A 140,899-nucleotide genomic window follows, 5' to 3' on the forward strand; every position below is an offset into this window, starting at 1 on the left:
CCCTGGAGTGTCAGCCCCCAGAAGACAGTCCCCCCGTTCAATCCCTGGTGTGTCAGCCCCTAGAAGACAGTCCCCCCGTTCAATCCCTGGAGTGTCAGGCCCTAGAAGACAGTCCCCCCCGTTCAAATCCCTGGTGTGTCAGCCCCCAGAAGACAGTCCCCCCCATTCAATCCCTGGTGTGTCAGCCCCCAGAAGACAGTCCCCCCCGTTCAATCCCTGGTGTGTCAGCCCCTAGAAGACAGTCCCCCCCGTTCAATCCCTGGTGTGTCAGCCCCCAGAAGACAGTCCCCCTGTTCAATCCCTGGTGTGTCAGCCCCTAGAAGACAGTCCCCCTGTTCAATCCCTGGTGTGTCAGCCCCTAGAAGACAGTCCCCCCTGTTCAATCCCTGGTGTGTCAGCCCCTAGAAGACAGTCCCCCCTGTTCAATCCCTGGTGTGTCAGCCCCTAGAAGACAGTCCCCCCTGTTCAATCCCTGGTGTGTCAGCCCCAGAAGACAGTTCCACTCCTTCATGAAGCTGATCCTTGGAAACCAAATTCATTAGCTCTTCTCCACATAGGCAGCTGTTGATCTCTGCAGGCGTCGCTCATCAACAGCAAACACTGCTCCCTCCTCATTAGCCAGCTGTGGGGCTGTGGCGGGTGCCACCAGGCCAGCTCAGAAAGGGCCCAATGTAGCGTGCGCCGGATCAGCGATAGGTGAACTCCATCGCTATGCCTCCTCCCCTCGCAAAACCCTCTGACCGAGACGTGGTGGGGTGGATTCCCCCGCTCTGTTATCACACACTCATTTGCTTGGGCAGGCCGATCAGCTGCACGTCGCTCCAAACCTGCCCAGGAAGCAATCATGGCTGGTCGGGGTTCCCCAGCTGCTTATGTAGCCAGTACATGTAATGACTGCAGCCTGCACACCCAGGAATTGGGCCATCTCCCAGGAGACGGGCTGCGCGTCTAGTGACTGTGAACGGGAACAACGGCTGATCAGGTGAAATAGATTGCAGGGCGGGGGGAGGATAAAACCTCTTAATCAGAATGACTTTGGCTAGCTCCAGGGGGTTAACCAGGTGTGAAATCCAAACTCTGCCCTTTTAATCCTGAAGCTGCCACAGAAAAATTATGAGAAGAAAGGACGGTGGAAGGCAGCACAGACCCTGTGATTATCATTTACTGTCTGTATTGCAGTGGCACCCAGGAACTCAGAGCTGGGCCAGGCCCCGTGGCACAGACCCCAAGAGTTTCCAATCTAAGTACAGGAGTTTAAATCGCTTCCTCTAGCCAATAGTCCAATACAGGGGTAGGCAACCTATGGCAGACATGCCAAAGGCGGCACGCGAGCGGACTTTCCGTGACACTCACACGGCCCAGGTCCTGGCCACCGGGCCGGGGGGCTCTGCATTTTCATGTAATTTTAAATGAAGCTTCTTAAACATTTTAAAAACCTTATTTACTTTACGTACAACAATAGGTTAGTTCTATATTATAGACTTAAAGAAAGAGACCTTCTAAAAACGTTAAAATGTATTACCAGCACGCGAAACCTTAAAAGAGAGGGAATTAATGAAGACTCAGCACACCACTTCTGAAAGGTTGCCGACCCCTGGTCTAATAGATGAACCGTGGCTCTCACTTACTTGGTATCCAGTGAAGAACAGTCTCCTGTAAAAATAGCCTTTAACGGTTGCCACACCACAGACAGTAGTTCACCTTTATATGATGCTTTTTGTCCTGAACGTTTCACGCTTACACGTGCAAGGCTAATTCCCTGCACTCCTGAAATGCAGCCCCCTCTGGGTGGAACCCAGCAGCTGTTTAGCAATGGACTGTAAGAAGCTAAGAGGCAGTGAAGAACGCCATGGCTAGTTGAACTAGCAGGGGACTCTAGGTAGGCAGAAAGCAATTATCCACAGTGGACTGTAGTTGGGATCGCCAAGTCTTGTGCAAATCGCCTCGGGATCCTTACTGACTAAACGAGGTCAAGGCTTCTCTTTTAGAGCTCCTCTAAAATGTGGTTCTTTCTGTAGCACAGCACCCCCTACTGCCCCTTGGCTGGAACTGACTCCGGGGATAGATCACCCCCTGCTGGCTTACCACCTCTCTTCTGCAGCAATCTTGCAACACTTCAAGCAAGCGTACCTCGGTGGCGTCCCACCCAGGGACATTGGCATGGCCTACTGCTGCTTAGTTTGGGAAAGGTGGTGGAATGCCAGGGGCCTGATCCTGCCTGTTGAATGCCTACTGCTGATGACGGGCATTTGAAGTGCAGTGGGATCCCAGGCTGGGGCCCTAAGGACACTCAGTACCGGACTGTGCTGCAGGCCTGGCCTGAAGCAGTGCTGTGAGGGAGCAAACACAACCTCTGCAAGAGCAGCAAGGGACGCACAGCATCCCACTGCCCGGCCCACGCAGCTGGGTGGATCCCCTCTGCCCTGGGTGCTGGGCACAGAACAATAATAACTCAGTGAGACCAGGCAGTCGCGGCGCTGCTAAGGACAAGGCCACTGGTGCCATTTCACACACGCCTTGGCCAGTCGCCTCTCACCCTGCATGAACCTGCAGCTTCAAACAGGGGCCCTGGCGCCTGTGAACTCCAGCGGTGTGACCTGGATCTTCCTGGGGGGCAAGAGCCAGCACAATGCCCCCTTCTCCCCAAAGGGCTGCGGGAGAGACTGGCCTGGCTGAGGCAGCTCTCCCATTACACACCCAAGTGACCCCCCTACCCCACCTGGAGCATGGATTTAATGGGGAAATAGGCTCTTCCCCATAAGAAATTCCATCCCCGCTCTGGAGTCTTTCCCAGCTCTCAGATGTCTCCCCACTTTTCCAGCACACTCCCACCCCAGCCCCTTGTTGTAGCCACCAACTTCCAGGCAGGACAGACTGTGCCGGGGGAGGAAAAGGTTCTGGGCCTCACAAGGGATCTTACCCAGAGACCCTTCCAGCTGGTCCCATACGGGGACCTGGAAATGTCCCCCACAGCAACTGCTCCTCCGAAAGCAGAGTGGGGGCCCGGGCTTTTCTGAGGCTGGGTCTCAGGCCAGCTGGCTTCCTCCTTGGCGCGAGCGGTTGGTGCTCCCCCTCTACTGCAGGCTGGCTGCAGACTCAGGCAGACGCTGATGTCACGGTTACCCTCAGCAGTACGGCTAGCAGGAAGGCTAGCAACGAAACACAGTGAAAGCTGAGACACTGGCATCGCCACATGGACAGGGTGGGGAGAGGCGGCACCTTGTCCTGGGCCTCTCTGCCTTAACCCGGCCAGGGGACAAGCACTTGTCTGGCCATCAATCGCTGTTTGTGGGCACCCTTCGCTGGAGCTTCTCAGCCCCGGCTGGACACAGAAAGCCCCTGCTGCTGTTCTCCTCCCAGGGGTGGCTCTGCAGACTCCATCCCAGGGCAGGCAAAGGAATCCAGGCCACGATCTCCCCCCCTGCCCCGCCGAGCCCCATGGGCAGCCCAAGGAAGGCGTGTGCTGTCAGACAGGAGACAATCCCAGAGGGGATTTTGTTGGTGGGGGGGATCCAGAGCCCACAGCTTGTTTCTCACAGAATGTAAAGCCTCCTGCTTCATGGTTTAAGCCATTCTAACTTGTAGGGAGAGGGCCGTTTAGGCTCATCTGGAGGCCCTGGGCCTGGCCCAACTGGGCAGCGTCTATGTTCCTAACGGTGGGCATGCACTGCCCCAGTGAATGGGAGCTGCTCCCCGCCCCCCGTCCTGCCCCAGCCATGCCTGTGTGGTTCCAAAGCCCTTTCCACATGCACAGCTCCGTCGCCGCCCGGGCCATCCCGTTCACACGGCGGCACAATGCACCCGGGCCAGCTGGTGAAACGTGACCATGAGAGACCGTCGGGCTCGGAACAAAAAATAAACCAGTAACTCAGATGTTACGGAGAATCTGGAGGCAAAAACAGGAGAAAGCGCGACAGCTGGAGAGATCAAAGCGCCCTTCCCGGCGGCCTCGGGGTCTCCACTGCAGAGCCGCTGCCCTGCTCCTGACCCGTTCTCTCGCTCCAGTGCAAGAGAGAGAAGCCGAGCGAATGAGGATAAGGGGGTGTCTGCAGGGGAGTAGCCCCCTGTGGCATGTGCGTGGTGCTCAGCCACCCGCTCCCCCAGAGGTGGCTGCATTTTGCAGCTGCCAGCTGTACACAGGGTAGTTGGAAAACATTGTGTGAGCCTATGTTTATAGAGCACCCAAAGAGCTGCCGTGCGTCGAGCCAGCACCCCTGAAGGGCAGCCAAGAGGACAGCGGAGAAGGGGGATTTTTGGGTTCGGGTTTAGGGTTAGCGGACAGGAAAGGGTTAGTTCTGTTGCTGGAGTGCTGTGAATGGTGGTCACTTGCCTTGCTTTTGACCCAAGAGACGGATGCAGAAGGAGGAGAAGAGACAGGGTAGTAAAAGGGCAATACGGCTTTCCACCGCCTTCTCAGGATACAAGCCACTGGCTGACACCTGGGCAGGCAGGTCGGCCTCCCCCTGGCTGCGGTGTCATCTGGCTGCTCTGGTCCCCCTCCTTTGCTGGCAGCGCAGAGCTGCGGGGTCTGTCTCCTCCTGGCACGCTGGCGTTGGGCCGTGCCGATGGTCTCGGATCAGGTGAAGAGCCGAGAGAGAGAGAGAGGACAGGAGGAAGACGGTGGTGGGGAGAAAGGAAGGAAGGGGAAAGCCGAGCAGGCTCTCCCCTGTATTAGGTGTGGTCCTCGCTGTCCAGCGGCGACGGGAGGGCTGCCGCGGATGTCCCGACGATCGAGGCTCGCCTGCTTATCACAAGGGAGCTCCTGCCACGCCGGCTGGGGCCACGCGACAAAGCTCGAGGGCTTGTGCAGCGGAGTTTTTAATGCTCCTGCAGCGCAGACATGATCTGGCCTCATTTGAAGGATCCCTTGCCCGGAAAACTTTAGCCGGGAGTCTGTTTCTCCAGCACGTCTCCGGCAGGGGAAGCCAACCGGCGCGTGTATCGCGCGTTTCACATGGCCCCAGCCGGCGCCTCCTGCTGGGCTTGGGGTGGGTTTGATTTCTGGGCCCAGGCCCCTTACTATGACCCAATCTCTTGAGACCCCATCGGAGTGCTCTCGGGGTCTGGCTGTGTCCAGCAGCCTCAGCGGAGGGTCTCCTGTGCATCCATGACAGGCCAGTCCGGTCTCTCCCCTGCCCCGAGGGACACAGCGGGGCCAGGCGGTTGGCACCGATAGGTGAGTGTCGGCTTAGACTTGAGCTGGGCCCGAACCAAGAGCTGAGCCCAGGCACGCAGAGCGTGGGAAGCTTTTTCCTCCCCACTGACCAGCACTAGTGGGGAACGCACTAGACTAGGCTGGAGGCCAGCGACCCCCTGAGCCACCCATCGCCCACCTCCCCCACTGGATCACAGCCAGTCCCCAGGGCAGCGCCAGCCCTTTGATGTCCCTGGGCAGCGGCTGATCCCCTTGGTCACAGGAGCCCAGTGAGGAGGTGGAAGCCCTGACAAAGCCCCATTGTGGGGCAGGAAGTGGGAATGGCCTGTCGGACAGGGGGAGGGGGTTGTCTGGCTGCAGAGAGAGAGACGTTCCTGGGAGTCAGCTGGAATGAGATCAGCAGGTCGCGGGTGTACAGCAAAGCTTGTGCTATGGGGCGAGCCAAGGGGAGACTAGGCGGCTGGAAGCTGAAGCTAGAGACATTCAGACTAAACATAAGAGGCCCGATTTTCACCGGTAAAAGGCCCTTAGCCAGTGGCACCGTGCACCAGGGCGGGGTGGGTTCACCATCACTTGGAATCTTACACGGGGATCGACTGGGGCGGGCTAAGAAGCAGGTGCCAACTCTGCCAGGAGTTATGGGCTGGAGGCAGGAATCACTGGGGGACGTTCTCCAGCCGGGGCGATGCAGGAGCCCAGACTGGCTGGTCACCCTGGTCCCTTCTGGCCTGAAGCTCTAGGAACCAGTTTCCTGCCCCGTGGGACCTGCCCCTCCCCAAGTTCTGGGTTAACTCCTGAGCAAAAGGGAGGGGTAAGACTTGGAGTTGGACAACCGGCCCCCTTTAATGAGGATACGTCTGAATTACAGCCCAGATGTCCCATCCACAAACATGGGCTAGTTCACCTCACTCCCCATGGATAGGTCAGGTGGGGAAACTGAGGCACGAAGCGATTGAGGCCTCGTTAATATGTGTATTTCACCGAGGGGTACAGCTACACTGAAACCCCTCCTCCCCCCATGACAGTAAGTCTCTGAGCCTGGGACTATGGGCTCAGGCTTGTGGGGGTCACACTCTGGGGCTAACAGCAGCAGTGTGGACGTCCCCACTCAGGCTGGTGCCCTCCCCTCTCGCTGGGTCTCCGGGCCTGGCTCCCACCCGAGCGGGAACGTCTGCCCTGCTGTTAGCCCCATAGCCTGAGCCTGAGCCAGCTGACCGGGGCTCTGAGACGCATGGCGTGTGGTGTTTTCACTGCGGAGCAGCTGTGCCCTTGGGGACCCCAGCCGAGAGTGGGGCCCTGCCATGCTGGACGCACAGGTCCTGCCTGGAAGAGCTAAGAGCCCGCCTCAACGAGACCACCCTCGGTTTGGGAGCCCAGCCTGAGGCCCCTGAGGCAGGGCTTTCCCGGGGTGCTGAGCCCCTGCAATGCCCATTGAGTGCAGCTTGAGCAGCGGGCGCGTGACACTTCCTCACGATCAGGCCTCAAGTGTCTCCAACTGGGGCTCCCCAGAATGAAGGCCCTGGCAGTCAGCGGCGAGTGGCTGGTCCGAGGTCACGCAATAAGGCAGAAGTGGAACCCAGGCATCCTGGTTCAGTCCACTAGACTCCAGCTCCCCCTTCTGCCACTCGAGGGAGACCCTGGCACCACCTCATGTATCATAGAATCAGGGTTGGAAGGGACCTCAGGAGGTATCTAGTCCAACCCCCTGCTGAAAGCAGGACCAACCCCAACTAAATCATCCCAGCCAGGGCTTTGTCAAGCTCGGCCTTAAAAACCTCTAAGGATGGAGATTCCACCACCTCCCTAGGGAACCCATTCCAGTGCTTCACCACCCTCCTAGTGAAACAGTGTTTCCTAATATCCAACCTAGACCCTCCCTCAGCCACACACCTGTAAGGTCTTTGGCTGGATCATGATTAATGAAGCTTCACAACTCCCCTGCGAGGCAGATGGGTACCATTATCCCCACAATACAGAGAGGGAAACTGAGGCACAGAACAGGGCAAGTGATTTGCCCGTGGGCACACAGTGTGCCAGAGCTGGGAACAGACTCTAGGAGGCCTGGCCCACGGTCCCCGGTTCCAACCACTAGACAACGCTCAGTTCCTATAGCTTGTGGCTGATTAAACACTGCGCAGAGGGGGGCCAGCCACTCCTTAAACTCCCAGGGACGCCCCCTGACTTCTGGGGGGAGACTCCGGAGTTCCATCTGAGCACGGGCCTCGTTTCCCCTGCCAACTCCCCGGCTCTCCACCTGCAGAGAGCCTCTGACCGCCTGGCTCCTTTCCCCTCCCTCACTCCCCGGGGGGAACCCCCTGCTGTCACTCGCCAGGGCTTGGCCGCAGGTGGTCCCTGCGACAGCCACTTCCCATTTATTAAGTTAACAAATAAACACCAGGGCTGAGAGCAGACGGGCTCTATTGATTCAGCGCGTCCCGTGGGACCCATCATTTCTCTGCATTTTAATCTAGATTAGCCGGGGACTGGGCCAGCGATGGGCTTGTGCCGCTTCAAAACAGAGCGTGCAGCCCGGGGGCCAGAGGGGAGGAGAAGCATTGTCCAGCAGGGGGTGCTATGCAGCCCCACCCCCACCGCTCACCATGACAGAAGTGCCGTCCTGGCAGCACTGGCTGGTCTCTGCCTCTCCTGGGCAATGCTGTCTTGGCTGGGGTGTCTCCGGCCTTGTCCCAGATCACTCCACGTTGGCAGGACAGCACGGACCCCTGGGCGTCACGGCGGGCCAGACTCTCCCAAGAGCCCCGTCCCCGGCGTCGGGCTCCTTGGGCAATTTTGCACAGTGAGGGAGAGGACGAATTCAGCAGATCAGCCGTTCGCTACAAATCCCAGCCCCGGCACATCTGCTCCCTCCGCGACTTTCAAGCCCTATCTGGTTCCTTTCGTGGTACGCATGAATTTGGCTCTGGTTCATCGCCGTAGAAGGAACAGGGCTGGATTATCAGCGAATGACAGAGAAGCCACATCCTCAGCTGCCACAGCTCCATTGACAGCAATGGCACGATGCTGATTTACGCCAGCAGGGACCCCTGCGCTCCCCTCGTCTGAGCTCCTGTCTAACGCAAGCTGGAGAATTTCAACCTGTTGTTCCTGTGTCAAGCCCCTGCCTTGTGGTGGAGCTAGGGCACATTTTTGGAAGGAGGCATGCAAATACAGCAGAATCCAGCCCACTCAGAATGTTGTTCTAATTGTTAATTTACACACACACACACCACACACACAGAATGGGTGTTGTATCTGAGCTAGATTTGACCCAGAGCACTTATTCCTGCTTGGAACAAAGCGAGGCAGCCCCACTTTTGAACCCAGCCTGGGAAATTTAACACAAAAGGCACCAAATCTGCTCTTTATTAGGCTGATTAGAACAAAACACACGTGTGATTTTACTCATCGGCCAGAAATGCCACCTGTCCTGGCTGAAGACAATGCGAGAAGGGAGATTGACCCAGGGCTTTCGTGGTGAGCCAGCCCCTTAGGGCACGGACCTTCTTTCTGTCCTGCGTTGGCACAGGCCCGAGCATCACGACGGGGGCTCCTAGGCACTAGGGTAACAGCAATAATAAATCACTGCAGGCAAGCTGCCCCTCCAAGCTCAGGGTCCAAGCCAAGGGCAGGCTCAGCCAGTGGCTCCTGGACAGACAGAGGAAGCAGGGGCTTGTGGTTAAAGCTCGGGCTGGGACTCAGATGTGGGTTCAGTTCCCACGCTGGCCACAGACCCCCCCCGTGACCTTCGGCCAGTCACCCTGGCATTGATTTGCAAAGGCTCACATGATAATGAGAGGTGAGGCCTCTCGGTATGTCACAGGGAGCGAGATAAATAGTGAAAATCTCCCCCTTCCCCTCGCTGGCCCTCGTCCCTCACCTGTAGCACGTGCCTGGTCTAGATGGCAAGGGCCGGCTCTGGCTATTTGCATTCAGCCCCATGGTTGGAAAGCGGCCGCTCATTCGGCAGGCCTGACTGGAGACCCTTGGGGGGCCTGGCGTTCAGAGGGACGGGAATCCACTGGCGTTGGCTGGAGCTGCGGGTGCTCAGCACCGCTGGAAAGCAGACCCCCAAGGGTCTCCGCTGGACCCCCTCTGATCGAAGACCAGAGCCCAGAAGGACAGAGCGGAGCAGCGAGATCGCGGTGCCAGGGATTTAATGACCCGTCCGGTGCACACGTTTCAGCTCTTGGGAGGGCAGGGGGCACACCCAGCCCACGCAGCGCCAGACACCCCGGTAGGAAATGCCCCCGGAGATCAGGCCCTCGCAGCTCCTCCACAAACAGCCCGGCGAGTCCTTCTCTGCTCCCATCTGCCTGGCCCGGGGCAGAGAGCAACCAGTCAGGGCTGGGCGTGGGAGGGGATGGTGCTGTGTTCCCATGGTGCTGTGTTTTCCCTCTCAAAGCCCACAAATGGGTGGCACCTCCCGGCTGGCACCGTTGGCAAGGGGGATCCCCGGCGGCGTCTCACTGGTGGGGGCTGGAGATGGCCTCTGGGAGCCAGGCGTGTTGGGCCCCCGGGAGCTATGCAGGGATGTGGCCAAGGTGTGTCGGCGGGTGGAACCGGCCTCCGCTCCCACCGGGCTTTCCCTTCCCCTCAGCAACTCGGCCGCGGCCTCTTCCATCACCACCATCTCCAGCTGGCAGGTGGCCGCCCCCTCGGCTCCCACGGCCGTCACAAAGGATGGGTCGCGGGCCAGAGCGCCGAGGCCCCCCGAGAGAAGAGCCTGCCGCAGAAGAAAGGGATCAGCACGGCCCGGCTGCTCGGGCTGTGCAGAAACCACCCCTGAGCTCAGGGCGGCTGACGCCTGCGTTTCCCAGCGGGGAACAAACATGTGGAGCTGGGAGCGTTCACGCTCGGGAGAGAACTGGGCCCAGAGCCAAGTGTGAGCAGGAGCTCGGCCAATTCTCCACCTGCAGCTCCGCCGGTGCCCCTCAATCCCGACCCACAGCCCCCTCAATCCCAGCCCTGGGCTCCCCCAGCTCCGCCGGTGCCCCTCAATCCCGACCCGCAGCCCCTGCTAGCCCAGCCCTGGGCTCCTCACACACACAGCTCCGCCGGTGCCCCTCAATCCCGACCCACAGCCCCCTCAATCCCAGCCCTGGGCTCCCCCAGCTCCGCCGGTGCCCCTCAGTCCCGACCTGCAGCCCCCTCAATCCCAGCCCTGGGCTCCTCACACACACAGCTCCGCCAGTGCCCCTCAGTCCCGACCCGCAGCCCCTGCTAGCCCAGCCCTGGGCTCCCCCAGCTCCGCCGGTGCCCCTCAATCCCGACCCGCAGCCCCTGCTAGCCCAGCCCTGGGCTCCCCCAGCTCCGCCGGTGCCCCTCAATCCCGACCCGCAGCCCCCTGCTAGCCCAGCCCTGGGCTCCCCCAGCTCCGCCGGTGCCCCTCAATCCCGACCCGCAGCCCCTGCTAGCCCAGCCCTGGGCTCCCCCAGCTCCGCCGGTGCCCCTCAATCCCGACCCGCAGCCCCCTGCTAGCCCAGCCCTGGGCTCCCCCAGCTCCGCCGGTGCCCCTCAATCCCGACCCACAGCCCCCTCAATCCCAGCCCTGGGCTCCTCACACACACAGCTCCGCCAGTGCCCCTCAGTCCTGACCCGCAGCCCCTGCTAGCCCAGCCCTGGGCTCCCCCAGCTCCGCCGGTGCCCCTCAATCCCGACCCGCAGCCCCCTGCTAGCCCAGCCCTGGGCTCCCCCAGCTCCGCCGGTGCCCCTCAATCCCGACCCACAGCCCCCTCAATCCCAGCCCTGGGCTCCTCACACACACAGCTCCGCCAGTGCCCCTCAGTCCCGACCCGCAGCCCCTGCTAGCCCAGCCCTGGGCTCCCCCAGCTCCGCCGGTGCCCCTCAATCCCGACCCACAGCCCCCTGCTAGCCCAGCCCTGGGCTCCCCCAGCTCCGCCGGTGCCCCTCAATCCCGACCCGCAGCCCCCTGCTAGCCCAGCCCTGGGCTCCCCCAGCTCCGCCGGTGCCCCTCAGTCCCGACCCGCAGCCCCTGCTAGCCCAGCCCTGGGCTCCCCCAGCTCCGCCGGTGCCCCTCACTCCCGACCCGCAGCCCCCTCAATCCCAGCCCTGGGCTCCCCCAGCTCCGCCGGTGCCCCTCAATCCCGACCCGCAGCCCCTGCTAGCCCAGCCCTGGGCTCCTCACACACACAGCTCCGCCGGTGCCCCTCAGTCCCGACCCGCAGCCCCCTTCCTGCGTCTATCCCACAGCTGGCTTTCTGCCCTCCATACCCCTCTGCCAGCACCATTACTGATCTCCACTTTTACCCCATTCCGGTCCCCTCCGTGTCCCCCCATTGCCTCTACTTCACCACCCTGTCGATGACCTTCGACCCCTCTAACTGGGGCTGAGCTCCGCTCCCCATCCCATCCGGAGGCTCAGGGCTGGCAACTCCCCCGTCCCATCCTGCCTCTGCCCCCTTGCCTCACCCCGTCCCCCTCCAGCAGCTGTGGCTCCTCTCCTCCTTTCACCGCTCCCCCAGGAACAGTCTCTCCAGCCCCCGCCCAGCCAGTCCCCCCGCAGGGTCCTGCCCCAGTTCTACCTCCTGGATGAGTAAATTGGTGGGCGGGGTAGAGGCGGCAGCATCTCCCTCCCCGTTCGCCTCATGGCCACCATCCAGCTGGCGCTCGGAGCTCAGCTCTGCTCCCCGCTCCTGGGCAACCGCCTCCTCTCTGGGCAGCTGGGCGGAGAAGCAGCCAAGAGTCACATCCTGGGGGGTGAGCAATTCTCAACCTGCTGCAACAGCCTCGGCGGGTGGGCGAGGTGGGTGCTGCTCCGTGGAATCGCCCAGGGGCCACCCTCCCCGGGCTTGCTGAGCAGCCAGGGCGACACAATCGTCCGCTCGGATCCCTCTCGCCTGCCGTGGCGTCCGCTAGCCGCCCGGTGGCACCCCTTTGGAGGAAGAGCGCAGCCTCTTCCGGGGCAATGCCTCTGCACTCGGACAGCGCTACCTTCGCCTGCCCTGCTCCCCGCTGGGCTCTGGGAAGAGCCGGGCGCCCCGGTTAGTTTAAGGAGAGGCAGCGATCGTTGGCGAGGGCACAGAACCCGAGGGCCAGTCCAACAACAGCTGCCGAGCTGACCACGCTCTGAGCTGCAGGATACAGCCCAGTTACCGGGGCCCGCGGCGTCGCTCTGTGCCCAGGCAGGGGAATAGCAACGTCACCCGATCCTCGCCCCGGGGACGGGGGGCTGGGGCCATGTTCCCACAGGGCCCTGGCCTCCAGCGCAAGGCAGGGGAAGTGCTAGCAGTGGGGGTTATGTAACCGCTTGAGCTCAGCTCCTGTCAAGCCAATGGCCAACTCCCCCAGGCTAGCAACAGCCCCCTGTCCATAGCCCCAGGGGCCTTCTCCTTTCCTCTGGAGCGCAGGGCAGAAAAGGCCGGGGAATGGGCAGAGAAGGGGAAAGGCTACAGAGCCTCATCTCCTTATACAGCGGAGCCACGATTACCTGGTTATAACAAGGCATGACCCCCGCTCCAGTCCTCCATTCCCCTGTACGCCCATCCCCACTCCTGGCCACCGGTGGCCCTGGCAGAGGCTCCAGGCCTGTGGGCCGTTCCAGTGGCCATTGGGAAGAGAGCAGGGGTGCTCTTTGCGCCCGAGACATTCGGGTGGCTCGTGGCTGGTCACCGGGACATCCCCAGCCTCCCCCAGCTCTGTGGCCGCGTCTCTGCTGCGGATGGGCCAGGAGAACGGGCTCCGTCCCACTTCCCAGGGGCCAACCGGCCTGGGGCGGATGCCACGCTGGGATCTCCTGCCAGCTGGCCCCAGCGGGCCAGGTGCCTCCAGTGCACAATTGTCTTGGCCAGCCCAAAATGGGAGGGGGACTAGCCCCGCCCCAGATGAGCCACATGATACCCCAGTCCCATTTACCTGCAGCCCGCACCCCGGGCATCCGCCGACACTGGCTGCCCGCCTCCTGTCCAGCTGCCGCTGCAGCTTCTCCAGGCGGAAGGAGCGGTTGTGGCCTGAGGGGAAGGGAAGGGGGGTGTCACGTGGGGAGCCCACGGGAAGGACACTGCTGGGGCCCTGGGGCATAGGGGGTGCCAGCTGGGAAGGGATTGACTAGTGCGGGGGCAGCAGAGCTCCAGCCAGCCCTGGGCCAGCCCCCTCCCCTGGTGACCCCCCGAGAGGGGCAGAGGGAACCAGATGCTCCCCTAGCTCACAGGGAAAGAGCTTCGCTGTATTAGCAGAGCACAGGCCTGCCCTCGGCCTTACACCCAGCCCGCCTCTGCCCCCAGCGCATGGGGAGGGGAAACCGGAGATCCTGGGTGCCCCCTCCTGGAAACCACCGCGACCTCCCATCTCTGCCGGCTGAGGGGGGACTCGGCCTGCAGCACCCCAGGAAATCCAGCCTCCTGCTTCACCTCCCTTTGAGGGCCATGGCGCCCTGGGGAAAGGACCCCCCCCCCAGAACTGGCACCCCCAGGGAAGGAGGTTATCTGCATTCGCTACTGCAGGGAATTACAGTATCGGCTTCTCTTTCTATTGCTTAGCTCGTCCTTAGGGCCATGAAGAAACAGCCCCTGTTCCACCATAAAAGGGGGCTCCCCGGCTGCCTTGGTGAAAAATGGAGTCCCACCCCCACATAAAAGGGGGCCCCTCCCCCCCACGCCTTATGGGGTCCCCCCAATCAAAGGGTGACCTCCTTCCCAACCCTCTAACAAAAGAGGGTCCATCCTCCAGGCCACTTGGTGAAACATGGGATCCCACCCCATGCCCGTCTGGCAAGCCGGGAGTTTCCCCAGGCCATGTCACTGCCCACCCAGGACACCCCTCCCGGTAAGGCCAGGACGTGCCCGGTGCGACGATGCTGCGGGTACTGACCCAGGGCAGAGTGCGGCCATGGCTGGCAGGATGCCGGCAGCATCCTCTCCCCCTGCAGCTCATTCTCGTACTGCACCCTGTCAGGGACAGGAAAGAGCATCAGTCTGGCGCAGGGACCACCCCCCAGCCACCCCTCCAAGGGCTTCCATTCACAAGCATCAGTCACCATGCGAAACCCTCACCGCCTCCTGCCTTCTGTCCACCACAGCTCCCTTCTCGCCCCTCCATCCTCTTCTTCAGCACCTCTGGGCTCATCCCTTCCCCTCCGGCTTGACACCCCCCTCCCAATCATATTAATAAAAACAGCACAAACTCCACTTGTATTAGAGAGAGAAACAATGACTGGACAGATAGACACCCTAGGTACTGAATGGATGGCTGTGTAAGGAGATGGACAGATGGATGGATACACTATTATAAGGTGATAACAGTCAGCAGAACAGATTGTGTCAAACCAACCGGATAGCTTTCTTTGACCGGGCAACAAGCCTTGTGGATGGGGAAGAAGCGGTAGACATGATGTATCTCGACTTTAGTAAAGCTTTTGATACTGTCTCACTTGATCTTCTCACACACAAACTGGGGAAAAACAACCTAGATGGAGCTACTATAAGGTGGGTGCAAAACTGGTTGGAAAACCGTTCCCAGAGAGCTGTTATCAGTGGTTCACAGTCATGCTGGAAGGGCCTAACGAGTGGGGTCCTGCAGAGATCGGTTCTGGGTCCGGTTCTGTTCAAAATCTTCATCAATGATTTAGATAATGGCATAGAGAGTACACTGATAAAGTTTGTGGACGATACCAAGCTGGGGGGGTTGCAAGTGCTTTGGAGGATAGGATTAAAATTCAAAATGATCTGGACAAACTGGAGAAATGGTCTGAAGTAAACAGAATGAAATTCAATAAGGACAAATGCAAAGAACTCCACTTAGGAAGGAACAATCGGTTGCACACATACAAAATGGGCAATGACTGCCTAGGAAGGAGTGCTGCGGAAAGAGATCTGGGGGTCATAGTGGATCAGCAGCTAAATATGAGTCAACAGTGTAAGGCTGTTGCAAAAAAAGCAAACCTCATTCTGGGATGTATTAGTAGGAGTGTCGTAAGCAAGACACGAGAAGTAATTCTTCCGCTCTACTCCGCGCTGATTAGGCCTCAACTGGAGTATTGTGTCCAGTTCTGGGTGCCACATTTCAGGAAGGATGTGGACAAACTGGAGAAAGTCCAGAGAAGAGCAACAAAAATGATGGAAGGTCTAGAAAACATGACCTGTGAGGGAGATTGAAAAGATTGGGTTTGTTTAGTCTGGAGAAGAGAAGACTGAGAGGGGACATGAGAACAGTTTTCAAGTACATAAAAGGTTGTTACGAGGAGGAGGGAGAAAAATTGTTCTTCTTAACCTCTGAGGACAGAACAAGAAGCAACGGGCTTAACTTGCCGCAAGGGCGGTTTAGGTTGGACATCAGGAAAAAGCTTCCGAACGGTCAGAGTGGTTAAGCACTGGAATAAATTGCCCAGGGAGGTTGTGGAATCTCCATCATTGGGGATTTTTAAGAGCAGGTTGGACAAACACCTGTCAGGGACGGTCTAGCTAATACTTCGTCCTGCCTTGAGTGCAGGGGACTGGACTAGATGCCCCCTCGAGGTCTGTTCCAGTTCTATGATTCCATGATTCTATGATAGAAGGGTCTGTCTCGGGATAGACAGAGGAGGTGAATGGGGACAGACAGACAGGACAGCATCACTAAGTGTGAAGAGGGGGAGGTGACTTACCCTGGGTGCTTTGAGATGTTCTGGCCGATGGGTGCTTCACCACAGGATTTGCACGGGCCGGTGCACTTTTGATCGGAGACTGCAGTCGTGTGGCACTGCACAGAGTCACACCTTGGGCTCTGAAGGAGGGATACAGGGCAACGTGAGCCTGCCACCGCTCAGCGCCTTCTCAGCTGTGAAGCCAGACCTGCCGCAGCGGAGGGGAAGGAGACCGGGGGGCAGGGTGTGGAGCACCCACAGGAACGAAGCATCTCAAAGAACTCAAGTTACGTAAGGTAAGTCACCGTCCCTTCTTCGTCGAGCGTACGTGCCTGTGGCCGCAGGACACTCCAGAGCAGTAACTCAGAGAGGAAGGGGGATGCCACAGAGGTGAGTCAAGGACTGTTCGGAGAATGATATCACCAAAGGCAGTGCCCTCTCTGGAAACAGGAGAGATGGCACATGCTTGGCACAGGCTAGCACAAGACCAAGTCGCAGTCCTGCAGATTTCTGCTATGGGCACGTACTGGATGTGGACTGAGCTCCAGTGGAATGTGCTGTCACCGTGGGGGGGAACACCCCCCTTCTGTCACAACAGGTTAAAATACAACCTGCAAGACACAGACAACCCCTGGCTGGACTGGAAACAGGTCCTTCGTTCATTCTGTTCACGACACAAGTAGCCTGGGAGAGGCCCGCAAGGACCTAGTCCTGTCCACAGAGAAGGCAAGGGCCCGTTGAACATCCAGCGAATGAAGGCTTGAGACCTCTCTGGAGGCCTGAGGATGTGGGTAGAACACTGGCAGGCGAATCTCCTGGTTAATGTGATCTTCCAAGAACATTCCTACAACCTTAGGAAGAAAACAGGGACGGGGACACAGTAGAATCTTGTCCCTATGAAAGGGGGGGATATGGTGTGTCAGCCAGGAGTGCCCCCCGCTCTCCGATTCATCTTGCTGAAGTAATGGCGCCCAGGAATGAAGTTTTGAAGGAGATGTGGAGGAGAGAGCAGGTGGCCGTTGGTTCAACAGAGGCTTTCCTTGGAGCATTAAGAAGCAGGTTGAGGTCCCACTGGGTCCCAAACAGGAGGAAACCAGTTGTATAGACACTGGAGGAATCTGGCTGTGACAGGGCGGGCAAAAACCAAGAAGCCCTGGATGGGTGACTGGAAAACTGTGAGAGCAACCACCTGCACTTTAACAGAGCGCACGGAGAGACCCTGTATCTTTAATTCCAGCAGGTGGTCAAGTATTTTGGAAAGGGGAACTTCTGGGGCTTGGGAAGAAGAAAGAGAGCATCAAGAGTGAAGGCGTTTCCATTCTGGAGATAAGTGTTGCCGGTACTGGGCTTTCTGCCAGGCAAACAAATTGACTGAACTGCAGCCAAGCGAGTTAACTCCATGGTTGAGAGCCATTTGGGATCCATGCCCTGGGGTGCAGAGAGGAAGCATCTGTCATGAGGATCTTTGATGGTGTGCAATGCAAGAATGGGGTTCTCACACAGACCCTCTGTGGGTCTTTCTGTCATGTAAGGGAATCCAACACCTTCTGAAGCACTGTGACCCATTTGGACAGGTGGTGTCTGTCTGGGATATTTACTGTTCTAAATCTTGGAGACATCTGAGATGGAGTCTCACATAGGAAGTCATGAACATGCAGGAAGATGTGTGTCCCAAGAGCTGAAGACAAGCCCTCATGCTTGTTTATGGGCTGAACTGTAGCACCGAGATTAGGCCAGGTAGGGTGGAAGATGTCTCCCAGAAAACATAGGCTCTTGCTGTTGTGGGCTCCCAAGTAGCTCCTATGCAGTTTATCCTTTACATTGGAGTTAGGATCGATTTTTTGTGATTGATGCAATGTCTTAGAGATTGGAATAAAGCTAACGCCTTGGCCATGGCTGATTGGACCTCTTGGAGCGATCAACTCCTGATCAACCAGGTGTCCAAATATGGGAATACCGAGATCCCCCATTGACAGAGACCAGCTGCTGCTGCCAAGAGGAACTTCGTGAACACCCTCTGCACCGTGGAGAGTCCAGAAGGGAGAACTCGATGTCAATCGTGGTCTGTTCCGATTACAAAGCAAAGCAAACACTTGTGGTGATGGGCGTCCTGTAGGTCGAGGGCAATGAGCCAGTGTCCTGGATCCAACAATGGGAGAATGGGAGCTAGTGTCACCCTGATGAACTGCTGTGCTAGAACTTAGTTGCTCAAGTGTCTGAGGTCGAGAATCAGCCTCCCCCTCTGTCTCTTGCAGGAACTAGGAAGTAGTTGGAATAGAATCCTTTCCTGGTGAGTGCTGTTGGAACCGGCTCGACTGCCCCCAGCAGGAGGCGGGACGGGACCTCCATAATGCTGGTCTCTCTGGTCTCATGGCAGATGTTCAATGAAGTGTGTATGTTCTGAGTACGTGGTAAAGTCCCATTTCATCACCCAGGCCCGTAACTGGCAGTACAGAATTGAAGAGCAGCTGATAAGTAGCTCTTTCTGCCCCATACATCCAGTCTCTTGGATTCATTGTCTATTGGAGAGGGTCTAGATCGAGTCTGATGGCTCCTTTCATTGGCTGCTACGGAATTAGGACGAGGGTGGGAAAAGAAGCGTTCCCTCCGCTTTGGTAGGATGTAGTACTTCTTATCACTTCTCTTTCAGGTGGGTGGAATCGTGGCCAGTGCTTGACACAGAGTGCGAGCTGGGCACAGCAATGCCTCATTACTGGGCAGAGCAATCTTTCCTCGGGGATTGATATTCACCAAAGAACGTTATGACTCTTGGACTTCCTCAAGCGGGATTTGGAGAGAGTCCACTGGCCTCTTCATGAGCTCCTGGAACATTTCGAACTCATCGGCAGAGGAGGGCGGGGGTGGCATTACTGCCTTGTCCACAGATGAAGAGGACCCAGCTGAAGGAGGTGAGACCTCCTCAGGTGGAGGCGCTGACTCCTGCTGCATATCGTCTGGTACCGAAGAAGTGCATGGTACCAGGGGACGGACAGCTGCTTGCCGTGGATGGAATGGGACCAGTGGGTGCCTGTAATCTCTTCTTGGCATCCTGTAGAACTGGTCACCAAAATGGCCCCCAGGACTCCCATTGTCGGGGGGAGGGAACAGGGAGAGTGTCCCCAATGACAGTCATCATCTCTGGGTCTGCGATGCCTGGCTGGTTCTCTAGGGTCCTCCTTGGTACAGGGACCCCTGGGAGCTGGATGGTATGGCACCAGGATGGATTCCTGTACCGGGACCTCAGAGGCTACGTGACGGCTCAGCTAATGTGGCTGGTGCTGACTGCTGGAGGCTTGGGTGGGTTTTGGCCTGCAGGTGCCTAGGCTGTACCGGCGAGGGGGCTCTGACAGATCCCACCGCAACGGAGTCGGGCTCATCCGAAATGATGAGATCTTCAGACAACGGGGGCCTGGAAGGAGCCGGAGGGTGCTGACAGCCGCTGGCAGCTGGAGGTGAAAATGTGGACTCTGAGATGGAGACTGCTGCAGTACTGAGGTGGATGCAGGGTCCTGTCTCACTTCAGAGCTGGGGTCAGAAGCCGGTGCCAAGGGATGAGTGGTAGCCCCATGCATATCATGGTGCCATGGAGGGTCAGGTACGCGGTACCGATGCCTCGACACCAGGCTCAGTCGGCCCCTTTACGGTACCCCTGAAGGGACATGAGGGCTCCTGCGAGTGGGTCTTACGAGGTGAGCTACCCCTTTTCGCCACGTCTCTGGATGGGGAGGAGTGCCTTCTCCTCTTCGAAGGCTTCACCTCCGTGGTCCCAGCTGCGGCTGGGCTGATGACTGAAGGAGCCAATGCTAATGCCTGGGGGGAAGCGGCCCTCTCCGGAGCGAGAGCACATCCCATTAACAGGACTGCTAGTCTCATCTCCCTGTTGTTTTGGGGCCTACCCTTAAACTCCAGACAGACTGCACGCTCTGGGGGGGACGGGGGAGTTCCCCAAACACCGCAGGCAACTTCAACGTCCATCGCGGTTGGGAAAAGACCTGTGGCAAGTCTGGCAGGGCTTAACCCCTGGGGCGTTAGGCACAACAGATTGATCGGCACAGAAAAAGGTCCAGGAGTTGGTGGGGAACCCCCACCCCCTCCAAGAGCACAGAAACGTGCCAAATGAAATAAAAATAAACATAAAATATAGGGCAGGAAAACAAATGAGAAATGAAAATACGCAAGAAAAGTCTTTCCGGAGGTGAGAGAAAGGCGGGACGCAGAACACAGCGATCTGCGGAAAACTCGGTCCCGAGCCTCAGGCAGCTGAGAAGGAGCTGAGTGGCGGCAGGCTCTCGCCTCCCTGGGTTGGGGGCCCTGCCCCACACCCCCACATCCCTGTATCCCGTTGCTCGGAGCCGGCACAGGCCACCAGCACGACGGCACAGGCTCCAGTCCAGGGCACACGCCTCCTACGGTGGAGCCCCCACCGGGACGGATAGCAGAAGAACTAATGAGGACAGCCCCGTTATGTTTGTGGGGTAACCCTCGTCCCCCCATTTCACTGCCCTCCTGTGTTGTTTTGTCCAGGGGTCCGGACCCCAGGCTAGCACCGTGCTGCAGCCTATTGCCCCCTTCTGGCTGGACCAGGCAAAGACATTCCTGGACCTGCTGCTGCCGAGGTACCGGCCTTACTCCTTCAATTCAAGCAGTAGCAGCCGACGCGTTCAGATCCGAGGTTCCCCTGTCCGGCCAAGCCCTGTGGATGACCCTGCCAGGGGCATGTCATGCTTCAATTACAAGCGCTCTGGGCGGTCGCTGTGTCTTTTCTGCAGTCTCTGGAGCTGTCTGACTACATAACATCACCGCCAGGGCCAGAGGGAGCGAAGAAGGGCTTGGGAAACCGAGAGCCACGTACAGATGGGCACAACTGGGCTCAGGCCAAAGGAGTCACGCTGCGCACGCCAGCCCAAGGTCCTTGCAGCGTCCATATGGATAACAGTCACGGGGCAGCCTCGGAGGGTTGGCGGGGCAGTCTGCCAGCTGGCGTCATTCATTGCACCTGCAGCTGTCCAGGGCTTCACAAAAGGGACACGTCTGCATAGAGAACTAGCCCCAGTGACCAGAGCTTTAGCCTGGGTGCCTGAAATCACGCGGCCCGATTTGCAGTGGGGCCGAGCCCCCCGGCCTTGTCTGGTGTCAGAGCGGCTCTGCTCACCGCTGCTCTAAATTGGTCTCTGCCCTGTTCTAGACCCTAAAGTGCCCCACCGATAATCTGGGGCCAGATCTTCCTCTGGGGTAAAACAGCCGGGCAGCTGCCAGGTGCCTGTTGCTGGGATTAGTCTGACACCTGCTGGTGTAAACAGGATCTGCAGCCCGCTCAGCTGTGTGATAAAGGCCGCAGGGCAGGCTCTGGGTCCAAGCAACCGGCTGCCACCCACCCTGGCACACGGCGGGCTCTGGGTCCCCGCACAGTACGGTCCTGACAGCGTCCAGGGTCGGGGTCCTGGCTGCACCCCAGCCCTGTAGAGTGGGAGTTGGGTTGGGGTCCCCACACGGCGGGTGTTGGGGTTAGGGATCCCTGCACAGCAGGGTGCAGGGTCGGAGTCCCTGCCCCACGCCCCACACCCAGTTCTCTGCTTCTGCCCCCTCTCTGTGGAGGGGTGTGTGGGCAGAGAGCACTGAGCATAGGGGCTTGTGGGCCGGTTAGGTGGGCACCCCACAATGATAAATAGGTTGAGAACCGCTGGGGTAGAAAGGGGTGAAGCTGCCAGGCCATGGGGAGGCGTGTGCCATGCTCTGTAAACGAGACCTGGGCAAGGCGGGCATCTGGTTTTGCCTGAGACCTGAAGGCAGAAACTGCACCCCCCTTCCCCCCCCTCCCGGTTAACGGGGCGGGAGGCAGCCAGTGTCTGCCCCCGCACACACAAGCGTCAACATATACACGCGTACACAAGCTCACACACACACACGTGCACGCACGTGAGCCCCCGCCGCTGCACCCGTTCACACACGCTCACAGTCCCCGAGCGCCAAGCTCCCCGAGTCACAGCAGCTGTGCAGTCGAGGGATATGAATGGGTCCCTCTCTTATGGAGACTGCACCATTTACACAGACAGCATAACCCCTTGCGGTCCCCCCCCCCGGCCGCCACGCGCCCTGGGGGGCTGTCTCCGACCGTGCGGCTGCGTTGCTGTTGTTGGTGTTGGGGTTCCTGTCCGGGGGGAAGTCATCCAGGAAGACGGGGGAGTCCAAGTCTTCGCTCCCCACTTCAGTGAACTGCAGGGGTCTCTGGCTGGTCACGTGGGGCTGCAGGGGGCTGTTCCGCTCCATGAAGGAGTCCACATGGCCAAACAAGCCACCCGTCCTCTGGAACCAAGAGGGGAGAGGTCAGAGTGGGCCTTGACCGTGGCGCTTCTCGAGGCCTCCCAGCCCGTGGCGCACGCCGCCCGACGGTCCGGATGGGTTTGGGCCCACGGTGGGACGGCAAAGGCCAGTAATGGCAGCTGAATTTAAGGTCATGCACAGCAGGGCAGCAGTAATAACAGCCCCAGTTCTTACAGAGGCTCTTTATAAATAGGGGGCTCAGCTCCTCACCTCACAGCGGGGGAAACTGAGGCACAAGTGACTTGCCTTAGGTCACCCAGTAGGTCCATGGCAGAGCTGGGAATAGAACCCAGGTCTCCTGAGTTGCAGCCCAGTCCCAGCCCATCCACTAGGCAGCACTGCCTCTCCTACCAGATAAACCCTTCCACACTCACAGGCAGCTCTGAACGCGAGGGATTCTCTGAGGAGCGAGAGGGGGCAGGATGCTGTCACAGACTGCTGGTACCTTGGTTGCCATGGCTACCATTACACCACAGCCAGCTGGAAGCTCCCAGCATAGGGAGTGCAGAGGGAATCTCTGTCAGCAGTGTTGGGTCTGTGACACATAGCTGTGCACCGGGCAGAGGTGCCGATACACACTAGCCAGTCCATCCCAGGAATGAGCGCTCTTCCAGCATGTTAACTGGTTAATATCCACTTCGCGGTCCGGGGGAGTCAGTACAGTTAGCCCCATTGTACAGGGGAGGGGGAAGGGACAGCCAGGGCGATAACACCAGTGCTGGGATTAGAACCCAGAGATCTCTGAGCTCAGGTCACCAGCCCGCAGTTCCACCTAACGCAGGGGTGGGCAAACTACTGCCCACAGGCCGGATCCGGCCCACCAGGCATTTTAATCCAGCCCTCGAGTTCCTCTGGGGAGCGGGGTTTGGGGCTTGCCCCGCTCCAGCCAGGGACAGGGTCAGGGGCCACTCTGTGCGGTTCCTGGAAGCAGCGGCAGGTCCCTGCTCCGGCTCCTATGCGTAGGGGCAGCTAGAGGACTCTGCTCCGCATGCTGCCCCCGCCCCAAGCACCGCCCGACAGCTCCCATTGGTTGGGAACCACGGCCAATGGGAGCTGCAGGGGTGGCGCCTGCGGATGGGGCAGCATGCAGCATAGACGCCTGGTCGCGCCTCCGCATAGGAGCCGGAGAGGGGACATGCTGCTGCTTCTGGGAGCTGCTTGAGATAAGTGCCACCTGGAGCCTGCACCCCTGAGCCCTTCCCTCACCCCAACCCCCTGCCGCAGCCCTGATCCCCCTCCCGCCCTCCGAACCCCTCAGTCCCAGCCCGGAGCACCCTCCTGTACACCCAACCCCTCCCCTCATCCCCAGACCCACCCCAGAGCCTGCACATGCAGCCGGAGCCCCCACCCACCCCGCACCCCACCCCCCCGCCCCAGCCCAGAGCCCCCTCCAGCACTCTGAACTCCTCATTTCTGGCCCCCCCCCCGAGAGCCCGCACCCCCAGCCAGAGCCCTCACCTCATCCTGCACCCCAACCCCAATACTGAGAGCATTCAGGGCCCGCCATACAATTTCTATACCCAGATGTGGCTCTCGGGGCCAAAAAGTTTGCTCACCCCTGACCTAACGCCTGGGAACAGAGGAGACGGTGACGGCGACTTAGCCAGTCGGTGACGTGGTTTCTTGTTACTGACCCTCTCCTCTGTGATCAGACCCATTTCCACAGACTGTGGCATCTCCCATGCTTGTGGCTTCGTGCCACGCCCGCCGGCTCACGTGCTCACACAGAGCTGGGTCCTGCCCAAGTGTTTGGCACCAAGCGGCCATGACAATGTGACTGATCTCGGGCATCATCACTCACCCCTGGCACCTTCTGGGGGGCCCCTACCCTGTCTGCAGCAGTCACCGCTCAGCACACGATGCTCCGCATGGGACACCGGCGGTGGGGCTGGTACGTGCGGGGAGGGTGTGGGGAGAGCGGGTGGTACCTCTCGCTGTGCTCACCCGGTATATCCCTTCCTCTATCGCTGCCTCCATCATGGCCCTCTCCAGCTCCTCCTCGGCGGTCAGGTCCCCAGAGATCGTTCGGTGGATCTCGGGTGCGGCTTCCTCTTCGATGCTTCTCAGGCCGGCCTGGTTGGACGGACAGAGACGGGGAAGGTCACTCACGGGGCTGCTGGTGGCAGGGCGAGCGTTTCCTCCCCAGGCAAGGGGAGAGGGAGGCTCAGCAAAGCCCGGTTACCCGGCAGCTCCAGCTTCCTTCCCCGAACCCGCAGCCCTGCCCCCCAGCTGCCTCCACCGAGCCCAGGCTGCCTTGCCTACTTCCCAAAGGGGGGGCTCTGGTGCCTGCTGGTTCAGCAGCCTCTCCCCCGGCGCTAGCTCTGTGCACTAGGTGGGGAGGAAAGGGGGACACAGAGAAGTGACTTCACGCAACGGGGCTGGAAGAGGGTAAATGAGCTGAGTTATGGGGCCGGGAGGTCTGTCTAGGGCATCGGCATCTCTGCCCCTCCTGCAGGGCCATGGGGGCTGGCACATCTTACCTTGCACATGTTGGAACTGGATTTGACACCCAGGGACCGATGTTCCTACACCCCAGGGGGAGGCCAGGGGAGCCCTGAGACATGGCTGCATTCCAGGTTGGACAAGAGGAATACCCGCATCTCTCCAGGGGAGGAGTCCTCTGTTCTCGGGACATGCCCCCCAGGACCTCTGACACAGGGAGCCTGGACTCCAGTTGAAACTCTTGTGTGGGGCTGTTCGTTCCATCAGCCAGAAGGGGGGCAGGGAGTGACATGAGCCTCAGACCTTCCCCTTGTCCCTGCCTCTTTGTCCCCATTTCATGGGTGGGGAAACCAAGGCAGACAGGAGGGAAGTGACTTGCCCAAGGCTACACAATGAGTCAGTGGCAGAGTGGGGAAAGAACCCAGGCGCCCTGCTGCTCTCCACCGTGCTTACTCCTCTAGATCACGCTGCCTGTAGAGACTGACCCTGGGTCATCGTGGAAGGAGCAGGGCTGCAGGAAGGGTGGTGTGGGGGCACCAGCTCTGAGATTCCATCACGGGAAGCCCTTGAAAGCCCAGAGCTCGGTCCAGGCACCAGTCCAAGCTGTGTGCAGCGGAGACCAACTGCCAGGCCCCGAGGAGGCAGCCACCAAGTTGTCCCTTAGGCTGGGCCAGCCTCCTCCACTTCAGGACTGTTCCTCTTAACGTGGGGTCCCATCCCTTACACACTGAGATCTGTTTGGGCTCTCCTGTCTCATCCACCAGCTCTCCTGTGCAGCCCCATTTCCAGTGTTCTCAGGGGCAGAGCTTCCACCTACAGCCCATTCCCCTGTCTCCATGTCCCTTTGTTCAGCTCTGTCCCAGGACTTCCCCTCCGGCCACCCTCGAGAATTCCTCTGCCAGCCTAGTACCGACACCTTCAAATACTTAGGCCTCCTTCCCACCTTGCCCGGCACATAATAACACCACCACCTCGCTCTTGTGGAGCACTTTTCATGAGGCGATCTCAATGTGCTTTACCACTGAGGTCAGTGTCACTATCCCAATTTTACAGCTGGGGAAACTGAGGCACAGAGAGGGGAAATGACTTGCCCAGCGGTGCTGGTGGCAGAGCCCGGGTCTCTCGAGTCCCAGGCCAGTGTTCTATCCAATAGGCAACTCTGCCTCCTGAGCCCTGCCCTGCCTTTGTGCAGCAGGGACAAGCTGGCTGCTTTATCCAGGCAAGAGGAGCAGCTGGGATCCCCAGACCTGTTGGCACTGACCTGGATAGCAATGGCATTCTTTTTGGGCCGATACCCATAATATTCCTCCTGGCGCTTCATGAACTTCCGGAAGTGCTCCTGGATGAGGAAGGTGGCGTAGAACTTGCCCACGGTCACCTCGTCCTCTGGAGGGGAGAAAGCCAAGTGAGTGTAACACTGCCCAGCGACTATACCCAGCCCCCCTCCGAGCGGCGTGGGGCAGCTGGGGGGCAGGCAGAGGGTGCCAGGGAGAAATAAGCCAGGGAGGATGGCAAACACAGTCTCTGGATCACCCATGGGAAGACGCACCTCCAATCGGCGGAATGACCTGGTCCAGGAGTTTCATGCTAGTTCTCTTCCAGATCTTCTTGATAATGGCTCTCAGCTCCTCATTGGCCTGCTCAAAGTTACCTGTGGGGAGACAAACCACCAATCCATTCGTTCTTCCCCTAGGGAACACCGCTGGCTGGACGGAGAGCTCCATCATGGGGATCCTAAGTTGACTCTCCAGGAGTTTTTAGATCTGCTTTTAAAAGCTGAGCAGACCTTGGAGCTGGCTGGAATTGTAGGCGTGTCCCACACAGTGGATACGCTGGGAATGTCTGTTGCTGACAGGGGTTGATTCCCAGCGGGAAAGGCAATGCTTGCATCCCAGGAATCCCGGCACACCAGGTGGATGACAATCCGCAAGGCAAACCCCTCAGGAAGGTGGGGGTGGGGAAGGGCCTATTAAGCAGAACCTCCCCAAGTTAACGGAAGAGGGACAATTATAAAATAAAGAAGAGAGGCAAGTAAACGAAACTAAACCTTGAACTGAGAACTCGAGGCTAAGCTGAAGCGGGCAAGCTTGACGCTCTGTCTCAGGCCAGCGGGTGGTTGAGAAGGAACCGAGGGCCATTTGCCCGTGCAGCTCTACATACCCGCAGCACGGGGCCCGGGGACGAACGGACACTGCTACTAAACAGCTCCAATCGCAGGTGGGGGGCGCTACTCGAAGAAGAAGGCAGCATTCTGCAGAAGGGTGAAAGGATCCCTGCACAACCCTCCCCTACCGCACAACCGGCGTTGCGAGGCTAAAGTATAACGGGCCAAGTTCCCAGCAGGTGTAAATAGGCTTAACTCCTTTGAAGTCACGTCATGCTGATTTGCAGCAGCAAAGGATCTGGCCCTAGGTCTCCAGACGAAAGGCACCAGGGTAGCCGATATTACTCACAGCTCATGCTGGTGCTGGGGAGGGACCCCTGCATGGGTGGAGCTAGGGAAGCATTTTGGAGGCAGTGTCTATAGATGCACCAGCCAGCGCCATGCTGGCAGGGCAGGGCAGGGCACCAAAGGAGACAGAGCGCGTCCCTCACCTTCCGTCTTGATCTTGAGGGCTGTCCGCACCAGAGCGAAGAGAGTGGCGTTGAAGGTGACGGTTCCGTCGCTGTTCAGAGGCATGTTCATGCACACCAGCCGCTGCGCAACAAACGACAACCGCGTTCACCCCCAGCCCGGAGTGCACTTCCCACGCCCAGGCCCGGCAGCAGACCCCGGCAGGACTGCTCAGGCCAGGCCTCAGGGAGATGCGGTGCCTTGACAATGGCAACACAGTCTGAGAGCCAGGGAACCAGAGAGACCCTCCCGGTCCATCTGTGTCCAGCAGCCCCCTTAGAGAGAGTCCCCCTTATATTCATGACAACAGAGATCCGTCTCTATTGCACGGCACTTGTGCAAAGGACACTCTCCAGAGCACAGCTCACCAGGCAGCAAAGACTGACCACGGAGGCCTTGGCTGCATGGGAACGGTCAGGTTAAAGGTTACAACTCTACGGACGGGTTGGGTTAAGCAGCAGGCTGCGTATGGCGGGAGTGGCCTCACCAGTGAAGATGTGGAAGGTGAGAGAATTGGGAAGACATCCTTCTATCAGGGATGGGATGGGATCAATGAAATCCATCCAACCACAAAGGCAGCGGGGTGCACTAGAGGATCCACTAGAGAGCCCGTCCAACCCAAAGGATTCCGGGATCAGACCCCATGGCCTCTTGATAACATACAATTTCACCCAATGGTCCAGAAGCCACGGCTGGTTTAAAATGGCAAAGCTGCCTTAAGCTCCAACCCAGGAACTGGGTGGCTTTGTTAACGCTTTGATGGCGTGGGTCAGAAACGTCTCCCATGCTCTGTGGAGAATGAGCGGGTGCAGGAAGAAGTGCCAGATGCCTACGGAACGACAGCCGCGCCGTCCACTCTGCCTGCTCCCTCTGCAGCCTCGGCTTTTGGAGAGCTGCCCCCTGCGGGCAACAGGACACGTTCCCCACTGAGGAGTTCGGACTCCCGCCATCAGCTTTCACGCAGTCACAATGTGACCCACCAAAGCCGAAGAAGGGCCTGGACCCCAACCCCAGACCCAAACACGGGGACACTAGAGCTGAGCGGTGCAGCTTGGACCCATCTCTAGCTGAGATTTGTGTCTGACCAAGAGCTTCGGAGTGTTCTCAGTGGTGGGGTTCTCCGCCTTGTATTGGACTGACTGTACCATGGGAGATTATCATTCAGGAAACCTGAAGTGTGTCAGCCTCCGCCCGTTTAAATTGTCTCGCTCCCCCAAAAAGCCTCCTTCTCCATTAAACCCTTGATATCAGATCATGAGGATACTCAAAACCAACTCTGGATTTCTCCCCAGCTCCTTTCAGTGGGAGCTGGGGAACCCAGAGGCTGCAGGGGGTGCTGGAGGGAGGGGTTGGGACGGGGAGGTGAGCCATCCGGCATGTTAATAATGGAACCTTTCCCTTTGCAAAGGGCTTATTACCTTGCAAGCCACGCGGTGCGGACAGAACTTCCCAAAGCCCAGGGGAGGCTGGATGCGTCTCAGCAGGGTCACCACATCCAGATGTTTGATTCTTCCCCTGCAGGAGTCAAGAGACAGCTGTGGTAGAATTGCAAACGCTGGGGGTGGGGATGGGGTTAATTGGCTTGCGGGGGCAGGAGCGCTGGATCTCTGGCTCAGCCACTGACTGCCTGTGTGACCTTGGGGAAGTCACTTAGGCCCAGATTTTAACGGTATCAGACGCTGCTACGCTGAGTGATGCAACACCGAACTGATCCAGGTGTCAAAGTCTCGTTTCCAAAGGGATATAGGTGCTGGCAATGGGATTTTTGGCTCTTCAGTACCTAAATCTCTTTTGAAAATGAACCTTAGGCTCCTAAATCAGTGAGGCATTAAAAAACTCAGTGCAGCAGTGCCAAAAGCCTTGAAAAATCTGGGCTTTACGTCTGTTTGTACTTCAGTTTCTCCATCTCCAACATGGACACTTCCCTGCTGCACAGACTGTTGCGAGGGTAAATTCATTAATGTAGGTGAGGCCCCCAGGTACTACAGAGATGGGGGACACAGAAGTATGTAGGTAGGCAGACAATTTTGGAACCGATGGGATTTCATATTGCAGGCCATTGTAGAATGACACTACGGTGCTGACATATTATGTCACTGGGGACTGGATGCTTCAGGGGACAGGAAAGCTCCCAGGTCTAGAACCCAGCTGGGGGTAGTTTGGGGGCCTGCGTTAAATGAGTTGCTGTTTCTCAGGCCAGTTCTTAAAAGGTCTCAGAAAGCCACCACTATAATTAGCACCTTGGATGATCATCTCAGCCGGGCTTTAGAGCCATAAACCAAAAGAGCCCCCTGTGCTTATCCAGTCTGACCTCCTTGTAGGTTACGTAATATATAGCAGGTATATTTTTGGTGTTGGGACATTGTCTGGCAGGGAGGGAGAACAGCTGGGTGAAAAGATGAGCCAGCAACCTGATCTGCTTAACAACTGGGTCAGCAGTCCAACCAGGTGATCATCTTGGTCAGCAACCTGATCAGGTAAACAACAGAGTTAGCAAACTAATCTCCGCTAAGCAGGAAAGTGTTTATACACTATATAATGAATAACTTTGTAACAGTGTATTCAAGGCGAGCACCTGAACCTGGGGGTGCGCTTGGATTTAGCCCTGTTGGGCCCTGTTTCGGCAGACTGATTGCTCACTGAAGCAGTGAAGAAATGACATTCTTCTTCAAGCTCAAGGCTCTGCCTGTGAACAAGTGCGTTCTGGGTAGCAGGGAACAGAACCGGTCAATGCTCCTGTACAACACAGGCCAGAGAACTTGCCCCGAATAATTCCTTTTGAACTAATGCACATCTTGAAAAACATACAGGCTTGATTTAAAAGTTGCCAGCACTGGAGAGTCTGTCACAGCCCTTGGTATTGACGCTACCCATGCTATGGCTGAGCTGTGGATAAATAGGGGACTTCAGGCCCACGGGCTGCCAATCCAGCACCTTCCAGCTGTGCTAACTTCTCTTAGCCTTTTAAGGAAATAATCCGCAGGCCTCCCTGGCTGCCACTCAGACCCAGGCCAGCCACAGACCAGCGCTCACTCACTTGGCTTCCGGGTCATATTCTGCCCAGATTCTTTTGAATTCGTCCAGGTGGTGCGGACCCAGGATGGACCAGTCCCGCGTGAGGTAGTCAAAGTTGTCCATGATGACGGCGACAAAGAGGTTGATAATCTGGCAAGAGATAAGCATACGTGAAGGGGACCAGATGTGGAGCCAGATCCTCAGCTAGTGCAAAGCAGCTCCCATTGAAGTCTGCTGAGTGTCTGTCCCACAAAGCCCTGGAGAGGGCAGGACATGGGGTCTCCAAATGTGAAGGGCTTATATAAAATGACAGCAGGGCACTGGGCCGCGCGCTATCTTCCCTGTGCTCTAAACTGCCACCGGTTGGTCTCCTCTGACAAATTACACACTTAGTACAAAATTCCCCTCTCCAGCCTGCCTGCTAGATCTCAACTCCGATATCCTGGCTCAGACATTCTCTGTCTTCGCCCTGGGGGACCCATCATGCAGGGACCAGGCCTGCCCTGTGGATTCAGGAACATTTTGTCCTTACAGCAGTACGCGATGGGCAGCCAATCCAAGCTGGAGAGCGTTTCCCAGCCTGTCTAGGTCAACTACTGCATGGAGAATACACGAGAGGGTCGTTTTTATGTGCCTCGCTCTCACCAGAGCAAGACCCAACCCGGGAGCCATGTGCCCCACAGGATCCCAGGCTGAAAAAAGAGGGGGAAAAGAGGCAGTGGATGGATCCCCTCACGCAGGGGCTGAGAGAGGGCCAGGCAGAGAGGGTTTCCTGAAGCCAGCAGATACTGCTGCTATCGTCGGGCAGGGAACAGACCGTAGCGCCCTGGAAATATTTCATACCCAGCAGGTAAAACCTGTGACAACCACAGGCGAGTCCTGCCCTCGCCCCCGCAAGACGAATACTGACATTTGTCCTCAAACCGCATGGCAGCCTGTTCATTTCAACCCCTCCTGCGTGACTGTGGGTGGCTCAGTGGCTTGACAGCATTGCCATGGGTTGCCCCCTGGGAGACCAGAGTCCAGGAGCCATGAGCAGGGCTCTCTGGCTTGCTGGAGCTCAAGTTTACAATGGGGTGGGCTCTGGAGGGTGGAGGACTTCACCTCCTGGTGACTGAGTTCTGGAGCAGCACTGGGGTTTTTCTTCCCAGCCTTCCTTCTGCCACTGGCGAATGAAGCGTGCTGTGCCCTCAGCCTCGCAGAAAGGGGGACGGCAGCTGCACAATGCAGAACACGCTGAACCCTTCGGACCTGTCTGGACTGCTCTGGGGCTGCCCAGGACCCGGGGTGCCACGGGAGAGCTCATGGGAGAAAGCCTTGGCATTAGCTCTCTGGTTGGTCCCCGGCCTCCACTTTCACCCTTCTCCCATCCAGGACAATGAAGGGGCCAGGAGCTGAACACAAGGGGATCCGGAATCAGGGACCGTACCAGGAAGGCGCAGAGCATGTAGAAGCTGATGAAGTAGAAGTAGGCGAAGCCCGTGCCACAGGTGTACTCCTCCCCTGGGGCGTAGTCAGACTCGGGGTCACACAGTTTCCCATAGCTGCAGGCCAGCAGGATCTCCTGCCAGGCCTCGCCTGTCGCACACCTAGAGAGAAAGGGAGAATGCCACCTAGGCTCTGCAGGGAAGGGCTGCCCTGCCCAGGAAGTATGGGATGAGATTTGCAGGAAGGGAGCAGGATCTAGTGGTTACAGCAGGGGCCGAGAATCAATATTATTGGGTTCTAGTCCCAGCGGTGGGCGGGCAGGGGACTAGGCGTCAGGACTCCTGGGTGCTAGCCCCCACTTGGGGAGGGGAGTACAATGCAGCAGTTAAAACAGGGTACTGAGTCAGGACTCCTGGGTCCAATCCCTGGATTTGGGAAGAGAGTGAAGTCTAGCGGTTAGAACAGAAGAGTGGCAGTCAGGGCTCCTATTCCCGGCCCTGCCACTGGCTCTCCATGCAACAGTAGAAGTCACGTCCCCATCTGTGAAATGGGCACAGTGATAACTCACAAAGGGGAGGGGGCTTTACAAGCGATGTTTACCAAACACTCCTGAGATGGTTGGACTGAAAAAAACCAGAGACCATATTTGTTATTCTTATCCCTTCTTAGCACTGGTAAGAAACCAGTTTCCTTCCAATGGGGAATGCTGACACTTCCTTTTATACCAATTCCAGAGGGGAAAAAAATCCACATTTTGAAATTTACAGCGGAATGGAAATTCAAAAGTATTTCATTTCTGAAACATCAAATGTTAGCGCACCATTTAATTTCCACAATGTGGAAACATGAAGCATAGAAACATAGCCTAAGCTTAGGAGGAATTAAACATGTTTAAAGTTTTGATTTGAATCGTTTGGAAACGTTGCCATCAGGACTGGTGTTGAAATCAACGCGGTCCCACGAAGCTTTTCAATTTCAGCCCAACAGCGTCTTTGGGTGGTGGAAAACTCAAGCTTGGCCTTGCATTCAGCACCAAGCCCAGCTGACCTGAGAGTCAGGCACCACTGATGGGCTGCGGGTCTGCGGGCACCCCCAACAGGGCTCATGCATCTTCTTGGGGAAGTTCTGGGGAGCCCAGTGTGGGTCCCAAGGCACACGCAGGCCACAACCTGACCCCACGGTGTATTTTTCCTGCAACCTGTTGCAACTGTAACCGGCTGGTCAGCGAGCCATGCTTCCCCCTCTGTGCCCGGTCCCCAGCGGCGAGGACGAGCCTGTGCCAGCTGCCAGCTGAGGGACTTACACCCAGATCCTCAAAGGTATTTCGATGCCACTGATTTCAGGGGCCTAAATATCTTTGAGGCTCTGGATCGTGGCCCTGCAGAACAAGCTAGCGCAGCTCCATGTTCAGCTCTGGAGGTGCCGGGTTCAACGCCTGGGGATGGCCAGGACGACAGTGCCATGATGGGTACACCTCACTGTTGCTTCCGTGTATGGAGACCCAGGTCCTTGTGTTGCACTTGGACTTGTGCATTGTGATCCGGTGCAACCTCTTGGCACGCACGAGGGGCCCTTTCCTGACCTGTGGGAGTGAGGGGCTAGCCTGGGGTCTTTGCTCCTCGGGGAGTCAGGCTGGCTTCCCCCAGCAGTGGCTCCCGGCTGGCTGTACCAGGCACACCGAGGGGGTGGAATGGAAAGGGATGTGGTGGGATGAGGAAGGGGCGGGGCCTGCACAGACCTGAAGAGCAGCAGCACGGCTTGTGGGAAAGTCTGGAAGTTGTTGTTCCGGTTGATTTCGGTTCCATCCACCAGGGCGATTTTCCCAAACGTCTGTGAACGACATGCTCAGATCCCAGCTGCCCTGGCAGAGGAACCCCGACTGCCACAGGCATCTGTGGCTACCCTCCACCCCACGCGCCCGCTCCTGGCCTCACCACTGCTCCCGATGGCTCCTTTCCAGCCAACAGCCCGGAACCACAGGGAAAGGGCTGGCCTGGCAGGATGACCTTGTGGACTGGGCACAGCGCGGGGAGTCAGGGGTCCGGGGTGTGTTCCCAGTTCTGCCACCGATTGGCTGTGTGAAGCAGAGGGAGTTTGACAGCTCCGTGCCTCAGTTTCCCCATCAGATAACAGTGACCTCCCCCTGGCAGGGAGGCTGCTGGGGCTTGATTCACTAGTGACTGCAGAGCACTCTGAGACCCCCGCCCCCGACGGAGAGGCAGCAGGGTTGTATCCGTTGTGCGGCAGGAGCTCCTGAGGGGTGACCCCTGCTCCCTGGATCTTGACTCTCCCACACCCCGCCAGCCGGGGCCCCAGCACTGTCCCTACCTCCTTACCTGCATCCCGATCACAGCGTAGATGAAGAACAGCATCACGATCAGCAACGCCACGTAGGGCAGGGCCTGTGAGACAAAGGGTCCAGGGCTTATGTGGGAGTGGAGCTGAGAGGGAGCGGCCTATCCCCGCTGTGGATCCCACCTGCTTTAGGGGTAGGAATTCTCCGGGCCGGAGCTACCAAGCTCTGGTGCCAGCCAGGGGTCCAGCAGGGCAGCTGGCAAGAGAGTGAGGCTGTCTGCTGCTGGAAGCTGCCATTAAAAACACCCGGTCTCCAGCGTTCCTGCAGCTGTCACTTACTCCACAGCCTGCTGCACAGGGAGCTCCCTGCCCCAGCAGCTGGGACAAGCACTGGGGGGGACCAGGGAGAAAGGGACATGCACAGTCTCCGCACAAACAGGTGCCCACGACTGAGGTGCTGGAGAGCACCCCCAGGGTCCCTCCAGTCCTGAAGCTCCTGCCCAAGGGAGCTGGCAATCTTACTGGTCTGGGGAATATGGGGTCAACTGAGGCTCTGAGACATGCTGACACCAGTATGAATGAGCATCTGGGAAGCCCTTCTTGGCTCCTCCTGAACTCCCGGATGCTTGGGTAACCTACATGTCAAGTGTGTGCCAGCTAGTGACCGGTCCATATCGAGGTTAACAGCCTGCTGCGTCTACGGGCTAATGGAGCTCTTGCTGGGGATTGGTCCACACGCACCTGGAAGGACTTGATGAAGGTCCAGAGCAGGGTCCTGACTCCTTCCCCCCGGCTCAACAGCTTCACCAACCTCATCACCCGGAAAAGTCGGAAGAAGGTGATGGAGACGCGGGAATTGTCTGTAGAATCCTGCAGGCAAAGCAGGCCCCTTAGTCGCTCAGTAGGAACAGAAGCCCCAGGGAGGGGAAGGCGGGAACAGGCCCAGGAGACCTGCTGGGCTCTTCGGGGCTGCTTGGCCACGGGGAGGAGCCACCGCTGTGCAGGACTGGTGGCGTTTCCCCCACTGTTCACCGCTGCAGCCCAGGTATATCTCGGATCTGCAGCCCTGCTCAGGGCTCTCCTGCAGCTTGGGTGTTCTGTGTGGTGGAGTAAGCCCACGCGCTGGGCCGGCTGCATGCTCTAGTGAGGGTCGAGGGGTGCTACCAAATCAGTACATGCCAGCGAGGAGGATCCAGAAGAGAGGTTCCCTCCCCCATGCTCAGCTCCACCAGCAAGGGTTACATGATGGGCTCCGGTCCCCTCTGCTTCACCTGGGGCTCTGGTTCCCACCACTCTGGGCCCGAGAGCCACCTGGCTGCAGCAGGTCTATGGCAGGGGGCAAAGGGTTGGAGCTCGCTGTGCACATTCGGTTTGGGGCCATGGAGCGGGGTTGACCGGGGTGGGGTGGGAGGAAGGGAGGGAAGGAATAGGGTGGGTTAGGGTAGGGGAGACCTTCAAAAGACGATATTGCAGCCCCAAGTCCCTGTGAGTCCCTCCCTGTCTGGAGGGAAGCGGGGATCGGAGCCCTCCCAAGGGGGACGTGCAGCAAAGGAGACTGTCCGGAGAGAAAAGCTCTTGGCAAGGGTGGGAACTCTCCGCTCCGCAACAGCGGCCACAGACACACAAGTGACAGTGCGACACCTGCTCGAGTAGCCAAACGCTGCTTGGCGGGTGCATCCCTGAGCCTGGGACCTGCAGTAATAACACCTCCTAGCTCTTCTCGTCAGCAGGTCTCAAAGCAGTTCACAGATCACAGTCTTCACACCCGCCGCGTGGTAGGGCAGGGCTAGGTTCCGACGGGCATCTGAGGCCCAGCATGACTTGCCCCAGGGAGCCTGGGGCAGGGAATTGAAGCTGGACCGTCTGTCTCCTAAGCTGGAACCCTAACCCCTTCCCTCACACGCTGCCTTCCCCACCAGGAGCCCCAGGTGTCTGCAGGTGTCTGCATCTTATCAAAGGCTCCCAATAACTTTTGGAACAAGCTGAGCAAACGCTCCATAGTGCTGATCAGCCAGGATCACAGCTTGTGGGGCAAATCCCTCCCCCTCTTTGTCTTGTCTCACTGCACCATGTCTTGTTCGGTAGCGTTCGCTGGGGAGGAGCCAGGAGCCGCGGTGGCTGGCACACTGACTCACAGGGCGGCGTGGGGCAGAGGGGGGATCAGAGACCTGACCTGCCTGTATGTACAGCTCCTTGGATTCAGCTGAGAGGATGTGCCAGGCACAAGATCGGATGATCATAACACAAGGTTCCACTCCCCACAAGGCAGCTGTGGCCTAATGCTTGATGGGAGGAGTCAGGAGTCCTGGATTCTAATCCTGACTCCACCAGCAACTTGCTGGATGACCTTGGGCCAGTCACTGACCCTCTCCCTGCCTCAGTTTCCCCAGCTGCCCAATGGGGATAGCAACATTTGGTTACCAGGCCTTAACACCTCAGTGGTTCTGGTGCCAGAGGCAGCTGTCCAGCAAAAACAGCAGGGTCATCTCCAGCTGCCCCTCTTGATAGCCCAGGGGCTGGCTTGCTATGGGGGGACCTCTGCAAAGGAGAGAGTGGGTTCATCCAGGGGGCTCAGTGAAGTGTCCCTAATTCTGCTCTCCAAAGCGTTCCTAGTCTGAAAAATCAGCCTGTCGTTGTCCCTGCCCCAGCTCCATCTCGGCCCCAAATCATGTCCCAGCCTCCATCGTCCCACGGCTAGTGCAACTGCCCTCTCTGGCCTCCTGAGGCTGCCTCTCCTCACACTCCCGCATGCTGCTGCCCACCCCAGCAGTATCAGCACCAGCAGCAAAAGCTCTGCCAGGTCTCTGGGCACCACCCTCTGCTTTAAAACGCCCCCACTTGCTCCAGCCGAACTGATGGCGTTTGTTTCGCTCTGTTGGCTCAGACAACCCGCCTGGGGACCTGCGGTGGGAGGAGTGCCCCGCCGGCCCCAACCTAGCCCAGCCCCCAACCTGCCGCAGGGCCGGGGCGCCCCTACCCCAGCCCCGACCCAGCCGCGGCCCAGACCTGCCATGGCTGTGGCATCGCCCCCACCCGAATCCTCTGCCCCAGCCCTAAATCCCTCATCCCCAGCCCCACCCCAGAGCCCGCACTCCCAGCCGGAGCCCTCACACCCCTGCACCCCAGCCCTCTGCCCCAGCCCTGATCCCCTTCCCACGCTCCGAACCCCTCAACCCCACCCCCACCACATGGATTTTGTTACGTGCACCAATGTGAAGGTGATGTGTCACCTCCCTTCCATATTGGTGCACATCACAAAATTCATTGTTATGTGCTTCTGGGACTCGTGACTTTTGTCCATCACCAGGAGATCAGTTACCATCGAAACCAGCACAGGCTCTGTACCATACACAGCTGAACAGGGATTGAGGGAACCCAGAGCCCAAGGCCACGTCAGGCCAGGAGGGAAACTAACCTTCCGCAGAGAATGGAAGTGTCGAGAAACGTATCCCTGCAATTGCACCAAATCACATTGTAAGAAGCTGTGTGCACACAGCTGGGGGGAGAGACCTTAGAATCAGAGAATATCAGGGTTGGAAGGGACCTCAGGAGGACATCTAGTCCAATCCCCTGCTCAAAGCAGGACCGATCCCCAACCTTTACAAAATAACGTTGCATTAGATGATACAATGAGCAGGTAGAGCACCTGTCCTGTCTGTACAACAGCCGGATGCAACCTTAGTTAGATGGCTCTGTCTCTAGCTGAGTTTTGCTGTATTTCATGGATGAAGGACGGACGGATAGAAGAAAAGTGCAATATGGATGGATGGGTCAGTGGGGGGATAGGGAGGCGTGGATGGATAGAAGAAAAGTGCAATATGGATGGATGGGTCAGTGGGGGGATAGGGAGGCGTGGATGGATAGAAGAAAAGTGCAATATGGATGGATGGGTCAGTGGGGGGATAGGGAGGGGTGGATGGATAGAACAACAGTGCAATATGGATGGATGGGTCAGTGGGGGGATAGGGAGGGGTGGATGGATAAATAGATGGATGGAGATCACATTTCAGCGTGAGGTGAGGAGATCTCCTAGAGGTTGGGTGTGTTTCGCTCCCAAACCATTGGTGTTTTTAGCTCCTACCCCCACTCCGAACAGGAGAGTCACCCTGTGCATTTGCAGAGCAGCCCCCTGGATTCACACCATGCAATCCAGGCAAACACAGCAGCTGAGTGCAGCAGAGAAACAACTAGGGGAAGAAAAATAAAGAGACCCACTGCAAGCACATGCAGCTGATATTTACAATGCCATTACAGCCTCCGCTTAGGCAGTACAGTCCGCCACTGGAAGCAAGAAACGTCTGTCGAGAGAACAAGAGTGTCAGCAAGAGAAACTGTCAGAGAGGCAGGAAACAAAAGAGAGACAGAGGGAGAAAGACAGAAAGGCGGCTGGAGGGAAGAGCAAGCTGAGAAACAGAGAGAGGAAGAGACACAGAAAGAAGACAGGGTAGAATGGCCCAAAAACTAACGCACAGAATAAGGCAGATCTGAATCCAGGCTCATTCCCAGGGCAGGTTGAAGGAAATATCAAGCTGGGTAAGACTGGAAGAGAAATGTTCGGACTTGGGAACCTAAAGATAGGCACTAGGGGAAACATCTGCAAAAGTACCAGAGCAACTTAAAGGCCGAAGCCCCTAGCGACGTTCAATGAGACACCAGCCCTGTCTACACTAGAAAGTTGTTCCACTTGAACTATTCCGGGGTAGTTAGAGCAATACAACCTGCCCCAGTGTGGACGCAGTTATACTGGTGTAGAAGGTGCTTTATACAGGGATAGCTACTCCCATATGGGAACGGGAATACCAGTATATTGCAGCTTTATATGGGCACTGGTATACCTACATATTGGTAAAAAATTCATGCCTCTAGCCAACATACACAACAGTTACATTTTCAAGTGTAGAGCAGGTCTTATGCTACAAGGTGTCTAAGCCACTTTTGAAAATGAGACTTAAGCTCCTAAGTCACTTAGGGTTCGTCTTCCCTACCAAGTTAATGCAGGGTCTTTCTCAGGTGTTGCCCTGAGCCCGGCTCGCGTCCACACACAAAACCTTCTCGCCCAAGTGTACTGAATTTGTTAATTCCTAGAGTGTAGCTATTCCTAGAGCCCAGCACGGATACAAAATTTGTATCCACATCCGATCCACAAAAATGGTGCATGGATAGAAAGCAGATATCCGCAGATCTAACTATTCCATTCCCTGGCTAGGGTGCTCCATTTGGGTGCAATTCTCCCCTATGCTGGGAATACAGCTACAAGGCATATGCACCACTTACATCGTCACACCAGGCCTAAGTGGTGTCTAGCCCTTGTGCTGGCCCTGTGTGCAGGAGTGAATTTCACTCGTAAGGCCTTACCCCCAGTGCAGTGATGTCAACGAGTGAATTTCGATTGACTTAGTGGGCTTGGGATCACGGTCACAGGGCATGATCCAGCAACGGTGCTTTATTTTTAGTCCCATTGAAGTCAATGGGACTGCTTGCATGTGCTTAAATGTTTTGCTGGATTAGGGCCTGAGTGACTCAGGAAAGGGCTTCAAATAGCAAGGCCTTCTCCGCCCCATCTTGCATGAGTCAATGACCAGCAGACACAGGAGAGAGAAAGGAAGGAGAGAGAAAGCAAGAGAGGACAGACTTTGCAAACCAGCGTTAAAATTTTTCTGGGAGAAAACAACCCCCAGGAATGGCTTTGTTATTGGCGAACTTTCCCCTTGCCCCAGAACACGAGGGCGGCCCATCCCAGTGGCACCGCTGGGACGCACTTGGCACAGTTTTGTGAGAGTGCGGTCTCCCCAAAACACAGCGCTCCCAGGCTCTGTGCGCTTGGGCAGGAAGCAGCATTCCAGAGCCAGAGGCAGTGCTAGACCATTGGACTAAGCAGGAACATTTTGAGGAGCCCCCACACGGCACATATGAAAAAAGCCAATAGGGAGCCCTGTCATAAATATAAAGGGAAGGGTAAACACTTTTAAAATCCCTCCTGGCCAGAGGAAAAACCCTTTCACCTGTAAAGAGTTAAGAAGCTAGGATAACCTCGTTGGCACCTGACCAAAATGACCAATGAGGAGACAAGATACTTTCAAAGCTGGAGTGGGGGAGAAACAAAGGTTCTTTCTGTCTGTGTGTTGTTGTTTTTTTTTTTGCTGGGAACAGGAAAGGAATGGAGTCTTAGAATTTAGTAAGTAATCTAGCTAGATATGCGTTAGATTCTGTTTTGTTTAAATGGCTGATAAAATAATCTGTGCTGAATGGAATGGATATTCCTGTTTTTGTGTATTTTTGTAACTTAAGGTTTTGCCTAGAGGGATTCTCTATGTTTTGAACCTGATTACCCTGTAAGGTATTTACCCTCCTGATTTTACAGAGGTGATTCTTTTACTTTTTCTTCAATTAAAATTCTTCTTTTAAGAACCTGATTGCTTTTTCATTGTTCTTAAGATCCAAGGGTTTGGGTCTGTGTTCACCTGTGCAAATTGGTGAGGATTTTTATCAAGCCTTCCTCAGGAAAAGGGGTGTAGGGTTTGGGGAGGATTTTGGGGGGAAAGACGTTTCCAAGCGGGCTCTTTCCCTGTTATATATTTGTTAGATGCTTGGTGGTGGCAGCAATAAAATCCAAGGGCAAAAGGTAAAATAGTTTGTATCTTTGGGAAGTTTTAACCTAATCTGGTAAAAATAATCTTAGGGGGTTTTCATGCAGGTCCCCACATCTGTACCCTAGAGTTCAGAGAGGGGAAGGAACCTTGACATGGTGGCAGAGCGGTGGGATTAACTTGAAATCATTTTGAGATCAATTTGAGATTTTTTGAACAAGAAGCACAGATTTTAAAAAGGACATTTTTTTCCCCTTTGGGCTCCTGGAAAGCAGGTTTTCAGCTGAAAGCAGTTAGAGCTTTTTTTGTCTCTGCATGGGGGCCAGAGCAGAGACAAAAGGGAATTGTCTTTTGTGAGCTAGAGTTTTCTCTACCTAAAGGCAGGGTAGTTAACCTCCTGCAGGGAAATTCACAAGTCTTCACAGACCTGAAGAAGTTTGGTCTTTTTACCTAGCAACTAGAGGGGTTTTCTGTCTATTTGCCTGGAGACAAAGGTGTTAGGTTTCTTTTTAAGGATTTTTCTGTAGGCTGACAATCACTATCAGAGAACATAGGTATGCGGTTACAGCACAGCAAAATTTTACAAGCCAAGTTTTTTGTTTGTTTTATTTCTAACTCTCGGGTGTAAAGTTAGTTAAAAACAGAGAGGCAAACATGACAGAAACCAAGGCACAAAACAAATTGGAGTTAACCAGACTGGAGGCAGTGAAAGAGGCAGAAAAAGCCCTAGAGGCTGCCCACAGGAGAGCTATGGAGGCAAAGGACAAAGAAATGGAGGCAGCGAAAGAGGCAGAAAAAAAACACACACACAGACAGAGAGAAACTTTGTTTCTCGCCCCCTCCAGCTTTGAAAGTATCTTGTCTCCTCATTGGTCATTTTGGTAAGGTGCCAGCGAGGTTATCATAGCTTCTTAACCCTTTACAGGTGAAAGAGTTTTCCCTCTGGCCAAGAGGGATTTTAAATGTGTTTACCCTTCCCTTTATATTTATGACAAGCCCCCATCAGCTGCTTGGAGCCCTAAGCAATCGCTCAATCTCCTTATGCTTCATGCCAGCACTGTCCAGAGCAGACAAGGCTACAGACTCCAGGTGAGACAGGTGCAAACACATACCCTGATGGGCAATGACTCAGAAACTCCAGCTGCCAATGGCGGGCAGAGAGGAATACTTACCAAGTGGGGTTGATGTTCTCCAGCTACATGCCCAGCTTCACTGAGTCTAGTTCCCCCCAACCAAAATCTCCAGCACGGTCCCTAGAACTCAGTTCTCCTCTTGGTCCCTTAGCTCCTGGTGGCCAGAGAGAAGATCTCCCCTCACCCCTGGATCTTCAATTGTGGCCATGAGGGGGGCTGTCAAGGTGCGCGCGTGGGAGCGATGTCAAGGGGAAAACAAGGAGGGGGGATCTTGGGGTGGCCAAGTGAACCCTCTGGAAAGAGACCAAAAAACAGCCCTGATGTCTCTTGTTGGAGGAGGGGACATGGGGTGATTTGGGCAACATGCCCAACCCGTTAGTGTTTCTCAATACCCACTGAATGCAAAGCTCTTTCCAGGGGGAGCCCAGAGCTCCAGTAACTCCCTTCCCAAGCAACAATGGGATCTGAAGCCCAGGTGCCCTCGCAGCTGAGTACTGCTGGGAAGGACACAGCAGCCCAGGAAGTGTTTCAAGGCCCCACTCAATGGCAGCTCAGTGACTGGGGAAAGGGGCTGGCAGCTGCTGCTCTGCCTGGAACTCCTGACAGGAGCTGACAACTGCCCAAATTAGCAGGCATTTGGGGACCTCTGCCAGCTCCCTAATGGGTTTCTCCTTCGTGCTGGCTAGGAATGGTGAAAAAGCAGAGGGGCCGCCATGGTGCTGGTCACTAAAGCCATCTCTGTCCGGGTCGGCAGTCCTGCTCAGGGGGGCTTTTGGCTTCCGTTAGCTGGTGGTGACATGGGAATGGAGCCAATGACCCAATACCCGGTCAGGGGCAGCTCCGAGGAGTCCTGTTCCCTGGAGTTTGGCACCTCGCTCACTGAGGAGACAGCCAGTGCGGTCGCCCCAGGAGAATGGAGCCAGCCAGAGGGCTCCTCTGGGCTGCAGAGATGGCAATCCACCTTGCGGGACCGGTGTGCACTGGGGCTGGGAAGCTGTGCCCGAGAACAGGAGAGGATGACACTTCATCTCCTCCGGGCCGGACCTCCTTGCCGATGGTTCACTCTCAGATGCGGGGCAATGGCTAAGTGCTACTCTGGGACACAGCACAGAGAGCGGGGACACGCTGCAGTGACTCCTGGATGGGCCTTTTTATTAGTGAGGACGTGTCAACCCCACTGGAGTGCTCCCTTCTCAAGCTACTTCTACAACTACAGCTGGGTTCACGGTACGCACCGCACACCCGATGTGTTTCCATGCCACGTGCTAGCAACCGGGCCCACAGCTCCCAGCAATGCTTCGTGCAGTTCCAGCACGCCGCTTGGACAATGCTCCTGTATGCAGGCTGCCCGGTACACGCACACTGCAGCGTACACGTGTGGCATCATGTAGGCGGTATATCCCGAATATACTCCGGTGTATATTGGATATACAGGTACACATATACAGAGTAGGCACCGGGTATATGTGGCAATCATCATACACGATGACACACTCCAAGCACGCCCAGCAAGTCACTGAAATGGTGCCTGACCCGCACAAAGCGCAGGGCAGAAACTTCTTATAGGGACCATGAGGCAAGGGGAACTCTTTCAGCCATCGCTATGGTGATCTCAGGCCGAGTGAGCTGATTGCTAGCCATCTGGGCATGTGGTTAAAGAACATGGGCAGGGCACGGCGGGGGTGCAGCCTCTGGGGAGCACTGGCATATGTCACTATGGAGTCAGCTTGAGGTTCTGGTTCTGTCCCAGGACAAGGGCCGTTTCCACAGGGTACCTCTGCAGGCAGATTCAGGAGGAGGGGTGGGGGCCACTGAGGCTGAGGCGGGGGTGTCCACCAGGGCTATGTAATGGCTGAGGAGAGAGCCTGTCAGCACCGGCTCTTAAACAGAGAGAAGAAGGTTAACCCACGTGCCCAAGCCCCTGCCCCAGTCTCCTCCTGCCCAGCCCAGGTCGCTCTGCCAGGTGCCCCGCGCAGTCCTGCAGGAACCCAGGCCTCCCACGTGACAGTGGGATGCTGGCAGCCTGCCAAGGTCGTCACTGCCGTGACATCACCATCCTGCCCATGCTCTCGGACACGTTCCCGCCCCCCCACCGCGGCACTTACATCGATCTCGCTCAGGATGACGTCAATGATGCTCCCGATGACAATGAGGAAATCAAAGACGTTCCAGGGGTCACCGAAATAGCCCTGAGATTGGAGAGAGCAATCACGGGGGGACGACAGGGGGGCGGAACAGGGGGAAAGAAAAGGAAGGAGCTGAGGGTCAGGCAGGGGAGATTCCTCTTGGGGGGTTATCAACTCCCTGCGGCGGAGACTTGCCATTCCTGAGCGAGGCGCGCTTTGTCCCTTGCAAACAGCTGACCCACTCACCGCGCCAGAGGGAGGGTCTCCATTTGCCCACATAAAATACAGCCAGCGGGGGGAGACTGCCCCCCATGCCCCGAGATGGAGAGAGCACTGCGGAGCTTGGATTCAGATTGCCCTCCCTATGGATACTGTGCCGAGCACGGTGCTATGTAGGGGTTTGACCCTGAGCTAATTCCATGTCCACTCTTATCCGCTGGCATGGCAGAACCCAGCACCCACTTAGCTCCTGGGGTCAGACCTTCCCAGCTGATTGGTGCCGATGCTTATTCTGGGCACATCGACGGGGACCACGGAGGTGAGCGGCCGTCTCTCAGTGGGCATCGGGGACACACCTGCAGGGCAGGGCAGAGGGGGGCTCTGCCTCGCCTCTCACCTGGCTCAGTGGCTGCGGTGGCGGGAGGCTCAGGGGCTCTCACAGGGCCGCTCACACTTAAGCCTGGTTTGATGGGGGGTCAGAAGAGCTCCAGGGAGGGCCACTAGCCTCCCACCCCCATTGGAGAGACACCCAGGACAGGGAGAGCAGCGGGGTTTGGGCGGGGGTGTTGGGCGAGCAGGTAGCTGGAGGAAGGGCTCCCTCTTGTGGCCTGCATTGGCCCTGCTCCTCCCCTCAGGAGCTGCCAGGTCCTCAGCCCCAGGCTCCGAGGGGATTGTGTTCCCGGGACGCTACGTGGGGAGCAAATGCCATGCCCACCGCTTGGGGTAAGCCCCTGCCCTCCTCCAGATTCACACCCCCGGGACCCTATCCAGACTCGCACCCCCACCCAAGTCAGGAATCGGGGCCTGCAGCAGAGCCAGCCTCCAAGCAACCCAACGAACAGCAGGCTGCCGACGGATACCGCGCCCGGGGGGTGGGAAGAGCCAGCGGACAGGCCTAAGCCCAGCGGACAGGCTCCTAAGCCCAGTGGCAGTAGCCCAGTGGCTACTCAAAGCATTTGCCCACGGCTGTGACAGTTCCTGCCTTGTCTCACCCCAGGTAACTCGGTTCTGACCCTTGGGATCTGACTCCAGGCTACCAACTCCTGCTCCAACCACTGGGCACGGCTGCCCACATCCCGGTCACGTTATGCACCCCACCCCTCTCCAGACTCATGCCCCCCAGACTTTCACCTCACACTCACCTTGGCTTTAAAGGCCAGGAGCTTGAGAAACATCTCCACGGTGAAGAGGATGGTGAAGACCACGTTCAAGTTGTCCGAAATGTAGTTCATCTCAGCTGACTGATTGTAGTGCTGGGGAGACAGGAAGAGGCACAGGTTAGCTCACTGGGCTATGGGGAGCAGGTATGGGGCTGGGGTCTCAGATTCTGGACCAGATGCGAGAGCCTGGGACCGACATACAAACCTAGAGCTCTGTCAGGGTAGGAATGTGAGCAGAAGTTGTGATGCTTTCCCCCATTCCACAAAACAGCTCTGCCAATGCGTCTAAGTCCTGCCCCATAGCCCCCTCCCTGTTCCAGCCCTGGGTCCTGACCCACAGCTCCCTAGATGTTCCTGATTCCTGATCCGCAGCCCCGGGCGTCCCCACACCCATGCACAGCTGTGCCACGGTCCCTCCCGCCTCACCTACAGCACCCCCGGCTTTTCCATAGGAGGGGCCTCCCTGGAGCAGTGTTGCTGAACTGCATGACGTATCCCAAGCCAAGATCCAAACCCAGATATCCAAGGGCACCAGACCAGTGGCAAAGCCTAAGTCTCACTTTGATGGCTTGCTAGCCTGCTGCCAAGAGCCGGGTGGTCTCGGACACCCCCCCGCCCCATGGACAGCGGATCAAAGGTTCCCACCCTACAGCGAGGGTGTTCGCTTTGCTCCATCCTCACCTGCATGCCCAGGCAGATGGTGTTCAGCATGATCAGGAAGAACATGAGGTACTCGAAGTAGGAGGAGGTCACCACATACCAGATCTGGTACTGATAGGGGTTCTTAGGGATGTAGCGTCTCAGCGGGCGGGCTTTCAGCGCATACTGGACACACTGTCGCTGCGGGCGAGAGGAGGGAAACGGTCGAGCGTTGACGCCCGTGAAGCAGAGGTGGTACTGTGGGCAATCACGAAACACTCCCAGCTGTAAAACCTCCAACCCCGCTCCCAGCCCCTCCTCGCTGCCAAGCCAGGCCAGACCAGATTTCGCTCATTGCGCAGGAAATCCTGTGATTTTGAGCATTCCCCCCCGAGTTCTGAAAACAAAAAAAATTTGAAAGTTCCCGTGAAACGCAAGTTTCATTTTGGGGCCCATCGAAACGTTTTGCTCTGAGAAAACAGGAACGTTTCCCGCCGCCGTCGAGCTTCGTGGGCTTCAATCGATAGTTTGTTTCAAAATGAAAAATCAAACCCCCAAAGATTCCATTCAGAAAATGGCTGAACGGCTGACGTGAGCACAACCCTGCATCGCGGGAGTGGGGTTCTAAATGATATTTCATCAAAATGGACACGTTTTCAACATCAGCATTTTCCATAGGACAGTTGTTGTGCTGAAACATTTCTGCCCCTCTCTGACTCCAGGCTGCCCTGGTGCATGGTTACCAGCAATCGCTTCGGTGTTCTGCTCTTGGCCCCTTCTGGCCCAGGTCACCTGTTCTTGTACATTGGGCCATGAGACCCATAACAACCCCGGGTGCTCAGGACCTGGGACCCACGCATCTGTCTGAGAAGCTGGACCCACAAGTCCTTAGGGCCATTTGTGATCATGGAACCACTTGACCCGGTAACCTTTTGATTGCAGCTGCCAGAATCCCTCAAGTTCCACCAGTTGTTCCACATCTCCCTCCTGAAACCTTTCACGGAGAATCCCTTCCCACACCACACTACTCCTCCCCCTCTGCCAATAACTGGGCAGGGCCAAGAGGAATGCATGGGCCAGCAGATTCGAGACTCCCGTCGAGTCCAGGGACGACTCCAACAGCTGAGTGATGGGGAGGGATGTGGCCTAGAAGAACATTTGCGGGAATCCCTGGAATACGTCCATGTCCTGGACCTCCTGTGGGTTCCCCAAGAAACCCGGCCCAAGGGCTCCAGGGAGGCGACCCTAAAAGAAGCGGGGTGCTGTCAGGGATCAGACCAGCTAGGACCCGCGGCTGGCCTGCTCCCTGACTAACTTCGCTGCAAAGCAATCAGTGAGCCTAGCTGCACTAGCTTGGAACTGACAGAGAGGTCACAGCCCCTGACGGGTCTAAGCCCGGCCCCCACCGCAGGTCAGCGGCTGTTGGGCAGGTACCAGGCCCACAGCAGCACTTGCTCTTGTTCCAGTCCCTGCTCCCCTCCAGCTTCATATTTCTGGCTTCGATCCCCAGCTCTGCCCATGACTTACAATGCCAGTTTACCCTTCGACTCTGGCATTTAGCTTCTGACTCTCGGCTCCGTTCCTGGACTTTGCCCTCCCCAGACCCAGCTCTAACTGGTAGGACGAACTCTCGCTGCCACCACTAGGCCTGACTGCCCGCGGCCCCGTCGGTGGCAGTTGCTTACAGGTGGCTGTCACAAGCCAATGTCTCTGTTGAGTCCATGATTTCAATGTTTAGCAAAGCGATGAATTGAAGCTCCCAGGTTTGTCTGTGGAAGGTGCGGTGCAGATTCCTCAGGCCGAGGACAGAGAGGTCTGAGACGCAGGGTTTGCTTTGTGAGAGGGGCTCGCCTGCAGGTCTCTGGCTGTTTCGGTCTTGGCTCGGTGCAAGTTCATTCAAGAGCGAAGTGACTGTCTGGTTTCGCCCGCAGTCCATGTAGGAAGCCTGAGCCCTTGCAGGAATGGGCCATATAGGGCCATATTCTAGCTTTCCTTGGGGGGGGGGGGGCGGGGGGGAGAGGGCACAGGGGGCAGCGTGAATCCCGCATGACAGTCATGGCGGGGACTAGCACCATCAGGAAAGCCGGATGTCCCTCATGGGGTGTGGCTGGGGCCCAGCTGCTAGGCCACCGTGCAATGGTGGGAGCATTTTCTGCACCTTTTTAAAGGGAGCAGCAAGTCCCACTCCCGAGGGGGCTCCCCAGCCCGCCGCCACCCCTTGTTGGCAGGCCACCGCCAGCCACTGACTTGTAGGGTGACCAGATCGCAAGAGTAAAATATCAGGACACATGGTGGGGACACACCGGGGAGGGGGGTGCACAGCCCTAGGAAGCTGCGAGAGAGGTGCACATCCTTGGCTCCGGCCCCCTCTGCAAGCTGCAGGTCGGGGGCGCATGGCCCCCGCCACACGAGATGGTCACAGGGCTGGTGCATGGGGTAGGGTGCAGGAGGGGGATTCGGGGTGCTGACTCTGGGAGGGAGTTTGGATGTGGGAGGGGGCTCAGGGCTGGGGCAGGAGTGTGGGCTCCGGGCGGCACCTACCAGAGGCGGCTCCCCACAAGTGACAATATCTCCCTCTGGCTCCTAGGCAAAGGCGCGGCTAGGTGGCTCTCTGCACTGCCTCGCCCACAGGTGCCACCCCAGCAGCTCCTATTGGCTGCGGTTCCCAGCCAATGGGAGCTGCAGAGCCGGCGCTCATGGCCGGGGCAGTGCGAAGAGCCCCCCTGGCCGTCCCTGCACCTAGGACCCAGAGGGAGATGTTACCACTAGCCGTCTGGGTAGGGAGCCTGCCAGCTCTGCACCAACCGGAGGCCTGGCAGCCCTACAATACTGGGACAAATGGGGTCCCGATCATACATCAGTCGGGACGCGGGACAGAGAGTTAAATATCGGGACAGTCCCGGTTTTATCGGAACGTCTGGTCACCCCACTGTCTTGGGGCAGGCCCCCACTGCAGCCCAAAGGGGCGATTCTGTGCCGCTCCCACATAGCCAATACACTAGTGTGGTGGGGCAGTTGCCCCACACAGGGAGGAAGGGTTAAAGCAGGCCAGAGGGAGCCTGCCCAGAACCCGCCCATCAGAGGAGGGCTCACTAAGCGAGCCAATCAGGAGTTGGCTTGATGCAGTGGCCAATCAGGGCCAGCAAGGGCCATATATAAAGGGCTGCTCAAGACAGCAGACTCTCCCTGGCCTGCTAGGGAGAAGGACTGGCTGCCTAGGAGCACCGTGGCTAGAACAGTGCTGGGCAGCGTAGCGTAGCAGAGCAGAAGGAGCTTCTGGCTGACCGCGGCCAGACTGAGGCCCTGGAGGAATGGCAAACAAGGTGTGAGGGCTACCCCTCACTTGCCCTGAGGGAAGTGGCCCACACCGACTGCAGTTTGCCCCTGGACCAAGGGATTAAACTGGTGACTGCAGCAGGCCACTGAGGCGAGTGGCTGGGCTATAGATTGCCAGTCCCCCCGAAAGTGGGGGGAGACAGCGGACAGGGGCCCAGCCAGAGGGCTGTGCCCAGAAGAGGACGCTATGGTCCGGGGAGCGACGCAGGTCACAGAGTGCAGCAAAGCGGGAGTAACGGCGAGCGAGACACCACCGGAGGAGGCTGCCCCGTGGAAGGACTTGAGGTAATTCCAGAACGGCCAGCAGGAAGCGCCACGGTGGTGAGTCTCACTCCGTCACAGCTAGTCAGTGGCCGGTGCAGCCCAGCTTAGGGGAACCATCCTGGGCTCCTGGCCTGGTGGCCAAGCCTGGATGTGTCAATGCAGGTGTCCGAGAGCAAACGGAGAGAGGCACAGAAGAACTGGGGATCTCATCTTTCACCTCTGCAGCTTGGACGCACCCTCATGCCTGGGCTCCCGGCCTCACCTGCCTGGGGTCCCCTGCACCTCGGTCTTGCCTAGCTCACACCCAGCTTGGGCTCTTGTCCGGCTGGCACTCATCCCGCACGCTCAGCCACGTACGGGCCCTGGCACCTAGCTCTGGTACAACTGGCTCCTTGCCCCCAGAGCCTGGGCATCCCTGGAACCTGGGGATACCCAGGTCATGGGGGTTGGGGTGGGAGGAGACTGGGGCCTCAGGGGGAGGTTCCATGGGGGGGATTCCATGGGGAGTACCTGGTTCTTGTCCAGCTCGCAGTTCTTGTACTCGCTCTCGCCCTGCTCCTGGAAGGTGACGATGACGAAGCCGACGAAGATGTTCATCATGAAGAAGGCGATGAGGATGATGTAGATGATGAAGAAGATGGCGATCTCCACCCGGTAGTTGTAGATGGGGCCCATGTCCTCAGTGTGGGTGTCGATGGCCTTGTACAGCAGCCTGTGGGGAGCAGCAGAGAGCACGGGGTGGGGCCTCCGTTCAGCTGAGCTAAGGCAGAGCGGTCAGGACATCCCAGACAGCTGCAGCCCCTTCGACTGCACTGACCCCTCTCTCCACCTTCGGGAGAAGTCCCCTCATGTGGCATTCCCCAGCTGGGCAGCAGCGCCAGAGGGGCGCTGGGATCTCCCCCTTGCAGCCCCCATGCTGCGCGCTCCCCCCGTGGTGGACTCACTGCGGCCAGCCCTCGAAGGTGGAGACGGTGAAGAGCGACATCATGGCTGAGAGGACGTTGTCGAAGTGGAAATCGTTGTGTACCCACTCGCGTGGGCGCAGCTCTAGCTGTGTGGGGCTGCCGTCCACGTACAGGATGAAGTAGCCTCTGGAACGAGAGCCGACGCCACATTTACAGACAAGGGGTGAGCGAGAGGGGAACTGGGCCCAGAAACGCTCCAGTCCCCTTGCCCATGACACACACACACGCCCACCTGCTGAAGACTCCCTACTGCTCAGAGCACAGTACTATCTCACCAAATCAACCTGGGGAACTCACAGCTGCAGGAGGCCAGAGTCCAGTGCAGGTGGCCACAAGTGCCATGGCCGAGTATACGAGTTCTGACAATAACAGGAATCAGCACTCATGCAATCAGGGTGTGCTGAGGAAGGATCACCTGCAGACGCCAGGGCTACAACACCTCTACGACCCGCCCAGCATCCTCACCAAGATCCACCCTTGGTGCCTCTCTCCAGAGTACCTGGGATTAGTTGGCAAATCCCATCACATGCTCCTGCCGTTCAGGATGAGCTCTGCCCTTCCACAGCCAGGGAGACTCGTGCCCCAGGGCAGCACCGCCCCAGCCCCCTATACACCCAGACACATACTCCACCCGCCAAGGTGCCCAAAAGGGGACCAGCAAAGGTGACAAACACCTGGGGGCATGGGTGGCGTGTGACTCCACCGTTGGGGGAGGCTGCGTGCGCCCAGACTGTGGCCCCGCCCCTGCCCCACTCGTCCCCCTCCCCACCCACGCCTCTTCGCCCCCTCCCATGGGGTCCCCCTGCCTGCCTGCCGGCTTCTGGCAGCTCACCCCTCACGCGTGCACGTGTCTCTTCACCCCCTCCCGCGAGGCTCCCATGCAAGTGGACCGGGGGCAGGAAGAGGCAGAGCCTCGAGGGAAGAGGATGAGCTGGAGCTCGGGGTGGAGTGCGGGCAGGGCCATGGGTGGGGCGCCCACCCTTTCGGCAGTGATGCGTTCCAAAGGTGGTGGGCCGGCTGTTTGGGGAGGTTTAGCCCCCTCTAGCCTCTTATACCCACCACCCATGCCTGGGGGCTGCCATCTTCTGCTCCTGCTTTTGAGGATGAGTGAAGATGACCTGAAAGAGCTTTTCCAGGTCGTTCCATAAACCACAAGACAGGTCCAAGCTTAGAGCTGCCAACTTTCCACTCACACAAAACCGAACAGCCCTGCCCTGCCCTGGCCCCTGCTCACTCCCTCTGTCACTCGCTCTCACCTCTCACGCTCATTTCACCAGGCTGGAGTAGGGGTGCAAGAGGGGGTGAGGGCTCCGGCTGGGGATGCGGGTTCTGGGGTGGGGCCAGAAATGAGGGGTTTGAGATGCAGGAGGGGCTCCGGGCTGGGGGATGGAGCCGAGGGGTTCAGAGTATGGGAGAGGGTTGCGGGTTGAGGCTGGAGGGCGGGAGGGGGTGTGGGCTCTGGCTTGGGGGTGTGTGTTCTGGGGTGGGGCCAGAAATGAGAGGTTCAAGGTGTGGGAGGGGCTCTGGGCAGGGGGTTCAGGTCCAGGGGGTTTGAGGGCTCTGGCTGGGGATGCAGACTCTGGGGTGGAGCTGAGTCTGAGGGGTTGGGGGTAAAGGAGGGTGCTCTGGGCTGGAACTGAGGAGTTTGGAGGGCGCGAGGGGGATCAGGGCTGGGGTGGGGGTTAGGGCACGGGAGGGGGTCAGGGGTTCTGGCTCCGGGCAGTGCTTACCTCAAGGAACTCCCAGAAGCAGCTGCATGTCCCCACTCTGGCTCCTATGTGGAGGCGTGGCCAGAGGGCTCTGCACACTGCCCCATCCGCAGGCACCGCCCCTGCAGCTCCCATTGGCCATGGTTTCCAGCCAGTGGGAGCTGCAGAGCTGGCACTTGGGGCAGGGTCAGCATGCAGAGCTGCCTGGCTGCCCCTACACGCAGGAGCCGAAGGGAGAATATGCCACTGCTTCCAGGAGCCAAAGCAGGCAGGGAGCCTGACTTATCCCCATTGTGCCGCTGACTGGACTTTTAACGGCCTGCTCGGCCGTACTGACCGGAGCTGCCAGGGTCCCTTTTCATCCAGGCGCTCCAGTCGAAAACTGGACACCTGGCAACGCTGCTAGTGCCTAACTGTTGGCCTGGCCTTCTTCTGGCTTACGAGCCCAACCCCTCCTTCGCCCTGGCCATTCAACACTACCCTCGGCTCTCTGCCCCCTACAGCAAACTGCCCTAGACCGCAGGCTTTGCTCTGCATAGAGACCCATGCCTGGGCTCCTCTGCTTAGCAGACTCACAAGAGACAACAAACAAGGACTGTTTCCTCACCTTCCCTACCAGTTCCCCCTTCTGCAACGATACCCCCGGTCCCTGCGCTCTGGCTGCGATGTGCATGCAGTGACGACACGGGGTGCCTACCTGCATTCCTCTTCTGTCATCTTGGCCGGATCCGTACAGCTGCTAAACTTCCCCTAGGTTTAAGCAGAGAGCAGAAGAATCAGGGATTGTGCTGTGAACCCCAGGGGGCCTGACTGATAGACCTGGGGAGCAAGGACAAGGGCAGCTGCTGGCAATTGCCGTACATCCTGGCCTGACCCCACGGCTTGGCCCTGACCCAGTGGGCAGCGTCTCCAGCCTCAAAGGGGGCTGGTTAGTGCCGGTCGTGAGAGCCTGGGCCCCACCCCAGAGCCCGGCCAGATCTGCCAGCCCTCAACTCTCCCTGCGCAGTGAGCAGCACCGATGAACCCTAGGAGCCGTGCAGGGCCCGAAGGCCAGACCACTGCTGCAGCAACCCGTGGCGCTTCCAGCCGAAGAGTCACAGCGACCTCATCCGTTCGCACAATAGCACAAGCACAGACCTGCCTGCAGAGCCATGGGTGGTCAGGAGGAAACACCTGTGATCCTTGCAACACGGTGGGGAGCTGGAGCGGGCGAGGGAGAAACCGAGTCACGGGTGGGGAAGGGACTCACCCAAGGCCACCCAGCTGGTCAGTGGCAAAGCTGGGAAGAGATCCCAAATTGGCTGACTCCCGTGGGGCCATGGAGCTGCCTTGCTTGGGCATAGACTATGCATACACTGCCCTGTTCTGCCTGCAGCATGCTGGTATGCCCAAGGGTGCTGGTGGCAGGGGATGGTCCTCGGCCTCCCTCTGAATTTCTGACATGGGAAACGAAGGGGAGCCACTTCCTGGCACTTCCCTGAGCTCAGCTCCACCCCGCTCTCCCCGGGACAGGGAGGGTTGGGGGGTACCAGCACTGGGTTCTGGCCGGGAGGGGCTCTCACCTTGAAGAGCTGCACCCCGATGCAGGCGAACATGAACTGCAGTAGGGTGGTGACAATCACAATGTTGCCGATGGTCTTGATGGCCACGAACACGCACTGGACTACGTGCTAGAGAGAGAGAGAGAGAGAGGCCAATGCTGAGATGGGCCGGGCCTGCAGCGCCATGACCTGCTGTGGGTACCGGCCGTGCCTGGTGTGCAGGGGAAGTGGCCGTCCCAGACCCGGACGGGGGACCCGGCACCACACCGGCGTGCGGGGGAAGTGACAGTCCCAGACCCGGACGGGGGACCCGGCACCGCATCGGCGTGCGGGGGAAGTGGCCGTCCCAGACCCAGACGGGGGACCCGGCACCGCATCGGCGTGCGGGGGAAGTGGCTGTCCCAGACCCGGACGCGTGACCCGGCACCACACCGGCGTGCGGGGGAAGTGACAGTCCCGGACGCGGGACCCGGCACCACACCGGCGTGCGGGGGAAGTGGCTGTTCCAGATGCAGCTGGGGGACCTAGTACAATACCAATGGGCTGCCTCCCAGCTGCCTCCCAGCTGCCCACAGACACCTAACGAAACAGCCGGGTGAGAGTGAAATCAGTTCGCCTGAGCCCTGGGATCCTGCTCAGATGGCCCATGATCTGGCAGGCCCTGGATTCCTGTTGCCGATCTGAGGGGGGCCGTGGCCGCCCCCGACGGAGGGCCCTTGTCCCGTGACACGTGCCGCGAGCGCCCTCTCCCCGCCTGGCTCTCACCTTCAGCCCCTTCGCTCGGTTAATGGCCCGCAGCGGCCGCAGGACTCTCAGCACCCTCAGGATTTTCACCACGGAGATGGCGCTGGACCTGGGGTGGGCAGGGGGAGACGGGGTGACTCAGCCAGCTTGGGGTCTGGCCAGACAAATCAGCTCCCACACGCCGTCGGGAGCCAGACCTGCCGGCAGCAATGCATCGGGGGAGAGCCGACACCTGTGCCCCTGTAACATGGGCAGGGGAGCTGTACCCGCCAGGGGCAGGAGGGGGCGTCCGGGGGGGGCAGGCTGGGGGTGTGCTGCACGGGCAGGCTGGGGGGGGTGCAGAGCGGCAGGGGCAGAAGGGGGCATCGGGGGGAGGGCAGAGGGGCAGGCCAGGGGGTGCAGAGCGGCAAGGGCAGGAGAACAGGCCTGGAGCCAGGCTCTGGCAGGGACAGGCTGTCACGTGTCCTGGGCGGGCAGAGCAATCCAGCTCTGTTTGACAGAGCTCCCCAAGGAGCAGCACTTCCGGGCCCTTCCCACCGTTCCTGTAAGGGGCTGGCAGGTGCACAGCACCTCCGTAGCAGAATTGGGCCTGGACCCCAGGATCGCTGACGTCCCTGTCCTGAGCCCGCGCCCCTAGGCCACATTCCCACCCACCGTGCGGAACAGAGCCCAGGAGTCCTGAAGGAACTTGGGGGAGGAGGAAGGCAATTCCAGATTGAAGTGGGTGCCTGCCCACGAAACCCTTGCGTGTCCAATTCGTGGCATACGCCTCTCCTCCCCATTCTCACGGGTTGTTCATTTCCTTTCTCCCAACAGCGCGGCTGGATGACTTTGTGGCACCGAACAGTGTATGAATGCTGGTGCAAGGGGAATCACCCAACTCACATGCTTCTGGGCACGGGCTGATTGTCACAGGGATCAGGAAGGAATTACTCCCCGCCCTCCATCTCCAGCCCTGCGTCTGCCCAGGTGCACCCCTACCGTCTGCAGCATCAGTTACTGGTCGTTGCTGGAGGCAAGATACAATGGCCTAACCCATTCTACGTCTCTATTTCCAACGTCGATGGCAGCACTGCAGATGCCCTAGCCTCGGCTGAATGGGCAGACCTGTTGCTACAACAAGTGCTTACTCAATTCCCATGGAGATGAGGGAGACGGCAACCACCAGCAGATCCAGGATGTTGAAGTAGTTCCGGCAGAAGGACCCCTTGTGAAGGAATGCGCCGTATGCAGTCATCTGAAGGGGAGCAGAGGAGAGTTAATGGGAACGGGGCAGATCACCTCTGATCCCCTTTCTTTTTAGTGACTGCTGCTCATGAAAGAAGCCAGACTGGAGCCCTGGAGACTTAAGTCCTCTCTGGATCCTCAGAATAGGCCCAACAAAGGAAGCTTATCATGTACCACCGAGCCTCGGCCCCACCCCACAGGAGTCTCTCCAGGGAGTTCCTTCTCCACAGCCCGTTCTTGGCCCAGCTGCCGATTGTGATGGTGGTTTTCTCACACAGACACCTGTGGCCAGGGAACTGGGCTGAGAGCCGCTAAACAAATGCTTCCCTGGGGCTACCAACCAGCCACAGTATAGCATGGCCAGCAGTGCCTTCTCCGACTGCTCCATCTAGGGCGGGACTCAGGAGCAGAGCGGGTCAAAACTCGGCATTTCTGTTTCATGGGAAATTTCAACGCATCATCATTTGGTTTTGTTCCCGACTGGAACCAAAAAAAAATTTTCAAAATATACCATGAAATGGGAATTTTGAAAAATGTTGGTTTTGGAACATGTTGAAATTTTGTTTTATTTTATTTTATTTCTTTTTTCTGTTTAATATTTTTATTTTTATATTATTTCATGACATGTCTGTAGCATGCACTACGACTACTAGTGTGGTAAAATGACAATCGTTTAATTAGTCTATTGTTTTCATTTTAATTATTTAATAACGGATGCTTCAATCTAGCAGAGAAAGGCATAATATAGTCCCGTGGCTGGAAGTTGAAACTAGACAAATTCAGATTGGAAATAAGGTGTAAATTTTTTACAGTGAAGGTAATTAACCATGGAAGCAATTGACCCAAGGTCATGGTGGAGTCTTCATCACTGACAATTTTTAAATCAAGAGGGGATGTTTTTCTTAAGGCCTTCTCTATGTTCTACGGTTTGTGTCACATAGTAGGTCAAACCAGACGATCGTAATGGTCTCTTCTGGCCTTGGAATCTATTAATCTGTCCATTTTTAAAGCACTTAAGGACAGCTGCTACTTAGCACTCATTGAAACATCTTCTCTTCTCTTCTAGATCAAAACGTCTCCTGTTTGCATTGTAACTCCCGTGTCAAACTATTTCATTACAACACAAACAGGAGACACTTTGATCTAAAAGGAAAGAGAAGATGTTTCAATCCACGCTAAGTGGCAGCTACCCTTAAGGAGTTTTAAAATGAAAATATTGAAATGATATTTCTACTAGGGCTGCCAAGCGATTAAAAAAAACTAATCGTGATTAATCGCACTGTTAAACAATCATAGAAGACCATTTGTTTAAATAGTTTTGGATGTTTTCTACATTTTCAAATATATTGATTTCAAGTGCAACACAGAATACAAAGTGTACAGTGCTCACTTTATATTTATTTTTGATTACAAATATTTGCAGTGTAAAAAACAAATGAAACAGTATTTTTCAATTCACCTCATACAAGTACTGTAGTGCAATCTCTTTATCATGAAAGTTGAACTTCAAAATGTAGAATTATGTACAAAAAATAACTGCATTCAAAAATAAAACAATGTACAACTTTAGAGCCTAGAAGTCCACTCAGTCCTACTTCTTGTTCAGCCAATCGCTCACACAAACAAGCTTGTTTACATTTGCAAGAGATAATGCTGCCTGCTTCTTGTTCACCATGTCACCTGAAAGTGAGAACAAGTGTTCTCATGGCACTGTTGCAGCCGGCATCACCAAAAAAAATCTACATTTGTAAGTTGCATTTTCACAATAAAGAGATTGCACTATCGTACTTGTATGAGGTAAACTGAAAAATACTAGTTCTTTTATTTATCATTTTTACAGTGCAAATATTTGTAATCAAAAATAATATAAAGTGAGCAGTGTCCACTTTGTATTCTGTGTTGTAACTGAAATCAGTATATTTGAAACTGTAGAAAAACATCCACAAATATTTCATAAATGTCAATTGGCATTCGAGTGATTAACAGTGCGATTAAACCTGCGATTGATCACGATTCTTTTTTTTTATTTAATCGTGTGCGTTAGTGGCGATTAATCGACAGCCCTAATTTCTACTATTATATTATGACTTGTCATAGTAATAGGGCATATTATGGGCCTTCATGAGTGGTAGTTGCTGGTTTGTATTGATGGAAACATATTATGCACTATTACTCCTGCCATGGTATGAAATAATGTAAAAATGAAAAAAGAAAGGACATCAACTTCTAAACAACATTTTTAAAAACTCCAAACTTCTTTTTTTGGGGGGGGCAGGAATTGTTGTCAAAATCGACACAAGTTCATGACAGATTTCAGTTTTGGTGAAACTAACAAAAAACGTTTTGAGGAAAATGTTCCAGCTGTACTTAGGAGGCCCCCCAAGCGGTGACAGTAAGTGGCACAGGCTGGCCAGCGAACCCCCCAGTGTCTGTCTGTGTGCAGCGGCAGCCTCAATCAAAGATTCCCCATTCACTGCAGCCACTGCTGGCTCCTGCCGCTGCTCCAGCCCGATCAGCAGTTTCCCATCGCTGCACACGGTTTCCAGGCAGATGGGGTGTGACTCACCTTCAGGACTATTTCAACTGTGAACACGGAGGTGAAGCCGATGTCAAAATATCCCAGAACCTGAAGATAAAAATCAAAGAGAGGTTTTGGTAACTCAGGAGACAGGATGTTATTGGAACGTCCTACAGCCGGGGGCTCTGGCAGACAGAGGGCACGCTGCCCCGCTGAATCGAAACTGCACCCCTGGTGCTATTCATAAATACAACAATAATACATACATGCTTTGCACTGTGACTGCTCCTTTCGCGCCAGCATCTTTATGACACTAATGAATTAAGCCTCCCAGCCCCCACCGCAGTTAGGAAAGGACTATCCTTGGCAGAGCACAGCAGTCCAATGGTTAGAGCCGAGGAGCCAGGATTCCTAGCTACTGTTCCCAGCTTTGGGGGGGGAGAGTGTTCATAGAATCGTAGAATATCAGGATTACAAGAGACCTCAGGAGGTCATCTAGTCCAAGCCCCTGCTCAAAGCAGGACCAACCCCAACTAAATCATCCCAGCCAGGGCTTTGTCAACCCAGGCCTTAAAAACCTCTAAGGAAGGAGATTCCACCACCTCCCTAGGTAACGCATTCCAGTGCTTCACCACCCTCCTAGTGAAATAGGTTTTCCTAATATCCAGCCTAGACCTCCCCAATGCAACTTGAGACCATTGCTCCTTGTTCTGTCATCTTCCACCACTGAGAACAGCCGAGCTCCATCCTCTTTGGAACCCCCTTTCAGGTAGTTGAAGGCCGCTATCAAATCCCCCTCACTCTTCTCTTCTGCAGACTAAACAAGCCCAGTTCCCTTAGCATCTCCTTGTAAGTCATGTGCCCCAGCCCCCTGATCATTTTCGATGCCCTCCACTGGACTCTCTCCAATTTGTCCACATCCCTTCTGTAGTGGGGGGCCCAAAACTGGACACAATACTGCAGATGTGGCCTCACCAGTCAGTGTTCTAGTGGTTAATGCTGGCGATTTAGGGTCAGGACTCCTGGGTTCAATTCCTGGTTCTGGGAAAGGACCATGGCCTAAGGTGTCAGGATTTCTGGGTTCTTTTCCCAGCTCTGTAAGCATCTAGCTGGGTGACCTTGGGCAAGTAATTTCCCCTCTCCAGGCCTCAGTTTCCCTATGAGTAAAACAAGGTTAGTGATAGTGCTTTGGGGTCCTCAGATGAAAGGCGCTACACGTCCAAAGTATTACAATCCAAGACAATTTAAAGGTGGGGAAACTGAGGCAGCGCTAGGGGCAGAAGCCAGGAGTCCTGATTCCAGTTTTTTAGAGCAGTCCTAGTTTACCTCCATGGAAACCTGAGCTGACAGTCCAGAGGCAGGGAGTTGTTTTATTGAGACATACCCCAGCTGGTCCTTGCAAGTGAGCTGTGCCCCAGAGGAAAGCAAAACCACCCAGCCCCAAGATGCCAGCTGGTGTGAGCTGGGGGAAAACTCCTTCCTGACCTCAAGTATGGTGATCGGTTGGATCCTGATCACGTGAACAAGAACCAGCCAGCCAAGCACCTGAGAGAGCGGATCCTTGGTGGCACTTCGGCACCTTGCCCAATGGCCCACCTCCAGCCGTGGAGTTCTGATGAATAACTCCATCCACACTTGCGGGGTCTCCGAGTGCTTCACAGGGCAATGTACTGCTCTGTGGGCATCCCTACCACTCCCCGCACCACAGGGGCCGAGCAGCTCCCAGCGGGGAATGAATTTAACCTCACGGGGTAGCTTTATTATCCCTCTGCTACAGACGGGGATGGTGAGGCACAGAGAGGAAGTGACTTGCCCAAGGCCACAAAGTAAAGTTAGTGCCAGGGCTGGAATGAGAACCCAGAATCCCCTGCTGTAGCCATGGAACAGGCTTTCCTTCCAGAGCCAGGAAAAGAACCCAGGCCTCCTGATTCCTTATCCCCCGCACTAAACTCTCCTTGGACACAGGCATGCTGAACCGTTGTTCTAGAACTCCACAACTCTTCTGGCAGAGCCAAGAACAGAACCCAGGAGTCCCGAGTCAGAATTTCCTCCTCTAACCATAAGCCAGGAATAGAACCCAGGGGTTCCGTCTCCCAATCCCCTGATCTAACCACTAGACAACGCTTCCCTCTCAGAGCCAGGAAGAGAACCCAGCTGTCCTGATTCCCAGGCCGCTGTTCCAAACTCTCCCTGGGCACAAGGCAATAGCCTGGCAAGCAGCTCCCCTGAAGCTGCACGTTTCTGGTGGCTCAAACTGCTTTCCCCATCCTGGCCACCTGGTTCCTGAAGGACTCGGGCCGGATGGGATCCTCAGCCGCCAGGGAGACGCTGCTGAGCAGAATGAAGAGCAGGATGAAGTTGGTGAACCAGGTGGCGTTGACGATTCGGTGGCACAGCACTCGGATCCTGGGGAAGGGAGAGAGGGGAGGCAGGCTGAGACTCCGCTCCTGTGCTGGCAAAGCAGCAGTCAAAGCATTGTCAGCTCCAAGGGGGCTAAGTGACAGCCCAGGCTAGAGCTCGGGGAGTGGTGCACCTGGGGAGATCCCTGCACGAGTCTCGGGGGTGGCACCCCTCTCTCTGTGCGCCCGGCACGCTTGCACCCCGGGACAGCTTGTGGGCACAGATGGCTCCAGAGGCTCTAACAGCCCGCAATAGCTAAAGGAGTTGCTGTGGCTCCCTCGGGAGGTCCCAGGTTCTATGCTCGCTGATCACTGCTGGGTTTCGGACAGATGGGAGGAGAAGCAGCACCTACTTGTTGGTGGGGCTGAAGATGAAGAAGGCGCTGGCTTCGGGCATGGGCACTGCTTTCTCCTTGAGCTGCAGCTCTGCCAGGGGGCGTGGCCGAGGGCTCAGGGGGATTTCGGGCTCATCTTCCTCGTCGTCACCTGTGGAACAGCCAGAAAGTGGGAAACATAGTCAGGGGAGCTCGCATGTTGGGGTCCTTCACTTAGCAGCAGCCAAAAACAAAAAACTTAGCAGAAGCTGAAACTTAGAGGTAGAGAAGGTTCCCTTGGCCCCTCTCCGTCCTGGGCAGCCAATGAGGGATTGTTCTCGTAACCATCCAGAGTCCGGAGTTGGGGATGATGAGACCGCCGTGGTCCAGCAGCAGGGTGAGTCCGCAGAACAGCTCTGACCCTCCATGCAGGGATCAGGAACATGACATCTGGCCATGTTTCCTTTTATGCCAGGCAGAGAGAGTGTGGCCACCACAGTTAGATGAAGGGCTGTGGCTCCCCTCGCATCCCACAGCCCCTGGAGGTATTCACAATCCCACTGTGGAGCAAGATGCTGCTTGCCATTAGAGACCCAACGTCCTGACTTCAAACCCTCCTGGACAAAACCAGCTTCCGGCTCCCATTGCTCTCAGTGTGTATGTGGGGGAGGGGGGTCCCCCATCTTATGCCTCCTATTGCGCCCCCTAGCGGGCAGTGGGACTCGACCCTCAGTGAAGCAAGTAACACCCCACAAGCAATGGAAGAGGCATGTGCAGAGTCTGGTATCTCCCCCAGAGAGAGCTAGAACTCCCTGATCACACCCCCACCCACATTCACAGACCAAGCGCTGCAGAGAACTGCACCGAGTTTATTCCAGCTCGGCGTCCGCTGGAAACAAACCATGTGGCTTTCTGCATCATAATAAGCCACTAGCTGAGCTGCACTCTTAGGACCAGAGCCCTCGAATGGGATTTCTCTCTGCCAGCCACCCCAACCCTTTCCATCGCTCTCTCCACCTCTCCGGCTGGAGGCAAGGATCAAGCCAGAGCCTTACCTGGGAAGTCCGCAGAAGGGTAGGGGTCTTTGATCTCATTAACGTTTGATTCAAACTCATCCACTTTTAACTGAGAAGGAGAGAGAGCGGTGAGTAGCTGAGCATCCCGGAGAAACCACCCGTGGCACTGCCTTCCCCAGGCCAGCGGGACAATGCTGCACAGCGAGAGGCAGGGAGACCTCCCCCCATCTCCCATTGGGGCAGGCGCCATCTGTTTGTTCTGTGTCTGTACAGTGCCTGGCACAATGGGGCACCGACCTACAACGGAGGCTCCTAGGCAGAGGCGGATTAAGGTTCCCTGGGGCCTTGGGCCAGAGCAAGTAGGGGGCCCCTCCGCACCCCTTCCGCCTGTGGCCCCACCCACAGCCCCACCCCTTTCTGCCCCTTCCCCCGGGACCCGCCCCTGTTCCACCCAGAGTCCTCCCCCCACTGCAGCCCCGCAACCCCTTTTGCTCCTTTCTGCCCCTCCTCCCCACCCCCCACTGCAGCCCCAAGACCAGAGAAGCTCTGTCCCCTGCCACGGCCCTGGGGCCACAGCGGGGCGTGAGAGCTCCTTCAGTCCCAGGGCCGTAGCTGGGGTCTGGATGCTGGGACTTCCCCCGCCATGCCCTGTGCTTCTGCGTGGGACCAGGGTCTGGCCGCTGTGGGGCGGGGGGGGGACGTCCCCCACCCAGCAGGATCAGTGCATGGGGGCTTCCCCAGCCCCACCCGCCCGGCGGCCGCAGCTCCAGGCTTTCACCACCAAGAACAGATTTTTTCCGGGGACCCCCCACCCCCGTTGGCTGGGGCCCCAGGCCCAGTGGCTAATCCACCACTGCTCCTATTGCTACCACAATACAAATAATTAATAATAAACACCCGAGGCAGGGGAGCCAGGATCACTGGACAAGGGCCTCTGACGGGCCCTATGTGTGTGTGTGCGTCTGTGAACCCGGGTGTGTAGAAAGACCTTGAGTGGAAACTCCACCGAGACAGCCCCTTGGTAGAGGACCTTTGATCCTGGGCCTGTACCCCCTGAGTCTCCGTTCCCCCCGCATTCTGGGAGGGGGCAGGGAAAGCAGGCTTTCTCGTCAGAGGAATGATCCGGGCCTGCAGGGCATACAGAATGGACGTCTTGCTACCAGTCTCCGGAGATGCGTCTGCTGGAGCTCAGGACTTTGCCCCCAGCCCTTCCGTGGGCCCCGGGGAATCCCCCTCCCTCCCCACATGGCTATCCACCTTTCACGCGCGACAGGGCGAATAATGGGAAACCATTACTGCTCGGGAATGTACGCCTCAACTGACGGGGAAAGTTCCCCTAGACCTTTGGCCAGACGAGCTCAGCGGCACCAACCTTGGCTGTGGTGGGGATTCCTTCAGCCTTGGCTTTCTGCTCCAGCTTCTTGGCCAGCAGGAGCTTTTCCTCTTCAGATTTCTCTGGGTAACTTCTGGACGGGGGGAACCGAAAAGGAGAGGTGGGGAGTGAGGCCACGGCAGAGACCCAACAAATGCTGCTGAGATGATGCCCGAGGCCAGCAGCTCGCATTGATTTGTAAGCCCTGAGCCCTTGGGGGTTCCTGCTTTTGAGCAGCAGGGAGCAACACTGACCTGGACATTTTCCTCCGCTTCCTCTCCTCGGCTTTGGCTTTCTGGGCAGACGTCAGGCTCTCAGCCTCGGCCAGATTGTCCACAGCGATGGCCAGGAAGACATTGAGCAGGATATCTGAGAGGGGATGGGGCTAAGGAAGCTTTGGGAGCATACACATATGTGGGGGTTGCCTCTTGTGAGGAATGAGTCCCTTCCATGGTCGGGGCTTAGCGAGAGCCTGTGCGGTGACACTAAGCAATGTATGCAGGCAGCAGGCTCAGGAACGAGCCCTCTGTGTACCCATGACAGCTGCCTCTTGGCTGTCACCAGTGAACCTCCATTGGTGTCAGGAGTGGGATCCGAAGCCATGAGACCAAGAGAGCTACCCAACTGATTTTTTCATCCCTTTTAACCCCCACTCCTGGTACTATGATGTCTGAACATACCATACCCAGCCCCATAGCCCTTCCCCTATGTGTACTTGAACCTAGGCGTGACTGTGCTGGACAAGACAAGAAAACGCCCAGCTATTAAGCCCCTGCTGGCTAGAGAGAGGATACAGTTCCCACAGACGAAGAGGATGATGAAGTAAATGCAGACCAGCATGCCGGGGAAGGAGGGCCCTCCATAAGCCATGATCCCGTTGTACATGATTGAATTCCAGTCTTCTCCAGTCAGGATCTGGGAGACAGGGTGAGTGAGAGAACAGGTCAGGTAGAATCATTCCACTGACCACTGGACAGTCCTGACTCCTTGTTTCCTGCTCTAACCACTAAGTCACCCTGTCCCCCAGAGCCCAAAAAAGAACCTAGGTATCCTGACTCCAGCCCCTCCTCTATGCGTTAGACCAGCCGGCTTGATGCCCGCTGCACCCCATGCCCCGTACCTGGAAGACACTGATGAGCGCCTGGGGGAAGTTATCGAAAGTGCTACGCAGCACCTCCACGTCTTCAAAGTCGTATTTCCCGCCGAAGAGCTGCATCCCCAGCAGGGAGAAGATGATGATGAAGAGGAAGAGGAGGAGGAGCAGGGAGGCGATGGAGCGGACCGAGTTCAGCAGGGACGCCACCAGGTTGCTCAGAGAGGTCCAGTACCTAGTGCGAGGAGAGGCACACAGGCTGCTTACGGCGCAGGGCACCGCTGGGGCACACAAGCAGAAATGGGGGGCAGGGTGTGCCCTGCTCATTTTGAGAGGGACACGCCATCATCTCATCCCCGCTTGGCCGGGGGAGGCCCTCACCAAATGTCTCCTGTGTGGTCCTGGGGCCAGGCGTTAGACAGGAGATGAGAAGAATAATGCCTAACTCTTCTGTAGAGCTTTTCATCTGTGCTGTAGATCTCAAAGTGCTTTGGAAAGAAGGCCAGGTTCATTGTCTCCACCTCACAGGTGGGGAAACTGAGGCACTGGGCAGGGACATGACTTGCCCCAGGTCCCCCAGCAGACCAGTGGCAGAGGTGGGAATAGAAGCCAGGTCTCCTGATTCCCATTCAAGAGGGCTCTCCACTAGGAAACACATCCTAGTGCTCAGTTCCTGGCTTCGCCACAGATGTCTCGTGCGACCACGGGCCTGGCACTTAGCCCCTCCGTGCCTCCGTTCCCCATGTGTGAAACAGGGATAAGGATGCTGACCTGCCACACAGGGGGCATGAGGAGGAATCCATTGCTGGGAGGCATTCTGATGTTATGGTGGTGGGGGCAGATAAGTACCTACCTAGACAGGTCTGGGGAGCCAGGTGAACCCCATGCCCCGCTCCCCCCCATTTTCATTATTGCCACCAAATACCCCAACCTAGGGAAGTGAGGTTAATGAATCCCGTGGCATTCTCAGCTCTGTTGTGTCTCCGGGACCCCTCTGGCAGAGTGGGCTCCTGCCGCTGCTCCGGGTAGCTGTGAGGAGCCTCAGTGGGTCCCAAAGGACAGGCTGAGCTGTTGGTTTGTCTCATGGCAGGAGGGCTCAGATCCTGCACTCTCTACGCCTTCCTTCCAGCAGGGCCGCAGGTAATGACTCAGAGCGCGGTACGCCCCTCCACTCACAGGGCAGCCTGATCAGCTGGGGGCTGATGGCAGTGAGTCAGTGTCAGATTAGAGCCCCGAAGTTCTGTGTCCAAGCCCCTCACCTCCTCTTGCTTTGACCTGCTAGACCCCATTCCCCTCCCAGAGCCGGGGACAGAACCCAAGAGTCCTGGCTCCCCGCCTCCTGCTTTGACCCACTAGACCCCACTCCCCTCACAGAGCTGGGGAGAGAACCCAGGAGTCCTGGCTCCCAGCTCCCTACTCTGACCTACTTGACCCCATTCCTCTCCCAGCGCTGGGGAAAGAACCCAGGAGTCCTGGCTCCCAGGCTCCCTGCTCTAACCACTAGACCCCACTCCCCTCCCGGAGCTGTAAACAGACACTAGGTATCCTGAACCCGGCAGCTCATAATTGTGGTCATGCCTGAGGCCTCAGAAGGGGTAAGGATAGCCCAGCCTCCCCGTGCAAGCCCCCCTGCCCGTACCGCCTGACCCCAGGCCGTGGGGACAGGTGCCCCCACCTGGTTATCTTGAAGATCCTCAGCAGGCGAATGCACCGCAGGACGGAGATGCCCAGGGGCGACATGACGTCGATCTCCACCAGGATAACCTCCAGGATGCCGACGCACACCACGAAGCAGTCGAAGCGGTTGAAGAGGGACATGAAGTACTGGTGCGGGCCCAGGGCGTACATCTTCAGCAGCATCTCGGCCGCAAAGAGCGACAGAAGCACCCGGTTGGCGCTGTCTGCAGGCAGTGAACCCGGGCGGTCAGCGCTCTGGACCGAGGCGGCAGATCCCCCCGGTGGCCACTAGCGGCTGCCGGTGAGACCACCTCCGCCGCCTCCCTCTCACTCCGCCCCCCTGCTGCCTCCCTGTCCCCCAGCATACGATCCCGGGGCAGCGCAGCCGGGAGGAGGAGGAGGCTGACTCACACTTACCTGCCCAGCTCCTAGCCCTGAGCAGCGGAGGGGAAACACAAGACCGGGAGGAAACTACCCGTGCACGCCGGCACGCTTGTGCGTGTGCACGGTTGCACGGGTGTGGTGCGCAGGTGCATGCATGCGTGTGCATTGGTGTGTGTGTGTATCTATGTGGGTGTTCACGCCTGGGCAGGCGGGCACACCCCTCGTGCGTGCAGCTGCACTGACCTGGCAGTGTCCTCGGGGGCTCACCGGCACCGGGCCGCCCTGCTCACCTTGCACGCGGGTCAGCCACTCGGGCTGCCAGTGATGCTCGGAGGCGATTGACAGGGTGTTCAGCGAGATGAGCAGGATCACCAGCCAATAGAAAAACTTGGACTTCACCACTTCGCGGCACTTCCTGCGGAACAGGCGGTTCCATCGCCGCCACTGCCGGCTGGAGAGACGGGCCAGGAAGGGTGACTTTGGGGCTCCCTGCCCCCCAGCCCCAGAGGGCAGAGCCATTGCAAAGCGCCCTGCCCACTGGCTCCTAGGGACCCACGCGAACGCATAGGAGAGGGGTTCTGCAGGCGGGGTTATCGCTTCGCCCCATCTAGCATCTTTCCTCCATCCCAATCTATTACCGGCACGGGGTCAAAGTCCCCACTTAATCACCACGATGGCAAATGGGGATGCACCAGGGTAACAGAGGAGATGCTGGTGCGTTAATGAACAACTTGTCTCAAAGCCCTTGGGAAGCGTGCTTCATTTATCCCCATTTTACAGGTGGTGAAACTAAGGCACTTGCCCAGGGAATAGAACCCAGGTGTCCTAGCTGCTCGCCCAGCGCAGTATGCATGAGATGCCTTCCCTTCCGCATGGCAGCCGGTCCTGTGCATGCTCTGGAGAGGACGCTGCCCCGCCCTTACAGAGTGCACTGGCATCACCTGTTCATCAGTCGGCCTGACCTCTGATTGCCTGACACCACTCACGCAGTTCCCAGAGACCTGGGATGTGCTGGGTGGGAGGAGGGACTGGGGAAAGGAGCTTGACGCACGGTCCCCCAAAAGAAGAGGCCGGATACCACCTGCACTAGCCTTTTTCCAGAGCCAGACATAGCAAAATCCAGCTTTGCATGGGCTGCACTGATCATGGTGTATCCCCCTCCCTAACAAAAACACCAGCTCTTCTCATAGGGGATCTTACAACGGGATTGATTCCAAGGGCAGGAGAGTCGGGGTCCGGCAGATCAGAGACAAAGAGTGTGTGTGTGTGTACTCACAAGAAGAGAATCCATTTGTTCATGCCCTCAATTTCATACAGGCTTTCTGTCTCTGAGCCCCCTTCCTCTGACGGCAGCATCCCTATGAAAGAGAGAGATCTTCAGTGAGCTGGGAAACCCCTCACGAGACACATCGGCAACGGATTCCCCCTGGAGAGCCTTCCAGAAGCACATCTGGAAGGGGAACTCTAAGGCTATGTCATCACTGCAATCGGAGGTGTGATCGCAGCTCGTGTAGACACACCCGAGCTAACTTTAATCTAGCTAGCTCAGACGCTGGAGTGGTGAAATCAGTACGTAATTACTCACGGGGTTAGTGCAGCTTCACCTGCTCTGGTAACCGAGCTGGCTAGATTAAAGTGATTGCAGTGCAGATACCCCCTGAGAAGCACATCTGCAAAGGAAGGGCTCCCCTCTAATAACTCCCTAAGAGACACAAACCTCCCCAAGAGACATGTCCACACTCAACAGAACAAGTTTGGGAAGGAGGGGTCTTTTGGCATAGTAATGTGCAAAGAAACGGAGAGACACTAGACATCATGGGAGTGTAACCAGTGGCAATAGAGAGCAGGGGACCAGCGAGGGAGTTCAGAATTGTTATTACATATAGCTCCACAGCTGTGTAAAATGCCCCACAGAGTAAACAAAGAGCCAAGGGATTATATCCAAGCAGACAACAGCACCCCGGGAGGTAATGGGGAAGGGGAGTTTTCCAATAACGCTTTTCTATAGCAACTTCCACTTAAGGCTCTCAAAGCCCTTAGCAAATGTGAATAATTTCAGCCCAAAATGGGCAAGTATTAGTACATCCCACTACGCATGGGGAAACTGAGGCACATATTGGTGAAGTGACTTGCCCTAGGTCACCCAGTAAGTCAGTGGCAGAGCCAGGAACAGATTCCAGATTTCCCAAGGCCTTGGCCTGTCCTGTGCCATAAGACTGTCTTTCCTCTCCAAAAACTCTTCATCTCTGGCAGGTCTGAAGCAACTTCTAATCCTTAAACCTGGATAATGTCAAGGGAGGGCAGCCTCCCACAATGAGTAAACTAAGAGCCAGTGCACACCTCCCCCCCGCCCCCCTTTGCTCCTCCCACAGACACACCCCACCCCCACCCCGGTGGAAGATTTAACTATTCTCCAGAAGCGAGAGGGAAGCCAGGCCCGGGCGTGTCCTGCCTGGCTTTGCCCAGGTGAGGATGATACCTTCTCCCCTGGCCCGGTGGCTGTCCATGACTTCGGCATGGGTGATCCAGTCCATGTAGCCCTTCAGATCCTCCTCCAGCTGCTGCTTCTCCCGCAGCTTCTGGAACGTGCCCCGTGACTTGGCCTTCTCACGCTCCTTGGTGAACTCCCTGGAACAAACCCAGACGGCTGGCATGAGGCAAATGGAGAGGGGGCGGCTTCAAGCCAGACCTTGCTCACGGGACACGCTCATCAAGTGTGTGCCACGTCCCATTCTAGTGGCTGGTCCCCAGAGAGGATAACAGCCTACTATGCTGCCAGCTAGTGGAATTACTCCTTTAACACAACTAAAGACTGAGAATGGATCAGTCCTGCCTTTTACCTTTGTTATATAATACAAAATTGGAGGAGGAGGAAGAGGAATACAGACCAAATAACAGGAAATGCTTCCCTATTCCTCATTTTTTATTATCATCCTGTGGAACTCCTTGCCACAGGACACCACAGAACCAGCTACTACAGCTAGATTGTAAAGAGGGCAGGTTAACATTAGGAGCACTAATGGCTGTCCCCTCTGCTGCTGTTGAGGCACACAGGATGATCCAATACTGGAAAGCCTTGAGGAAATCATACAGAGGGTCAGAGCTAAAGGGGAAGCTCACACAGCTGGAGGGTGCAGAGAGATTGCCAGCTGTAGCCCACTTTCCCACGCTCTCCATAGTAAAGGTGACCTGTCAAGGGCGAATAACATCAGGCTTGGCTTTTTTTTACTTCATTCTGGGGGATAAAGCCGGCCTGGAAAGGACGGGTGGGTTTGTTTTCAGTGGCATTTTACCCGCTTGCTTTAATCAATGTCTTGTCTACGCTGGAAGACTTGAGGACTAGTAGGATTGTGACACTGCAGGGACCAAGACGTGACAGCTGATTAACTGAGAAGGGAAGGGAGTTTTACAGGGAATATTTAAAATAGCCGTTGGGGCAGGGACTGTCTTTTTATTCTGTGTTTGCACATCACCTAACACCAGGGGTCCTGGGCCAGGATGGGGCCTGCTAGGTGCTACCACAATACAAATGAATAATTACAATGTGTTCATTGTCTGGCTTTGTTAAGGCTAGGGAGAAAAGCTCTCTGTATTAAGAATTCCGCCGTCCTGTCCCTTCAATTAAGGGCTGAGAGCGTCACCGCTCCACATTCCTGAGTCCTCCAAAGAGTCCTCCAAGAGAAAAGGGAAGACAAGGCTTGATAGCCTTGGTAGCCAAGGTACCAAGGAAGAGGGGAAGAAGAAAACAGAAGAAAAAGGTAAAAACCCCTTTCAGGCTTTCTGTTCATATCCCCAAACTCAAGAAGGGCCCAGCCCCTCCCTCGGGGCAGAGATCTGCTGGGACCAAGAGATAGGAGGGCGGCACCGCTGCCCATGCGCCTTACCCACTGAGCACACCCAGAACCAGGTTGAGAACGAAGAAAGAGCCCAGCAGAATGAGGCTGACGAAATAGATCCAGGGCCACTCGTTCCCGATGGCGTCGTTCACCTGAGCAGGACAGAGGCAGATGAAGATCCAGGGGGAGAATCAAATCCACCTGGCTCAGGTAAGCCCGTTATTGGAGTAGCTGAGCGCCTCACAGTCTTTACGCATGAGGAACTAAGACACAGAACGAATAAGAGACTTGCCCAAGGTCACACTGGGAGCCTGTGGCAGAGCAGGGAATTGAACCTGGCTCTCCCAGGTTTCAGATTTGTCCCTACCCATCGACCAGCCTTCCTCCCAGGAACCCCTAGGAGGAAGAAGGGCCCAGTGGTTAGGGCACTAGTTTAAGGCTTTGAAGACCCAACTCTCTACTCTGCCACAGCCTCCTTGTGTGACCTTGGGCAAGTCACTTAGCCTCTGGGCCTCAGCTCCCCATCTATGCAATGGGGATAATAGCACTGTCCAGCCGCCCTTCCGGGCATATGTGTATGTGGGTGTGTGTGTGTGTGGGGGGGGTAACAACGATGAAATGCTTTGAGATCTAATGGTGAAAAGCACTGCATAAGAGCATGCATCCGATGAAGTGAGCTGTAACTCACAAAAGCTTATGCTCAAATAAATTTGTTAGTCTCTAAGGTGCCACAAGTCCTCCTGTTCTTTTCCTTTTCATGGCTGCTACTCTGAAACCAGAGCTAGGTGGTGTTATTATTAAAAGCCACCAGATACAACATCAGACGCTGGCCCAGCACCCTGTGTCTCAAGCTGCCCTCAGCTCATGCTCCTGGGAACAAAGGATGCCCAGAAGGGTAACACACCAAGCGCTCTCCAGAGGCAGAACCGGGACTGGAACTCAGCTCTGCAATTCCCAGACTGTCCCTGAGCTGTCACCCCATCCTTTCTCCCCTACCATGCTTCGTGGCTTGGAGGGCAAGTTTAAAGTCACTTATACCTGAGCTCCAGAGTTGAGGAGCTGCCCGAGGACTCGCTCCCACCATGCAAGGGTGGGGTAAGTTTGAGAGTCTCAGCGGTACTTGGATAGAGACAGTCTCTCGGGTAGGCAGGGCTCAAACCATTTGGGGCTCTGCCGGGGAAAGCCAGCACCTTGCACTCCACCCGACGGCTGAATGGCAGTCAGCCCACTCTGCTGCACTGGCGGGCGCCACCTTCTCCCCGGGGAGGCATCGCTCGGTGGCTACATTCTCCAGTAGCTGCAGAGACTGGGGGGGCTCGCTGCCCCGACAGGGATTTCCACCCTTTGGGAAGCCTGGCCAGCCCAATCCGCTTAGTGCCACATTCTTGTTCAAAGAGCGGGCCATCATCTCCTCACCCCGCAGCCAGCAGGTTCAGGCCTGAGGCCCGCACCTACCCAGTAGAGGACTTCCGTCCAGCCCTCCATGGTGATGCACTGGTACACGGTCAGCATGGCGAAGCCAAAATTATCAAAGTGGGTGATGCCGTTGTTGGGCCCCGGCCACCCGCTCCTGCACTCGGTGCCGTTGATGGTGCAGTGATGCCCGTGGCCGGTGCTGGCGCACGGGGATGGCTTCTCCGTTTCCACGGTGGCAAGGACATCTGAGGGTGAAACCGAAGCACAGAAGGACAGGCTGAGCAGAGGACAGAAGGACAGCTACCTGCCTGCTGCTGCCTATAACTCAGTCCCCGGCCCCACCCAGAGGAGGGTTTTGGAGCAGTGCAATATACCTCCTAAACACACCATGTAGCCTTGTAACACCCCCAGCCAGGCCATATAACGCCTCCAGCCAGGCCATACACCTCCCCGCCATGCCACATAGCCATATAACGCCCCCAGCCATGTCATACACCTCCCCGCCATGCCATATAGCCATATAACGCCCCCAGCCATGCCATATAATGCCCCCAGCCAGGCCATACACCTCCCCGCCATGCCATATAGCCATATAATGCCCCCAGCCATGCCATATAATGCCCCCAGCCATGCCATACACCTCCCAGCCATGCCATATAGCCATATAACGCCCCCAGCCATGGCATACATCTCCACACCATGCCAAATAGCCATATAACACTCATAACCATGTCATACACCTCCCAACCATGCCATATAGCCATATAACGCCCCCAACCATGTCATACACCTCCCCGCCATACCATACACCTCCCAGCCATGCCATATAGCCTTATAATGCCCGCAGCCATGCCATATACCTCCCCGCCATGCCATATAGCCATATAACGCCCCTAGCCATGCCATACACCTCTCTGCCATGCCATATAGCCATGCCCTGTTCCTGTGCCGGCAGAGCCAGTGATGACACTCAGGGCTGGGCTTCCCGATGCCACTGATGGATTTACTCCACAGACACACCCCACAGTAGCAGTGCCACGTTCCTCTTTCCCCGCTCTGCCCCCCCCCCCAGCTGGTGGGAGGGTCACCCACGTTCCAGACCTGTCCCGATGTAGTAGCAAGTCTTGTGCATCTTGCCCTTGAACAGCTCCTGCCCAACGATGGCGTAGATGATGATCATGAAGAGGACCAGCAGGGCGATGTGGAGCAGGGGCACCATGGCCTTAATGATGGAGTTCAAGACCACCTGCAGGCCTGCAGCCCAGGGAGAGAGAAGGGGAACAGGTCACGCCCCCTCCCCACCTGATCGGCAGCACTGCAGCGTCACGAAGGGATGGAGGGACCTAGGCCCAGCTCTCACCAGTGTCTTAACCACTCGGCCATCCTTCCTCCCCAGCATGTGTCCCTCCATGTCCCAGGAGTGTGTGTGAGAGAAGGAAAGCCCTGGTGACTCTCTCAATCCCATTACAGGCAGCAGCAGCTCCAGGCCCCCTCATGCCGCCCCAGAGGGATCGGGGAAGGTCGAATCCCCGCAGTCCATCTCCTTGGGAGATGGTCTCAGGATGGGGACATCTGCTCCTAGACACCCACCAGCTCCTTTCACAACAGGCTATGGTGGGATTGGCGCATGCTGGGTCCTGGTGGGTTATGTCTCAGCAAGGGGCACGACACGGGGACTATCTCGACTTTGCTGGTCGGCTGGAATTCCACCGAGACCCAGCTGGGGGCTGGCCACAGACCCGTGCAAAGGGGAAGCCTACTGCAGCTGCCGCGACCCTAGCCTCCCGCCAGAGCCGCCTGCCGTACGGGCAGCTTTCACCCACTTGGCACTCCCGACACCAGGCGCAGGGGTCTCAGCACGCGGAAGGCTCGCAGGGCTTTGACGTCAAAGCCGCCCTTCCCCGTCAGCGGTGCACCCTGCATCACGTTGATCTGCTCCACAACCACCGTGACCAGCCTGCCAGAGTCGGTGAGGAAGGGAGTGGGACAGAGAAGAGAGGGGAAAGGGGAGGAGAAGAGCAAGAGAAGGAACATGGAGGGGGAGGAGAAGGGGGGAAGGAGACAGGAAAAAAAAAATCCAAGCAAGGAAAGTCAATCTCACCCTGTACAGGCAGGGACGGGGAAGTTCCCACTACGGCCCCTGCCAGCACAGCTAAACCCTAACCTCATCTCAGACCGAGCCCAGATGGTTTGGTACGGCTTTTTTTCCGTTTTTCGGCACGGCCAGTGAATCAAAAGATCGGCGATTCTCGCAGCTCTGATTTAAAGCCAGCCCGTGTGCGGAACCTGTAGGTCTCGAAGGAGGACTTAAAAGTGGGGAGGGCGTGTGGGCGAGCTCGTGGAAGTTGTATCAGGCAGAAGGGTGCCGTGTGGGAAAAGGCGCGAGAACTACGTAAGTGAGCCTCATCCATCTGGAGTCACTAGAAACCGGCTTCAGTGGGCTTCGGATCAAACTCCAGGCGTCGGGCGTGTTCACACTGTCCCTCCCGTGGTCTCACAACCCACTCCAACAAACACCAGGACATTTTCTAAGAAGCCTTCTGCTCCCCCCCTTCCTTTACCCCAAAGAGACAATGGCGAAGTCCAGCACGTTCCAGCCGTTTCGGAGGTAGGCGTCCGTGTGGAGTAGAAACCCATAGGCGATGATCTTGAGTGTGGCTTCAATGGTAAAGATGATCAGGAAGACGTATTCGATCTTCTCCTGCGAGAGACCAAGGACAGAAGGGAACCAGTAGCGAGGTGGGTAACAGACACAGTGAGGGGGAATGACACCGCAGCCCTGGGACCCCCCACAGCAATCATTCAGCAAAGTGCAGCTTGTTTATTGCCGTATTGCCAATGCTTGTGATTTTATAGTGAGTGGCGGGATTTCAGGGGGGTCTGGAGCCTGTCGGGCGCTGATGCAAGAAGCTGAAGCCCCCTTGAGAAGCTCGGTCCGGCGGGAAGCCGACAAAGCCAGCACAGCTTCCGTTCCCTCCTCCCATCCTGTGAGAAACATGGACAGGGCAGCATCTCTGCTCTTTGCCCCTCCAGCGCCTGGCCTGGGAAGGGACAGAGGGAGCCATCCCTAACCCCCCAGCCTGGGAAAGGGGAGATGAGAGGGGACCCCACTAAACGCCCCCCCCAGGCCTGGGAAAGGGGGTGAGGAAACCTAGGAGGAGCAGAGGTGAGGCTCCGGGGGCTGGACTGAGGGGTTGGGGACTGATGGGGAGGCTGGAGTGATGGGGAGGCTGCGAAAGAGAAGAATATTTAAAATAAAAAATGATTTATTTTTAGTTATTTGGACAATTATTAATTAAAAACCAAATTATTCATTGTAATTACTGGATCATGTATATATGTATGTAGTTATCAAAATTATACAACAACAGCAGACGGTTTAAATGATTTTTGAAATGCTTTGAATGTGACCGAATTGATTTTGTTTTAGGGATTATGAATGTAATTACTGCACTGAGCTAAGGAAAGCTCTGAAAGGGGTTTGGTGATGTAAAGGTATTCTTATGTGTCAAGAGCTCTGCAGCTCACCTCGTTATTCAAAAACCATCGGAAAACGTGCTGCACAGAGAGAACGCTTTGTGTTTCTCGGCGGTTCATTGCTCATTTGCCGGCTCCATCTTACAAGCCTTGTTCAGTCTATTTCTACATGTGTGTGAATTAGGTTTTTCTATCATGTTGTCACTTTGTCACAGGACAGAGCTCTCCACTGAGTACTGAGGTTACACCTGTGTACAAGAACTTCCCATTCATCCTTCCCTTTTTCCAACCAGCATGGATGCCTTCCCTCTACCGCATCTCTCCATTTGGGAAAGGATACTTTTGAGGGGCTATCCATCCTCATGAGGAGATACCATTAACAGAAGCACGACTATTATACTGAAACGAATCTCTTGCTACTGAGGACTAGCCCAAATGCAACATCTTCTGCATCTTCTCCTCTCGAATTCTCCTGAAGTATGTCTGTCTACTTGCAGCCTCCATTCAAGCAGCCACATGTGCATTAAAGGTTGACTTGTCAGCCGGACATTATCACTCACACACTGACAGAAGAGCAGAAGAGAATTTGAAAGGCAAAAGACAGATTGAAAAACAGAATTTGATGGTTTTCCTTTTTTTAAAAAAATCTTACTGATTGTGGGGCCAATCACACGATTTTAGAGGATCTGAATCATGGTCCTGCTTTGAGCAGGGGGTTGGACTGGATGACCTCCTGAGGTCTCTTCCAACCCTGATATTCTAAGATTCTATGATTCTTGATCTCTTGGGGTTAGCAATACTGCTATTGGGTGAGAATGTCTAATTCACGTATACCCTGTTGTTAAGAGGGAAAACGGAGCAAACCAGTTTAATACTCTTTGAGAGAAGCCTAGGGTGACCAGATGTCCTGATTTTATAGGGACAGTCCCAATTTTGGGGTCTTTTTCTTATATAGGCTCCTATTACCCCCCACCCCCATCCCGATTTTTCACATTTTCTGTCTGGTCACCCGAGAGAAGCCCCCCACTCTCTCACTAAGTGACTCCCAACTCCCAGCTCACCTCCACAGCTGCTGCTCCTGCTCACACACAGCCTCTTACTCCTTGGGGGAACTGCACGCAATGTGCCATGCAATGCAGAATTTTGCAGAATTCCCGGTTTCCCCTGCGGAATTTCTGGCCGCCACTAAGGGCCGCTGGGCACTGCAGAGCCCAGCTCGCAGTGAGCGGAGCACTTTGATCCTCATTCTCCCGGGGGGATGGGGAGGGCCTTGGAGACCCAGCCAGCTCTGGTAAAGGATGAGAAAGGGCAGGGCTGCACCACACCATGTCCCCTAGTGGGACAGTAAAGAAGCTGGGGGGAGTAAAGGTGCTGGGGGTGCTGGTGTCTGCCCTGCGACTGGGATCTGCAGGGAGGGGGCTGCTGGTGTCTGGGCTGGAGGATGCTGCGTGGCTCAGCTCTGGGGGGATGGGAGTGCAGGTGTCTGGTCTCTGGGGGGCCCCACACAACTCTCTCCAGCCCCCCTCAACTGGAACTGGGTTGTCATAGAGGTTTCTTTAACTCTCTACTCCTGGGGGAAATCTTTTTAGCTGTTGACTGTAGAATCATAGAATATCAGGGGTGGAAGGGACCTCAGGAGGTCACCTAGTCCAACCCCCTGCTCAAAGCAGGACCAATCCCCAATTTTTGCCCCAGAGCCCTAAATGGCCCCCTCAACCATTGAACTCATAACCTTGGGTTTAGCAGGCCAGTGCTCAAACCACTGAGCTATCCCGCCCCAAAATTCCTTCCCTGACCGGGAATCTAACCCAGGCCACGGCAGTGAGAGCGCCGAATCCTAACCACTAGACCACCAGGGAGGTGATATTGTTGATGTACTTGTTGACAGGTATTTTGAAATAAATTACCAAAATAATTGAAACTGAAGTGATTATACTGTGTTATTTTGACAAATAAAATATGCAGAATTTCGCAGAATTTTTAAAATTTTGGCACAGGATTTTTAAATTTTTGGTGTAGAATCCCCCCAGAAGTAGCCTCTGTTTCCCTCCTGAGCCCAGCCCCCTCTGATCCATTCCACCGTGATCCTGTCCCTCTTTATTAAGTACAGTTGAATATGACTTCTGAGCCCCACACCCCCACTGTGGCCAGTCCCCCCAGCTGGGTCCCTCACCCCCACTGTGGCCAGCCCCTCCAGCTGCTCTCAGCCCCACTGAGGCCAATTCCCGCATCTGGGCCCTCCCCCCTCCAGCCAGCCCCCCCAGCAGAGCCCTTTTCCCCATCAGTGGGGCCCCTTGCTCCTGTCAAAACCCAACCGAGCCCCGGTTTTGCTCATGGCTGTCCTCAATGGGTTCCAGCTCCCTTTGTGCTGTGAGCCCCTCTTGCCGCTAGTGGCAGGGAACTGAGGTTTGACAAACCAGGGGAAGGGGACCCCTATACTCCATTTGGGCAGAAAGGATGCTGCCCCCCCCTCCTCTCCTGCCTTCGTCCAGAGGCTTTGCTGTCTGGCTCTTTGTCTGACTCAGTGCAGCTGCCTGCGGCCATCAGGGTCCAGAATAGTCACTGCGTTTTGCACCGGGCACAGCAGTAGCTGCCAGCTGTCCATCACCCCCGCTGACGCTAATCACTGCCTGTTGCTAGGGCTTCTTCCAGGTCAGGATTTAAATACTTTAGAGCCAGCCAGATATTTGGGGGGGAGGGTATTTATATTTATGTATTTACATTCACACCCCACAATAACAGCCCCTTCAGGGAAGCCGCCACTGCTGCAGGGCAGGGAGATTCCCCACTTTCGGTTTGCTCTGAAATCCTGACCCAGCCTGGAATTACACCCTGAATGCTCTTCGGGGCCAGACTCTAATACAGATGCCCATCTCCTGCTGCCACCAATAGGGGTGTTTGGCCCACACATATCTTCCTAAGTATTCATTTGACTGGTAGAGCAGAAAATGCCAGAACTGAAAGAGTGAATTCACCCTAACAGGGGATGGGACCCAGGATTGAAATCTCCCGCCTCTAGGTGCTGGGCAAGAAATCAGGCCAAAGCCCACGTAGCTCCCTTTTCACCTGCACGCAGACAGCAAACATGCCAGGTATGACTGGATAGCTAGCAGCCTCATTCCATATTGTGACCCGAGAACCTATTAATGCCAACCAACAAGGAGGTACATAGGGGTACAGGTATACCCTGAGGCCAGTATGCACCATCTCATTCACCCAAGACTGTCATGAGAGGTCTCCACTGAAAGCCGGTGGCACACGGGTTATTAATATCATTGTGAGATGTATGTATTGATACTATGGAAGGATTTCTGTATAGATACTGAAAACATGGTCTTATAGACTGGATTACGATGTTAGTCATCACAGAGGTGAAAAACCAGGTTTTCTGTCAGACAAGAGATATTTATTCTCCGCTCTCTGTGTCAGGTTGTAATTCAAGCATTGTAAGATAACACAATGGCTGCCCATTTACACATGAAGTCAAACGCCAAGGAAGAGATGTGAAGCCAACAGGCAAGCAGCACACAGGAGAAACAAGCCTCCGGTGGCTATGCTGTGTGGGAGCAAGGACAGTGAACAATATCTGGAAGGCAAAGATGACACCCCATCGTCCTGCGCCCAAGAAGTAAATGGAAAGCATGTTCGCATTGATAAGCAAGTCTGGCAGGCCAGGTCAACTGACTGGGGCTTGCGCTACAGGGCTAAGCTAGCAGTGTAGACATTCGGGCTGAAGCTGGAGCCCAGGCTCTGAGACCCTCCCCCCTCGCTGGGTTTCTGGGCCCAGGTTCCAGCCCAAGCCCGAGTGTTACCCCCTGTAAACCCGAGATGGTTGAACCAGGCTCTGAGACTTGCTGACGCAGGTCCTTTTTTGCAGTGTAGACGTACCGTTTGAGGACCTGGGCCTTAACCTTTTGTGCTTCAGTTTACTCACTAAAAATGGATTTTTTCTTTGGAGCACATTCTGTGATATCTGAGCTGTAGATAAGAGATCTCTTGGTGTGTTTGGGGTGGTTATTGGATCTGTGGAAGTAAGTGTGGGGATCCGTGGATTTCTTGTAACTAGCTGTCTGTAGGGTTCCAATGCTGAAGCTGATTGCGGTGTCTAAGAAGTTGATGCTGATGCAGGAGTGTTCTAGAAAGAGTTTGACAGATGGATGGTGGTTGTTGAAGGTGTGGTAGAAATCTACGAAGTCCGGGCTACAAACTTAAAACTGCCTTCACCAAACACGGGCACTCCACCAGAGAAACAGATCACATCAAGGAACGACCCCACACTGGAACCCATATCGGACATCATCGACCAGTTACAACCTACACTCTGTGGGGACCACATCCTGAACGATCTTTCCTAAACCGTTTCTTCTGGCCTTCCAACAACCCCCCATCCTCTCCAAACTCATCCACAGACCAGGACACACTCACTCAAAGTGGCACCAGAACTGCCAGAACACAGATGTAAAACCTGCAGGCATAGCTCCACCGCTGCGATGACCAACACCCCACACAGCACACCTTTCAAGATCCATGGGTCCTACACGTGCCTATCACAACAAGTGGTGTACCTCACCCAGTGCATTAAGCGCCCAACAACAACTATGTGGGTGAACCCAAACACTCTTGAATGGACTTGCACAGTTAAATGATAAAAAACAAAAACACCCAATCACCTGTGGGCGAACACTTTTCACCGAACGACCGCTCCATGTCTGACCTCTCAGTTCTTGGCCTCAAAGGAAACCTGCATGACGCTTTCAAAAGACAAGCCTGGGAGCTTACATTCATAACGTTGCTAGACACCAAAAATCACCATCTTAATAAAGACACTGGATTTATGGCTTATTACAACAAACTGTAACCCACTAACCCCCTTTGTTTGTCCCATGACTTCAGAGGTGGTAATGGGCCACTTCACTTTGAATGGTCCCTTAGAATATGTGAGAGACTATGTGGGTGAATGTGATAACTACTTATGCTACATAATCTGTTCCACCTAGGGTGACCAGATAGCAAGTGTAGAAAATCGGGACAAGGGGTGGGGGGGTAATAAGTGCCTATATAAGAAAAAGCCCCCAAAATCGGGACTGTCCCGAAACAATCGGGACATCTGGTCACCCTAGTTCCACCTTGTATTTAGTACAGAGTACCTTTCCCAGACCCGAAGAAGAGCTCTGTGTAGTGTCGTGTTCTCTCTCTCACCAACAGTTGGTCCAATAAAAGATATTTCCTCACCCACCTTGTCGCTACAGACTTTTTAAACAGAGCAGAGTCCCCTCCCCACTCCCCGGGCCTGCTTTTTACAAGTCTCATTGGGTCTGTACCGCAGCCCATATACTCCACACAGCCTTACAGACCAACACTGCATGTGTGCAGGGCCGGATTAACCTTTTGTGGGCCTGACGCCAAACATATTTGTGGGCCCCCATGGGGGCAATGGAGCCTGGCGAGGGGAGGTCGGTCCCCAGACCCAGGGGCCAGCCGGGGCAATGGGGCATGGCATGGCAGGGGTGGTCCGGCTCCACCCAGCCCGGTGCGAGGGCACTATTTGCAACCCAGCAATTGCAAGACGCACAGTGGCCCTGTGATGCCAGCGTGCCCCGTCCCCTCGGGGGGCGGGCCCATGCCACGCCACAGAGCCCCCCGCCCAACACCAACTTCCTCCTGACTTCCTATGGCCAGAGGCCCCCTGGACCCACTATGCCCAGCGCCCCCGCAGACCTCCCCCAGAAATGCACAGCGCCCTGCACAACACCACCCCTGCCCACAGCCCCACCACAACTGTCCAGCACCCCCCACAGAGAACCCCCACTCCCTAGTGCCCCAACACACACAGATCCTCCCACCCCCAGACTCCCCACAGACCCCCTCCCCCAGGCCCTGCCTCCCGGCCGCACTCACCGGCCCTGCTGGGAGGCGACTGTGTCTGCCGGGCTGAAATACCAGTGCAGCCAGGACTGTCCCAGGGCTGGGGATCGCTCCGGCCCCTCGGAAGTGGCGTGATCAGCCAGGCCAGGACCTGCCCTGGCCGGGCTCCCTCAAGACGCACTTGCCTGGAGGGGCCCAGCCAAGCCCCACACACTTTTCCCCGCCCCCCAACCGGCCAAGACTGGCCAGGCTTCTGCGCCAGTCCCAGGCGGCTCGGCTCCGGGGAGACAGGTGGGGCCCCACAGGTGGTGGGAAGCAGAGACTGAGCAGAGCCGGAGGTGCCCTGGGGTCTGGCCAGGGGGCTGAGAGGAGCAGGGGGTGGGGCAGGGGGTGGAGAGGAGCCCTTGGCCAGCCGGCGGGCAGGCTGAGAGAAGCAAGTGGTGAGCAGGGGGAGCCAGCAGGGTCTCGGGGTGCAGTTCAAGCGGAGCAGGCCGGGGCCCCTTCTGAGCCTGGACCAGGCTCCATGGAGCCACTGTGAACCCGGCACTGCATGTGTTTGTCTCGCAGCTGTCCAGTAGGACACCCATCCTACTGCCAGAGTGTTACTCTTCCCGCTGCCACAGGACTCGTGCTGGTAACACATAGGGGACAAGGCAGGGGAGCAGGTGACGCTGCAGGTGACGCTGCAGGTAATCCAGGGGTTCCAGAGTAGGATGTATGTAGGGAATTGCTCATACGTGGGCCATGAGCCAGTTAAATCCGACATCCACAGTGCTGCGTGGGACTCTGCTGCGGGTGCCCTTCCTACCACCGAGCTGACCTGCAGGATCCAGACATGCATGGATAGGATAGACCCTGACGCCTATGTGCCAAGTACACAGGGTAAGCACCCCTCCTGCCAGGCTAACATGCCCCCTGGGTGGGCGAGTCAATGCCAACCTGCCAGTCCGTGCCAGGCACCTCAGCTCACAATGTCCCTCTAGCAGGGACGCCAGTTCAGGTATTGGGGAGGGGTGTGAATTCCAGTCCCCGCTCGTCCCTCTCCCTCCTCATGCAGGGACCCTGGGTCTCCCTCAGCTGGGAAGTCTCCCCACACAGTGTATGAGCCAGTGCTGCCGGGGGTCAAGTTCCTGGGGGATGCCCCTGTGTTCCACGGCACAGCAACAGATGCCCCGTATGCCAGGTCACAACGCCATCTCTCAATACAGAGGGGCAGCTGGCCAGCGCAGTGAATGGTGTTGCAACCCCCAGGTTGCCCAAGGGCATCCAGCAGCGCAGTGGCAGAGCTGGGTCTCCTCACGCCCAGCCCAGTGCGTCACCCATTGGACCACACTGCCTCTTGGGCACCTAGTGCTGTAGAGACTGATGCTTTGGAGGATAGAAACGCCTGTGGACAGCATGGTCCTGTGCTCCTTACTCAGCCCCCTGTCAATCAGGAGTGACACCAATGGGATTATGCCGGTGTGAATGGGGAGCGAGAGTAGAACCAGGCCCTGGCTTCTTTTCCTGGAGCCACAGCACCCAGGGCTGGGAGGGGATCCCATCAGGTCTCACTTGCAAAGCTAAGGCAGGCCCTGGAGAGGAGACCCTCAGGGACTTTACAGAATCAGGATAAAGAAAGGGCCCCTCAGCCCAGCTGTCAGGGGCCAGTGGCCCACAGTGGACAGAGTGGTTGAGAAGATGGGCCACTGCGTTTCCCAGCTACGTCCTCCTCTCTGCTCCTGACAAATGCCCTCCAGCCCTGCTCATGTCCATGCAGATGTCACCTCCAAGCCTGTGGCTTTGGCCATCTCGTCCCTGTCTTTGCCTCCCTTGTCCCTGCTGCATCGAACATAAGCTAGCTGTCTTCACTGGCAATGGCCCCAGGGCCTCTCCCCACCCTCCCTCTTACCCACTCCAGAGATTCCAGACGGCGACTCCTGCCTCCGGCTGGACCATGACGGCCACCTCCATTGCCCTCCTGTTACATTTTCCATGCCTTCCCCTCCCGCTGGGGCGGAGCTCCCTGCAAACACCCGCAAAGCTCCCTCTTCTCTTCCTTCACATCCCTCTGCACCACGTTCCTTTGCCAGGATGCCTGCAAAAAAACCTAACAGCTAGGCTGAAATCCCTGCCTACCATGCTGGCCAGGATGGATTCATTGTTCCCTTGTACTGTACTGTCTGTCCATGTCCACCTGTTGTCTCTTCTCTTAAATTGTCAGCTCTCCGGAGCACAGAGTCTCTTTCTGTTCTGTGTTTGTACAGCGCCAAGCACAGTGGGGTCCTGGGCCACGACTTGGGTTCCTAGGTGCTACGGTAATCCAGATAATAAATAACAACAACAGTTGTGAGGGGCTAGTGGGGGATGCAAGCCTTGGGATCAGACACTCACTCTAAAACTCCTCCGGATTTGCACCTCCTGGGATTGCTGTGGCCCTCGCTGATCCATTCTCCGGGGCTGGGGACTCAGACTAGGGTCCTGGGCTTGCCTCTGCCTCTGCAAATGCTCTGCAGGGCATTGCGACTGGAACGCTGGGCGGGCATGAGGATACCCATGAAATAACCCACCTGACAAGCACTGTCAGTGTGTCAGGGCCACGTATTGGCTGAATAGGCAGCTGAGGAGATGACCAAGGGCCCCCCAAATTATTTGCCGAATAACTCATGTGGCAAACCCAACAAGAGCTGTATACTGGACGGACCTGCAGCTACAGTACTGCTCCCGGTCTGGCATTGCCAAGGGGCCGTGAGTGATGGGACCAGGGACTCCCGCGCCAGCCAGCGCAGAGCTGGCTCACTATACAGGCTCTGCTCTCAGCTCCCCATGGCCCAGTGGGGGGGGGGGGATGTGGAGCATGTCGGGGCCGGGCGGGGACAAAAAGCATTGCACTAGAGCTGTTCTCTGCTTCCCTGAGCTCATAGGGAGGCATTAGGAGCAGAATGCAAGTCCAAGGAGCCCTGAGATTGCTCTCAGTTCCACTGGGAGCCGGGATGGCTCCTGAGAACCCAACGAGTTTCAACCCCCTGCTCCGAGTGCAGGAACGGAAGCACCAGGCATTAGGCCCAGAGCACGTGGCGGACGATTTTCCAACGGTGCCTGGGGGGGGAGGGGGGGGTATTTCCAACCCAAACAGCCTCTCGACGTCAGGAGACCCTGGCTGGAAGGCTGCCTGTTCGAACGGCTCCCTACGCAGATCAGGGGGGTACTCGAAGAGGAATGCATACAGGGGGCGGGGAAGGAGAGGGTATGGATGGGAAACGCATAGGAAACAGCCGAGGATCGCTCAGCTTTCCCCAGAGCTCCAGCCCCCACACCCACTGCTCCTCTCCTCCCATAAACAAGTGACGGGGCTTGTTTGATGAATCCCAGGGCTCCCGAGACAGGCTGCAAAGCAGCAATAACTCTCCCTGGGAGCTGAGTGAATGGAGGTGACACTTCCTACAAGGAGCCTTTCCCTTTATGGACTCCTTAGCTCCCGGTCATAAACCTTGCTGCTTTTCTCCATCAGGGCTGGCCTCTGTAACCCTGCCAGCGGGACCTTAACTCTGGGACCTACACGGGACCCCAGCCATAACTTAGCCGCCCACTCAGATCCCCGCGGTATTGTCAGCTACCAGTTATTTATTCACTTGAAAAGCAGCAATCGCAGACCCTGCACATGCTCCTGGCTCTGACACTCTATCATCTCCGGGGAGGTCTGAGCAGGCAGAGGCGTGTGCAGATTCCTTTCCTTGTTTCAAGGTTCATGGGAATGTAGCGGCTGGATTGAGATCCCTGGGGATTTCGCTCTTCTGTAGCCACACAGCAGTTGCAGCAAACTTCCCTCTCAGTTTGTGTGTGTGTGAGCGAGAGAGAGAGACCACTGCCCTCTACTGGATGCAATCAGAACTGCTCAACTGTGTGCCAAAGGCCCTACTCTGCTTACAGCTAATGGAGATTTTCATTTTGCTCTGATAGTAGGGACCTGGGCTTTCTGGAGCAAAATGATCTGAATTAGGAGCCCGCTGTCACTCTGAAATTCTAACCGCTCACGGTGTGAAACAGATGGACAACTCTGCAATTCTTAAGTGGCCAAAGGCTTGTTACAATGCCCTGAAAGAGGGTGTTTTGGGGGGCTTGACAGCCTAACCGAATGAGGAAGGAACAGAAATTACAGGCACTCTCATGAGATTTCCAGCTCAGTCTCACAGATCCGAGCTCTTTGGGCAAGGCTCAAATGAGCCTGTGAACTTTGGGTGCTTGTTTGAAGCAAACCTCGAGACGGCAGCACTAACTGTCCTCAGAGATCATTGCACTTGGACTTGGGAGACCCAGTGCTTTCCCTGCCTCTTCCGCTGGGTGAGCTTGGGCAAGACACGGCCCCTCTTTGGGCCTCAGTTTCCCCTTCCACCCTTTGTCTGTCTTGTCTATTCATGTTGTAAGCTTCTGGGGCGGGGCCTGTCTCTTATTACATATGTGTGCAGCACCCAACACAATGGGGCCCTGATCTCTGTTGTGGCCTTTCAGTACCACTGTCATGGACCTAATAATGATAAAATCCTACTCCTTTCTAATCACCTTTCTTTTTTCTGAATACAAACCCTTGAGGATACAGAACACACCGTATGTTAGAGCCAGCTGGTTGTCAGCCCCCGAGGTGAGGTCAGCAAGGACAGTAAGCATAAATGACAGAATGACAAGGACAGGCTATCATCAGTTCTCAGACTGTGGGTCAGAACCCCAAAGTGGGGCGCGACCAGATTTTAATGGGGTTGCCAGGGCTGGCGTTAGACTTGCTGGGGCCCGGGGCCAAAGCTAAAGTCCGAGCCCCACCCCCCAGGGCCAAAGCTTCGACTTTTGGTTCCCCACCCAGTGCGGCAGGGCTCAGGCTTCGGTCCCCCCACCTGGGGTCCTGGGGCACATGTCTTACAAGGAGTAAAGCAGGACTCTACAAGGAAGGGACAAACACACCAGACCATCTCAGATTCCATCTTCAATTTCTGCTCCCGGCTGGACAACCCGCAAGGCCCCAGAATTTGAGTAGCTGCTCGGGTCAAAGGGGATAATGGAGCAGTTTAATGCTGCTAACAGGCAACAGAGATGTTTTATTAACATCTTGTCACTTGTGGGGCCAGCCACTCCCTCCCCAACCTAACAGGGAGCAGAGGCCTGTATCTTGGTGTTGTGGGTCCCAGCTTCCCTTCCTGCTCATGGACTCAGACGCGCAGGTGTAAATTTCACGAATACATAACTGGAGACCATGCAGCTCACGTGCCGGTGTCTCGGAGGGTGAAATTTCAGTACCAGGCAGGTGCTAACATTAGTGAGCAAGGGGCTCAGCCCCTTAATGCTGCCTCGACTTGATGCCCCTGCTATTTATAAAAGGTTAGTTTGGAGCACAGATGAAGGAAAAATGATTGCCTCGGGGGCTTTGCAGCGAGCAAGACGGTGCCGGGGGGCGGGATTGTACAACACGAGGATGAAGCTGTCTCTTACCAGGCTGGAGTTTGAAGCGTTGGTATCATCCTCCGGCATGGGCAGGTAGACGGCCAACGCCACGCAGTTGGCAAAGATGGTCATCAGGATAATGATCTCGAAGGGTCTGTGGGTGGGCATTAAGGAGAAGCACAGAGCCGAGGCGCCGTCCTTGCGTATGCACCAATTAATGGTAACGACCTCATAAGCTGATCTAATGCCAGGGCACCGGCCACATTTATACAGGAGAGACCCAGGAATGGACTAGCCAGGGGTGCTGCAGCTCAGGACTTGAGGGGCAAAGTTTGGGGGGAGGATCCAGGGCTGCAATAACACGGGGTGCGGTTGCCATCAGACCAGCCAACACTCCCACAGTTTCAGAGCCTCTTACAGATCTGGGGCACAGCCCATCAGTCTAGGGGGAAATCAGCCTCTGATTGGCTGCCTTCCCCACTGCCCCACCTCTTGGGAAAGGTGCCCCTTCTCCTCTCCTGTGAACGGGGATGGGTTCCTGCCTCTGCTTCTCCCCATCTTCCTCCCACCCTAGGGTTGCCAACTTTCTACTCACACAAAACCGAACACCCTTGCCCCACCTCGTGCCCCACCCACCTCCAAGGCCCTGCCCCCACTCATTCCATCCCCTGCTCCCTCTGTTGCTCGCTCTCCCCACCCTCACTCACTCATTTTCACTAGGCTGGCTCGGGGGGTGAGGGCTCCAGCTGGGGGTGCAAGTTCTGGGATCGGGCAGGGTGCGGGAAGGGGCTCTGGGCTGGGGCAGAGGGTTGGGGTGCGGGGGGGTGAGGGCTCTGGCTGGGGGTGCAAACTATGGGGTGGGGCTGGGAATGAGGGGTTTGGGGTTTAGTAGGGTGCTCCGGGCTGGGACCAAAGGGTTTGGAGGGCAGGAGGGGGATCAGGGCTGGAGCAGGGGATCAGGGCTGGGGAGCGGGTCAGGGGTGCAGGCTCTGGGTGGTGCTTACCTCAAGCGGCTCCCAGAAACAGCAGCATGTCCTCCCTCTGGCTCCTATGCAGAGGCGCGACCAGGCGGCTCTACATGCTGCCCCATCCACAGGCGCCGCTCCCATTGGCTGTGGTTCCCAGCCAATGGGAGCTGTGGGGGCAGCTTGCAGAGCCCCCTAGCTGCCCCTAAGCATAGGAGCCAGAGAGGGGACATGCTGGCTGCTTCCCGGGAGCCATGCAGCCCGGAGGTTGCAGGGAGCCTACCAGCCCCACCGTGCTGCTCCGCCAACTGGACAGCGAATGGCCCAGTCAGAGGTGCAAGCTGCCAGGATCCCTTTTCAACCAGGTGTCCGAAATCCAGACACCTGGCCACCCTATCCCACCTGGCCTAGGAATGGGGGGGGATGAAGAACCTCTGCATAAGGAGCCGAGGGACATGGGGAGCCAGGGGCAGATGTGGGGCTTGGGGAGGGACTCAGCAGTGAGGGGGAGCTGGGGAAGATTGGGCAGCTAGAGGAGCACAAGATTGATGGGGAGACACAGAGCTGACATGGGGAAATGTGGGAACACATTCATAATTGCTGTGGGGCTGTTGTGACCCAGTGACTTCTTGATGCCAACTGGCACAGCATGTGCAGGGGGTTTTCCAGGGATCTCCTGGGTCAGCTCTGTGCGTGTTAGTACTCCAGAAGATGGTCTCCACCAAAAGCCTGTAGCCCGCTGGTCGTCACAATCATTTTGAAATGTAAGCATGGATAATATTTAAGGAATTATGTCTCTCTACTGAAAATTACGTTCTTAAAGCCTCGGAGCTGAGGCAGGTAACCAGGAGGGGACATATCTCAGACAGGTTCCTTTCAGGAAGGTGTTACAGACACTTATCTCCGCATCTGGTCCTTGTGTGTGGTCCCTTCACAGTGGGAGTCTAGTTGCATAGGGAGCCACAAACTCATCTAGATTACAAAATTGACAAGAGATTGCAAAATGTACAGGGCAGAGCAATTAGCACCATGGGGTCTGGGTTAGGAATAAAGATCAAAGGACTGTTTTGAGATAGCCCGTGCTGCAAAAGAGACACTGGGGGCTCCTTTACTTAGGAGGCAAGCTGCCAGCATGACTTGTCTCATGAAACAAGGATCACAGGCTGTAAAAAGCTGGAAGGACTTTGGGGCGAACTTTGCTGTGTACGACATGAAAGTAGCGAGTCTAGGTTCTAGAACGTGTGCTCTGATTTTATTTTGTATGTAACCGTTGGTTTCCAGTACACGCCCTCCACAGCACGTCTCCCATGCTGGGTGACAAGCCAGGACGGCTAACAGAGCAGTTCAGACAATAGAGCAGAGACCCCCCCCACCCGGCCAGGACTGTGACAAGGACCACGAGCCCTTGGCCATGCGGGAGGCCACCCTGCGGCCGTCCAGGGAGCCCTCTGCGGTCCCACTATCATGACCGTGGAGCTGCAGGGGGCTCCCAGTCCCAGCACTGCGGCAGGGCCGTGACAGCTGATCCCTGCAGGCGCAAGGAAGACTGCGGTCCTGGAAGGGCAGAGCAGAGTCCTGGCCTGGGGGGTTGTCTCTGCTCCGCCAAAACCGCAGCCTCCCCCCGTCACCGGCCCCATGGCAGCTCCTCTGTTGCCCTGCGGTCAGGGGAGTGACCCCCGGCCAGGACTGCGAGGAGGAGGAGAAAGACAAGCCCTAGCTGCCACCCGGCTGCTGAGTGGCTCCTGCCCGCTAGATTATTCCAATAAAATCCGTGCCCCGCCTGCTGTTCGGCTAACGGGGAGCGTCCTGTACGTGCTACCAGTGCAATCTCAGCTCCGCATCAAATAAACTGCTGCACGCGCCCCTCGGGACACACCCAGCGTGTGCAAAGCCATCGGAGGCGGGACTGGGGAGCTTTGGGGGGGGGGGGGGGCGTGTACGACTGCTGTGAGTGCCGCGAATCTGGGAACACTCTGTGGGTGAGCGATCGGCGCACTCCAACCTCCGCTGTCCCCTGGAGGGCCCAGTGTCCCCCTGGCATGTGCCAACTGCTAACCCTTCAGTGACAGCAGAGGCCTAGAGGGTAGGGCCTGGGGTGCCGGTGAAGGTGAGGAGCTGACCCCCGGTGGGCAGAGACAAGGCTCCCACATGCAAAGGGCAGGTGGTAGCGAGGTGCCTCCCCACCCCAGGTACCCCGGCTGTGAAGCGTCACAGCTGGGCACAGAATTCATTCCTTTGCATTTAGGGAGTGGCTGGAAGCATCCCCACCCCAGGGAGTATTTCATGCACATTTGCCCAAGTTTGTGAAAATTCAAACTCTGCTGCTTTTTGGCCCCAAGGCATTGGCAAGTCTGGGGGCTGCAGGTCAGGACTGAGGGGCAGTGGCAGAGCTGTGTTTGGGGAGCTGGAGGACAGGGCTGGGTGTGTGGGGTTTGCCTTGCACCTACCTGCCCCCTGGTTGGCCCGGGACTCCTCTCCGCTCCCTTGCCACAGAGACAGGAAAAGCAAAAAGAAAGCAGGCTCTTGAATCAACATCTCCACTTGCTCCTCTGCCAAGGCAGGACCCGGAGCCCTGGGAAGCGGGGAGGGCCAGGAAGTGATGCTCGCTGGGCAATTTTACAAGGGAAACAATCCAAATGCTCTCCAGCCATTTAGCAGATCCAGTCACCCCTCTGCTCAACAGCCCGGGGGACGGTGCTGGGGAGAGCCTATCCTGTGCCCGCCGTGTATATGGAGGTGGATCGGAGATGGGGGGGTGTCGCAGGTCACACAGTTTGTGTCCCTCTGTCATCCCACCCATGGAGCATGCTGGGTTTCCTTTCATGGGGCCAGGCTGAAAACAAGACGGCAAAGATTCCATCCAGGGGAAGCAGCGTGGCCTGGCTAGGGGATGGGGCAAAGGCCTAAGACACGTCAGCTACTGCAGACAGTGACAGCCGGAGTGGCCCAGCCATTAGGCTAAAGATCACATCACACCTGTTGCCACTGCACGGCTGGGGACCATCCACAGTGATGACAGGCTGGGCCCCGACGGCCACGCTGCTCCTGGGACACTCACCCTGCAGGGGAGTTTAGCGGGCAACTGATCCTCAGAGTGGGGCTCCCCGGGGCCAGACCCCCAACAAGGCACTCCTCCCCTCCCTGGAATTCAACTGGGCCCACCCGAGTCTCTGCCTGCCAGGGCATGGTGCAAACCGCCCGTTTGCTCAAGCATCTGCCTGATGAGGGCTGTGGGACAGGGAGGGATTGATAGGAGTCATCTTTCAATTACCGCGTGCTGGCCCATTCTGCAGCATTGTCCCACGCGCTTCTGCACCCAGGGGGAACAGCATAAAGCAGAAGCAGCGCAGAGGACAAGGTCTGATGCCTCCATCCTTAGTCCCTTCCCTCTGAGCTCCATTTATTATCCCAACAACCACAAACTCACCCAAGGAAAACAAAACTGACCCAGTTGGAGCTTTCTACCCAGCCACAGTGCCTGGGGTTTCTCTCCAGCGGCTCCTGCCAGCAACTGTCCTTTGCTGCAACATCTCTCTGCAGACCCCACGTCCCTGCCCCTCCTTAGAGTGAACTAAGCACCTGTCTCCCCTCGGCTAGATCTTATTAGTGAACAGGGCCAGCTGGTCACAGGCCTCCAGCCCTTAAAGGGGCAGGCAGCCCTGTTACACAGGCCAAACGAAACACCTGCGGCTCTTTAGATATCTTTGGTAAAGAGAGCCATGTATGTCCGTGATGATGTCTTTCCACAAAGAACCAGCCCCTTCGCTCCGTGGATTAAATCTCCCGGCCCTTCAGCGTCTGCCTGCTGCCTAGACCTGCCGTAATCAGCTGACAAGGAGGCCACTGGCTGCTAAAGATGATCCTCTACTGCCTTAATTTTAGTCACGTGCCCAAGGTGGACATGCTGGCAGTCTGTATATTTCACCCCACACTTTACTGTCAATCACCATCAGCAGCCTCCGGTAGCCCTTCCGTCCCAGGCTCTCAGGACTTTAAAAACTCAAGTCCCTTCCCCACCGTCTCGTTTCCCTCATTTGCTCCCTGGAAATAATGATGTTGCCCTGTCTCTGCCCGGCGTGTGAAGATCTGCAGAGGGAAAGCGCTTGTGAGTTGTTACAACGAATGAAACCTCCCCTTCCCTCGGGTTAGTCTCCCCTTCTCCGGAAGAGTTAAAGGAGGGACACAGGGATCGAGCGACCCACCTGAAGTCACACCCAAAGTCAGTGGCAGAAATGGAAACAGAACCCAGGAATCCTGATTCCTGGTCCCCTGCTTCGCCCACTGCATGGGCTGCCTTTTGTCCCGCAAGGACGGAAGGAGCCTGGGACCGTTCTCTGTGCCTCTGCTATTTGGGGATTTACTCTACATAGTTCCCTCTCAGATACTTCTCTAGGGAGTATTACCTACTGGCTGGAGCAGGGGCCTAGGAGCCAGGATCTCTGATCCTGATTCTGGACCTAACCTACTGCATGTCCGGGTCTTAACCCCTCTGCGGCTGAAGTGCCGAGGGGTGCCAGCCTGGCCCCTTTCGCTAGCAGCAAATGCACCCAAGTTAAACCAGTACAGACGCTTGGGATCCTGTGGGGGCAGGTTTCCCTCCTGGCTTCTCTCCATTTACGACTCCGGTAAAGCCCTTTGAGAGCATCACCTCTGCCCTGGCAGCAGCAGCAGCCCGCATCATAAACCTGTCTCTAGCTGCAGCCTAAATCACACCAGGCCTGGAAATTTGCTGGCTTTTATGGCCAGGTTCTCTGGGGCATGACAGGGAGCAAGCTCCACCAGGCACCGGATAAGCAACCTGCCTTCTGAGCACTGGGAAGCGAGGGTGGCATCCAGGTGCCATGTATACCAGTAATGGGGCACATGTCCCCACACCGCTGCCCCCAGCACCCCAACACTCACAAACTCCACTCCATACACCCCCAGAACGCTCACAAAGCTTGGTTACAATTAACCCCCTACCAAGCAACTGGCCTGATCTTTGAGCAAATGCTACCTTGAGTGGGCCAAAACTAGGCCACTTCCTCTCATTGCAACCCCCAAAGCAATAAACCAGGTGAACCAGGCGCATTGTGGGTATAAATAGTACCCAGTGCATTGTGGGTATAAATAGAACCTGCTGCATTGTGGGTACCAGTGTAACCTGATGCTGCAGAGGACTCTCTCTCACACACATGCTGTCCCCTACCCTGATTGCAGTGACTGCTTCTTTGACCTTCCTGCTGGTGCACCTGTCTCTTTCCTCCTTCCAGTCTAGAGCTCCCTGGACATAGCAGACCCATTCGCTCTCATGGCTACCAGGGTTCTGAGGTTACGGCAGTGACCTAAGGGTCATAGGTTCTAGTCCCAGATGTGCTGCTGATTTGCAGGCTGACCCTGAGCTAGTCACTTCTGCTTTCGTGTCTCTTGTCCCATGTGCAGCTTCAGGGCACTACTCCCGTTACAGCCGCGTGGGGCAGTTGTGAGAATTAATTCATTAAATGTTTGTAAAGCAGTGAGACAGCCTTTGGCAAAGGCAGCCCAGAGCGTTATTATTAAAAGGATAAAAAAACAACAACACCAGGTCCCATAGCCCTTTGCATAGGGTAGGACAGGGATTGCTCACTCCCCACTGAAATGCAGCCACTTCTGGGGTGGAACACTGCATGGGAGGGAGGAGGAGTCAATAACAGCTATGATGCAGGAAGGATTTTAAGGAGTGTGATACAGCATGGCCAGAAGGCAGCAGGAGAGTGATCCTATTGGGATCCGGGAAAGGGGTGAAGCCGTCCACTGCTAAAGGATCCCCCCCCAGCCTAAGAGGGGGGTCCACAGGACCTGGATACCAAATAAATCCGGGGGACAACTAATGAAATAACAGGGACAGGAGTGCAGTCAAAGGGTCAAACGAAGGGAACCGGATGGGGACACCGAGCAGAGAACCCCGGACAGCTCCCACTGCTCCTCAAAGGCATCAAGGGAGTCAGTGGACACCGCCCAGAGGAACTCTGCCCAGATACGTGCACGGACCGAGGATCGGAAAGGGGCCCCACAGTCACAGGAGACTCCATCGGCCAACCTCCTCACTCTGGTTTTATAGATGGCCATTTTAGCTAGCGCCAGAAGGAGGTTGACCAGGAGCCCCGTGACTTTGTGGGGCCGCGGATAGGGAGTGCATAAATAAGGAGGTGAAGGGAAAAGTGCAGCCAAAAATGTAATAAAATATTGGTGAGGAGACGGAATAGGGGCTGCAGCCTGGCACACTCCAGATATATGTGCGCCAGGGTTTCCCTTACGCCACAAAAGGGGCAGGTGTCTGTGATAGGGGTGAACCGCACCAAGAACATGCCCATGCTCACGGCTCCGTGAAGGAGCCGCCAACTGATATCCCCGGCGGGCCTCGGGACCAAGGTGGAATAGAGGCCGGCCCACTGGGGCTCCTCACCCTCCGAAGGTGGCAGGAGGTCCCGCCATTTTGTATCGGGGCAGGACACCAGGGTGACGGCGACAGCAGGAGAGTGATCTAGGAGAGAGATGTAAGTCCCAGGATGAGGAGAAGCCTTATTCCCTGTAGAGGGAAGAAAGGTTTCTATAGATTAATTAAAAGCACCTGAAGCCAGTCACCTGATAACCCCCACCCCCCACCCCGCTTCAATCAGCCAGGGGAAGGAGTTGGAGCAGAGTGGTTTGCAGTTGGAGCAGAGAGCAGTTTGGAGGAGCGGAAGTGGAGGAGAGTTTGGAGAAGTGCCGTGGCTGGCTAGAAGACCAAGACCCAGCCAAGATCAAGACCCGGGTAAAGAGACACCCGGCTTGTGCAGAAAGAGAGGGCAGGAAGCCCCACAAGCTGAAGAGCAGGAGAGGGAAGTAGCCCAGGGGAAGGAAGCACGAGTTCAAATGGTTTACTGCTAACCCAAGGGCCCCTGGGCTGGGACCTGGAGTAGAGGGCAGGCCTGGGTCCCTCCCTCTCCACTACCCATCGCTGGGTTACTAGTGGGACAGTAAATACCCTAGTTCAGGGGCAGGAATCTGAGCCCTGAACTCCCCCCCCCACCCCCCAAGAAGAGGAAGCGTGGGACCCATCATAATCGTACTGGCAATTTGCCACACGAGGCAAAACGTGGCAAACTGGAGCGTACCCAAGACAAAGGCCCCGTGCGCCATTTCTTCCAAAAGGTACCACAAAGCCTTCGACGGACGTGCCCCACACTTCAGGTCTGATCCAGCAGCGTGCGGCACCCGGCTGGCACAGTGCTTCAGTACCGAGTCCAAGAGAGAAGACTGCAGCCCACAGTACAGGGACCCTGATGGCCAACCAGCCAGCGTGTGCCCATAGGACGACCCCGCCTCTCTCTTGTTACATTGATTTCCCCAGCAGTGGGATAGCGCCCTCAAGTCAAGAAAGGACCCATACGACATGCCTGATGGCCAGACTGCAGCCTAGTACACCTGGGGTGAATCTGGGCCCCTCGGGGTCCTAAAACCAACAGCCTCCGGCATTTGAGCTAATGGAGCAAGGCCCAGCTCGTTACATATATTCAGCGATGGACACGGTTGGAGGCAGAATGCCGCTGACTGCCAAGGAGATTGTGGCGCCCAAGTCCCTACTGAAAAGGATATGTAGGCTTCTGAGCACAGCAGTGCCTAAATCTCTTCCCAATTCCGGGCCTCGGGCTATTAGCAGGAAGCAGCCGCAGCTGCCCTGTAGCACTCTCTGCAGGCCACGCCTGGCACTGCAGGCACTCCCTGCCTCCCTTTCCTCCTCTGAGGTGGCCCCCAACCTTCAGCCTTCCCCACACAGGCTGGAGGTGGCGATGGGGCCCAGCCTCCAGCCAAGTCTGTAACTACAATTTCACCCCTTCCAGGGTAACAAGAATCCAAACACACAAAAGGTTCTTCCGCCCCGCATGGGCTCCACTTCAGCCCCCCCAGGGCTTAGCTCCCAGCCCCTCTGAGCTGCCGTGCCCTCATCCCTGCTCCAGGGTCCAGATCTGAGGCCAGAAGGGCCCAATGGGGCCATGTGGTTTGACCCCCTGTATCACACAGGGCCTGAACTCATTCCTCTTTGAGCGAGAGCGAGCTTTTAGCAGAGCAGGGATCAGAGATAGGGGAGCCTAGGGGAGTGCTGGATGGAGAGAGCAAGGTGTGGGGGAAAGACAGAGCAAGAAGGAGAGAAAAAGGGAGAAGGAAAGAAAGAGGGAGAGAGAAGGGAATGGCGGAGGGGCAGGCAGAGCCATCCATCTGTGATGTCAGACAGCAGCTGCGGGCGAGCGGCCGACGCACTGGCTGAGCTATTCCAAGCAGCTCGCAGAGTCCCTCTCAGTCGCTCCCCCCGCCACACACTTTACTTTCCCGGCCTGACATTTTCTCCGCGACGCTCCGCTCTGGGCCTCCTCCACCTTTTCCCCTTTCCTGCCTCCCGAGCGAAGCGCATCCTCTCCCCACCACACCCCGATCCCTGCCCCGGCTTCTCCAATCACCCGGCACCTTCCTGCCACCGGCACGCAACGCACCCTTGGCACAGGTGCCCCCTGCCCCTGCGTGTCGGTTCTCTCCTCCTCGCTGGTTGATTCGCTCGCATTCCTTCCCCAAGATGGTTTCTGCCTTCCTTGGATTCCCGCCAGCACCTTCCCTCCTGAAGTGAAAGCAACATCTCCCCTTCTCCCTCCTCGCCTGGCTGCACAACGCATGGGAGAGGGGAACCCCTGCGATTATTTCCCATGGCCCCATCTTTGCTTGGTACCAAAGAGACTGAACAGAAGCCACAGTGTCCCTGATCCAAACCTCCTCCGTTTCTCTCACCCAAACAGCCCCCCTTCCACTGAGCACATCAGTTACCATCTGCGACCTCGCCCCAAGAAAACACAGGCCAGATCCTGATCTCCCTGACTCCAGCTTTATGCCACTGAGTGCAGCGGGATCACAGAATCGGGCCCCTCATTCCTTCTCATGTATATTTAGCCTTTTCTTGGCCTCCTCTGCTCTTTGGCATCGCCAGCGAGACAGACTGTACAAACAGGTACTTCGTCAGCCGTCCGGAACAGGGGAACCAGATCTATCGCTCACCAAATGTAAAAACCTATCCACACCCACCAAATGGCCCCAAACATTCTCCCCCGTGCCTTGGGCACACACTTTCCTCTAGCTCGCCGCTGCGTTGAGGCAGTCCCTCCGCACGCTTTCCAGTGCCCCCTTCGCTTTGCCGGGTGTCGGCCTCCCGTGTTTCTAGACACCCCCATGCAGGTCCCGTCTCCCCTCCCCACCTGGACGGAAAGGATACTTCCATTCCACAATGCCGATGCAGGCTTTCCGCAGCGGGTGCTGAAGGGTTAAGCAGAACAGAGCCCTGGCTGGTCGGGGGGCTGCGGGTGGCATCGCTTTCTTCGACTTTTCTCTCTGTTGCTTTTTCTTCTGATCATCCTGGGCAGAAGCAGGCTCCATGATCTTCCTTCCCTAGCTGCCTCCTCTAGCCGTTCTCCCCCCGTCCCCTCCTCCCACGGCTGAGACCCCCGTCCTCCGCCCGAAGCCCCTTCTGGTTCTCTTCTGCCGAGCCAGTCTCCTCGGTGCAGAGGGGGAAGGCGGGGGGGGGGGGGGATGTGGCTGGAAAGTGTACTCACACATATACAAATGCACCAGGCATGAGTTTAAAATTAGACACCGTCCCCGCTCCCTGGTGCTGTCAGAGTTCCTGAGACAGCAAAAGAAGCCCAGCAGCTGTTGCTTATCCCAAAGCCGGTAACTGCTTCCCAAGCTTCAGCTCCAGGTTAGGAGTGGGGGTGAGGGACCCACTTCCAGAGGGAAATACCCCAAGAAAAACCCTCTTCATCCCACTTCAGCTCTCTCCCTGGCCCTCTGCCCCAGGAAATGGATTCGCCTCTCCCGTCTGGTGTTTGCTTTCCAGTGATCCTTCCAGCCAGTGTGTTTGTTAGGACAAACATTCCCCGTCAAAGCAAATGTTGTTATTAACCAGAATCAGGGAGTGTATGGAAACCCCACTCTGCTAGGCGCTGCATGTACATGAGAGAGAATCCCTGTCCCAACAAGCCTAGAATCTAACCAGACACGAGTGGGAGGAAGTTAGACTTCTGATCCCCATTTTGCAGAAGAGGAACAGAGCGGGGCAGGCCAGATCCTCGAAAGGATTCAGGCATCTGAGCTCAATGAGAATCAGGCACCTAACTTCCTTTGCAGATCTGGGTCAAAGTCCCACAGTAGCAGAGCCAGGAACAGAACACAGATCTCCCGAGCCCCGCACCAGGGCGGGAACCCCGAAAGTCTCCTTCCGCGCTGCAGAGTAGCCACAGAAAGCACATGCCGAACTCGGAGCATTTGCCCCTGGATCCTGACTGTAACTAGCAGGCACTTCTCCAAGGCCCGCCCAGCAGAGGGGCACAATGGAAGGGGGGGTCAGCAGTGCCGTTAGCCTCATCCAGAGCGAGGAACACAGCCCATGTCTCCTTCTGCCTCCGCTCGGCTGCCGGGGAAATTCAGTGCTTCCTAAGGGTGGTTAAGCTCTGGAGCAGGCTGGCAAGGGAGGTTGTGGAATCTCCATCATTGGGGATTTTTAAGAGCAGGTTGAACACACACCTGCCAGGGCTGGTCTAGGTTTACTTGGCCCTGCCTCAGTGCAAGGGGCTGCACTTGATGACTTCCCAAGGTCCCTTCCAGCCCCACATTTCAAGGATTCTATAGGGCTTGTTCTGGATTTCACCCCCTAAAAGGGTCTAGGACTGGCTAGCACCAACACCCAACACCTTGTCTTACCCCTCCCTCCCATCGCTGAGTTTTACACTGTGTGATCTGCCTGCATGTCCCCTAGGGAAATGTCTACATACAAACAGTTAAATACTCCAGGAGATGAATTAAACTTTGCCCTGCTACAGGGGCCTTTACCCTGGATGTGTTTTAAGAACATTACTAGATAATAATACCGAGCACCTACAGAGAGCCTTGTATCTGCAGATTTCAAAGCTCTTTAGAAAGATGGGTCAGACGTATTATCCCCATTTCACAGGTGGGGAAACTGAGGCCTGGAGCGGCAACATGCTCAGAGTCATGCAGCAAATCCACAGCAGAGCTGACAAAACAGCCATCTCTCATGCTTCTATAGCGCTTATTAACTCTGCTCTGTGAGCACTTGACAAAGAAAGAACATGTCAGTGTCCCTATTTTACAAGCAGAGAAACTACAGCCCCACGCGATTTGGGGATTGGCCCCACATCAGCCAACAGGCCAGGGACAGAACCCCCTTTCCCTGCCTTGCAGCTGGAGGTGCTAACCACTCTGCTACCACCCTGCTGCTCTCAGAGTATCCCTGCTACAGCTTATACCATCTCAGGATCATGTCATCCACCATGGAACTGCCTGGCTTGGGAGCATCCCAATTCACGGGCCAGCAGCCCCGGTGCAACACAGTCCTGAAGGAGAATCCCATAGCTACAGGCCTGCTAACCAATGGGGGGAGGGGAGACGCTGCAGCTGTTCCCATCCATCGCTGCATGCTCTGGGAGCATCAGCTCAGCTGTAAAGGGGTAAAATTAGCAACATTAATTCCACACACACACCCCCAATCATTTCCTGTATTTTAGGGTCAAATATTCCTTCCAACCCCTGACAAATGATGGGGTCCCTAGAGGCATCATGGGCTGCGTTCACCACATCTGACTGCAATCCTGAGTGGGACCCCATTTTGCCCTCTCTCCCTCCTTCTCCCACTAATCACTGTCCCCATGTCACTTGGGATTCAACCTATGAGCTCAGCTACAGCTGCAGCCCCGGCGGGGAGCTCTGAGCATCTCAGCCCTGTCCCCGAGCCACTAGCAGTTGTTTGTGCAAGGGAGGGTCTCTGGGGACATCTCGTGGCCAGCTGGGGTGTGGCGAGCAGCTTGGAATTAGAATCATAGCCCTGGCCTACACTAGGACTTTAGGTCAAATTTAGCAGCGTTAAATCGATGTAAACCTGCACCCGTCCACATGATGAAGCCCTTTATTTCGACTTAAAGGGCTCTTAAAATCAATTTCCTTACTCCACCCCTGACAAGTGGATTAGCGCTTAAATCGGCCTTGCCGGGTCAAATTTGGGGTACTGTGGACACAATTCGACGGTATTGGCCTCCGGGAGCTATCCCAGAGTGCTCCATTGTGACCGCTCTGGACAACACTCTCAACTCAGATGCACAGGAAAAGAACCGCGAACTTTTTAATCTCATTTCCCGTTTGGCCAGCGTGGCAAGCTGCAGGTGACCATGCAGAGCTCATCAGCAGAGGTGACCATGATGGAGTCCCAGAATCGCAAAAGAGCTCCACAATGGACTGAATGGGAGGTACGGGATCTGATCGCTGTATGGGGAGAGGAATCCGTGCTATCAGAACTCCATTCCAGTTTTCAAAATGCCAAAACCTTTGTCAAAATCTCCCAGGGCATGAAGGACAGAGGCCATAACAGGGACCCAAAGCAGTGCCACGTGAAACTTAAGGAGCTGAGGCAAGCCTACCAGAAAACCAGAGAGGCGAACGGCTGCTCTGGGTCAGAGCCCCAAACATACTGCTTCTATGATGAGCTGCATGCCATTTTAGGGGGTTCAGCCACCACTACCCCAGCCGTGTTGTTTGACTCCTTCAATGGAGATGGAGGCAACACGGAAGCAGGTTTTGGGGACGAAGAAGATGATGATGAGGAGGAGGAGGTTGTAGATATCTCACAGCAAGCAAGCGGAGAAACCGGTTTTCCCGACAGCCAGGAACTGTTTCTCACCCTGGACCTGGAGCCAGTACCCCCCGAACCCACCCAAGGCTGCTTCCTGGACCCGGCAGGCGGAGAAGGGACCTCCGGTGAGTGTACCTTTTAAAATACTATACATGGTTTAAAAGCAAGCATGTGAAAGGATTACTTTGCCCTGGCATTCGCGGCTCTCCTGGATGTACTCCCAAAGCCTTTGCAAAAGGTTTCGGAGGAGGGCAGCCTTATTGCGTCCTCTATGGTAGGACACTTTACCACTCCAGGCCAGTAACACGTACTCGGGAATCATTGTACAACAAAGCATTGCAGTGTATGTTTGCTGGCGTTCAAACAACATCCATTCTTTATCTCTCTGTGTTATCCTCAGGAGAGTGAGATATCATTCATGGTCACCTGGTTGAAATAGGGTGCTTTTCTTCAGGGGACAGTCAGAGGAGCCCGTTCCTGCTGAGCTGTTTACCTGTGGCTGAACAGAAATGTTCCCCGCTGTTAGCCACGGGGAGGGGGGAGGGTTGAGGGGGTAGCCACGTGGTAGGGGGAGGCAAAATGCGACCTTGTAACGAAAGCACATGTGCTATGTATGTAATGTTACCAGCAAGGTTTACCCTGAAAGAGTGTAGCCACTGTTTTATAAAATGTGTCTTTTTAAATACCGCTGTCCCTATTTTTTTCTCCACCAGCTGCATGTGTTTCAATGATCACAGGATCTTCTCCTTCCCAGAGGCTAGTGAAGATTAGAAAGAAAAAAAAACGCAGTCGTGATGAAATGTTCTCTGAGCTCATGCTGTCCTCCCACACTGACAGAGCACAGACAAATGCGTGGAGGCAAATAATGTCAGAGTGCAGGAAAGCACAAAATGATCGGGAGGAGAGGTGGTGGGCTGAAGAGAGTAAGTGGCAGGCTGAAGACAGGGCTGAAGCTCAAATGTGGTGGCAGCATGATGAGAGGAGGCAGGATTCAATGCTGAGGCTGCTGGAGGACCAAACCAGTATGCTCCAGTGTATGGTTGAGCTGCAGCAAAGGCAGCTGGAGCACAGACTGCCACTACAGCCCCTGTGTAACCAACCGCCCTCCTCCCCAAGTTCCATAGCCTCCTCACCCAGACGCCCAAGAACGCGGTCGGGGTGCCACCGGCCAACCAGCCACTCCACCACAGAGGATTGCCCAAAAAAAAAGAAGGCTGGCATTCAATAAATTTTAAAGTTGAAAACTTTTAAAGTGCTGTGTGGCATTTTCCTTCCCTCCTCCACCACCCCTCCTGGGCTACCTTGGTAGTCATCCCCCTATTTGTGTGATGAATGAATAAAGAATGCATGAATGTGAAGCAACAATGACTTTATTGCCTCTGCAAGCAATGATTAAAGGGAGGAGGGGAGGGTGGTTAGCTTGCAGGGAAGTAGAGTGTAGGGGGTGGGGGATTTCATCAAGAAGAAACAAAGAGAACTTTCACACCGTAGCCTGGCCAGTCATGAAACTGGTTTTCAAAGCTTCTCTGATGCGTACCGCGCCCTCCTGTGCTCTTCTAACCACCCTGGTGTCTGGTAACCAGCAGCCAGACAATTTGCCTCAACCTCCCACCCTGCCATAAACGTCTCCCCCTTATTCTCACAGATATTGTGGCGCACACAGCAAGCAGTAATAACAGTGGGAATATTGGTTTCGCTGAGGTCTAAGCGAGTCAGTAAACTGCGCCAGCGCGCTTTTAAACGTCCAAATGCACATTCTACCACCATTCTGCACTTGCTCAGCCTGTAGCTGAACAGCTCCTGACTACTGTCCAGGCTGCCTGTGTACGGCTTCATGAGCCATGGCATTAAGGGTTAGGCTGGGTCCCCAAGGATAAATATAGGCATGTCAACGTCCCCAACAGTTATTTTCTGGTCTGGGAATAAAGTCCCTTCCTGCAGCTTTTGAAACAGACCAGAGTTCCTGAAGACGCGAGCGTCATGTACCTTTCCCGGCCATCCCACATTGATGTTGGTGAAACGTCCCTTGTGATCCACCAGAGCTTGCAGCACTATTGAAAAGTAACCCTTGCGGTTTATGTACTCGCTGGCTTGGTGCTCCGGTGCCAAGATAGGGATATGGGTTCCGTCTATGGCCCCACCACAGTTAGGGAATCCCATTGCAGCAAAGCCATCCACTATGACCTGCACATTTCCCAGGGTCACTACCCTTGATATCAGCAGATCTTTGATTGCGTGGGCTACTTGCATCACAGCAGCCCCAACAGTAGATTTGCCCACTCCAAATTGATTCCCAACTGACCGGTAGCTGTCTGGCGTTGCAAGCTTCCACAGGGCTATCGCCACTCGCTTCTCAACTGTGAGGGCTGCTCTCATCTTGGTATTCATGCGCTTCAGGGCAGGGGAAAGCAAGTCACAAAGTTCCATGAAAGTGCCCCTACGCATGCGAAAGTTTCGCAGGCACTGGGAATCATCCCAGACCTGCAACACTATGCAGTCCCAAGTCTGTGCTTGTTTCCCGGGCCCAGGATCGGCGTTCCACAGCATGAACCTGCCCCATTAGCACCATGATGCATGCATTGGCAGAGCCCATGCTTTCAGAGAAATCTGTGTCCATGTCCTGATCACTCACATGACCGCGCTGACGTCGCCTCCTCGCCCGGTATCGCTTTGCCAGGTTCTGGTGCTGCATATACTGCTGGATAATGCGTGTGGTGTTTAATGTGCTCCTAATTGCCAAAGTGAGCTGAGCGGCCTCCATGCTTGCCTTGGTATGGCGTCCGCACAGAAAAAAGGCGCGGAACGATTGTCTGCCGTTGCTCTGACGGAGGGAGGGGCGACTGACGAGATGACTTACAGGGTTGGCTTCAGGGAGCTAAAATCAACAAAGGGGGTGGCTTTACATCAAGGAGTATTTCAGGCAGGACTCACAGAGGGTTCCAATAAGAAATGGTGCACCTAAGTTATTGTTCTTATTGGAACAATGGGGTTAGTCTGGCCTCTGATTGATACATGGCTAGATTTACCTTGCTGCACCTTCTCTGTGAGTGACTACAGTGTGACCTAGAGGAATGAGTCCCCTAGACAGGGGAGGGGGGAAAGCAAATGAGTACAAAACAAATCCGGTCTATTTCTTGTTTTGATCCACTCCATCTATCTTTTACATCTTTGGCTGGCAGCAGACGGTGCAGAAGGACTGCATGCCATCCACATCTCATGGCTGCCCGGCAGAAGATGATGCAATAGGACTGCTAGCAATCCGTATCGCCTGCCTGCTCACCATAAGACGGTTCAATAGGACTGACTGCAGGACTAAAGAGAATGACCTGGTCGAGTCACTCCAAATTTAGTCCCTGCGCCCATGTCTGCCCAGGCGCTCCTGGCCGACGTGGCCAGGAGCACCTCAGACATGACGAGAACGGCTACCAGTCGTACTGTACTGTCTGCTGCCACAAGGCAAGGGGTTGATGCTGCTGTGTAGCAATGCAGTACCACGTCTGCCAGCACGCAGGAGACATACAATGACGGTTACCTGAGCGGGCTCCATGCTTGCCATGGTATGGCGTCTGCACAGGTAACTCAGGAAAAAAGGCACGAAACGATTGTCTGCCCTTGCTTTCACGGAGGGAGGGAGGGAAGGGGGGCCTGACCATATGTACCCAGAACCATCCGCGACAATGTTTTAGCCCCATCAGAGTGCTCCATCGTGACTGCTCTGGACAGCACTCTCAACTCAGATGCACGATTGTCTGCCGTTGCTCTGACGGAGGGAGGGGCGACTGAGGACACGGCTTACAGGGTTGGCTTCAGGGAGCTAAAATCAACAAAGGGGTGGCTTTACATCAAGGAGTATTTCAGGCAGGACTCACAGAGGGTTCCAATAAGAAATGGTGCACCTAAGTTATTGTTCTTATTGGAACAATGGGGTTAGTCTGGCCTCTGATTGATACATGGCTAGATTTACCTTGCTGCACCTTCTCTGTGAGTGACTACAGTGTGACTTAAAGGAATGAGTCCCCTAGACGGGGGAGGGGGGAAGCAAATGAGTACAAAACAAATCCGGTCTATTTCTTGTTTTGATCCACTCCATCTATCTTTTACATCTTTGGCTGGCAGCAGACGGTGCAGAAGGACTGCATGCCATCCACATCTCATGGCTGCCCGGCAGAAGATGATACAATAGGACTGCTAGCAATCCGTATCGCCTGCCTGCTCACCATAAGACGGTTCAATAGGACTGACTGCAGGACTAAAGAGAATGACCTGGTCGAGTCACTCCAAATTTAGTCCCTGCGCCCATGTCTGCCCAGGCGCTCCTGGCCGATGTGGCCAGGAGCACCTCAGACATGACAAGAACGGCTACCAGTCGTACTGTACCGTCTGCTGCCACAAGGCAAGGGGTTGATGCTGCTGTGTAGCAATGCAGTACCACGTCTGCCAGCACGCAGGAGACATACAATGACGGTTACCTGAGCGGGCTCCATGCTTGCCATGGTATGGCGTCTGCACAGGTAACTCAGGAAAAAAGGCGCGAAACGATTGTCTGCCCTTGCTTTCACGGAGGGAGGGAGGGAAGGGGGGCCTGACCATATGTACCCAGAACCATCCGCGACAATGTTTTAGCCCCATCAGAGTGCTCCATTGTGACTGCTCTGGACAGCACTCTCAACTCAGATGCACGATTGTCTGCCGTTGCTCTGACGGAGGGAGGGGCGACTGAGGACACGGCTTACAGGGTTGGCTTCAGGGAGCTAAAATCAACAAAGGGGTGGCTTTACATCAAGGAGTATTTCAGGCAGGACTCACAGAGGGTTCCAATAAGAAATGGTGCACCTAAGTTATTGTTCTTATTGGAACAATGGGGTTAGTCTGGCCTCTGATTGATACATGGCTAGATTTACCTCGCTGCACCTTCTCTGTGAGTGACTACAGTGTGACCTAAAGGAATGAGTCCCCTAGACGGGGGAGGGGGGAAAGCAAATGAGTACAAAACAAATCCGGTCTATTTCTTGTTTTGATCCACTCCATCTATCTTTTATATCTTTGGCTGGCAGCAGACGGTGCAGAAGGACTGCAAGCCATCCACATCTCATGGCTGCTCGGCAGAAGACGGTGCAATACGACTACTAGCCATCCTCATCTCTTGCCTGCCCGGCAGAAGATGGTGCAATATGACTGCTATCCATCCCCATCTCTTGCCTGCCCGGCAGAATATGGTACAGTATGACTGCTAGCAATCCGTATTGCCTGCCTGCTCACCATAAGATGGTTCAATAGGACTGACTGCAGGACTAAAAAGAATGACCTGGTCGAGTCACTCCAAATTTAGTCCCTGCACCCATGTTTGTCCAGGCGCTCCCAGCCGATGCGGCCAGGAGCACCTCGGACATGACGATGACGGCTACCAGTCATATTGCACCGTCTGCTGCCAGAAGGCAATGGGTTGCTGCTACTGTGTAGCAATGCTGTACCGCGTCTGCCAGCACGCAGGAGACGTACTGTGATGGTTACCTGAGCGGGCTCCATGCTTGCCGTGGTATGGCGTCTGCACAGGTAACTCAGGAAAAAAGGCGCGAAACAATTGTCTGCTGCTGCTTTCACGGAGGGAGGGAGGGAACGGGGGCCTGATGCTATGTACCCAGAACCACCCGCGACAATGTTTTAGCCCCATCAGGCATTGGGATCTCAACCCAGAATTCCAGTGGGCAGCGGAGACTGCGGGAACTGTGGGATAGCCACCCACAGTGCAACGCTCCAGAAGTCGACGCTTGCCTCTGTACTATGGAAGCACTCCGCCGAGTTAATCCACTTAGAGCATTTTCTGTGGGGACACACACACTCGAATATATAAAACCGATTTCTAAAAAACCGACTTCTATAAATTCAACTTGATTTCATAGTGTAGACATACCCATAGAAGATAAGGGTTGGAAGAGACCTCAGGAGCTCATCTAGTCCAACCCCCTGCTCAGAACAGGACCAACCCCAACTAAATCATCCCAGCCAGGGCTTTGTCAAGCCTGACCTTAAAAACTTCTAAGGAAGGAGATTCCACCACCTCCCTAGGGAACCCATTCCAGTGTTTCACCACACTCCTAGTGAAATAGTGTTTCCTAATATCTAACCTAAACCTCCCCCACTGCAACTTGAGACCATGGCTCCTTGTTCTGTCATCTGCCACCACTGAGACCAGCCGAGCTCCATCCTCTTTGGACCCCCCTTCAGGTAGATGAAGGCTGCTATCAAATCCCCCCTCATTCTTCTCTTCCGCAGACTAAATAACCCCAATTCCCTCAGCCTCTCCTCATACCTCATGTGCCCCAGCCCCCTGATCATTTGCGTTGCCCTCCACTGGACTCTCTCCAATTTGTCCACATCCCTTCTGTAGTGGGTGGGCCCAAAACTGGACACAGTACTCCAGGTGTGACCTCACCAGTGCCGAATAGAGAGGAATAATCACTTCCCTCGATCTGCTGGCAATGCTCCTACTAATACAGCCCAATATGCCATTGGCCTTCTAGGCAACAAGGACACACTGCTGACTCATATCCAGCTTCTCATCCATTGTAATCCCCAGGTCCTTTTCTGCAGAACTGCTGCTGTACCAGAATTGGTACACACACCTTGATTGATGGTTTTCCTCCACCCCAGTCACAGCTGTAAGTAATTGCACACACTGACTGATCACTAACTAGGTGTGTGCTTTTAAAGGCAGAGATCCAGCAGTGTGTGAATGGAAGGCCTAAGGAAGGTCTGCTCCCTGCTCCGTGCCATCCCCTTGGCCAGGAAGGATTAACCACAGAGGACTGACATTGGTGGTGGCTCCTGGGGTTTTCTAAGGCTCTATGTGAAGAAATATCAGGCCTACATGGCAAATTCAGAGGTGACGTTTTCATCCGGCCCTGGCTAGACAGACTCTGCCTCTGGCAGGGATACCGCCAGCCTTAGAAGACACAAGATCATCCTGAATGGTACCATGGGACCATCACGGAGCTGGATTTGCAGGTGCCTTTTTGTGGTTCAAGAGTTTGCAGGCTTTGACGCAGCCCCAAACTGCCAAGGGAGATTCCTCCCAAACTGCCCCGTGTTAGGAGGCAAACTCTGTGCCAGCCCCGAGTTGCACCTGGCTCCCAATCAAATCCACCAGTTGGCCGGCTCACTTTGGAGGCCTGAGAGTCCTCAGCAGAGCCCAGTGGGTACTGTGGCATTCAGAGATCACACCCAGACCACAAAGGTGATTCTATTGATTTCAATGGAATTTAGAAGTCTAAATACCCTTGAGGATCTGGGCCTTGGTGCTGAAGGTGGTCACAAGCACTTCTGTGCCTAGTTTCAGCTGGCTGTGCAAAACAACAAGAGCTTCACGGCACCCTGCCCAGACTCTCTGTCTGGGAAGCTCAGCCCTTGAAGGCACAGCTCCCAATACCACATCTTCCCTTCCAAGCCAAAACTTAATAACAATAAAGCTTAAAACCCCAACATTAATACAATACACAATTACACATACTGATAACCAACGTAATAACTACACAACAAGGTTCAATTCGTCTGCGAGATGCCCTGCACTGTCGCTTAGACCTGGGAGGTGTAATGTCTTGGCCCACATACACAGAAGTTACGGGGGAGAAATCCCATCAATGGCTCTTGCTGGATGATTGTTAACCACCAAACAAAACAGCCACATGCTGTTTACACACATTGCTATGCGCAGTGTCTACATTTAGTCATGGTTACTCCTTTGAGCTCTACTACTGTTTCCAAGAACGTTTTTGGACTTGTTCAGAACCTGTATACTTTCATCCACCCCGTATTTACCACAGCTCTGTCTCTAAAAAACTACAGAAGGACACCATGACACAGACAGAAGGGACTTCAAGCATCAATGGCAACTAATACAGTGGTCAAGAGACACATCTTCCGGGTCCTCATGAAGTGCGCTGGTATTCACACTGCCGAGCTTTGCAGGTCCCAGATGAATAGTTTTCTGTTACTAGAGAAACTTTCATCAATACTCAGCAGAATGACAGCAAAGCAAGTGTGTCAGCAGAAGCAAAGGGGCTTGTGGTACAGATGGATTTCAAATTCACAACCTGAGCTTGGTATTGTTGGCTGTGTGTATTATGCAATCCTTTCTTGCAGGGGGAAAATACTGATTTTGCCTGTGCAATAAATGCAATAGAGAGTTGCTGAAAACTTTGCACAACCTGAGAATGGATGAGAAGTTGCACGGGTACTTCGTAAAAGTTGAACAGCAAGCTACTGAACTGAATCTGCAAATGCTAACTTACAGGAAAAGGCAACCAGCAAAAACTCTGGATCATTTTTACGGCAGTCACACCGCACCCTGCCGTTTGGAATCTTTAAAAGATAAAGTGGATTGCTTTTTTCCCTGCACTCAGGGCTGCAATAAGTGAAATCGCCGGACAATTTAATCCGCAAAGCTGTGGCCTATCTCACTGCAAAAAACCGGAAAACTGTTAATATATCGAAAGGGAAACTGAACGAAGAATTTCAGTGCAGAGTTCCTGAGATGCAGTATGATTTATTAGTACACCACACTGAACCTATTTGAAAGGCTCAGGAACCAGACAATGGAATATCTTTTCTGGAACTCATGAAGGTCTGTACAGAACATGACCTGGAACTTTTGTATCCTGACGGATTTGACCTATTGTGCTTTTGGCACCGTTACCTGTTACAGTTGCAACTGCAGAAAACGGTTTTAGTGCTAAAAAGTGCAAATTTCATAGACTTTGCAGCAGCCTGACAGAAGTTGATTTTCAGCAACTGTGAATTCTTGCAGTAAAGACTGACTTAACCAACAGTGTGAACACAGAAGAGGCTGTGGATACCTGTATTCAGATGGCTCCCCGGTGCATGGATTTTCGTTGCAATGGTGAATGTACCACTGTTTATTTCTATGCAGATGGTAGGTGCGTGTGTTGATATGGTTTAATGTGTATATGTATTCAACTTGCCCCTCCAAAAGCGGTCAAATTGAAATTCCCACACATGCCCCTGCCCACCAGTGTCTCAGAGATGCTCTGCCCGTTTGCTGAAACAGGAGTGAAAGCACAAGCAAGAGAAGCTCTTCAACCGGGGACTCCTCCCGGTTGCTGGCTCTGATTGCTGGGAGCGTGCAGACCCAAAAGACGGCTTGGCAGGAGGTGTTGGGAACTCGATGGGCCATAACAGCTTCCTGCCGCATGCAGGGCGGACAGTCACGTTTTCCCACACTGCACCAGGAGCTAAAGCGGCCACATTGGCGACAGCGCTAGGAAGCCTGAGATAGGGTGGTTTGACTCCGGTTTCAGTACTGCAGTGTGGACGCTGGGGCCTGTGTCCTGAAATTGTAAACCTAGGGCATGGACACTCCCAAACGCAGGGTCCATGGACTCAAGTCCCACTAATCCCGGTTTACACTGCAGTGTAGACATGCCTCTGAGAGCTGGCTGCGAGTTTGGGTTGCCAGGCTCCAGTTTAGCATATAGGCAAGGAGTGGAGGAGCAGGCCAGAAGTGCAGGCTGGCCTCTCGGTCGTCTATGGAGCAGCACAGAAGCCAAGGCCCAGGGAGCCAGCTGTGTGTGCTTGGGACTGGCAACGAAGGGTGTGTCCTGGGAATACCCAGTGTTGCCAATTCCCACGATTCTATTGTGTCATGATGTCTGATACTCTTTATAAGGTCTAGCTCCTGAAGTCAAGTGAATATAAGAGAATCTCAGCTTGCACCTCAAACAAATATTAAGGGTTCTTTCCCCTCCCCCGCCCCCGCTGGTGGAGAAAAGTTTAAAAACCTGACCCTAAAAGCTCAGACACCAGAAGGCCAGTGAACAGAACCAAATATTTATTAAGTTTGTAAAAATCTCATGACTTTAAAGCCAATCTTGCGATTGTCTAAGGCTTGAGCCTAACCGTGGATACACTAGATGAACACTGCCACAGAACGGAGGAGTTCTTGCCCTTGCATTTGGCCCCATGGTGCCAGGGGCCACACAAGGCCCTGCTTCTAGCGTCTCAGTTTGGTTTGTGAAGAAGTCAGGAGTGAGGAGGGGGCTGGCAAGGAGGCTGTCTTGTCTGGTTAGATTGTAAGCACTTAAGGGCAGGGATTGTCTGCTACTCTGTGTTTGTACAGCACCTACCACAACCAGGCCCCGATTTTGGTTGGTTCCTAGGCACTGCTGTAATGAATGTGATTAATAACCTGCCCCTCTCACCATGAGTGTAGCCCCCTGGCATTCGGGGTACAGCATTTTGGCCGTCAGGCTGGAGAGGTTGGACGCCCAGCTCTAAACTGTCATGGGTAGAGCAGGTCGGCTGTGAGCAGTAGGATCCTAAGCCAAGGTTTCCCACGTGGCCGCCTCTGCCCTGGGAGCAACCTCACCCGCTGGGGTGCTGATTTTGCCCATGTCTGGGCTAGAGCTCCCCGGTAGACCTGCCCCGAGCCAGGCACTGCTGGCTCTCCTGACCTCTCCAGAGCCCCAGCGATCTGCTGCAAACACCATTCCAGGTCTCGCTCCTGGGGTCTGGCCCAGCGGGACACCCTACCTGGGCCTGGTTCTGACTGCACGGCCCCCACGGGAAGCAGTTCAGAGGAGTCAGTCAGCTCTGTGGGGCCAGGCGGGGGGCCAGGCTCGCCGATATCTGGCAGTTAGTGCCCAACGACATAGGCTGCCCTGAGTATCAATGTGCTGCCTTAGCTCCCATTTCTTGCCCTCATGCACCATTCTGCCACGCTACCGGGGTCCTGCCGTGCCTCTGCCCTGACCCTCACTGCCCCATCTTCCTTCCTCACTCGGCCCTGACTGTGCCTCCCCTGCAGCGTGCCATTGCCTGGGGGGGGGGCAGAGCCACCACCCTCCATGGCCCCTCATTGCACCAGACACCCCCAAACCGCTCGCTCGCCCCTGAGAAGGGAGGCCAGCTCCCTGCCCTGCAGGTCACCAGCAGTGCGTCTGTCCCTGCACCCCCGTTAGCTGTTTGGTGTGGTCCAGATGCTGATGCTGCGGATGATCAGCCATTCGCTCTGACTCTCCGTCACGAGGATCCGCACGCACTCCGCGGCGGCCGCCGTGCTGTTCTCCAAGCCCCTCCGTTCAAAGTGTCCCTTCTCAAAGGCTCCGACGTGGGTGTACAGAGCACAGCCCTTGCCGTTCCCCTGCCGCTGGCTGCCCAGCTCCACGGCCCCCGCGCGGAGATAGTCACTGTGGCGCTCCTTGGAGCCGGTGTGGACCTGGAGCCGTGAGATACGGGCAGGCTGGTGGAACACGATGGTGAAGTGGCTGCCGGCAGCTGGGGCTTTCCCCCAGAAGTACTCCGGCATCGTGCTGTAGGCCTTGCTGGGCAGGTAGGCCTCAAAGGTGTCTATGTCCGTGAACATCACAGCCGGGGGGTTGTCAGGCGGGTCCAAGGAATCTGCCTCGAAGTCATCGTCTTTCAGCTGGTTGACTGTCCCTTGGAAGGAGGAATACAGGCCCATGTGCTGGAAGAGGGATGGCTTGAAGCGAATCACCTTCTTCTGGGTGAGCAGCAGGCGGAAGTGCCCCAGCAGCCAGTCACATGGCATTTCCTGGTAGAACAGCAGCAGGAACTGGGCCAGCTGGGGCAGGTCGCTGGAGTGGTAGAGTTTGCCAATGTAGCCCAGCTTGGAGAACTCCAGCGTGACCCAGTAGGAGCCTTCCTGGGATGCCACTGCCTTCCTGATGGCCGTGAAGAAGGACTTGGAGCACTCCACGTCGTCCTCAATCATGAGGTAGTAGGAGGAAAGGTTGGCAGCGAAGCTGAGGAGATAAGCATAGTCCACGTTCTGCTTGGATCTGAACCGCACTCGATCCTCGGCATCATTGTAGTTCCTCTTCAGGCCTTCCAGGGGCGGGTAGCACTCCGGAGGGGCATGGATAACCAGCAGCTGGCCCCGGAGGAGGTGGGGAGTGAATCTTGCGGTAATGTCCATCACCACCTGGGTGTTCCACTCCGAGTCCGGGTCAGCCAGGTGCACCACCACCACCATCTCCTCCAGCTCCTCCTGGGCTGACTGACTGAAGATGGACTTCAGCGTGTCCAGGAGGTAGTTTCCTCGCTTCCGCTTGACGGACGACAGCCCCACAGTGAGGAACTCTGAAACGCGGAGAGATGAAAGGACAGACATGAGCACCGCTGACACGTCAGGAAGGCCCAGACCTTCATGGTATTTAGGTGCCTAACTCCCTTTGAAATCCAGGAGAGTTGGGCACCTAAATCCCCATGAGGGTGCGAGCCTAGCTGATTTCATCTGAAGCCAATAGCAGGTCCTTGTGCTTCAGCGCAGGCTGACGCCCTGTACTGTAGCCTCTAGGACTGTCTCAGAGGGTGGCTGGGCCTTTATGGGGAGTTGTGCCGAGCCTTACAGATGATGGATCGGCTACATCCCACCTGAGATGGATCCACTAGGGATCTGGTCATTATCGAAGCCAGCATGGCTCAACTGGGAAGAGGAGGGAAGGAAGGCCTGGGTCGAGCAGGAGAGCTATGGGAAGCAAGTTGGCTCCTGTGTGAGGCGCTGGGGCAGGTCTGACCCCCAGGCAAGTGGTCTGTAGAGTAGGAACTTGTAGGAAATAGGCAGGTCCCTGCAGGAGACTCCGGGTTAGGGGCAGAGATGATTGATGTGCTGCATTAGCATTGTGTGGCAGAAATAAAGCCGAAGCCCAAAGAAAAGGGCCTGAGGGTAGGGTCTGGGGGTAGGGTCCCTCCTGCCTGGGCTGTGAGGGGACAGGCGAGCAGCCTACAGAAGGTCTGAATGACATAAGAACGGCCATCCCGGGTCAGAGTGATGGTCCATCTAGCCCCGTAGCCTGTCTTTCGACAATCGCTGGTGCCAGGTGCTTCAGAGGGAGCGAACAGAACAGGACAATTATCGAGTGATCCATCCCCTGCTGCCCAGTCCCAGCTTCAGGCAGTGAGAGGTTGAGGGACACCCAGAGCATGGGGTTGCATTAGGGACACCCAGAGCATGTTAATAGCCATTGAACTTTCCTAATTCTTTTTTGTTCCCAATTATACTTTTGGCCTTCACACCATCCCCTGGCAATGATTCCCACAGGTTGACTGTGTGTTGCGTGAAGAAATACTTCCTTTTGTTTGTTTTAAACCTGCTGCCGATTGATGTCACCAGGTGATCTTGTGTTATGTGAAAGGGTACATTACACTTCTTTAGTCACTTTCTCCACACCAGTCATGATTTTACACACCTCTATCATATTCCCCCTTAGCCGTCTCGTTTCTAAGATAAACAGCCAGTCTTCTTAATCTCTCCTCATCTGGAAGCTGTTCCACACCCCAATCGTTTTTGTTGCCCTTCTCTGTACTTTTTCCAATTCTAATATATCTTTTTTGAGATGGAGTGACCAGAACTGCATGCAGTATTCAAGGTGTGGGTGTACAATGGCTTTATATAGTGACATGATATTTTCTGGTGTATGGTTCCTAATGTTCTGTTTGGTTTTTTGACTGCTGCTGCACATTGAGTGGGTGTTTTCAGAGAACTCTCCACAATGACTCCAAGATCTCTTCCTTGAGTGGTAACAGCAAAATTAGATCCCATTTTGTATGTATAGTTGGGATTACGCTTTCTAATGTCCATTAATTTGCATTTATAAACATTGAATTTCATCTGCTATTTTGTTGCCTAGTCACCCAGTTAGTCTGCTGTGGACTTAACTATCTTGAGTAATTCTGTGTCAGACTTTGCCACCTCACTGTTTACCCCTTTTTCCAGATCATTTATGAATATGTTGAACCACATTGGTCCCCGTTCAGATCCTTGGGGGACCCCGCTATATGCCTTTCTCCATTCTGAAAACTGATCATTTATTCCTGCCCTTTGTTTCCTATCTTTTAACCAGTTACTGATTTATGAGAGAATCTTCCCTCTTATGCCATGACTGCTTACTTTGCTTACAAGCCTTTGGTGAGGGACTTTGTCAAAGGCTTTCTGAAAATCTAAGTACTGGATCATCCTTGTCCACATATTTGTTGATCCCGTCAAAGAATTCTAATAGATTGGTGAGGCATGATTTCCCTTTATAAAAGCTGTGTTGATTCTTACCAAACAAATAATGTTCATCTATGTATCTGGTAATTCTGTTCTTTACTATAGTTCTAACCAATTTGCCTGGTACTGAAGTTAGGCTTACCAACCTGTAATTGCCAGGATTGCCTCTGCAGCCTTGTTAAAAAAAATTAAAATAAATCGGCGTTGCATTAGCTATCTTCCAGTCATCTGGTGCAGAGGCTGATTTAAATGAGAGGTTACAGACTACAGTTAGTAGTTCTGCAATTTCACATTTGCATTTCTCCAGAACTCTTGGGTGAATCCCATCTGGCCCTGGTGACTTATTACTGTTTAGTTTATCAATTTGTTCCAAAACCGTCTCGATTGACACCCCAATCTGGGACAGTTCCTCAAATTTGTCACCTAAAAATAATGGCTCAGGTTTGCGAACCTCCCTCACATCCTCAGCACTGAAGACCATTTTAAAGAATTCATTTAGCTTCCCTGCAATGGCCTTATCTGCCTTGAGTGCTCCTTTAGCACCTCGATGGTCCAGTGGCCCCACGGCTTGTTTGGCAGCTTCCTGCTCCTGATGTACTTTTAAAAGGTGCTGTTAGTTTTTGTGTCTTTTGCTAGTTGCTCTTCAAATTATTTTTGGGATGCCTAACTAGACTTTTACACTGGACTGGCCAGAGTTCATGCTCCTTTCCATTTTCCTCGGTAGGATATGACTTCCAATTTTTAAAAGACGTGTTCTTGTCTCCCCCCACCCCTTTTACTCTGTTCAGCCATGGGGGCATTTTTGGGGTCCTCTTTCTTGTGGGTCTTGAGAGCGACAGCACTTGGCTGGAACTCAGGAGATTTGGATTCGTTCCTGGCTGTGACACACATTTCCTGTGCTATGTTGGACGTGTCACTTAGGAGCACGTTCTCAACAAAGCTCAGCTTCTATTTAGGCACCTCAATAAGAGCCAGATCTTTACAAAATGCTCATTGCCCAGTGTGCTGAGAGGTCTTGAAAATCTGACCCTTCATTTCTCCAGGCTTCAGTTCCCTGACTGTAAAACGGGGGGGACGGATGACACTTCCTTTCCCCAACTTTGTGTCTGTCTTCTGTATTTCAATGGTAGGCTCTAGGAGTCAGGAAGCATATCTTACAAATTGTTTGTGTAGCAGCTAGCACAATGGTAAATGTGAATTGTTTAATGATGCTGGTAATTTCAGGAGAACTGGGTGTGTGTGTTTGTACCAGCCCTTAGCTTATTCATCATGTTCTCTTGTTAATTTCCCCTTTGTGTCCTACCTAATCTTTCTCAGTGAAAAGCTCCAAGCCTGTGTTGTTTAATCAGAGTGGAATAGCTGCCACCTCTCCTGACCCCAGATGACCCAACCACTCCCACTGCACCTCCAAACTGTTGCAAGTGAGAATTTGACTGCCCCCCAGAAAACCCTCCATGAACACACAAGTCAGGACAGGGTCTCCTCTCTCTTCTGCCGGTCGCCTTCCCTAAGGCTGAGCAGGAGTGGGGTACCAAGAGTTGCACAAACAGAGCTAGAAGGAATCTGTATGTCTTGTGCCAGATCTTTTTGCCCATTGAGTGACAGTGTCACGCCATCTATGCCAAGGGGAAACTCCCTTCCTGGCTGGGATGGGGGACACTAACCCCACACTGAGCCGGCAAGGGTTATGGGGCTGCTGTGGGCCTACTCAGGCCTGCATCGCTGCCAGGTAATGAACAAATGGGCAGTTAAAAAGGGAAGTGGACAGCTCAGCAGGTGGATGGCTGTCCAAGGAGGAGAACAGACCTTTTATCTTTTGCTTCCTAAGGAAAGGATCAGCCCAGAGCCTCTGCAGAGACGGCTGACTGGGTGCCAGAGCTCTAGGGGGCAGAAGGTGGGCCGGGCGCAGGATCATGGAGTTTGTTTTTGGAAGTAAAGCAGTAAAGCAAAGCAATAATTCACGGGCTGCCTGGGCCAGGCCTTTGAGTCCCAGCGAGACTTTGGCAGGGTGGGGAAATGCCTCACTACACTCTGGTGGACTTTTGCACCCTACGTGAGTCTGCCCTGTGGTTTGTCTCCGCCCCAGGGGCAGGGGGTCACACGCTCCCACTTGCAGCAGAGGGAAAGCCACAGCCCACTGTTGTTTCTGTTTTGGGCTCTTTCCCGTGGGCGTGAATAGCTCCTCAGTGACAAATGTCTCCCGCCGCTCTGGAGAGACTCAGCCGTGTTTGCTAGAACCTCGTGAGGGTGTGGCAGCTTGTAGCTTTCAGAGGAGATAACAGATAGAGGCTACGGGGGAGCCCAGCCTTTAACTTGACCTGCAGACTAACGTGACAGCTACAACCTGCCTTGTCTTCACTAGGATGTTAACTCAGGTAAAGCCCACGCCATTCTTCTGAGTAACATCAAGGCCGCTCCCAGACCTCTCAAACGGGCGAGCCTCGCCACGGGCAAGCCAGCCAAGCCCAGCACCCGAACACAGGCACAGACTCATAGAACCACAGAGTTAGAAGGGACCACAAGGGTCCAGCCCCCTGCCATGATGCAGGACTTGTGGTGTCTAACCCATCCCAGACAGAGGGCTCCAGCCTCCTTCCGAAAGCCTCCAGTGAAGGAGCTTCCACAAGCTCCCGAGGCGTCTGTCCCATTGTCCTGCTGTTCTGACCGTTAGGAAGTTTTTCCTGAGGTTTAATCTAAATCTGCTCTGCTGTATCCCAATCGCTTCTTGTCCTGCCCTCTGTGGCCAGAGAGAACAACCTTTCTCCATCTTTTTTATGGCAACCTTTCAAGTATCTGAAACCGCTATCATGTCCCCCCTTAATCTCCTCTTTTCCAAACTAAACATAGCCAGTTCCTTCAGCCTTTGCTCGTAGGGCTTGGGATCTATCCCTCTGATCATCTTTGTCACTCGCCTCTGGATCCTTTCCAGTTTCTCTACATCCTTTCTAGACATTGGTGACCAAAACTGGACTCCGAACTCCAGCTGAGGCCTAACCAGTGCCGAGTAGAGCAGTACTATCTCTCAATGCAACCTAAAATTGCATCTGCTGGTTTTGCAACAGCATGGCATCGCTGACTCATGCGGAGGTTGTGATCCACCACAGCTCCCAGATCCTTCTCAGCCGTGCTGCTGCCAAGCCGGACATCCCCCGGTCTGCATCTGCGCCAGTTACAGAAATCGGTCAGCCTGCTTCCCAGCAGCCACTCTGCTATGGCGGTGCCTCTGACCCAGCGTTTCTCACCAGTCCCCGAGATCTCCCTGACACAGTTTAGGAAGGCAGCAATTCAGACCCCCTGGTATCAAAAAGGATGATAACCACAGCTCTGGACCGTCTCTCTCCAGATCCAGCGGCTGGCAGAGAACGCTGGAGGCTAAAGCAAGCCGGTCCTGGGATACTCACTCTTCCTGGAGGGTGGGGAGCCGGCGAGGTAGCGATAGGAGACGTTCCTGGAGGCAGAGGCGTTCCACAGCTCCTGGGAGCTGCGCAGGTTCCCGTCGGGTTGGAGTTGCTGCAGAACCGTTTCCTGGGCCCAGCGTTTCACCTCCTCCTGGGAGCCAGAGCAGAGCCAGCGTTAGCTGCCGTTAGCACACCCCAAGGCAGGCCAGTGGCAGATACACCTCGTCCGCCACGGGGCGTCCATTCCAGCCCAGAGCCCCCTTTGCTCAGGAGGGCTAGAGCTGGAGATCAGCACCCCCTAGCAGCCCTGCGCCATCCCCCACCCGCCAGTCATGCCCTCCCCCTGCTCAGACTTCTCCACCTGAGTGCGGCAAGGGAGGAGAGGCCATGAAGCCCCCAATTCAGGGACAGGAGGTGGGGTTAGGAGAGGGGAGTGTGGACCCCAGAGTGAGGGGAGGGGATGCGGGAAAGCCCATGGGACAGGGCAAAAGGAGCGACGGGGAAGGGATGCGGGGCAGCCTGGTGCAGGGCCAGGGAGCACAGACCCCAGAGTGGGGGCTGGGGATGTGGGGCAGCCCGTGGGGCAGGGCAAGGGGAGGGACGGGGAAGGGATGCGGGGCAGCCTGGTGCAGGGCCAGGGGAGCACAGACCCCAGACTGGGGGCTGGGGATGTGGGGCAGTCTGTGGGGCAGGGCAAGGGGAGGGACGGGGAAGGGATGCGGGGCAGCCTGGGGCAGGGCCAGGGGAGCCCAGACCCCAGACTGGGGGCTGGGGATGTGGGGCAGTCTGTGGGGCAGGGCAAGGGGAGGGACGGGGAAGGGATGCGGGGCAGCCTGGGGCAGGGCCAGGGGAGCCCAGACCCCAGAGTGAGGGGAGGGCAGCCCTGGGGCAGGGGAGGGGAAGGGATGCTGGCACAGCAGTTTGGGAGCAGAGGGGCAGGCAGAGGCGAAGTCTCCGCCCAGCCCAGCCTGGTACTCACCACCAGTGGGTCCTCTGGGCACTGCAGGCGGGTGCTGAGGAACAGGAGCAGAGCCAGGAGCATCAGGGCAGTGGCGAGCAAGCGCTTTGGGAAGCATCTCATGGCAGCTGGGCTCCGCGAGCAGGGGCTGGCTCCTGGGGGCGTTGCCAGTTTCAGCCGGGCTCCTTTGGGGGAGAGGCGAGAGCGCATGAGGGGCACCGTTCGGAGCAGCGCGGCCTGCTCGGGGAGCAGGGCAGGGAGGGCTGCCGAGCAGCCAGCCAGCGCCTCGGCTCTCATGGCGCAGAGAGCCGGGGTCCCAAGCGGCTCTCACCAGCTCCCGTGACGAGCCTGGAGCTGCGTGGCACAGGCCAGCTCTGAGGGCGAGGGGCCTGGCGGGGAGCTGGGGGTGTTTGCTGGCTCTGCAGGGGCCAGGAAGAAACCGCCACAAACAGGCTGAATTCCTGGATAAACTTCGGATCTGCCATATTCAGTTCTGCCACCTGACATGAGCTCCCTTGACTAATTTGTCAAATGGACAGGCGAATACTTGGTTTCAGAGGGGCAGCCGTGTTAGTCTGTATCCGCAAAAAGAACAAGAGGACCTGTGGCACCTCAGAGACGAACCAATTTGAGCATCGTGCTACAGCTCACTTCATCGGAGGCGAATACTTGACTGCCTCCTTGGGCTGGGGGAGGGGGGCTGCGAAGTACCTGAGCATATAAACAGCACTCAGGGCAGACGGGTGCACCACCCACTGGTCTAGAGCATATTTGAAGGGGGAGGCTCTCTCTCCTCCCCCCCACAACTCCAATGGTGAGATGTCCCACAAACCCCGGTCCATGAGAGCTCTGGGGCAGTTCCACCGCCAGATCCGATCACGGCCCTGAGTGCTGGAAGATCTGCAGGCACAGATCCATGTGTACGGTGCACAGCCGCTCCCGGGCTCCGCCAGATAAGTAAAGCGACTTGTCTAGGGGGCTGCGCCTGAAGGTCACGAGGAAACATCAGCTACTGCAGAACATGCCTGCAGACACGGGTGAAAGGAGCACACCCTGGGGTGGCTCTGACCTCCTGGCTTCCCAGGTGCCCTACGCGATGTTTGTTTTGCACTCTAAAGCCTTGGATGATCTGGCTTTTGTCGTCCCTTGGCTCTCTTCTCAAGTGATACCTGGAATTTCAGAGCCGGGGGGTGACTTGTGCTGTCAGCACCCAGCACCCTCAGGTGCAGCCTGCGACCTGCAGCAGGAGTCTGGCATGAAAAGCTCGGGCAGGTTCGGGCCGAGGAGAGGCAGCTGCACAAGAGTAGACTGAGTTTTGTTCCCTGTCACGCACGCTATGCGGAGCCCAGGGCCTGTTCCAGGGCGTCTCAGCTCCCCTCTGACCACTTGAGCTGGCTTCAAATCCCAGCCCAGGTACGAGCGCTTGGACGCACCAGGTGCTGGACCCAGTCTCCGAGGGTTAAAGGATATGAATGGCGGGGTCTTGCTCACGACACTTGATGGCCACCAGTAAATAGGAACCCCAAACTGCTCAGTACATGAATCCAGCCATCCTGGGCTCCTGGCGCTCCTACCACCAGCTCCGACAGAGGAAGATGCAAGAAATCCCCTAAGGAGCAATTACGGACGAACCTGCCCACAGAAGTTTTGCCCTGACCCCAGTCATGTGCTAGTGGGTAGCAGGAGGGTTTATTAGTCCTCTCTAGCTTCCCTTTTGCCTTGGGAGGATGGGCAGGGCCCCCAGTCAACACTGGCTAAGTCACTTATTATAAATGTTATGGAATTGTTCTGGCAATGATGCAGATGCCCTCGAAACACATTACAGCCCTTCACCCTGCCCTTTCTAATACCTGCTGGCTGTTACCGAGGCAGAGACGCGTGTGATGGGATGAAGGAAACTGCCTCCACGGGCCTTGGGTACCACCCGTGTGAGATGTGGGCAAGCAGTCTCACTGCCGCATCATTCGGTTTGCTTGATGCACACGCCTCCCTGGGCCTGATCCGATTGGCACAGGAATAGCCCCCCCCTCAGTAGGGACGGCTATCCCGCAGTCAGAGGGGCAACTGCAGCTCATGCGGACATACCCCAGCTAGCTTGAAAGCAATAGCCGCGAAACCCCGACAGCATGGAGCTCACTCACCCAGGTATCGTGACACACCTCACCAGCCCAGGAAGGACGGATACCACACCAGAGCCTGTTCTGCCCCTGCCCGGCACCAGCTCCTCCAAGCTCTTCCCTCAGCCAGTGCGCAGAGCCAGGGCCTCCCACAGGAACCTTTCTACTTCCTGCAGCTGTCGCTCCCACCCTGTGAACCAGGGAGCCAGCTGGGTTCTTTCCCTGACCACAGCAATTCCTGCCAGCATCAGGGTACCAGCCACTCTCCACCGAGCTCTTGCTGGCCTTTATAAAGACCAGATGCTTTTCAAGCTATCACCTGATGCCCTGGCCCCACAGCCTGCGGACTTATTAGTCCCAGGTGGACTGGGTCCATCTCCCCTTAAAGGGGCCAGGCATGCTGTGACACCTATCTAAAGAGTTCTGGAAGCGCCCGTCATGGCGTCCATAGTTAAAGCTGAGTGAATTGTGTTCTTAAAGCAAGGACTCAGCTTGTTCATTATGTCCAGAGAACACAGCATCAACCCTCTAAATTACAGCACTCACTCGGAGCGTAAGCCAAATTCTGAAAGAATTTACAAATCAATCTAGTAGTTTAGGAGTGGAAATGGATTTAAAAGTGGGCCTTTAGAAAGTTAGCATTTGGCATCAGGTTTGGTTGTTTTTTTTTCCCCCCTCAGCTTAGTCATTGTCTATCTAGGCAAAAATTGGCAGGGAGATGAATCCTGAGCAGATCCGGTGCAAAGGGTAGCTTTTGAAAAGAAATATGTAGAATTTCAGACTGCAGAAAACGTGTAAATTGTTAACCATGACAGCAATTAACCATCGGAACAATTTACCAACGGGTCGTGGTGGATTCCTCATCATTGACAATTTCTTAAATCAAGGTGGGATGTCTTTAAAACAACTCACTAAAAACTGCCCGTTGCCAAAACGGCCACTGTCTGCCATTGTCCTCTGTCTATGGCCTGCCTTGGAGGCAATATGGTTGAGAGCAATGGGAGAAAGCTGCCATCTTGGGAAAGGGCAATTCTTTGAGGGCGTCTCATAGGGAGAAGATTCCCTGTGCCAGTCTCTGCTGACGTGAATGTTCAGTTCTGAAAAATAAGGGCAGAGAATTACCACTAATCCTGAATCATGCTGTCCAGATCTACCCAGTAGGATGGGCAGGGGAGAAGGGAAACTGGTATACGTGCGTGGGGAGAGCAGGTGGGGAGGGGAGGTGGGTGTTGATCCCACTGCTTTGAGCTGATCTGGGGGTGCAAGTTTATAAGACATGGTTGGCTCAGTCATCGGGGTCCTACCTCCAGCCCAGGACTCCTGCAATGAGAGGGGAGCTCTCCAGAGCTGGAGGCCTGGGGGACCTATAGTGATGTTATTGCAATCCCGCGATAACTGCAAAAAGGATACCAGGGCCTCACAAAATGCTGGGCTTGAAAGTCCACACAGGTGCCCACCCCAGCACAGGACTTAAGTGCAAGAGAGTCTCATCCGGTTCTTGCAGAATGGCCCAAAAGACAGAACTCCAAGCACCTCCCCTACCTACATCGCCTGTAACTGCCCCACTAGTCCACGATCTGCGGGTGCTCCGCGCCTCTGGAAATCAGGTCAAGGGGTCCCAAAGCTGGTGCCCACAATAGCTGCCCCATTTCACAAATATTGGCCTTAAGTTCAGCTACTCACTGGAGAAGAATCGAGACCTTTAACAAGATGCCAGTCCTTTTAAAGCCTGACTGGAGAGCTGTGCCAGAGGAAACCAACCATGACATCTCCGGTTGACTGGCACCCTGTTTTCAGACAGGAAACAACCGGCTGCCCATATTCAGCGGAGGGACCCTGCTCCTGTGGACCGAGGTGAGACCCCACAGCAGAGCTCTCAACACCCCTTTGCTCACGCACTCCTGCACAAGAACGCAGCTGGCCCGTTACCACACACTGACGAAGTGCTGAAAACGACGTTCTCACAGAGAGGACGCGGCGGTGGGAAAGAGTCCAATGCACTAAGTAAATTCAGGAGTCAGCTGCTGCACCTGCCTCCTTGTCCACTTAATCACAGATCCTGGGCCAGGCTCCACAAGCTGCCTCTGCCCTGGTTTCCTCTCCACGCAGGGACTGTGTGGGCAGCGTTACAGACGATAACTCCTGTGGTGGAAGCCTGCCCAATCCCATATCTGGAGGGCAGTTTGCAATTCCTGGCCTCCCTTGATCCACAGGCTGTCCTCTGGTTACGGAACCTAGACATTGCACCTGGACGTCTGCATGCAAGAGGAAGGAGTATCAAACCTGCCTTGCTTTCTGCTCTCTGGTCAAGTAACTTCCCTTCCAGTGGAGGCCAGGAACATGCAGACAGTCAGGACAAAGACGAGGATGGGAACCTGAAATTCAGGTCCAGCTAACAAGCCAGGTGTCTCAAACAAGCCTCTTTTACAAACATCCCCTCTCCACCCCCACCCCGCCAAGGAATTCCCTGTATCAACAATACCACGCTCTCCTAGAGGGCCAGGCCTAGCTAGGGGACACACAATGAGACTTTGATGGGGTCTGCAGGGCTAACTGGGGCTCTTCGCTGCACTCCAGGATCCCCGATTCTACCTCCTTCACAGCTCTGGACTGATGAAAGGGAGTGTGATGATGTTACACGATGTTCATATATTATTGAAAGGTCTGGGCAGGAAAAGCTCCTTGCACTATGTTCTCAGCCCTGCCCGCTGGCATCTGCTCCAGGGCCAGGCTGAAATAGTCCATAGCACTTAGAGCATTAGGGAATGAGCTCTCCCAGTAGGACTATCCTCTGTGGGGGCAGGGGAGAAACCAAGGCACAGGAAGGTTGGAGAGGATGACCTTGATGGAGTGAGACAGGGTTTTACCATTAGGAATTCTGGCCTGGTCTACCCTGGAAGACATTCTAGGTGACGGGGGAGTTGGCGGGGTTGTGACATCACGGGTACCAAGGAAGTGAAGTCTGTAGAGACAGGAATGGAAGGTATTTTTACTCAGACGGTTTAAAGTTCATTGGCTTGTTTGTGTCAGCAGTGGCCAGAGCACTGGACTGAGACTTGGGGAAACCTGAGTTTAATTCCTAGTTCTAGTTATTAATTAATTCCTAGTAATTCACTGGCCTGCTGGGTGACCCTGGGCAAATCACATCGTCACTCCGTGCCTCAGTTTCCCCATCTGTAAAATGGGGATAATGATCCTGCTCTTCCTTTCTGGAATGCTTTGGGATCTGCAGAGGGAAAGACCTAGCGACTATTATTATTTAATACACACACACCCAAGGAAAGCTCTCCCAGCGCTCCCACTGCAAGAGTTCTTCCAGTGTGCACAGACCCGAGCTAGCTTTGCTCTCACTAGCAGGAGTGCCGACAGCCGTGAGGCTGGGGCAGCACGGGCTGAGTCCACAGCCAGGGTCCCAGGGGGGATGGTTACTGGTGCAGCACGTGCTGCTGCGACTTCACTGCTATTGTTATTGGAGCGAGCTAGTGCAAAGCTCGCTAGCTTGGGTATGTCTGCTGTTACCCCTCCGGTTGTGTCTGCTGTCACCCCTCTGCTGCCGTCACCCCTCCGGTTGTGTCTGCTGTCACCCCTCCGATTGTGTCTGCCATCACCCCTCTACTGCCGTCACCCCTCCGATTGTGTCTGCCGTCACCCTTCTGCTGCCGTCACCCCTCTGGTTGTGTCTGCTGTCACCCCTCTGCTGCTGTCACCCCTCCGATTGTGTCTGCCGTCACCCTTCTGCTGCCGTCACCCCTCCGGTTGTGTCTGCCGTCACCCCACTGCTGCTGTCACCCCTCTGATTGTGCCTGCCGTCACCCTTCTGATTGTGTCTGCTGTCACCCCTCTACTGCTGTCACCCCTCTGGTTGTGTCTGCTGTCACCCCTCTGGTGCCATCACCCCTCTGATTGTGTCTGCCGTCACCCCTCTGGTGCTGTCACCCCTCCGGTTGTGTCTGCCATCACCCCTCTGCTGCTGTCACCCCTCCGATTGTGTCTGCCGTCACCCCTCTGGTGCCGTCACCCCTCTGATTGTGTCTGCTGTCACCCCTCTGGTGCCGTCACCCCCTGATTGTGTCTGCCGTCACCCCTCTGCTGCCGTCACCTCTCCGGTTGTGTCTGCCGTCACCCCTCTGCTGCCGTCACCCCTCCGATTGTGTCTGCCGTCACCCTTCTGATTGTGTCTGCCGTCACCCCTCTGGTTGTGTCTGCCGTCACCCTTCTGATTGTGTCTGCCGTCACCCCTCTACTGCCGTCACCCCTCCGGTTGTGTCTGCCGTCACCCCTCTGGTGCTGTCACCCCTCCGGTTGTGTCTGCCGTCACCCCTCTACTGCCGTCACCCCTCTGGTTGTGTCTGCCGTCACCCTTCTGATTGTGTCTGCCGTCACCCCTCTGCTACCATCACCCCTCTGCTGCCGCCACATCTCTGATTACCTTGTAGACACCCTCCAGGAGCCAGACAGTACATCTCAGGCCCCAAAGAGAAGGCAGGAGCTTCAGGATGCATAAGGACCAGTTCCTCTGGGTATTTGGGTTCGCCACTGGAGTGGTTTCCCAGCTTAGACGCTCCCATTTCCAGCCCAGTAATGGCTCCTGATGGCGGCCGGCACCTTTAGTCCCACTGGTGTCTTTCAGTGAGAACAGATCCCCATAGCTAGCAGCAGTCCCGAGCGAAAGCCACTCAGCAGGCTCCTCTTCATTGCCATTGACTTCTGCACACATCCAGGCTCTCTGCAACGAAGAACCTGGAGGGTGCGTCTCACCCCCACCGATGAGGGATGAATCCTGCATCCACTGCAGACCGAGGCGAAAAGCCCATGGACGTTAGTGGGACCAGGGTTTCGCCCAGGGACTTTTCCTTTTACGTATGTACAAAAAAAAAAAGGTAATCTAGGGAATTTAGGGCCTGACCCATTAAGGTCAGTGGAAAAACTTCAGCAGACTTTGAAGTCGGGCTCACAATACACAGAAAGGTCCGGGTATGTGAAACCTGACCGACAGCAGGAGAGTTAAACTCACACAACCAATGCTCTGTCTCCAACCCCTGCAGCCCCGCGGTCACAAGACACAATGCTCGGCTTGGGCCTTTTAACAATTTTCACATCTTCTCTGGAGAGGTCTACTGCCTGTATTCCTACATAATGTCTCTTTCCACCGGGGTGGCCAACCTGTGGCTCCGGGGCTGGAGCTACAGACGCTAGCTTTCCAATGGGCCGGGGGGTGCTCACTGCTCAACCCCCTGCCTGCCCCCTCTTCACTCCCTTCCCCAAGGCCCCTGCCCCTTCCCCTGAGCCTGCCATGCCCTCACTCCTCCCCCTCCTCCCCCGCACTGCACACATGAAACAGCTGATTGCAGGAGAGGGAGGGGGAGGCACTGATTGGCGGGGCTGCCGGTGGGAGGCACTGGGGGCTGGAGGAGGGGGAGCGGATGGGGGGCTGCTGATGTATTCCTGTGGCTCTTTGGCAACTACATTGGTAAATTCTGGCTCCTTCTCCGGCTCAAGTTGGCCACCCCTGCTTTCCACAACCACTAACTGCTGTCAGGGTTGTTTTGTTTCTGATATTTACCCGGCAAGGATTTGTAAGTCACATTGTCAGCGCTTCCAAAATAAATTGTTAAAAACAAAGAAAACAACTTCCATCAGCGCCCAAGAGTAAGGCGGCTCAGGCCCTTCCATGACCGAACAGTCTTCGGTCACTCATGCATAGATCACAAGTGCTTTGCCTGGTTGTCTAGCAGAGCGCCCAAAGTCCCACTGGGGAGTACCAGGGGTTAAAGCTGTGACTCAGGGCAGTAGTAACCTTGATTTCGGTGACTTCTAGGGTGACCAGTGGTCCCGATTGTATAGGGACAGTCCCGCTATTGGGGGCTTTGTCTTATATAGGCTCCTTTTACCCCCAACCCCTGTCCCGATTTTTCAGCCTTGCTGTCTGGTCACCCTAGTGAAGTAGCAAAATGCAAGTTGATTGTTGCCTTACTGATTAACTTGGGGATTTAAAATAAAAAGGTCTGGCTTCATTTTCTCATCTTGGCCACTGAATTTCTGGGCTAATTCTGGAATCCAGCCCCGCAAAGCAGCCGCCCTAGCTTGGGCTTTATTGATTGAGACCATGGCGAAGAGAAGCCAGGTCACGGGGTACTTGAGGTCAACAGACTCTGGTAAAAGGGGGGGGCCAGTAATGTTATTATGGGATGATCTTGCAGCACCATCAGTAAGGTTGCACCGAGCCTTCTGTGGAGAGACGATTTTTTTAAGTGCACTAAAATCCGCACACGTCGTCAAACTGGCCAGAGAACTGCTGGGCCAGCGGAGAGCCCAGAGAGCGTTAGCACTGGAAATTGGGGGCATTTGGTACGGGGGTTCTCGAGATTCCGCCCCCAGGCTGTGATCTCGTTTTAAAATCTGCTGGTTCTGACTACCCTTTTTTTGCCAGAGCTAGGGGAAACCTAGAGGGAGTACTCACACACAGCTTCTATTGCTGCGCTGCCCCTCATCTCAGCTGGCTGTCAAAACCCTGTGGGTCAGCCGTGAGGAGCCTTTGGGTCTGGTTGTCCAAGGGGTGCACATGAGTGCAACAGCTCCAGCATGCCAGCAGGAGCGGGCTGAGCACCGCAGGCTGAAGCAGCGTTCCTTTGCAAAGGCAACATTTCAAAGTGCTCTGAAATGCACAGGAAGAGTGAAATCTGGAATGCCGGATCAGAGGCTAGTTCAGCTCGGTGGGGCCACCCCGGGGTCGTTTGATCAAAGGGGTCCGGAGATACAGCTGCCCTGAAATGTCCTGCTTTTAAAATTCGGGCCTGGTGCATATCGCAGACACGCAGCAGGGAGAGCAGGGTGGGGGACACAGCACAAAGCGCGGAGACCAGGCCGGGAGCTTATAATGGCCTGGCTTGGTGCATTATCTTGTGTGGCCAAGTTATTTTTTCTGATCCTCAGATCGACTTTGGCTGCCAACTTGCCTGCTCTGGAAGGGTACAAAGTGCTGCTAAGCATCCGTAACTCCCCTATCACAACAGGGTTTGCGGATGGATTGAGAACTCTAAGGCAAGAACCCACACCAGGGGTCACTCCCACTGCATACGCAGCCTGTCGGTGCAGCTTACGGGTGAGCTGACGTTTCCGGGCTTTAAGGCGCTTAAATGAGCACAATAGCTAATGAGCGTTGCTGGGTCATTAACTCCACAATTGAGTCTTTGTGCATACGACACTTGTGCACTACAAGGGCTTGACGACACAGGGAAACTGACCCGCCCATCTATAACAGAATAATTTTTCCCCTAGGGCTAGGCCAGTCCATTTCCCCGTGTAGACAAGCATTCCGTCGCACTTTGCTTTTGTAACCAGGCCACAGCTCTCTCAGCCGGCCTGGCGACAGGAGCCCGACACTTTCCCACAGCTCAGCCCTGCGTCGGTTCAATCCGTGCACCTGGACCTACAACGCTGTCTGGCTGCGTTCGGATTGACGCATTGCAGGGAAACGCAGGCAGCTATCCCATAGTGCCTCAGCAGGAGACAGAGCGCCTGGCAGCCGGGCACTCAGAGCAGCACCGGCAGCATGCAGGGCAACGCGCTCTGGGATAGCCTGCCGCACCACGGACAGCCAGGCCTGGCCCGCCTGGTTACACAAACACCCTTAGGGAGGCCTGGTTCCGATGCAGATCAACGGGTAGGACCTGGCTCTCAAAGAGAATCCTGTGTCCGCTGAGCCCTCTGGCCAGGTGCCTGCCCGCTAACGGTACCCAGCACCTGGGAAGTGGACAGGTGACGTGGCGAGCACCAGGCGTACCGAGCCGTTTACCGGAGCAGACAAACGTGACAGGGTGTCGCCAGAGCCTGCAGGGACTTCATAGACTCATAGAATATCAGGGTTGGAAGGGCCCTCAGGAGGTCATCTTGTCCAACCCCCTGCTCAAAGCAGGACCAATCCCCAATTTTTGCCCCAGATCCCTAAATGGCCCCCTCAAGGATTGAACTCACAACCCTGGGTTTAGCCGGCCAATGCTCAAACCTCTGAGCTATCCCTCCCCCCGCAAACATGCTGTCAAATCCTGTATGTCTCCTAAAACAATAAATTCTCCTGGGTGCATGGAATGGCTGAGGTAACCTTTCAGTGTTGGAACCCTAACTTCCTCCCTTCTTAGCTTACTGGGATGCTCACTGGGCAGCCAGAATGTGGCATTAGTGTTGGGTTTTTTCCCATTTCTAGACGGCTGCGTCTGCTTTCACGGATCTGCTGTGCTGCTCACACAGCGCTGGGCCCACGCCCAGCAAACTGGCTGCGAGGAACCGATTCCCTAGCTGGCGAGGCTGCGTGGGGAGGGGACACCAGAGATAAAACAGCGTAACCCGCAGCAAGACTTGTGTCCACCTCTCCTGTCGCAGTGGAGACCTTTAGGCCCACATTCTCAAAAGTATTTAGGCACCGAAATCCCATTGAAAGCAATAGGATTTGGGCGCATACCTACCTGTGAGAATGTGGGTCTTAAACCCGACCAGTCTGATGAAGAGACCTGATCCACCAGCAATCAGCAGGGGGGACAAGGGAGTAAGGCCACCATGAGAGCCGCTCCCTTCCGCAGGGTTGTGCTAGCAGCCAGATGGTCTGTAATAAGCAAAGGCCTCGGGGATGGTTATTGAGCCTTGAGCGAGTCCCCCTAACCTCTCTGCCTCAGGCTTCCCTATCCATCCATCCGATGCAGCCTGCTCCACCTCCCAGGGGAAGCGGAGAGTTCAGCAGTGGAAGAGCACCACAGCTAGCAAGGCTCGTGCAGGAGCGGGCCACAGCAGCGAGCGGTGTGTGCAGGCCGGAAGAGAAGGCAGCCCCTGGCTCCCATGATTAGTGCGGAGTCCCAGGCACTCAACAGACAGGGATGGAGACAAGGACCCTTCGACAAGGAACTCACACTTTGAATAGGCAATGCACGGACGAAAGACGAGAAAATACCAAAGGATGGGACAGGAAGGTTAGCTTGGAGACAGTCAGATGACGGATCATTTCCTGTCTTCTGGCAGGGGGCAGCAGAAGAGAAGGGCTTACAGGGAAAGGGCATTTGAGAGGCAGAAGGCACCTGAGCGCAGGTCAGGGAAGAGGTGTTGATGCCAGGGTGAGCTGGGACGAGCCTGGGGCCATCATGCCGGATGGGTGGAGAGAAGTGTGGAGCTAGAGAAAGGCAGGAGTGGGGCTGCCTGGGGCCTTGCATGCCAGGGCTAGGAGTGAGCACCACTGCAGAGGGGCTGGGGAAGCAGGTGAGCAGGATGATTTCTGGGGCAGCAGGGCTTGGGAGGGAATTGCAGGTGGGTATTTGCCAGGGCTCCCAGCCGGTAACGTACCTTGAGCTGGCTGCGGCTGCCACCCCCACAGCGAGCAGGAGGAAATCCCACAGACTCCGCTCCCTCCCACTTCCTTGCTGCCTTTATAAAGGAGGCTGCTGCACCAGAGCAGAGCAGGAAGTCAGGCCGGATGGGGCCCAGTTCCCGGCAAACTGAGCAGCTCCTGCCTTCCTTCACCAGCGGTGCGCAGCGGGGCTAAGGCAGGCTCCCTCCTGGAGCATGCACCCCGAACCCCCTCCCGCACCCCAACCCCCTGCTCCAGTCCTGGGCCCCCCCCTGCACTCAAACTCCCTTGCAGAGCCCACACCCCCTCATGCACCCCAACCCCCTCCCCAACCCTGAGCCCCTTCACAGAGCCTGCACCCCTAACTATCCCCTGCACCCCTAACTGCACTGAGCTGTCCCTCCCCCCCCCCGCACCCCTCCCCCCTTCCTGTATCCCAACCCGGGGTGCAGGAGGGGGGGAGGGATAGCTCAGTGGTTTGAGCATTGGCCTGCTAAACCCAGGGTGGTGAGTTCAATCCTTGAGGGGGCCATTTAGGGATCTGGGGAGTTGGGAATTGGTCCTGCTTTGAGCAGGGGGTGGGACTAGATGACCTCCTGAGGTCCCTTCCAACCCTGATCTTCTATGAGTCTATGTTAGGCACGAATAGCGCCTGGGAGTGACGTCAGTGGGGCAGGCACGGCCTAACCCCAGCAACGGTACTTCTTGTCGGGCCTCGAGCGAGTGTGCACACCGGAAGAGAAGGCAGCCCCTGGCTCCCATTGTTAGTGCGGTGTTAGCCCCAAGCCTTCAAAACTACGAGCCACGTCCCCAGAAAAATGGTGAGCTTGGCTTAAAAAAAAAAAAACCACAGGATTTTTAGATCCAGCCTGATATGTTTTAGGTGCTTTTGGGTTCAGGGGTCACCTTTTGGGGCCTTATCAACACAACTGGGAGGGCTAGAAACTTACTTTTCTTTGAAAGGAGAAGCTGAGAGTCTCTGTGATGGGGCGCTTGCCCCACACTGGGCTCTAAGGGGTTAATAGAGCCCTTGGGAGGCTGTGCAGGAGGTGGCCAATCAGAGAAGGGCTGCGAAGAGTAGCCAATCAGGGCCAGGCTGGCCCATATAAGAAGGGCTGCTGAACACAGGGCAGCTTCAGTCACTCCCTGGAGCCTGAGGAGGATAAACTGCCTGGCAGGCTGAAGGGAGCAAGCACCCTAGATAGAGCAGTGTTGCAGGGAGAGACGTAGGGAGCTCAAGGCAGCTCCTGGCAGGCTGTAGGCCGAGGCTCTGAGACAAGGGCAAAGAGGCCACAGGGAAGTGGCCCAGGGAAATCTACTGGAGTTGGAGGGGGTGCTGCAAGCAGCAGCCATCTACAGGGTCCCTGGGATGGGACCCAGAGTAGTGGGTGGGCCCGGGTCCCCCCCGCACCCTCACTTGCCACTGAGGAAGTGGCTGGACTAAGGGACTGTGACATTCCCCCGGAAAGGGGGAGCACAGAATACAGCACAGCCGGAGGACTGTGTCACTGAAGAGAACGTCGCGGTCCTGGGAGTGACGTGGGTCCCAGCACAGAAGTGACGGTGGTGGGGCACCGCCAGAAGGGGGAACCCTGGCGAGAAGTGCTAATTCCCACGACAGCTGGCAGGAGGTGCCAGAGTGGAGAGTCCCACCCTATCACCCTCCTAATCACACGACCTCATGAGCTGAGGCGTTAAGAACACCGCCAAATATTGTGCGTGTAACCCGCAGCCCTTGCTAGGTGGGGTGTGTACAGCCAGAGCCCACAGCCGGATTCTTAGCAGCAACTCCTAGGTTTAGAGCTGGAGGCCACCAGTTCAATTCCTGCTGCTGACGCTCTCCCAAGGGGCCTGGCATGACAGGGGACTCGTGATGAAAGCGTGGGAGTTCGGCAAGTCACAGAGTACAGACACTCCCTGCCCTGAAGAGCTTCCGGCCTAACAGAGGGGGATGCAGGAGACAGCGGTGCTGGCGAGGGAATCACACTGTGATTAACGAGCTGGGATGGGGGAGGAGCGTGAGGCAGCGGGATTAGGCAGGGGCCCCCTCCATGGGGGGCAGGGGAGAGCAAAGGTTGGGGTGTTCACTCCCAAAATGGGAAGGGCGGGCGGGCTCAGCTAATGTAAAGGGACACCATGTACCTGGGTGTCACCAATCATGCCTCTGACCCAAAGAGTGCTCTATCCGAAGGGTTTTTTAGCAATCCTCTGGGTCAAGTCTGCCTCAGTTTTTACCCCTTGTTGTCCTAGTCTGTCCCCTGGTCCTGTTGTGTGCGTGTGTGGCTCTTTCACAGCAACAGGGGAAAGAAACACACCTTGAAAGACACAGGGAAATAGGCCTGTGCCAGGGCAACAAGGGACCAGGGGAATGATTGGGGGGGTAGAACCCGACCAATCCCCTCCCTCCACGCTGAGCAGCTTGTAAATGGCTGGTGGTGCCTCTCTTATAACCAAAAAGAAAAGGAGGACTTGTGGCACCTTAGAGACTAACCAATTTATTTGAGCATCAGCTTTCGTGAGCTACAGCTCACTTCATCCACTGAATGCATCCGATGAAGTGAGCTGTAGCTCACGAAAGCTGATGCTCAAATCAATTGGTTAGTCTCTAAGGTGCCACAAGTCCTCCTGTTCTTTTTGCGGATACAGACTAACACGGCTGCTACTCTGAAACCTGTCTTATAACCAAGAGTTGACTGCAGGTCAGATCAGGGTCTGAGTCAGCCATCAAGCCGCGGGATGGCGCAGCATCAACCTCTCCCAAGCCCAGGCCCCAAGCGAGGAGAGAGGGGGCAGGTGCACAGGGCTGGCCGTTGCCCCCCTCCGGCCCCCCCGAAAGATGTCATTAAAGACCAGCCAGGGCTGCATGGTCGGGGCTGCGTTGCTCCCTCAGGGCTGAGTGTGCCGCGAGGCCTGGCTCCTGCGTCTCCTCCCCGCGTGGGCGTGCAGAGGAGCGGGGAGGGGGGATCGCCCTGCTCCCTGGCGGGCCGAGGGGGGAGATCACCCACGGGCGTCGCCACGGAAGGGGATGATGGGTGCTTGGGGCGTGGGACTGTTACGCCGTCAGCATCTCCCTGCTGCTGCCTGAGCCTCCCCCAGCCAACCCAGGGCTTGGCTGCACCATGCTTTGCCCCACATGGCTCAGTGGGGAAACCATGTCAAAGCCCTGGCAGCAGGGCCGGCGCGAGGCATGAGCCGACGAACGGCCAGTCGACCCTCCCCGGCGCAGCTGCAGCCAGTCTCCCATCGGCATAATTACTCTGGCGTGAAACTTGCATTGCTGGGGGGGGGGCGCTTCACATCCCTGGGCGAGGTAAGTTAGATCGACTTAAGCGGTAGCACAGACCTGCCCTAAGCAGCTCCAGGGGTCCCCTATTCACTTTTTATTGTAAGAACTTGCCTGTTTTAAAATGGGGGGGGGGGGGCAAAATGTTCCTGGCTGTGCCCGGCAACAGGTCAGGGGGGCCGGGCAGGGGCAGGGACAGAACCACTCCCTTCTCTAGTGCTTCCTTTCCCTTGGTGATGGTTTCACAGCCTGGCTGCATGTGGCTCCTAGCTAGTGCCCACGGGAAAGCCCCCCAGGAGGACAGCTGGAGGGAAAGGACTTACTTCGTCTGGCTGAGCCGGCTCCCCCAGGGAAGGAAGCCGCCGAACGCCGGAGCTCCCGTGTTATTCTCCTAGTTCGCCCTTTCGCTTCCCTGTGCCCAGTGCCTCTGCTTTCCTCCTGCACAAGCCCCACCCCGAGCCGGGGCTCACGGCTCACATTGGAGGAGAATCTGACTGCAGCTGCTGTGCACAGATCCACTCTCCGGGTTAGTCCTGGGGGAGAGAGGGCTCTGTGTGCAAGGCAGCTGGGTCTGGGCCGTCCCATCCCCACTCCAGCAAAGGCCAGGGCCTGCTCAGCAGAGGGACAGCTTGGACCGGAGGAGAGGGACCCCGGGGCGAGGCGTGGCTGTGGGGAAGCCGAGGCTAAGTGGGTAACTGCCCCAGCGGGATCTGGCCCTGGGCTGGCAGCTGCCAGCAGGACGGAGGGTAACCCACGGGTGAGTGTGTGTTACGGGGGTGCCCCTGGGTGCTGATCCACAGGACCGAGGCTGCTATAGCCCCTGCCAAGGGGGGCTGGACTCCTTAGCTCCGTTCTGAGGCGGTGGCACATGGCCGAGCTTACACCCATGCAGCTGCTACTGCAGGCTCGAAGCGGACGGGGGAGAGCTCGCCCATCACTTCCTTACTCCAGCCCGCCGACGTCGCACTGGCTTAGGGAGCTGTAACTTGCGTTGCTCGGGGAGGGGGGGAGGTGGCCTATTCACCCCCTGAGCCACAGGTTATACCGCAGTAAGCGGTAGTGTGTACATAGCCTTACCGGCTACGCTCCTGGCGCTGGAGGGCCCCGGTTCAGTCCCTGGTGCGTCAGCCAAGATAGCAGCCTTCCCAGGAGCTCAGCTGGGGCCAGCCTCCCCTGATGGCCCCCAGGGACTTGAAAATGCTGAGGCGGGTGTGACGGTGACACGGGCTGGAAACCAGCCTGGGATGGCTGCCCTGCTCCCTCGCCTTCAGAGGCCAGCTCCACCAGAGGGGTGCTTTGCTGGTACACTCCAGGGGCAAAGTCTTTCTCATGCAGACACAGCCGAGACCAGCAAACCGCGTGTATGGGCTAGCTTATTCCAGTCCCCCTAGCATAGGTATAGCCTGTGTGTATACTCACTGTAGCCTGTGTGTATACTCAGCATAGACCGGTCTAACAGTGTTTATACTAGGGCTTCGGCCAGGCGGGGTCACCCCTCGACACCCCGTACCCGACGCCATGAGGAAAATAAGGAAAATAACCCCCTCGCCATGCTGTCACCCCTCCCTGTGGCAGGCTGCTCGAAGCACTGGGCCAGGGGCACAATGCCTGGCCCGCCCCCTGTAAGGACAGACTTTCAAGGTGGCTCAGCACCACAACTGGAGCCAAATTGTCCAGTGAGTTGCCAACATCCACCCGCTGCGCTGCTCCTTGGACAATCAGAGTTTGGTGCCTACACGGGACCTGAGTGCGCTTAAAAACTCTGCCCCCGAAAGGCCAAACACAAATACGAGGCAGCTTCCCGTTCCCACCTAGTGAGGCTCACTTCAGACAAAAGCCAGGGGACAATCTCCCCCCGCCCCTCACCCACCAAGTCCTAGACAAACGGAGGGGCCCTGGGCCGCCAGCTCTCCTCCCCGCTCCCCACAGCACCTTCCCTGTGGGGTTGCAGACCGACAACCCCTCCTCCCCCCCGCCCGCTGCAGCTACGGCTGCTCAGCGGTGACCTTGCCCTGTCCCCACCAACCGGAAATCAGAGTGCAAGGGTGGCTGGCTGCTTAAACCCACCCCAGCGCCAGCCCCTGGAGTGGTGTATTGTCACCGCCGGGCAGCAGTTTCGCCCTGTTCCTGCTGGAAACTTTGACTCACCCGGAAAGGCTCTGCCACTGTCCCCGTGGTCGTCCGACTTTGAACAGTGTGCTCAGGACTGGAGCAGTCGCTTGCCCAGCCGCTGGGAGGGTTGGGACTTCCTGGATTCAGTATTTGTGTGTGTGTGTGTGTGTGATTCCGCTTTCAGTGCAGGATGGCAGCTGAACGTACTTCACAGCTGCACGTTGTAGTCTGCCCGGGGCTGTATCTGCTCCTCAGGGCCCGGAGAGACCCCACCCCGGGGGCTTGGAACATCTCTCCTCAGGAGCCCCGTCCAGGGCCCCCCTGACTGACCGGAGGGTCATGCCATAGATTTGCCTCCCTGGAATTTCCTAACTGTGGAACCCGGAGAATGGGCTTCTTTCCTGTGGGAAGCAGGTGGCTTCGGTCACACTGGCCACAGAGGAGCCCCGAGGTGGCCATCTTGGCCCGGGGCAGCCCTCCTTCCACACGGCCAGGGCTAGCAACAGTGTTCAATGAACTGCGAAAGCCTGGATACGGTTCAGCAGAGGGTGAATGCCGCGATGGACTGCAGGAGTCACAAAGCCCGGGTTATAATCTGTGGGTAGGGGCAGAGCAAACGGCAGGCCCACTGGTGCAGGCAGGGCAACTGGGTGCAAACTGCCGCTGGCAGGGGTCTACCCTGTCCACACTGCGGGGTCTGAAATGGGGCAGTGTGGACGTGGCCTGAGCCCAGCATGTCAGGTGAGTCACCTGACTCTAACGGCAGGGCCGCGTCAATCGAACACCTCTCGTCCGCCAGCAAACAGGTGGTTCCCACAAACCCCTTCCAGCTCCCCAGCGCTGCTTTTCCTTTTGCTGGGTTCGGGAAACCTCCCCAGGAATGGGCACGGCCTAGAAGCACGTCGGTGAGAGAGCCCCTCTTGAGCACTGCCTGATGCTACGGAAATGGAGGCTTTGCATTTCTCTTGCCGTTTTAAAGCCAAAAAATGCCCCAGACCTGGAAGGCCGGGGAGCGAAGCTCTAACGGGGGAGACTCCACTGCCATAAAACCTCCAGCCCTTTCAGGGCACCCATAAGCAGCCAGGAGCCAGCACCATGATGGACACACGGTGTGTGTTTCTAGGGCAAGGCAGTGGAACAAACGTTACTTTACAATGGAGCCATCTCCGGTTACCCGAAGGGAGGGGGAGAGTGATGTTCTCTGGTGTGGATTTCAATCTTAAAGGGACAACACGCTTCCATGAGAAGAGCTTTGGGGCCTGCTCCTGCTCTGTTGTGGCCGTGTAAACGCAGAATCATGTCACTGAACAAGGCCTTCACACTGCTGGGATAGAACTGAATCCGGCCCGCAGCACGGTAGGGCGGTGCCCTTGGGCGTGCTCTATCCTGAGCCAGAGTCCAGCTGCTCTCACCCTTCTGACCTGCCAGTTCCATTCGAGTCACTGAACGTCCGCACAGATCCCCTGCCTCTGGGTGACCCGCATTAAGGCCTGTCATAAAAGGGCAGGTAAAGAGTCCCCTGGATTAATGGAGCTGGAATTGCTCCATCATTAGGAACAGTGCGGAGGGCATGGACCCAGGCAGAGATGGATCCCTGTGCCAACGGTCCTGGGCGGGCGTCACTGCCCCAATCCAGCATTTGGCTTGAGGGGTAGATTCACACCGCCGGGGGGCAAATCTGATTCCCCCCTCTGCTAATCGGATGTTTGATTTTATCCCTTCTTACAGGCTCCACTTCCTATTTCTCTGCACTAAATCTCCCTTTATAGTTTCTCTCACCTGTTTTCCTGGTGAGACTGATGGCTCATCCCGTCCTCTAAAGGCATTGGGAGTCCTCCCTGCACCCTATGCTAATCCGTCAATAACTCATCAGAGACGAGTCAGTGTTCAGACAAATGCCCACCATGAGAAGGGGCCCTGTCCCTTTAAACACCAAAGGAAGGCAGACAGATGGCCAAATTCAGATTAATTTGTGACCATGAGAACAAAAGCCTAGATCCTCCATGGGATTTAGGTGCCCAACTCCCATTGGTTCCGTGGCCATTAGGAGTCCAAGGCCCAAAGGGCCATTAGAGAGAAGCTGTGACAGTGGCCAGGGGACAGGTGGGTGAAATCAAAGGGAGCAGCTCTTATAACTGAGTTAGTGTCGACATGGCAAAAAACCCCCACCGAAGCGAGTCTCCGAGCCCAGCTCCACCTGATTCACACTGGTGGGGCTAAAAATAGCTGACACCTGGTGGGTGGGAAGCGTCTCAGAGCCTGGGGTCCGGGCCACGCCCAGCAGTGATCCCGGCTTGGAGCCATGCTGCAGCAGGCCGGTGCTCGCTGGGTGGCCGTACCCTGCACCGCCCCAGGGGGAGGCTGGCACAGGACACCGGAGATGGGGTGCGCCCAAGCTGCCTGCCAGAGGGGTCTGATCAGAGGTCGGAGACGTGCCCGAGAAGGCCATGAAGGGGGCTGCGCTAGGTTGATGTTTACAGCGGGCCAGGCTAGCTGTTACGCGAGCCTTTAATTATCGCCCGACGTGACATTCGCCTTCTAGTCACACGTCTGGGTGCCGCTGCTTCAGGCCTGACCGCGAGGTGCTCAGGGCATCGCGGGTGGGCTGGGACCCGTGTAGCCAGCATACTACTGCATGGCACCCATTCGCTGGGCTTCCAGACCTCCGCTGGGAGATTTCACACTGACCCCCCCCAGGGACATGAACCAACCTGCAGCCTCTTCGGAGGGCAGCTGGAGCCTGCGCAGCTCCGGAATCACGGTGAGCAAAGGCCCGTTGCAGGGACTCCTCCCGTAGGCTGAGCCCTTGGCAGGGCGACAGGCAGACAGATGCATGGAAACGCTTGGGGACCTCAGTCAAGAACCAGCTTTCAGGGCAGAAGGCAACGTTCTCCTCCCCGGCCTCTCAATCCCGCCAGCAGTGCCCCGAACAGACCCCTGGGGGGAGCCATCTCGATTGCACCCCAACTGAGCCATCGTGTGTTTTCGGGCAGTTTGGTGTCTACGCGGCCCTGGCGTTCCCGGCTCAGACAGACAGACCAGCAGTAGCTCTGAGCGCGTCAGCGTGCTGGAGCCAATGCCGGAGCCGCGGCAGAGCGGGGGGGTGTGGACGGGGCTAGCCGCCCTTCCTGCACTCCTGCCTGAGTCCCAAGGTACATTCCCCAGCGGGTGCAAATCACACTCACAGTTGCACGCGTCTGTTTGCCCACATAACGGTGAGGCGGTTTGAAAACGAGGCCCGTCACCTGTCCGTGCCTCGGTTTCCCCATCTGAAAACAAGGACGGTGGGGTGGCAAGCGCAACTAGCGGGGGCTACATTTTCACATGCAACGATGGCCGAGCCAATGTAGAGCCATGCCCCTGTGGGCAGCCCCCCGCGGCTGGGTGCGGGGAAATGCAGGCACAGCTAACCAGCAAGGCGACTGGTGCACTGGGACCACACTGAGGGCCGAGCTCCCGAGCAAAGCCCTTAGAACGTGGACTAGGCTGTAAGTCTCACCAGTACCTGGCATCTAGCTGGCACCTCTCATGCTTAAAGCACTGTCCAAACACTCGCCAACCCTCCCAGCCGGGCGGGGATTTGCTTTTCCTCTGCCCTGGTAACCCATTCGCTCTTCAAAGCCAGATGGGAAGCGGCTCAAGCAGACTTTGTTCCGAGCAGCCCCTGCTCTCTGTGGCCTTTCCCTGTGCTGTCTCGCCAGCCAGGCCCCTGCTGTAGTGGGCCCCGCCGTTCCCCACAGGGAGTGGGGAGCTGCTGGAGTGCAAGCATTAGGGCTGTGCAGCCTGCAGCCAGCCCCCTCTGCAGGCCCAGGTTAAACCCGCTGCTCTGTAATGCCCAGGAATGGATCCCTCTTCTCTTTTTTACTTCCTCCCTCCCAGGACCCCAGCAGACTCTGTGGAGCCATCCTGGGGCTGAATGCTCTTCTCCAGCTTGCCTGAACTCCCAGAGGTCTCGCACCCAGCCAGGCTCCCGCTGGCTCTCCTCGGGCCCTGCCGATCTCCAGAGGGTCCAGCTCTGTAAGTGGTTCCATTCGTTCCTCCCTCAGGGCTGCTCCCCTCTTCCCATGTTCATGGAAGCCCAAGCTGGGGCCTGAACCTGTCATGCTATTGCTGTGGTGTCGGGGCGGGGAGCAGCCCCCGTTGGCCGCTCGCTCTTACAGCGCCGGAGCTTGTTCCATATTTTAAGCCTTTGTTAAAGCGCCCAGGGCTCTTCCTGCCCTTGGGGACAGTTCCCTGCACTTGGGGGGGGGGGGGGGGGGGGCTGTCAGCGTGGGCCTCTCAGCTCTGGGTCTCTGCTTTGACTCCGGCCCAGGTCACCAGGGAGGTGACCCCAGCCAGCCGCAGCCAGGTCCCAACCCCAGCCTGGCTGCAGCCCAAATCCACATCCCGCAAGGCCCCTGCTCCTCCCAGAGGGCCCAGCTGATGTGGGCACAGAACCCAAGCCCTGTGGTCTCTCCCCTCCCCCCAGCAAGAGGGCGGCAGGCTCAGTCACCTTCCCCGACCCTTGCAAAAACAGCCGTTGGGGTGTGACGTGCCCGGGTGCCAGCCAGACCGACGAGTCACCCCTGCCCTGCAACCTGAGGTGCCCTTTGCCCTGCATTGCTCCAGCGTGCAAATCACTCCCAGCCATGTCTGCGTGTGCTGCAGCCAGCCAGCCACACCTGGCCTCTCACAGAGTGACCCCAACACATTGCCCCCCAGAAATGCCCCCTCCTGGCTGGGCAGTACCAATATACTAAGTCCGTTATTCCTTTAAGGGAAGAATATGCACCCAAATTGTTACCCCAAACGGAGTTACCCAGGCACGGCTGGAACACGCTGGATTAGATCAAACAAGTGCATTACGGACAAAGAGAGATTCCAAGTGAGTACAAGCAACGAGGCAGAAAAGTCAGATAGGGTTACAAGAAAAATAAAGATAAAACCCTGCTGGTGCCCAGCTTAACACAGTCTATTAGATTCAAACCCCCGTTTTCTCACCAGGTGCTTTCTGTGGCCTGACTGACCAGTCTCTTCAGGGCAGGACCCCTCCTCCAGATCCAACAAACGCCCCCTTTGTCACTTCAGGTGCAGTGAATGCAATGGGCAGGGAAAGAGAGAGGGGTCCCGGGGGGGTCTGCCCCTTCCTTTGTATAGTCCTGTCCCCCTTTGAGAAGCATTTCCCGCTGGGAGCGAGGCACCAGGAAGTCTGTGTGGTGGGAACTTCATGCTGGTTCTTTGCTAATGACGTCGATTTTTTGCCCCTGCCAAAGAACGGCCACTTAGCAGGTAGCAATCCATCTGTCTTGTTTACACCTGGGTGAGGTGTCAGCTCGCTCTTTGTCTCCGAGGAACTGGTTCCACCACTCCCCAGACTTCTCTGCACAACATACTCCAGGCCGTGAGCTCAGCTGGTGTTTAGCAGGTCGCGCCGCTCCGTGCATGTGGCCGTCGGATTACTGATCAGCAAACGATGAGTTTTGAACTGACCCACCACAAGGCGTCCCTTGCACTGACCTTAGTGCAGGCGTGCGTAGGGTGTGAACACAGGGCTGTATTCTGTCACACCTGGTTAGGGCCCAGGACAGACCCCTGGCCAGCCACCCCCCACGGCAGGGAGGTGAGCCCTGGGGCACCCAGCATGGCCCCACAGACCAGAGCTGGGCTCCGGGTGCCAGGCAAAGGCCACTCTGCCCCTCCACAGCCCCTCTGCCTGCTACACCCCATCTCACTGCACAGCCCCCTCTGCCCCTCCACAGCCCCCCTGCCTGCTACA

At 56.1% G+C, this 140,899-nt stretch overlaps 2 protein-coding genes and 1 non-coding gene across 3 annotated transcripts; all 3 read right to left on the reverse strand.

Moving 5' to 3' along the window:
• Window positions 1-9,551: 9,551 nt before the first annotated feature.
• CACNA1S (calcium voltage-gated channel subunit alpha1 S) lies at window positions 9,552-96,654 on the reverse strand. Its single transcript, XM_077839033.1, has 43 exons — window positions 96,494-96,654; window positions 86,321-86,426; window positions 74,083-74,222; window positions 73,345-73,478; window positions 72,623-72,775; window positions 71,561-71,766; window positions 70,154-70,257; window positions 68,749-68,897; window positions 67,546-67,627; window positions 66,560-66,720; window positions 65,884-66,109; window positions 64,236-64,443; window positions 63,910-64,030; window positions 63,370-63,484; window positions 63,116-63,209; window positions 61,783-61,852; window positions 60,767-60,899; window positions 60,291-60,420; window positions 58,063-58,122; window positions 55,400-55,506; window positions 54,291-54,378; window positions 53,547-53,654; window positions 52,682-52,734; window positions 50,255-50,401; window positions 49,821-50,022; window positions 45,753-45,911; window positions 45,054-45,164; window positions 43,672-43,755; window positions 34,588-34,716; window positions 33,888-33,953; window positions 33,290-33,381; window positions 31,553-31,712; window positions 30,146-30,273; window positions 28,527-28,623; window positions 27,090-27,192; window positions 26,044-26,145; window positions 25,756-25,880; window positions 23,997-24,125; window positions 21,844-22,034; window positions 13,982-14,058; window positions 13,028-13,122; window positions 11,698-11,865; window positions 9,552-9,878 (listed from the first exon to the last, which is right to left on the reverse strand). Exons 1-43 carry the CDS (start codon window positions 96,652-96,654, stop codon window positions 9,552-9,554), a joined length of 5,601 nt encoding a protein of 1,866 aa, XP_077695159.1.
• Window positions 76,786-76,857, reverse strand: TRNAE-CUC (transfer RNA glutamic acid (anticodon CUC)). Its single transcript has one exon. It is a non-coding gene; the product is annotated as a tRNA-Glu (tRNA).
• Window positions 96,655-109,748: 13,094 nt separating the features above from the next.
• On the reverse strand, window positions 109,749-117,475 carry LOC144278093 (alpha-1,6-mannosyl-glycoprotein 4-beta-N-acetylglucosaminyltransferase-like). Its single transcript, XM_077839263.1, has 2 exons — window positions 117,347-117,475; window positions 109,749-112,033 (listed from the first exon to the last, which is right to left on the reverse strand). The coding sequence occupies exon 2, from the start codon at window positions 111,924-111,926 to the stop codon at window positions 110,889-110,891; it is 1,038 nt and encodes a 345-aa protein (XP_077695389.1). The 5' UTR covers window positions 111,927-112,033; window positions 117,347-117,475; the 3' UTR covers window positions 109,749-110,888.
• Between the last annotated feature and the right edge of the window lie 23,424 nt (window positions 117,476-140,899).

This window comes from Eretmochelys imbricata, chromosome 21 (assembly GCF_965152235.1).
Source record: "Eretmochelys imbricata isolate rEreImb1 chromosome 21, rEreImb1.hap1, whole genome shotgun sequence".
Classification (NCBI taxonomy): Eukaryota; Metazoa; Chordata; order Testudines; family Cheloniidae; genus Eretmochelys; species Eretmochelys imbricata.

Bases quoted from the DNA above. Each gene is read 5' to 3' on its own strand.
- CACNA1S (XM_077839033.1), bottom strand. From the start codon at position 96,654: ATGGAGCCTGCTTCTGCCCAGGATGATCAGAAGAAAAAGCAACAGAGA. The intron at 66,110-66,559 runs GTGAGCAGGGCG...CACTGCCTGCAG, and splicing joins GTGGCTGACCCGCGTGCAAG to ACAGCGCCAACCGGGTGCTT. The intron at 64,031-64,235 runs GTACGGGGCATG...CCTGTCTCCCAG, and splicing joins CGCTCATCAGTGTCTTCCAG to ATCCTGACTGGAGAAGACTG.
- LOC144278093 (XM_077839263.1), bottom strand. From the start codon at position 111,926: ATGGTGGTGGTGGTGCACCTGGCTGACCCGGACTCGGAGTGGAACACC.